Here is a 144,179-nt window from a genome sequence, read left to right as displayed (position 1 = left end):
AACACAATACCACACTCAGAAATCGCTACCAACACTCCTCACCAAACCACAAATTCACCTACCTCCACAGCACAACCACCCTCCTCCTCACCACTAACTAAACCCACGAGGTGCGGACGGTTTGGGGCCTATTTATATGGTTGCGCACAGACACTCCTACATCTGAAACACAACCAATCATGAGCGGGGATGAAAAACGATACTAAAAGTGAAAATGCGGCCCGGGTCTTAAAAAAACCCTGCCGCGTTTAACTTAGAAAAAATACCCATAAAAACAACCAAAAGACGTACGCAAATGACAATGACGGCCGAGAATGGTAAAAAAAAACCCGACTGGCATCGACATCGGAAAACACGAAAACCATAAAGTCGACTGCTTCGTAACTTTGCATATATAGTTTCAAAAAGTTGCATGAAAATGCACCCGATACAAAACGAGTTTAAACACTACACAAACCGACTCAAACACGAATATTAGTAAATATTGCCCCTTGTGTTAAGATGTTTTTAATTGGACCATTTGGTGTCTTTTCCGATTTAATGCCCCTGGTATGTCCACAAATCTTTGTTTAGATAAATATGTACAGCACACTCCAGTTCAGCAGAAATGTTAATATTTACCGGTCACCATTTGTTAGAGGTGGAAACGCTTCCATTCACTTGGATCCTTGCTTGGAATCTTTATCCTCATTTGATGTAGGTGATACCGCTGTTTTCTTTCTTTATTGCGTACAACAGTGGGACAAAGTTGGTAGTGAGTCCAGGATTGGTTCAGACACCTGTGATCATGATCTGAGGAGCTTGGATGAAGGATGTTAGGAGGTTCCTGACACGTTTCGCTGCGCCCCAAAAATGCAGCTTTTTCAAAGGATACCTGATGTTATACAAATGGGGTTTATATACCCTTACTAATAAAGCAGAGCATTGGCACCTGTGTATGATTGTCAATCCTGACAAAAGGAGGTCACCGAGGCTCTGTATGTAAACGTCCCAGCACTATGCTCCACCTTTGTAGTTACTGTAAAAAGATACTGTATATCCAAAATGCTGTTAACCAACATCGGGAATGGGGAAGGCTAGCAGCTGCACAAACTCACAATGCTGCCAAAGTACTTTACCCATGATGCTGTGGGGATAAGTTTAACTTCTAGGAGGTGGAGCATTATTATGTGTATAAGAGGCATTGCTACAGTGGGCATTCTTATGTGTATAAGTGGCACTGATAATGCGAGCATTATTATTGGTATAAATGGCACTGCTACCGCAGGCATTATCACTTGTATAAGCGTCAATGCTGCCACGGGCATTATGTGTATAAGAGGCACTGATACCGCGGGCATTATTATTGTATAGAAAAAGATAGTGAAACAGAACCTTGTCAGCACTTATGTTAATGCTGGAACAATCCTCACTCCTTGGCACGATATTACTTCGGCTCAATAGAAAGGAAATGAATATATATAGCGAAGTACAGTTTTTTTAATAACACATATCACATACACAATTAAAATAGAAATATTAGGGCATTTCCATGATGCTAAAAAAACTTTCTTATAAAACATATATCCACAGGAGATCAGAAATGGCCACAATTACCGGAGCTGATGTGAACCGTGTAAAAACAACAGTTCAGATAGCGTCTGTTTAAGTGTGCTCCGGATCCACTGTCACAGCCCGCAAACAGCACCACCGCCGAATTTTGCTCCGCTCCAACGCATTTTCTACCCCTTCTGGGGTCTTTGTCAAGGTCCTCAGATGTTATTATTATTGTATAAGAGGCACTGATACCGCGGGAATTATTATTGTATAAGAGGCACTGATACTGCAAGCATTATTATGTGTATAAGAGGCACTGATACTGCATGCATTATTATGTGTATAAGAGGCACTGGTACCGCAGGCATTATTATGTGTATAAGAGGCACTGATACCGCAGGCATTATTATGGGTATAAGCGGCACTGATACCGTGGGCATTATTATGGGTATAAGCGGCACTGATATTGTGGACGTTATTATGTATAAGGGGACAATACACAGAGCTTGCGCGGGACCTGTTTTTGGTTAGATCAACACAGAGGACTCGTGGACACTCGCTCAGGTTAGAGGAAAGGAGATTCCGCACAATACGGCGTAAAGGCTTTTTCACGGTAAGGACAATACGTGTTTGGAATTCCCTGCCCGAGGGAGTTGTAATGGCGGAATCTGTCAACACCTTTAAGAATGGGTTAGATAAATTCCTATTGGATAAGGATATCCAGGGGTATGGTGCATAGTCATGCATTATAGTTACTATAAATAGGGATAAAATGCAATGGCTGACAGCAGCATCAGTCAGAAATTTTAGTCAAATCATCATGCATAGGACACCACAAATAGGTTGAACTCGATGGACAATTGTCTTTTTTTCAACCTCAGATACTATGTTACTATGTTACTATGTATGTAAGTGGCACTGCTACTGCTGGCATTCTTATGTGTATAAGTGGCACTGATAACGCGAGCATTATTATTGGTATAAGCGGCACTGCTACCGCAGGCATTATTCTGTGTATAGGCGCTAATGCTACCACGGGCATTATGTGTATAAGAGGCACTGATACCGCGGTCATTATGTGTATAAGAGGCACTGATACCGTGGGCATTATTATGTGTATAAGAGGCACTGATACCGCGGGGCATTTATTATGTGTATAAGAGGCACTGATACCGCAGGCATAATTATGTGTATATAAGAGAGACTGCTACCACAAGCATTATTATGTGTATAAGCAGCACTGATACCATGGCCATTATTATGGGTATAAGCGGAACTGATACCGTGGGCATTATTAAGGGTATAAGCGGCACTGATATTGTGAACGTTATTATATATGTAAGTGGCACTGCTACTGCTGGCATTCTTATGTGTATAAGTGGCACTGATAATGCGAGCATTATTATTGGTATAAGCGGCACTGCTACCGCAGGCATTATTATGTGGATAAGAGGCACTGATACTGCAGGCATTATTATGGGTATAAGAAGCACTGATACCATGGGCATTATTATGTGTATAAGAGGCACTGATACCACAGGCATAATTATGTGTATATAAGAGAGACTGCTACCACAGGCATTATTATGTGGATAAGAGGCACTGATACCGCAGGCATTATTATGGGTATAAGCGGCACTGATACCATGGCCATTATTATTGGTATAAGCGAAATTGATACCGTGGGCATTATTATGGGCATAAGCGGCACTGATATTGTGGATGTTATTATGTATGTAAGTGGCACTGCTACCACTGACATGTATTATGTGTATAAGAGCACTGCTACCGTGGGGAATTATTATGTGTATAAGAGGCACTGATACCGTGGCCATTATTATGGGTATAAGAGGCACTGATATTGTGAACATTATTATGTATGTGTCACTGCTACCGCTGGGATGTATTATGTGTATAAGAGGCACTACTACCGTGGGGAATTATTATGTGTATAAGAGGCACTGATACCATGGCTATTATTATGGATGTAAGTGGCACTGATACCGTGGGCATTATTAAGGGTATAAGCAGCACTGATACCGTGTGGGCATTATTATGGGTATAAGCGGCACTGATACCGTGGCCATTATTGTGGGTATAAGCGGCACTGATACAGAGGATGTTTTTATGTATGTAAGTGGCACTGCTACTGCGGGCATTTATTATGTGTATAAGAGACACTGCTACTGTGGGCATTATTATGTGTATAAGGGGCACTGCTACTATGGGCATTATTATGTGTATAAGAGGCACTGCCACCGTGAGCATTATTATTTGTATAAGAGACACTGCTGCCGTGGGCATTATTATGTGTATAAGAGGCACTGCAACCGTGGGCATTATTATGTTCATAGGAGACACTGCTCCCGTGGGCATCATTATGTTATAAGTGGAACTGCTACCGTGGGCATTATTATGTGTATAAGAGGCACTGCTATCGTGGGCATTATTATGTGTATAAGAGGCACTGCTACCGTGGGCATCATTATGTTATAAGCGGAACTGCTACCGTGGGCATTATTATGTGTATAAGAGGCACTGCTATCGTGGGCATTATTATGTGTATAAGAGGCACTGCTATCGTGGGCATTATTATATGTATAAGAGGCACTGCTACCGTGGGCATTGTTATGTCTATAAGAGGCACTGCTATTCACAGGAGGTTTCCTTTTGTTTGTTAACTTTCACATTACACTGTTGATATAAGTGAAGTGGAGAGGGTAATTAAGGTGACTGAAGGAAGACCACACCCCCACTCCGCTGGTCATGCCCTCCACATCACTAACCACATACCTTGTAGTGGCACACAATAAGGCCCTTTGTAGATTTCAGCTTCAGGTCTATGTGGACCATAATCTGGCACTGCTCCCAGTATATACATCCAAGGGCTGCTGCTGCTCCGTCCAGCTACCTCAGTACAACCTTTTGGCCTAAACTGGATGCAAACAATATTGTGAGCTGTGAGGTGTTCAGAATAGCCTGGAAATGAGTGGAAATGAATGTTATTAAGGTTAATAATACTGTAGGAACATAAAAACACCCCCAAATTCTGTTATTTTAGCTATTTTTATGACTTAAAAAAAAAAATAATACAGATCCAAAACCAAAGCCACAAGGGTGGTTTTGGCAAAACCAATACAGATCCAAGAAGGAGATACAGATCCAAAACAAAAACACAAAACTCGAAAAATTGCCCGGCGGCCGGCTCACACCCCTAGTCCCTTTACACAGGAATATTCCACATTTCATCCTGGCCTTTGGTGTCTATTCATAAAGAAAACGAAAACCAAATTGTTACTTATCACTATATATTGCATTGGTTTGATGCGATGTATAGCTGTGGTAACTAGTAATTCATGTATAGGGTTCTATTCATTCGATGCGATATTTAGCTGCAATAAGTAGCAATTCATGTATACTCACCATTCCGGTATCCAGGGGTCCAGCGGTGAGTTCTTCTCCTGGGGGTCCCCTCTGTGCTGCACGGAGTCAGCCGGTGGGTCCCTCTGTGCATGTGACTCCAGCTGACCACCCGGGAGGCCGCAGGTCAGTTATGTGACTGCCAGCATCCCGACTGCCATTAATGATTAAAATAAGGGGGGTAATTCCAAGTTGATCGCAGCAGGATTTTTGTTAGCAATTGGGCAAAACCATGTGCACTGTAGGGGAGGCAGAAATAATATGTGCAGAGAGAGTTAGATTTGGGTGGGGTGTGTTCAGTCTGCAATCTAATTTGCAGTGTAAAAATAAAGCAGCCAGTATTTACCCTACACAGAAATAAAATAACCCACCCAAATCTAACTCTCTCTGCAAATGTTATATCTGCCTCCCCTGCAGTGCACATGGTTTTGCCCAATTGCTATCAAGAATCCTGCTGCGATCAACTTGGAATTACCCCCAATATAAAGATACTTATGACACATATTTGTATAGTTTCTTTATATTATGCTAAGCATTTTTAAACTTTTAATCACTTTGGGAGGCACTGATAGCAGTGCCTCCCGTTAACAACTGGAATGGGATAGAAAGGGGGGCGGGGCCAAGCACTGGGCCGTAAAAGCCCATTAAGAAACTGAGGGGTAAGCGGCACTTATGCAAGTGCCTCGTTGACAGGGGAAACCTGCCCCTGTCAGTGAGGCAGATGTGATTGGACAGCGGATCTGGTCCAATCACCCATAGGCATTGAGGTGTAGTGGCGGCGGGACCCAGCGCTACAGTGGAGCTGAGTAATGCGGCGGGGTGAAGCTGAGTAGCGCGGCAGCGGGACCCGATGTTGGAGCTGCCTGTCACTACAGCAGCGGCAGCTCCGGAGACATTGGGAACGCCAGTGCTGGGGACCGTGCGACAGCTCTCGGCAGGCAGCACTGGTACCTCTCCTTCCTTGTCCTCTGTAGCACCTGCTCCCTCTGGGACTCGGGACCCAAGACCACCCAGGCGAGGAAGGGGGAGTGGGCAGTTGGTCTGGGTGGGAAGTGACTGGGAAGCTCACCCCCAGATCACTTAGACTGCAGCTCACTCCCAGGTGATCTGGGGGTGACCTGCAGTCCAAGTGCGCTGGGGGTGAGCTGCAGTCCAAGTGATCTGGGCCAGATCACTTGGTCTGCAGCTCACCCCCAGATCACTTGGACTTCAGGGACAGGGAAAAATAAATAAAATAAATGTTACATTTTTTATATATTTATATCACAGCCGCCCACCACTGACCAACGCTCACTGCCACACCGCCACTGAAAGCTGACCACCGCAGACCACAACTGGCGGTGGTCAGAAGGACATCAACGCCGCAGCAACGAAGGACAGCTTAGTACCGCCGCATCCCCCGCAGACAATGGCCTCCTCCACCACTGACAACCACAGTCCCATCTGCACCTCCATGCACATATCAGGTAATGTTCCCCTGCTGTCACTTGCTGTCACTCTCTCTCCCTGTCCCTGAATTGTGTGTCATACCGTGTGCTATAATGTGAATTTTGGCTTATTCTGTGTGCTATAATATGAATTTCGGCTCATACCATGAGCTATAATGTGAATTTTGGCTCATTCTGTGTGGTAAAATATGAATTTTGGCTCATACCATGTGCTGTAATGTGAATTTCGGCTCATACCGTGTGCTGTAATGTGAATTTCGGCTCATACCGTGTGTTGTAATGTGAATTTCGGCTCATACCGTGTGCTGTAATGTGAATTTCGGCTCATACCGTGTGCTGTAATTTCGGCTCATTCCGTGTGCTGTAATGTGAATTTCGTCTCATACCGTGTGCTGTAATGTGAATTTCGGCTCATACTATGTGCTGTAATGTGAATTTCGGCTCATTCCATGTGTTGTAATGTGAATTTCGGCTCATTCCGTGTGCTGTAATGTGAATTTCGGCTCATACCGTGTGCTGTAATGTGACTTTTGGCTCATTCCATGTGCTGTAATGTGAATTTCGACTCATACCGTGTGCTGTAATGTGAATTTCGGCTCATACCGTGTGCTGTAATGTGAATTTCGGCTCATTCCGTGTGCTGTAATGTGAATTTCGGCTCCTACCGTGTGCTGTAATGTGAATTTCGGCTCATACCGTGTGCAGTAATGTGAATTTTGGCTCATACCATGTGCTTCGGCTCATTCCGTGTGCTGTAATGTGAATTTAGGCTCATACCGTGTGCTGTAATGGGAATTTCGGCTCATACCTTGTGCTGTAATGTGAATTTCGGCTCATACCATGTGCTGTAATGTGAATTTCGGGTCATACTGTGTGGTATAAGGTGAAAGGTGTGCCAGTACTAGATAGTATAAGGGGTCCTACTACACTGAAGACATGCCCCCGTTTGAGTGAAAACACCTCCTTTTCCGGAGGCGCGCGCATAATTGCAACCTTTACTTTTCCATACCCCCACTTCAAGCCACTGTATGTGTGTGTGTGTGTGTGTGTGTATATATATATATATATATATATATATTAGTGTTGTGCACCGGAAATGTTTTGTGTTTTGGTTTTGGATTCGGTTCCGCGGCCGTGTTTTGGCAAAACCTCCCTGAAATTTTTTTGTCGGATTCGGGTGTGTTTTGGATTCGGGTGTTTTTTTACAAAAAACCCTCAAAAACAGCTTAAATCATAGAATTTGGGGGTCATTTTGATCCCATAGTATTATTAACCTCAATAACCATAATTTCCACTCATTTTCAGTCTATTCTGAACACCTCACACCTCACAATATTATTTTTAGTCCTAAAATTTGCACAGAGGTCGCTGGATGACTAAGCTAAGCGACCCAAGTGGCCGACACAAACACCTGGCCCATCTAGGAGTGGCACTTCCGTGTCAGACAGGATGGCACTTCCAAAAAATAGTCCCCAAACAGCACATGATGCAAAGAAAAGAAGAGGCGCAATGAGGTAGCTGTGTGACTAAGCTAAGCGACCCAAGTGGCCGACACAAAGACCTGGCCCATCTAGGAGTGGCACTGCAGTGTCAGACAGGATGGCACTTCCAAAAAATAGTCCCCAAACAGCACATGATGCAAAGAAAAAAAGAGGTGCACCAAGGTCGCTGGATGGCTAAGCTAAGCGACACAAGTGGCCGACACAAACACCTGGCCCATCTAGGAGTGGCACTATAGTGTCAGGCAGGATGGCACTTCAAAAAAATAGTCCCCAAACAGCACATGATGCAAAGAAAAATGAAAGAAAAAAGAGGTGCAAGATGGAATTGTCCTTGGGCCCTCCCACCCACCCTTATGTTGTATAAACAGGACATGCACACTTTAACGAACCCATCATTTCAGCGACAGGGTCTGCCACACGACTGTGACTGAAATGACTGGTTGGTTTGGGCCCCCACCAAAAAAGAAGCAATTAATCTCTCCTTGCACAAACTGGCTCTACAGAGGCAAGATGTCCACCTCCTCCTCATCGTCCGATTCCTCACCCCTTTCACTGTGTACATCCCCCTCCTCACAGATTATTAATTCGTCCCCACTGGAATCCACCATATCAGGTCCCTGTGTACTTTCTGGAGGCAATTGCTGGTGAATGTCTCCACGGAGGAATTGATTATAATTTATTTTGATGAACATCATTTTCTCCACATTTTCTGGAAGTAACCTCGTACGCCGATTGCTGACAAGGTGAGCGGCTGCACTAAACACTCTTTCGGAGTACACACTGGAGGGGGGAAACTTAGGTAAAATAAAGCCAGTTTGTGCAAGGGCCTCCAAATTGCCTCTTTTTCCTGCCAGTATACGTACGGACTGTCTGACGTGCCTACTTGGATGCGGTCACTCATATAATCCTCCACTATTCTTTCAATGGTGACAGAATCATATGCAGTGACAGTAGACGACATGTCAGTAATCGTTGGCAGGTCCTTCAGTCCGGATCAGATGTCAGCACTCGCTCCAGACTGCCCTGCATCACCGCCAGCGGGTGGGCTCGGAATTCTTAGCCTTTTCCTCGCAGCCCCAGTTGCGGGAGAATGTGAAGGAGGAGCTGTTGACGGGTCACGTTCTGCTTGACTTGACAATTTTCTCACCAGAAGCTCTTTGAACCTCTGCAGACTTGTGTCTGCCGGAAAGAGAGATACAACGTAGGTTTTAAATCTAGGATCGAGCACGGTGTAGTGCTCTGATTTCAACAGATTGACCACCCGTGAATCCTGGTTAAGCGAATTAAGGCTCCATCCACAAGTCCCACATGCCTAGCGGAATCGCTCTGTTTTAGCTCCTCCTTCAATGTCTCCAGCTTCTTCTGCAAAAGCCTGATGAGGGAAATGACCTGACTCAGGCTGGCAGTGTCTGAACTGATTTCACGTGTGGCTAGTTCAAAGGGTTGTAGAACCTTGCACAACATTGAAATCATTCTCCACTGCGCTTGAGTCAGGTGCATTCCTCCTCCTTTGCCTATATCGTGGGCAGATGTATAGGCTTGAATGGCCTTTTGCTGCTCCTCCATCCTTTGAAGCATATAGAGGGTTGAATTCCACCTCGTTACCACCTCTTGCTTCAGATGATGGCAGGGCAGGTTCAGGACTGTTTGCTGGTGCTCCAGTCTTCGGCACGCGGTGGCTGAATGCCGAAAGTTGCCCTCAATTCTTCGGGCCACCGACAGCATCTCTTGCACACCCCTGTCATTTTTTAAATAATTCTGCACCACCAAATTCAATGTATGTGCAAAACATGGGACGTGCTGGAATTTGCCCAGATGTAATGCACGCACAATATTGGTGGCGTTGTCCGATGTCACATATCCCCAGGAGAGTCCAATTGGGGTAAGCCATTCTGCGATGATGTTCCTCAGTTTCCGTAAGAGGTTGTCAGCTGTGTGCCTCTTATGGAAAGCGGTGATACAAAGCGTAGCCTGCCTAGGAACGAGTTGGCGTTTGCGAGATGCTGCTACTGGTGGTGCCGCTGCTGTTCTTGCTGCGGGAGGCAATACATCTACCCAGTGGGCTGTCACAGTCATATAGTCCTGAGTCTGCCCTGCTCCACTTGTCCACATGTCCGTGGTAAAGTGGACATTGGGTACAACTGCATTTTTTAGGACACTGGTGACTCTTTTTCTGACGTCTGTGTACATTTTCAGTATCGCCTGCCTAGAGACATGGAACCTAGATGGTATTTGGTACCGGGGACACAGTACCTCAAGCAAGTCTCTAGTTGCCTGTGAATTAACGGTGGATACCGGAAACACGTTTCTCACCACCCAGGCTGCCAAGGCCTGAGTTATCCGCTTTGCAGCAGGATGACTGCTGTGATATTTCATCTTCCTCGCAAAGGACTGTTGGACAGTCAATTGCTTACTGGAAGTAGTACAAGTGGTCTTCCGACTTCCCCTCCGGGATGACGATCGACTCCCAGCAGCAACAACAGCAGCGCCAGCAGCAGGAGGCGTTACACTCAAGGATGCATCGGAGGAATCCCAGGCAGGAGAGGACTCGTCAGACTTGACAGTGACATGGCCTGCAGGACTATTGGCTTTCCTGTCTAAGGAGGAAATTGACACTGAGGGGAGTTGGTGGTGTGGTTTGCAGGAGCTTGGTTACAAGAGAAAGGGATTTAGTGGTCAGTGGACTGCTTCCGCTGTCATCCAAAGTTTTTGAACTTGTCACTGACTTCTGATGAATGCGGTCCAGGTGACATGTAAGGGAGGATGTTCCTAGGTGGTTAACGTCCTTACCCCTACTTATTACAGCTTGACAAAGGCAACACACGGCTTGACACCAGTTGTCCGCATTTCTGTTGAAATAATTCCACACCGAAGAGGTGATTTTTTTTTTGTATTTTGACCAGGCATGTCAATGGCCATATTCGTCCCATGGACAACAGGTGTCTTCCCGGGTGCCTGACTTAAACAAACCACCTCACCATCAGAATCCTCCTTGTCAAGTTCCTCCCCAGCGCCAGCAACACCCATATCCTCATCCTGGTGTACTTCAACAGTGACATCTTCAATTTGACTATCAGGAACTGGACTGCGGGTGCTCCTTCCAGCACTTGCAGGGGGCGTGCAAATGGTGGAAGACGCAACCTCTTCCCGTCCAGTGTTGGGAAGGTCAGACATCGCAACCGACACAATTGGACTCTCCTTGGGGATTTGTGATTTAGAAGAACGCACAGTTCTTTGCTGTGCTTTTGCCATCTTTACTCTTTTAAGTTTTCTAGTGAGAGGATGAGTGCTTCCATCCTCAGGTGAAGCTGAACCACTAGCCTTGAACATAGGCCAGGGCCTCAGCCGTTCCTTGCCACTCCGTGTCGTAAATGGCACATTGGCAAATTTACGCTTCTCCTCAGACGATTTTGATTTAGATTATTGGGTCATTTTACTGAGCTTTATTTTTTTGGATTTTACATGCTCTCTACTATGACTTTGGGCATCGGCCTTGGCTGACGATGTTGATGGCATTTCATCGTCTCGGCCATGACTAGTGGCAGCAGCTTCAGCACGAGGTGGAAGTGGATCTTGATCTTTCCCTATTTTACCCTCCACATTTTTGTTCTCCATTTTTTAATGTGTGGAATTATATGCCAGTAATATATCAATAGCAATGGCCTACTACTATATATAATGCGCACAACTGAAATGCACCACAGGTATGGATGGATAGTATACTTGACAACACAGAGGTAGGTAGAGCAGTGGCCTACTGTACCGTACTGCTATATATTATATACTGGTGGTCAGAAAACTGTGCAAAACTGAAATGCACCACAGGTATGGATGGATAGTATACTTGACGACACAGAGGTAGGTAGAGCAGTGGCCTACTGTACCATACTGCTATATAGTATATACTGGTGGTCAGCAAACTGTGCAAAACTGAAATGCACTACAGCTATGGATGGATAGTATACTTGACGACACAGAGGTAGGTAGAGCAGTGGCCTACTGTACCGTACTGCTATATATTATATACTGGTGGACAGCAAACTGTGCAAAACTGAAATGCACCACAGGTATGGATGGATAGTATACTTGACGACACAGAGGTAGGTAGAGCAGTGGCCTACTGTACCGTACTGCTATATATTATATACTGGTGGACAGCAAACTGTGTAATACTGAAATGCACCACAGGTATGGATGGATAGTATACTTGACGACACAGAGGTAGGTAGAGCAGTGGCCTACTGCACCATACTGCTATATACTATATACTGGTGGTCAGCAAACTGTGCAAAACTGAAATGCACCACAGGTATGGATGGATAGTATACTTGACGACACAGAGGTAAGTAGAGCAGTGGCCTACTGTACCGTACTGCTATATAGTATATACTGGTGGTCAGCAAACTGTGCAAAACTGAAATGCACCACAGGTATGGATGGATAGTATACTTGACGACACAGAGGTAGGTAGAGCAGTGGCCTACTGTACCGTACTGCTATATTTTATATACTGGTGGGCAGCAAACTGTGCAATACTGAAATGCCCCACAGGTATGGATGGATAGTATACTTGAGGACACAGAGGTAGGTAGAGCAGTGGCCTACTGTACCGTACTGCTATATATTATATACTGGTGGACAGCAAACTGTGCAAAACTGAAATGCACCACAGGTATGGATGGATAGTATACTTGACGACACAGAGGTAGGTAGAGCAGTGGCCTACTGTACCGTACTGCTATATATTATATACTGGTGGACAGCAAACTGTGCAATACTAAAATGCACCACAGGTATGGATTGATAGTATACTTGACGACACAGAGGTAGGTAGAGCAGTGGCCTACTGTACCGTACTGCTATATAGTATATACTGGTGGTCAGCAAACTGTGCAAAACTGAAATGCACCACAGGTATGGATGGATAGTATACTTGACGACACAGAGGTAGGTAGAGCAGTGGCCTACTGTACCGTGCTGCTATATAGTATATACTGGTGGTCAGCAAACTGTGCAAAACTGAAATGCACCACAGGTATGGATGGATAGTATACTTGATGACACAGAGGTAGGAAGAGCAGTGGACTACTGTACCGTACTGCTATATAGTATATACTGGTGGTCAGCAAACTGTGCAAAACTGAAATGCACCACAGGTATGGATGGATAGTATACTTGAGGACACAGAGGTAGGTAGAGCAGTGGCCTACTGTACCGTACTGCTATATAGTATATACTGGTGGTCAGCAAACTGTGCAAAACTTAAATGCACCACAGGTATGGATGGATAGTATACTTGATGACACAGAGGTAAGTAGAGCAGTGGCCTACTGTACCGTACTGCTATATAGTATATACTGGTGGTCAGCAAAATTCTGCACTGTCCTCGTACTATATACTACAATACAGCACAGATATGGAGCGTTTTTCAGGCAGAGAACGTATAATACTGGTGGTCACTGGTTACTGGTCAGCAAAACTCTGCACTGTCCTCCTACTATATAATACTGCTGGTCCCCAGTCCCCACAATAAAGCAATTAGCACACTGAGCACAGATATTTGCAGCACACTGAGCACAGATATTTGCAGCACAATTTGCAGCCCACTGAACATAGAAACTGAGAGGACGCCAGCCACCTCCTCTCACGATCATCTCCAATGCACGAGTGAAAAATGGCAGCGACGCGCGGCTCCTTATATAGAATACGAATCTCGCGAGAATCCGACCGCGGGATGATGACGTTCGGGCGCGCTCGGGTTAACCGAGCAAGGCGGGAGGATCCGAGTCTGCCTCGGACCAGTGTAAAATGGGTGAAGTTCGGGGGGGTTCGGATCCTGAGGTTCCGAACCCGCTCATCACTAATATATATATTTATATATACCTGGGCAGTTACCCCGGCACTCTCATTATCCACTGCGGGATACGTCTTGCTCCGGTGCCCTCCCCTGCCGGGGGTCTCCCTCCGGTATGGACAGTGGTAGAAAAATGAGGCGGCACTCGGAGGCTGTGCAATAAACGTGTATTGAGAAAAAGTGCAATCAACGTTTCGGGGACCAGTTCCCCTTCTTCAGGATAAAGTGACAGTGCATAAACAAGTGTTTAAATAGCATTCCCAGTACTCACCCCCCTTCACGTGCAAACAATCCTTCTGGCGTTTCCAGCTGGTCACCTCGTCGGAGCTTCCGCCTGGCGCCTCCGTTCGCGTCAGCGTAACCAGGAAGTAACATCGCGGGAACCCCCCGGTGCGACCATGGAAATGCTATAAACAAAAACATTCAATTATCAACACATAAAGTGCCTGTGCAATGTAAATTAATGTAAGATGACCAATCGGGTCAATAATGTGCTAAGTGCCATTATTTCAACTATGTTGAAGCTTGCATCAATCATACATACCAATAAATATCGTCAAATACTGTATACAAACGGATACTGAAAACATATCACCATTAAAAACATGATACATCATGAAGCTCACGGCATCCCTATTAATAAAGAATGTTGACACCCATAGGTCACTTTTACATGCTATGTACCTCAGGTGAACCTATATTCATGCCGCCACACATGGAGCGGACTACAGCTAGCGGGGTGCCTAACATGACTATCAGCCTGGGATGACGGCTCTCACTGTGACCTATATGGTCTGAAAAAAAGGTGATGTTATTTACTGAATACTATGGATACTCCCGAGCTTATAACAACTTACGGGAAACTACCTAAAGTTGTAAAAAAATTATAAAAAATTATAAAAAAATTAATGAGACCTAAATTTTCATTGAGACCCCCGGGTTTCAAAGTGTTTAATCTATGGATCCAAACGGGCTCTAGTTGTAGGAGCTTTTTGCCCCTGTTCCCCCCTCGAGCTGATTCTGGAACATGGTCAATAATACGATGTTTTAAGGTGGCCATGCTGTGTCGGTGTTCTACAAAATGCTTGGCCACAGGCTGTTCTCCACTACCTGAGGACAAGGCATTTCTGATAGCCTGCCTGTGCCATTCTCACCTTAAATTGGCATTCGGTCTTGCCAATGTAATAGCGCCCACAAGGGCACGATAGCATATATCACGAATTTAGAACTACAGGTAAGAGGCCATTTGATTTTAAAACTCTTACCTGAAAATGGGTGAGCAATAGGTCACCCGGTGACATGTGCGAACAGGTCGTGCACCCTGTGCACTTGAAGCACCCATTCTTTCTAGTCATAAAATGAGTGGGTATCACTTTGAATTTGGCCATATCGTTTCTGACCAACATGTCCTTGATGCTTCTGCCTTTTGTGTAACTGGGCATGACCCGTTTGTCCTGAAAAATTCTTAAATCAGGGTCACTTGCCACCATAGGCCACAGATCCCGGAGTTTTTGTTGCACTTGCCTACTGTTTGTTCTATGTTCACACACCCAGGGGATTATCTCGGACATATCTTTGGACCTTGCTGGTTTGAGGGAATCTTCCCTCTTAACTGCTACCGCTTTTGTGCGTGCTGTCGACAACAGTTTATGGGGATAACCTCTGTCTAGGAACTTGCGTTCCATTTCATCCAGCTGTAGGTTCCTAACCTGTTCTTGGCTATTGGTCCTGCATACTCGGAGAAACTGCGAGTATGGCAGTCCCTTAATGGTGGAGGATGGATGGAAGCTGTCATGACGTAATATTGTATTACGATCTGTAGGTTTTTTGTATAGACATGTGTCTATTCTCCCATCTTGTAATTTAATCAAGATGTCCAAGTAGCAGATTTCATGTGGACTGCTATTCATGGTTAGTTTAACCGTACTATCTGACTGGTTGTGAGTATCTACCAGGCTGACCAAATCCTGTACCTCGCCTTGCCACATAACCAACGATATATAACGATAATATAAAAATAGACGTTCTACTACGGTAGGATTGGCTAAGAATAACTCACGTTCTACTTCCCATGTGAAAGCATTTGCGAACGAGGGTGCCACGGAAGACCCCATGGCACACCCCGTTCGCTGTCTATAAAATTTGCTGTCAAAAATAAAGAAATTGTGTAACAATGTAAACTGTAACAGATTCATAAAAAAATCAATATCTGGGCCTGTATACAAAATGTTACCCGTAATCAATCGCCTGACCGCCTGTAGACCTGCTTGGTGCGGTATACAGGTATACAGGCTGGTGACATCGATAGTGGCCAAGGAAACATCCGATGGAACCTGTTTAATGGTTACAAATTTGTTTAACAAGGTACTGGAATCCTTCAAGTGTGTGCTAGTTCCCTGTACACAGGGTTGCAAGTATGCATCAAGATATATAGCCACCGGCTCACACAGAGACTCCCGGGCAGAAATAATTGGTCTGCCCGGGGGTTTCCGTGTGTCCTTGTGGATCTTTGGTATAGTATAGAAAAGGGGAGACACAGGAAATTCAGAAAACAGTTTTGCAAACACCTCAGAAGTAATAGTGCCTTCAGTCCTGGCCTGCTCGAGCAGCAGCCTTAACTCTTCTTTATAGTCCTGTGATGGATCTTTGATTAAAATGATGTAAGTATCTTGATTATTCAGCAGTCTCAGGCATTCGGCGGTGTAGTCCGCAATGTCTTGAACCACAATAGATCCGCCCTTGTCCGCCCCCCCGTATTATTATGTATTTTCTTTTACTCAATGCCTTTAATGCTAGTCTCTCTTCCTGTTGTAAATTATGATATATGAGGGGCTTGTTCTCATCCCTAGAGGACTCTAGCATCCTGTGGAAAGTTTTAATGGAGGCGTTATGGGACACTGGGTCGAATCTTGACTTAGGGCCAAGTTTCTGTACCCTTTGTGGCAGTGGTGTCTTAGCTGGCATTAAGGGATGTATACTAAAGTGCTCCTTCAATTTTAAAGTGCGGTGCAGTTTATACGTATTGACTTTCCATCTAAACTCATCGCCAAAATTGGTGGGTACGTAAAATAATCCCTTATTGAGCACACGTTCTTCAGCCTGTGTCAACGGTGTGGATGAGAGGTTGAAGATTAATGTTTCTTCCCTTTCGGGGGTTTTGCCTTGTTTTTGCCTTTTATTTTGTCCACCTCGTCTTGTATTACTACGTTTCTTCCCCATGCCGCAATCCCAGCACGGGTTCTTGCCCCTAAAGGGGTCCCCAGTTGTGAAACAGACAATGAGGACTCACAGACATCGTCAGAGTCGCTGGCTGAGGTGGCGTTATCTCCCGTTCCCCTCCTGGGCCTGTGCTTCTGAAACGGTCGGGACCTAGCACTGGAATTAGAGGTGTTGCCCAACCACGGATAAACCCTGTGGTGTGCATAATCCATTGTACTTTGTTACATTTTTCTTTTTTAAATTTTAACAGATTAATCTACTCTCTCTAACTTCCTCTCTTGGCCTCTCCCAATGGACCTCTCTAACTTCCTCTACTCATCAGGAAGGCCACTGCCTTGATCTAGTATTCACCAGACTATGCTCCATCTCTGAACTCACTAACACTCCTTTCCCCCTCTCAGATCACAACCTTATCACCTGCATGCTCTCCTCCGTTAATTCAAACCCTGTGTTGCTGAAGTCCTCCAATCTTCCTCAAACCCGCAGAAATTTTAACACAATTAATCTTCGAGAACTTTCCTCTTCACTCCAACAACTGCTTTCACCTATTTCTGCATTCACCTCTCCTAAGATGGCTGTATCACACCTTAATGAGACTCTAGAACTAGCCCTTGATGAAGTGGCTCCAGCTACCCATCACACTCCACGTAGGCCTAGATGTCAACCTTGGCACTCCAAATTAACAAGACAACTACAAAAACTCACACGAAAACTTGAACGTCAGTGGCGTAAATCTCGTATTTCAAGTGACTTCCTCACATATAAGACTGTCTACCATTCTTATAAAAATGCCCTGGACACTGCCAAACAAACATATTTCCAAACTCTTATCTCTGCTCAAGCCTCCAACCCCAAACGACTCTTTAATACATTTAAATCACTTCTGAATCCTCCCTCACCTACCCCACCAGTCACTATCAAGGCACAGGATCTTGCTTCCTACTTCAAGGAGAAGATTGATAAGATCCGAAGTAAAATGGTATGCTCTTCGGCAGCCAGTGACCTGCTCCGTTCTTTACCTGGACCCTCTGGCACTCTTTCTTCATTTGATCCCACAAATGAAGATGAAGTATCATCACTCTTCTCATCCTGCTTCTCCACTACCTCTCCTCTTGATCCTTTACCCTCACAAATAAGTAAAGCTCTGTCTCTGGTGCTCATCCCTACCTTAACTAACATATGTAATCTCTCTCTCTCTACTGGTATTTTTCCTTCACTCTTCAAGCATGCAGTGATTACTCCCATTTTAAAGAAACAAAATTCTGACCCTAATGCTCTCTCAAACTACCGCCCTATCTCTCAGCTCCCTTGTCTCTCTAAGCTACTTGAGAGACTTGCCTACACTCGACTCACACACTTTCTTAACTCATACACTTTATTGGACCCACTTCAGTCAGGCTTCCGTTCCCAACACTCCACAGAGACAGCACTGACTAAAGTGGTTAATGATTTGGTCACTACGAAGTCTAAAGGCCATTACTCACTACTTATTCTTCTAGATCTGTCTGCTGCATTTGACACTGTAGACCACTCTCTTCTCATACAGACATTACAATCCCTAGGTCTTAAAGACACAGCCCTTTCTTGGTTCCTATCCTACCTATCTAATCGCTCCTTCAGTGTTCGCTTCTCTGAATCTACCTCCTCTTCGCTACCTCTTTCAGTTGGAGTACTGCAAGGCTCAGTCTTGGGTCCTCTGCTTTTCTCTATCTATACCTCATCTCTTGGTAAACTAATCAGCTCTTTTGGTTTTCTGTATCATCTGTACGCAGATGATACTCAAATCTACCTATCCTCACCTGACTTGTCCCTATCTGTACTGGACCGTGTCACTGAATGCCTTTCTGCCATTTCATCCTGGATGACATCTTGCCACCTCAAACTGAATATTTCAAAGACAGAGTTAATTATATTTCCACCGGCCAATAGTAGGTACCAACCTGATATCTCTATCACTGTTGAAAACTCGACTATCTACCCTACCCCACAAGCTCGCTGCCTAGGTGTCATCCTTGACTCTGATCTGTCCTTTGTTTCCCACATTCAATCTGTCTCAAGATCATGTTACATGCATCTAAAAAACATATCCAAAATATGACCATACCTTACACAAGACACTGCTAAAACTCTAATCCACGCTCTCATTATCTCCAGCATTGATTATTGCAATAGTCTCATAACTGGTCTTCCCAAAACGAGACTCTCAGCACTACAATCCATTCTGAATGCAGTGGCGAGGCTTATCTTCCTCGCTAGACGTTCATCGTCTGCAGATCCACTCTGTCAGTCCCTCCATTGGTTACCTGTACTCTACCGCATTCAATATAAAATAATTTTACTCACACACAAGGCCATTAACCAAACTACACCAACGTACATCACTTCGCTTATCTCAAAATATCTCCCAACCCGACCTCTTCGCTCTTCACAAGACCTGCGTCTCTCATCCACACTCATTACTCGCTCCCACTCACGATTGCAGGACTTTCATCGGGCTGCACCCACTCTGTGGAATGCCCTACCATGCACATAAGACTCTCCTCTAGTCTCCAAACTTTCAAGCATTCCCTGAAAACTCACCTCTTCAGGCAAGCATACCAAATTCCAGAACCGCCCACATAACTTTCATAAACCTTCCTATCAAATTGCATCCACTCTGTACAGTCCACACATATCCTCACATGTCTTCTCATTCTATGCAATAGATAGCACCTTTCCTTATGTACACATGCCTATTTCCCTATAGATTGTAAGCTTGCGAGCAGGGCCTTCCTACCTCTATGACTGTTTGTTATCACCCATTTTGTTATTGTTATTTCAAATTGTAAAGCGCAACGGAATTTGCTGCGCTATATAAGAAACTGTTAATAAAATAAATAAATAAATTAATCCTATACTGTTCCACCTGGTCCTTCAGTTTCTCCACCAAGTCCTTCGACTGTTCAGATGCCAGCAACACACCATGTTCAGACTCAAAGTTATTAATGAGCACTTTTGTTTTCTCAACTTTCCTGGTGGACTACTCTACCACCAAGAGAATTAGGTCCATGGAACACTTGTTGAGTACCTGGACCCATTTTTTACAGAATTCCATATTATAACGCCCAATGGTGGGTACATTGTGGACCCTAAAGCCCCGCTGCAATTGTTTGGCTCTAAAATAGTCTGATAGAGTTTGACTGTGATAGATGTAATCTATCTCCCGTTTCTTAAGGCGTAAGAGTTCCTTAACAGCCTCTGCTCTGGTATATATATATATATATATATAAAATCTCAGTGCCTCCCCAGCCAATGACCTCACCGCACGTCACTGGACCACCGGAACAGCGTATCACACCCATACAATTATGCCACAACCATATCAGAAATATGTTTTTAAACATCTGACTAAAACGTATAAAATATTTGGTTCACCCGAAAAGGGACCTTAATAAAACAGTAAAATGGTAAATGTGACAATAGAAGTGATGCTGTCAAGTTAGTATTAGGGGTAAAGTTACTCAAACAGAGAATTGGAGATGTTGCCCATAGCAACCATTCAGATGCTGTCTATTTTTTCTCTATTGCCTTTTACATAATTATAATCAGCATCTGATATGGGCAACATCACCAATTCTGTGTTTTAGAAGCTTTAGTAAATATACCCCCTAGTGTCAATGATTTCCTTTGTTTTTTGGAAGGTTGATATTTAGGAATCCCAGATTTAACCTTGTATATATGTAAAGGGTCATGCCGTGTGAAATCAACACACACTGATTTTACCTCACCAGCTGAGATTTTGATACAATTTGGTATATGCAGAGTATATATGTAGTCTAAGAAAAATAAAAAAATACTATTTAATATCTAATGCTGTTTCCAAAATATAGCTAACGAAAACCAAATTGTTACTTATCACTATATATTGCATTGGTTTGATGCGATGTATAGCTGTGGTAACTAGTAATTCATGTATAGGGTTCTATTCATTCGATGCGATATTTAGCTGCAATAAGTAGCAATTCATGTATACTCACCATTCCGGTATCCAGGGGTCCAGCGGGGAGTTCTTCTCCTGGGGGTCCCCTCTGTGCTGCACGGAGTCAGCCGGTGGGTCCCTCTGTGCATGTGACTCCAGCTGACCACCCGGGAGGCCGCAGGTCAGTTATGTGAGGCAGAAATAATATGTGCAGAGAGAGTTAGATTTGGGTGGGGTGTGTTCAGTCTGCAATCTAATTAGCAGTGTAAAAATAAAGCAGCCAGTATTTACCCTGCACAGCACTGCCTCCCCTGATTGCACGTCCCTGAGTACTAGATAGTATAAGGGGCCCTACTACACTGAAGACACGCCCCCGTTTGAGTGGAAACCCCCCTATTTACGGAGGCGCGCGCATAATTGCAACCTTCACTTTTCCATACCCCCACTTCAAGCCACGGTATATGTGTGTGTGTATATATATATATATATATATATAGGTATATATATATATATATATATATATATAAATATATATATATATATATATGTGTGTGTATATATATATATATATATATATATAAAATCTCAGTACCTCCCCAGCCAATGACCTCACCGCACGTCACTGGACCACTGGAACAGCGTATCACACCCATACAATTATGCCACAACCATATCAGAAATATGTTTTTAAACATCTGACTAAAACGTCTAAAATATTTGGTTCACCCGAAAAGGGACCTTAATAAAACAGTAAAATGGTAAATGTGACAATAGAAGTGATGCTGTCAAGTAAGTATTAGGGGTAAAGTTACTCAAACAGAGAATTGGAGATGTTGCCCATAGCAACCATTCAGATGCTGTCTATTATTTCTTAATTGCCTTTTACAAAATTATAGACAGCATCTGATATGGGCAACATCACCAATTCTGTGTTTTAGAAGCTTTAGTAAATATACCCCCTAGTGTCAATGATTTCCTTTGTTTTTTGGAAGGTTGATATTTAGGAATCCCAGATTTAACCTTGTATATATGTAAAGGGTCATGCCGTGTGAAATCAACACACACTGATTTTACCTCACCAGCTCAGATTTTGATACAATTTGGTATATGGAGAGTATATGTGTAGTCTAAGAAAAAAAAAAAATACTATTTAATATCTCATGCTGTTTCCAAAATATTGCTATGTAAAGTTTAAAAAAATCTGTCAAAAACGCAGAACCAGCATATTTCAAATCGCCGTAGCAGCTTTCCTAATTAAGGGGGTCATTCCAAGTTGATCGCTATCTGCCATTGTTCGCTGCGTAGCGATCAGTGAAAAAAAAATGGCTAATCTGCGCATGCATATGCTCCGCAATGCACACGCGCGTCGTATGGGTACAAAGTCCATTGTGGTTTTGCTCTGGTTCTAGCAACGATTCCAATCACACAGCCGGCCGCAAGAAGATTGACAGAAAGAGGGCGTTTCTGGATGTCAACTGACCGTTTTCAGGGAGTGCTTAGAAAAATGCAGGCGTGGCAGAAAAAACGCAGGCGTGGCTGGGCGTTCACTGGGCGGGTGTGTGATGTCAAAAGCCGTCCCTCCGTCGTTAGAATCAACGCACACGAAGAGTAACTACAGGGCTGGTCTTGTTTTGCACAAAAAGATTTTGCAGGCGCTCTGCTGCACAAGCATTCACACTTCTGCAAAGCAAAAATACACTCCCCAGTGGGTGGCGACAATGCGTTTGCAGGGCTGCTAAAAACTGCTAGCGAGCAATCAACTCAGAATGACCCCCCAAGCTAGAGAGGAGTGAGTGGTGTAATTTTACTATGTTTTGTATGTCCTTTCCTATGATTTACAACACAAAAGGCTTTGTGAGAAAAACCTTTTTACAAACTCAAATTGAAATTTTTGATCATGATTATCTCAAAGAGTGCATTGACAAAAAAGTAAAAAAAAAAACATTCAGGAAATTGTTTATACTAATGCTAAATGTTTCTCAAAATGTAAAAGTGGGAGGATAATGGATTCATAGTTAAAAATATTTTTAAAGCAAGGTAGTTTATTCAAAAAAGCTGGGTGTTACAAGTAGTAATAGGTGATAATAGATTTGATGGCTTCATTAGTTTAATTCTATAAATCAAGTTTATTAGAAATACTTGACATTGTATTAGTCAGTCAACAATGTTAGCTGAAGATAGTTTGACAATGCCTCAGTAGTTTTTAAAATGTCATCAGGAGACATGACATACATTTTTCCAGTTGGAGTTATAGGGTCAACTTTGCAGAAGACATCTATTACAGGTATCCATAGTACATCAGATTTCCTTGAATAGAATAATGATGGTGAAGGTCCAGCTGGATGCAGGATGGTCACTTATATCAATCTTGCCTGATTCAGAGAGTCATGATACATTCCTTTACTTCATAGTTAATACTTTTTTTGTGGTGCAAAAAAAGTGGATTCAATTGTCATTATCAACCTAATAGGCCCTACACACTGGGCGATCTGACTGCAAGATATGAACGATCTCGTTCATTAATGAACGAGATAACGTTCATATCGTGCAGTGTGGAGGCAACAGCGATGAACGATGCGCGGCCCCGCGCTCGGTCATCGCTGGTGCCTCGTCGGCTGTGCATGCAGGCCAATATGGATGATCTCGTCCATATTTGCCTGCACTTCCATGGAGCCGGCTGACGGGGGGAGTGAAGAAACTTCACTCCCCCCGTCACTGCCTCCCCGCCGCTGGGTCGCCCGTTGGCCGTATCCGCCGTCGGGCAGCTCAGCGGCGGATCGTTAAATGTGTAGGGCCCTTTAGACAGATGAGTTATGTCACTTTTTTGTTTCAATTGAACCTTAAAGTATATTTTTAAAGGCTATGAAAAAAATAATAATGGGATTTTGATTGCCTGTATGATTATTTTACTGTTTAATTATAATTCTCTCTTTAAAAAAAAGAAAATTACCATTAGGTATAATTTTGCCCGGCAGGGGAGAATTTTAATTTGTATATTTCTTTGTATATGTGCAGATTTCTAATTACACATAGGGGAGTATTCCGGTAGCTGCAATAACCCATTTTTGCGCAAAAAATTGCGATTTTACTGCAAATCATGAAAGACCCCTATTTAAGTAGCAATAATTTATTGATGATAATGTTACAGTGAATTTCACTTTACCTACTCTGAGTAGGTGCAATGTTAGGGCAAATCACTATTTTAAGTTAAAGATGTTGGGATTTGGTTCAGTGTTGGGATTTGGTTCAGAACCACTGGGACCCCCCATAATGACTAAGCAGGAACTTTGGAATTTTTTTAATATTTTTAAATAATGACATGTCATTTTTGGGTGAAAAAGTGCAAAGTGGCAGAATTTGGGTTTCAGGTATGTGACAGGTATATTGAGGTGCTTTATGTGTGGGGCAAATGTTTTTAGGCTTCCAGGTGGGAGTAGTCGGTCATTTTCCACTTTAAAAAAAAAAATCTCCTAAAAGGTCCCAAACATATACTTATACTCATTTTTATGTACCCCAAATTTAATGAGAACACTTATTTTTCTGGAAAAAAATAGCTTTTATCATTTTTTCAGTAACAAAAAAAAAAGCATACAAAATGCATATAACAGCCACTCATTTTTAGTACCACAAATCTATTTAAATGACCTCTAATATACTTCTATACTATTATACATATGTTAGTTATGTTAGTTTGGCATTTTTTGGGGTCCAGGCTGATTGGCATTCAGCATGTTCACTGTTGTCTGTCCCAATAATTATGCTATAATGCTCTAATTGTATAAATCAAAGTTGATACCAACATGGACATAAATTGCCTAATGTGAGATAGATAGGAATACATCATAACCATGTCCGGCTAAATTTATTTAAGACATACCTAAGCTGCATTTGTTGTTAGGAAGTTATCTACAATTATTCATTGCTTAGAAGTTTACCAATATACTCCTAAATTGCATATCACACAAGCTATTTATATAGTCACACTGCCAGCAGATACTAATACATTTAAATGATATAATCTGTGCTCAGTTAAATATATCAACAGGCAGCATAGGTGCTACCTTGTCAGGAGCAAATCATCGGTGCCTTATGAAGCTCTGAATAAGCAGTTTTTTTAATATACAAACTTGAGAAAGTTGCAACTTAACATAACTGTATCAGAGACAGCAGGCAAATATTACTGAATTGATATATGGTTACATTGTAGCATATTTCAACACTGCTGCAATTCAGAGAAATAGCAGTATCAGATATACTGTATATTTATCTGGCATCTGACACAATGAGATATAGCTAACACCGGGGGCGGATTGGGAGCAGCCCTAATGGGGACGGGTCTGTTGAGAGGGCGGGGTCTGTGGAGGGGGCAGGATACTACCTTCTCATACGGCTTGATTCTGGGTCGGAGGCCGCCGTAGCTTCCTTGTATCTGCGACTTTAAGCTCACAGCCTTTCCCTGGTGTACATCTGTGTGTCCAAGTGTACAAGGACTGACACACCCTCCGCCAGCGTCTATAGACGCTGCAGTCATGTTTTGTGTGTCTTTATATGCCACCGTCGATCACACCATTTTAGCCTTCACCACCCCTATGCTAGAAAAGCTAAAAACTTGCATATCAGGGGCACACAAGCCTGTTAGTAGAAAGTGCTCCCAGACTCTAAAGTGTATTGGAATCTGGTTCTGGTTTGAAAATAGGAGCCGCGGCACTTTCTACCTGTAGGCATCTATATTACGCAGCCCCCCTGTAATGTTACGGCCCCTACAGTGTCTGGACTACTGACAGAGAGCCGACCTGCATGTGCAGGAAACAGTCTCTGCCCTCCATTTCTATCTGGAGCCCCAAGCCAGAGCTGTGCTTAAAGGATTCACCCAGCAGCCGGGAGCATCCTAATGAGGAGAGGTATATGCGTAGCACCTATGGACACTGCAAGATAAAGAGCCTTTATTATCACTATGCCGTGAGATTTCCAGTTTTGAAAATTTTCTCTGTGCACACAGTCACAGTATAAAACTGCAGCGTTGCAGTCACAAGTGAACCATCATAATCAGCATTAAAGTGATTAATATTTGCTGCTATATGGACAAATCCTTGAATTAGCCTCCTGGGGAGTGGTGTTTTATACAAAAGCTCATACTATATAGCACTTAATATGTTGTGGGTTTTTTTTATATGTTTTCTGTCCAGTCGACTGTGGGGTATATGATATCATTATTTTCAGTAAATTGAATTTGTGATTTTAAATACTTTACAAGGGCATGTGTCATTGACTTCTTTCTAATTGGATACCTCCCTGAATGTTTAGTCAACTTGTGTGCATGCGTGGGATCACAAATTGACATGCAGTTCAGGTTTCTAGGGACTGCATTGGCTGCAGCCCCTAGAAGCCAGATAGGGCTGCCGTTATAGCAGGTGAGTGACTTCTCATAGAAATAACTAGGTTTCTCAGGCACTGACAATAAATGCTCCCACAGCTGTATAGAGTTTAGGGCTGCAGCTTCATTCACAGAGGTCACTGAACCTCTTTGATATATCAAATGAAGAAAATAAATAAATAAATGAAGCGCTGCCCGACTCAATACCTTACTTTTATAACATTTATTACATGTATCACATAAAACATTAATTATACCACTCGGCCGGTGATTATTTATAAAATTCAATTGTATATTAAAACTCTCAATTGCAGTATATCTTTGTTAATATTGCGCTAAAAAGTCCATTTAATACTGTGCACAGTTAGTCCAACCTGAAGCGCATCAATAATTAGTAGATGTTAATTTATGTCCATTCATCCAACATGACCATATTAGATTGCATCCACCGTCATTTATGTCAATGTTAGTATATTTAGTTTGCAAACTCACAACTGATGCTTATAGAACATAAAGTCCTTGTGCAAATTATACTTGCATAGCCACGTTATACGACTATTAGTATATTCAGGTGACGTCTCACCTCTTTCATAAGCATCCGGTCTCACGCTCCTTGGGCAGTGGTAACTGATCGTGTCACCGATCACAAGTGGCACTCCTCGTCCTTTACGCGTTTCTCCGCCTTTAGAGCATCAGCGGCTTCCTCAGAAGGATGCCGGCATCTAGTCTTCCGTCCCTTTTTAAAGCCGGGTGTTGTGCCGTCGTTTCCTGTGACCCGTCCTACTGCGCATGCATATTTGATGCGCTCCACTCTGCGGGTCACTGTAATTAGACGCTTCCATTTTTACGTCTTAGCGTCTGGTCCATCCCCAATTACAAGGAATAATACAATTGCGCTCCAACCTACGGCACTGATATTTTGTATCACTCAGTCTTGTTATTTAATTAAATGCATTTAGTTTAAGAAGGAAATTACATTCTCATTTCCTATATACTGCAACGTACTATTAAAAAATGCAACAGTAACACTGATACCAGCATTATTCTATAATGTTATAGCATATTAAAAATACCTTATAAAATATATATATATATATATCTATTCTTTTATATTATATAACAGCTGTGGGATTGTCTAAACAACTCAATAAAAACCATTATTCTTAATATATTTTTACTTATATGTTATTCAGCTCCACCGTATCATTTAGCCCTTGAGGCTTTAAAGTACACAATCTAAATATCCAGTATGCCTCTTTTTTACATAATTTGTTAAACAGATCTCCTCCTCTCATAGTACTTTCTATTTGTTTAATTCCTATGATTTTAATGTTCTCCAGGGATCCCTCTGGACAATTCATTACATGATTTGATAAACAGTGCATCTTGTTCCCATTCCTAATGTTTCGTCTATGTTCCATATACCTCACATGTAATGTCCTAGTTGTGCGCCCGACATATTGCATGCCGCAACCGCAAATAAGGACATATACCACATAAGTTGATGTACAATTAAGAAATTGTTTGATATTAAATTCTTCATGTGTTACATATGATTTCACAACAAGTGTTTTCCTCTCCACATTGTGACACGAAATACATCGATCTTTACCACATCTATGGTACCCTATAGGTCTTACTGGTAACCATGAAGTCATAGTATTCATATTCTTACGATTTTCCCTATAATGGCTTGGGGCTAGTCTTGTTTTTAATTTTCTAGCCTTTCTGAAAGTGACTCCTATACCTCTACTTAAATCTGCACCAATATGTTCATCCAATTTTAGCAATTCGCTAATGCGTTTTATGATATTTTTTATCTCTGGAGCATATGAATTATATTGAGTGATGAAATTACATGACCTGTCACTAGTACCACTCCCCTGACGCCTGTTCTTTACCATCAATAAGGACTGTCTCTGTATTTTCTCTACATCCTGATAGGCTTTCTCTATCACTGGTTCAGGATATCCTTATTCTAGAAAATGTTGATATAATCCTTTTGCTTGTGCTTTATATACCAACTCATTGGAACAATTCCTCTTAAGCCGGATAAACTGTCCCTTAGGGATATTATCACGCCATTTTTTATAATGGTTACTTTGATAGTGCAAGAATTTATTTTGATCAACTTCTTTTATATATGTTTCAGTGGACAATTGGTTATCTGTGACAGAAAGAGCTATATCCAAATATGTGATGTATTCAGTGCTATAAGTACTCGTGAATTTGAGTCCATACTTATTCACATTTAGACTTTCAAGAAACAAATCAAGTGATCGTTTATCATCTTTCCATATAAAGAACAGGTCGTCAATGAAACGGCAATAGAGGACCAGGCCCGCGCCGAGCACGACCCCCCACACATGTTCCTGTTCGTATTGGCCCATGTATAGGTTCGCGAAACTCGGCGCGAACCTGGTCCCCATCGCCGTCCCCTTCACCTGTATATAGTATCGTGAATTAAACGTGAAATAGTTATTATGTAATATAAATTCAATTGATTCTATCACAAAGTCACGCAGCACCCCTTCAATTGAATCGTCTAATGACAGATACTGTTTGACTACCTGTACTCCTTGATCTTGTGGGATGTTTGAGTACAACGACTCAACATCACAGGTTACCATATAATACCCCTCTCTCCACTTGACATTATTTATCAAATTTAAAAATTGTGCTGTATCCTTAATATAATATTTGAGGTTTACTACATGACTTTGTAAAAAAGAATCTACAAAATATGAAAAATTATCTGTTAACGACCCAACACCAGAAATTATAGGTCTGCCGGGAGGGGAAGTGAGGGACTTGTGTATTTTTGGTAAATGATAATATGTAGACACCACCGGGTGTAATGTGTAAAGAAAATTATAAGTGTCTTTGGCTATAGCTCCCTCCGCCAGACCTCGTTCCAACATATTTCTCAATTTCATTTGAAATTGTTTTGTTGGATTACCTCTGATCTCTTCGTATGTACCTTTATTCCCCAGCTGTCTATCCGCTTCCTTGAGGTAGTCACTCATATTTTGAATCACTACCCCACCCCCCTTATCTGCTGACTTTATGATGATTTCTTGATTTTTACATATCTATTTTAGTGCTATACATTCACCGTATGTTAGATTATCTTTCAGATTCCTTTTCTCTGCTGAATTACACATGATTCTAAATTCATCTAACGTTTTTTTATAAAAGCTTTCAACGTATGGCCCTCTATGCTGTAGGGGGTAGAAGTCCGACTTCTTCCTGAATTTAGTTTTTTGGTTCACATCATATATCTTTTCATATGTATTACCCATTAAATCCTCATCTATTTCTGTATCCAAGGATTCTAGTATAGATATTGCGGCTGCGTCATTATCATCTAGTAATATTGGTATTTCAGTATTGTCTAACATTTTGCATCTTTTTGTAGCAAAATAGCGTTTTCGACTAAGTGTCCTTACATATTTATTTAAATCTACAAAGAGATCAAATAAATTGGGTTTATTGGCTGGAGCAAAGTTGAGTCCTTTGGATAACAGCTTGAATTCATCCTCACTCAACTTTTTTGAGGACAAATTGAAGATCCCAGTTGGTTCTATTTTAGACGCACATTTTTTCCTTTGTTTCCTATTAGTCCAAAACGCTGTTTTGCTACAAAAAGATGCAAAATGTTAGACAATACTGAAATACCAATATTACTAGATGATAATGACGCAGCCGCAATATCTATACTAGAATCCTTGGATACAGAAATAGATGAGGATTTAATGGGTAATACATATGAAAAGATATATGATGTGAACCAAAAAACTAAATTCAGGAAGAAGTCGGACTTCTACCCCCTACAGCATAGAGGGCCATACGTTGAAAGCTTTTATAAAAAAACGTTAGATGAATTTAGAATCATGTGTAATTCAGTGGAGAAAAGGAATCTGAAAGATAATCTAACATACGGTGAACGTATAGCACTAAAAGAGATATGTAAAAATCAAGAAATCATCATAAAGTCAGCAGATAAGGGGGGTGGGGTAGTGATTCAAAATATGAGTGACTACCTCAAGGAAGTGGATAGACAGCTGGGGAATAAAGGTACATACGAAGAGATCAGAGGTAATCCAACAAAACAATTTCAAATGAAATTGAGAAATATGTTGGAACGAGGTCTGGCGGAGGGAGCTATAGCCAAAGACACTTATAATTTTCTTTACACATTACACCCGGTGGTGCCTACATATTATCATTTACCAAAAATACACAAGTCCCTCACTTCCCCTCCCGGCAGACCTATAATTTCTGGTGTTGGGTCGTTAACAGATAATTTTTCATATTTTGTAGATTCTTTTTTACAAAGTCATGTAGTAAACCTCAAATCATATATTAAGGATACAGCACAATTTTTAAATTTGATAAACAATGTCAAGTGGAGAGAGGGGTATTATATGGTAACCTGTGTTGTTGAGTCGTTGTACTCAAACATCCCACAAGATCAATGAGTACAGGTAGTCAAACAATATCTGTCATTAGACGATTCAATTGAAGGGGTGCTGCGTGACTTTGTGATAGAATCAATTGAATTTATATTACATAACTATTTCACGTTTAATTCACAATACTATATACAGGTGAAGGGGACGGCGATGGGGACCAGGTTCGCGCCGAGTATCGCGAACCTATACATGGGCCAATACGAACAGAAACATGTGTGGGGGGGCGTGCTCGGCGCGGGCCTGGTCCTCTATTGCCGTTTCATTGACGACCTGTTCTTTATATGGAAAGATGATAAACGATCACTTGATTTGTTTCTTGAAAGTCTAAATGTGAATAAGTATAGACTCAAATTCACGAGTACTTATAGCACTGAATACATCACATATTTGGATATAGCTCTTTCTGTCAGAGATAACCAATTGCCACTGAAACATATATAAAAGAAGTTGATCAAAATAAATTCTTGCACTATCAAAGTAACCATTATAAAAAATGGCGTGATAATATCCCTAAGGGACAGTTTATCCGGCTTAAGAGGAATTGTTCCAATGAGTTGGTATATAAAGCACAAGCAAAAGGATTATATCAACATTTTCTAGAATAAGGATATCCTGAACAAGTGATAGAGAAAGCATATCTGGATGTACAGAAAATACAGAGACAGTTCTTATTGATGGTAAAGAACAGGCGTCAGGGGAGTGGTACTAGTGACAGGTCATGTAATTTCATCACTCAATATAATTCATATGCTCCAAAGATAAAAAATATCATAAAACGCATTAGCGAATTGCTAAAATTGGATGAACATATTGGTGCAGATTTAAGTAGAGGTGTAGGAGTCACTTTCAGAAAGGCTTGAAATTTAAAAACAAGACTAGCCCCAAGCCATTATAGGGAAAATCGTAAGAATACGAATACTATGACTTCATGGTTACCAGTAAGACCTATAGGATACCATAGATGTGGTAAAGATCGATGTATTTCGTGTCACAATGTGGAGAGGAAAACACTTGTTGTGAAATCATATGTAACACATGAAGAATTTAATATCAAACAATTTCTTAATTGTACATCGACTTATGTGGTATATGTCCTTATTTGCGGTTGCGGCATGCAATATGTCGGGTGCACAACTAGGACATTACATGTTAGGTATATGGAACATAGACGAAACATTAGGAATGGGAACAAGATGCACTGTTTATCAAATCATGTAATGAATTGTCCAGAGGGATCCCTGGAGAACATTAAAATCATAGGAATTGAACAAATAGAAAGTACTATGAGAGGAGGAGATCTGTTTAACAAATTATGTAAAAAAGAGGCATACTGGATATTTAGATTGTGTACTTTAAAGCCTCAAGGGCTAAATGATACGGTGGAGCTGAATAACATATAAGTAAAAATATATTAAGAATAATGGTTTTTATTGAGTTGTTTAGACAATCCCACAGCTGTTATATAATATAAAAGAATAGATATATATATATATTTTATAAGGTATTTTTAATATGCTATAACATTATAGAATAATGCTGGTATCAGTGTTACTGTTGCATTTTTTAATAGTACGTTGCAGTATATAGGAAATGAGAATGTAATTTACTTCTTAAACTAAATGCATTTAATTAAATAACAAGACTGAGTGATACAAAGTATCAGTGCCGTAGGTTGGAGCGCAATTGTATTATTCCTTGTAATTGGGGATGGACCAGACGCTAAGACGTAAAAATGGAAGCGTCTAATTACAGTGACCCGCAGAGTGGAGCGCATCAAATATGCATGCGCAGTAGGACGGGTCACAGGAAACGACGGCACAACACCCGGCTTTAAAATGGAACGGAAGACTAGATGCCAGCATCCTTCTGAGGAAGCCGCTGATGCTCTAAAGGCAGAGAAACGCGTAAAGGACGAGGAGTGCCACTTGTGATCGGTGACACGATCAGTTACCACTGCCCAAGGAGCGTGAGACCGGATGCTTATGAAAGAGGTGAGACGTCACCTGAATATACTAATAGCCGTATACCGGAGTGCTACACGCCGTGGAGTGGATCATTGTCCATTATAACGTGGCTATGCAAGTATAATTTGCACAAGGACTTTATGTTCTATAAGCATCAGTTGTGAGTTTGCAAACTAAATATACTAACATTGACATAAATGACAGTGGATGCAATCTAATATGGTCATGTTGGATGAATGGCCATAAATTAACATCTACTAATTATTGATGCGCTTCAGGTTGGACTAACTGTGCACAGTATTAAATGGACTTTTTAGCGCAATATTAACAAAGATATACTGCAATTGAAAGTTTTAATATACAATTGAATTTTATAAATAATCACCGGCCGAGTGACTTTTCAATTGCAGTCTGAACTGGCAGACCTGGGGGGAACAAAACACCTCCCCCCAGGACTGCCTGTCCAGTTGTGATTAGCATTGAGCAAGTCCAATGAGAAGTCACTGCCACTGCTAGGATCTAGTTGCAGTGGTGGATTTTACTGGGAAAGCTGCAGTCCTGCAGCTCCAAGGCACAATTCACCACTCATAGGACAATACATTTAAAATTGTAAACATTTATTCATACAAAGACAAAAAAAAACACCATGAAAATAAAAACAAATAGTGGGAATCACTTCCTACCGGATGTCAATGAACACATCACACAATTCCAACAAGCGGTAGATGGAACCTGGGTGATCCAACAGGCAAAGAAATGAAGAGTGTGATTCCGGAAGAAAATAATCTCACACATGGGCCAATATTTACTAAGAATTCGAGTTTGTCCGATTTGTGTTTTTTTTTCTAAGTCCCAATCCGGGAATTCACTAAGCAGCAATCTCGGCAGTGTTTGGACTATTCGTAATGGTTTGATTTGCAAAGTTCCGAAATACGAATGAATAGACCATCGGTCAAACGCGGCTGATATTTCATACAATACAGGCATTCACTATTCATTCGTATTTGGGTGTTAGTTTCTGAGTGCTCAAGTGCGGGTCTGTTTTTTTTCGATTCGTTAAAAAAAGCAGCAAAAAAATAGACCTGCTTTTTCCAGTCGAGTTTGGATAACCATGCACAGATCAGTGAGATCTGTGCATGGTTATCTATGGGAAAGGGTCTGTTTAGTGTAAAAACTGGAAAAAAAATTGCGTGGGGTCCCCCCTCCTGAGCATAACCAGCCTCGGGCTCTTTGAGCCGGTCCTGGTTGAAAAAATATGGGGGGAAAAAATGACAGGGGTTCCCTCATATTTAATCAACCAGCACCGGGCTCTGCGCCTGGTCCTGGTTCCAAAAATACGGGGGACAAAAAGCTTAGGGGTCCCCCGTATTTTTGAAACCAGCACCGGGCTCCACTAGCCAGGTACATAATGCCACAGCCAGGGGACACTTTTATACTGGTCCCTGTGGCCCTGGCATTACATACCCAACTAGTCACCCCTGGCCGGGGTACCCTGGAGGAGTGGGAACCCCTTAAATCAAGGGGTCCCCCCCTCCAGCCACCCAAGGGCCAGGTGTGAAGCCCGAGGCTGTCCCCCCATCCAAGGGCGGCGGATAGGGGCTGATAGCCTTGTGAAAAAATTTGAATATTGTTTTTAGTAGCAGTACTACAAGTCCCAGCAAGCCTCCCCCTCAAGCTGGTACTCGGAGAACCACAAGTACCAGCATGCAGTGGAAAACCAGGCCCACTGGTACCAGTAGTACTACAACTAAAAAATACCCAAAAAAACCCAGGACACACACACACCGTGAAAGTATAAGTTAATTACATACATGCACACCTCCATACACACATACTTACCTATGTTCACACGAGGCTCGGTCCTCTTCTCCATGTAGAATCCTTAGGGTACCTGTGAAAAAAATTATACTCGCATAATCCAGTGTAGAATCCGACCTTTGAATAATCCATGTACTTGGCAAAAAAATAAAACGGAAACCCGACCACGCACTGAAAGGGGTCCTATGTTTACACATGGGACCCCTTTCCCCAACTGCCAGGACCCCCCCTGACTCCTGTCAAAGAGGGTCCCTTCAGCCAATCAGGGAGCGCCACGTCGTGGCACTCTCCTGATTGGCTGTGTGCTTCTGTAGGGTCTGTCAGGCAGCACACGGCACAGATACAATGTAGCGCCTATGCGCTCCATTGTAGCCAATGGTGGGAACTTTGCGGTCAGCGGTGAGGTTACTTTCGGTCAACCTCTGACCGCAAAGTTCCCACCATTGGCTACAATGGAGCGCATAGGCGCTACATTGTATCTGTGCCGTGTGCTGCCTGACAGACACTACAGGAGCACACAGCCAATCAGGAGAGTGCCACGACGTGGTGCTCCCTGATTGGCTGAAGGGACCCTCTTTGACAAGAGTCAGGGGGGTCCTGGCAGTCGGTGAAAGGGGTCCCATGTGTAAACATGGGACCCCTTTCAGTGCGTGGTCGGGTTTCCGTTTTATTTTTTTGCCAAGTACGTGGATTATTCAAAGGTCGGATTCTACACTGGATTATGTGAGTATAATTTTTTTCACAGGTACCCCAAGGATTCTACATGGAGAAGAGGACCGAGCCTCGTGGGAACATAGGTAAGTATGTGTGTATGGAGGTGTGCATGTATGTAATAAACTTTTACTGTCACTGTGTGTGTGTCCTGTTTTTTGTTGGGTATTTTTTTAGTAGTAGTACTACAGGTACCAGCGGGCCCGGTTTTCCACCGCATGCTGGTACTTGTGGTTCTCCAAGTACCAGCTTGCGGGGGAGGCTTGCTGCGACTTGTAGTACTGCTACTAAAAACAATATTCACATTTTTTCACAAGGCTATCAGCCCCCCATCCGCCGCCCTTGGATGGGGGGGACAGCCTTGGGCTTCACCCCTGGCCCTTGGGTGGCTGGAGGGGGGGGACCCCTTGATTTAAGGGGTTCCCACTCCTCCAGGGTACCCCGGCCAGGGGTGACTAGTTGGGTATGTAATGCCAGGGCCTCAGGGACCAGTATAAAAGTGTCCCCCAGCTGTGGCATTATGTACCTGGCTAGTGGAGCCCGGTGCTGGTTTCAAAAATACGGGTGACCCCTAAGCTTTTTGACACCCATATTTTTGGAACCAGGACCAGTCGCAGAGCCCGGTGCTGGTTGATTGAATATGGGGGAACCCCTGTCATTTCCCCCCCCATATTTTTTCAACCAGGACCGGCTCATAGAGCCCGAGGCTGGTTGTGCTTAGGAGGGGGGACCCCACGCAATTTTTTTCAGATTTTTTTAAACTTTTATCAACTTTTTAAGGTACACAATGAAGCCCTGCACGGATCTCACAGATCCGGCCGGGATTCCTTGTGTTTTGTCAGGCAGTGTTTTACTCATCACTCCCGTAAAACACTGCCTGATATTACGAATCACATCGACATCGGAAAAAATGATTGTGCAAAACTTGGCAGCTTAGTGAATGATCGTATCAGGATTCAAAAAGTTGCAGTAAAATGCACCCGATACCATTCGAGTTCAAACACCCTTCAAAACGGACAAAACACGAATCTTTGTAAATATACCCCCATGGTATGAATACAGCTGCCACGCTTATGCATCTCAAACCCTTGGTCAAAAACCCAGAAGTCAATGCATTACCGGGACAGCTCTATATGGGAAGCAAAACGGCAGTCATACATATCCAAAAGGGGATCCGGTCTCTAGGTCGACAGTATCTAGGTCGACAGTATCTAGGTCGACCACTATTGGTCGACATGTTCTAGGTTGACAGGCCAAAAGGTCGACATGAGTTTTTCACAATTTTTTTTAACCTTTTTATACTTAACGATCCACGTGGACTATGAATGGAATGGTAATCTTGCCCGCGAGGGGACACGATGCACTAATTGGGGTTCCCGGTCACTGTATGATGACAACAACACCAAAAAAAACATAAAAACTCATACCGACCTAGACCATGTCGACCTAAAGACCCTGTCCACCTAGAGACCCTGTCCACCTAGTTACTGCTGACCAATAGTGGTCAACCTAGACACTGTCGATCTAGTTACTATCTACCTTCCATACCACACCCATCCAAAAGGCCCATACAGGATGTGACCCCCATAGTATGCATTGTATGTCTTGCTTTTCTTTTAACATGCTCTTGGACAAACAATAGATAATCCATAAAATAAACTGAAAGACAACAAACCTTAGAAGTGTCTGAGAATAACCCCTAATCACTTATCACCTGTATTCCACAACGTCCCTTATGACTGAATGGATTCCTAACCCAAACATTTTTGGATCAGTGGACAAGAGGCTTTCAATAACATTCTAGTGATAGCAGGGTTTTACAGAATTTCCCAGATAAAAGATACATTCAAAAGTTATTTCTTGGCACAGACATAAGTATTCAACCATGTTAAATGTAAATTCAGAATTTGGGGCACTGATAAATTGTAAACTCTCTCTGATCTTTGCCGACATGAGCTTGCAGGGTTAGAGCCCTGTAGTCAACATTCTGGCACAACTACCAAGCTTTCATACAGTAGGTGTGCTTCATATCAGGTCCCCAGGTAAGTACAACCCAATCGTAAACAACTGTGAACATTCTTGAACGAGTGATAGCATCCACATTACACCTATTTGAAATTCAGCAATAAATAAAGAAAAGCTGAATATTACTGTTGATTCTAACATTTGTCTTTTAAGCCCCCACTTCCCCCTCTCTCATAAGTATGGCTTTTGTTTCCTTTAAAAATCAGTAGCAATTTTAGCAATTTGTAAGAGTTCAAACACTTCAAAAGGTTAAGTGAATTCAGTGGATTTGCCATTATGTATTCCTGGTTTCTGTTACCTGCATTGAGGATTGAAACTAAAGTAAGTATTAAATAACTTTTAGAAATGGAGCAAAGGGCATGACAAAATAGAATATTTTTTTAGAATAACCTGAATCCTGTTTTTATGATTCTATCCATTTAATTTACTCCCATCTGTGTGTACATCACATACAGGGCCGGTGCTAGAGTGTTTGGCGCCCCCCTGCAAATTATAAATTTGCGCCCTCCCATCTGTAAAAAAGGGAGAGGACGTGACGCAAAAAGGGATGTGGTCACACAAGAAAGGAGCGTGGCCCACAATTCAAATTACATCACACAGTATTACAATCTTATTCACTTTACCACAAACATAGTGCCCCTGATTCATATTACACCCTCTAGTAGTGCCCCTTATTCATTAACGTCACACAGTAGTGCCCCTTATACACGTTACACCACACAGTACTTATACACAATGCCCACAGTAGTGCCCCTTATTAGAGGTGTAGATAGGTGCCATGATGCCCGGAGTAAGGGTATGTTTCAGCACCCTTTCCCTGTGTTGGATTGGAGGTATGTTACATTTGAAAAGAAAAATATATTTTAAAATTGGTGACATGGCCTGTTCTAGACCTTGAGGAGCTCAAATATATAGGGTTGTGGACACAGAATAGTAAAAATTCACATTTGACATTACACTGCACAGTAATATCCGTTAGTCACATTACACCGCACAGTAGTGTCCGTTAGTCACATTACACCGCACAGTAGTGTCCGTTAGTCACATTACACCCCACAGTAGTGTCCGTTAGTCACATTACACCGCACAGTAGTGTCCGTTAGTCACATTACACCCCACAGTAGTGTCCGTTAGTCACATTACACCGCACAGTAGTGTCCGTTAGTCACATTACGCCCCACAGTAGTGTCCGTTAGTCACATTACACCCCACAGTAGTGTCCGTTAGTCACATTATACCACACAGTAGTGTCCGTTAGTCACATTATACCACACAGTAGTGTCCGTTAGTCACATTATACCACACAGTAGTGTCCGTTAGTCACATTATACCCCACAGTAGTGTCCGTTAGTCACATTATACCCCACAGTAGTGTCCGTTAGTCACATTATACCCCACAGTAGTGTCCGTTAGTCACATTATACCCCACAGTAGTGTCCGTTAGTCACATTATACCACACAGTAGTACTCTTATACATGTTACACCACACACACACACAATAAAAGCTGCTTATACACGTTATGCCAGGTATAGCCCAACCACGTCATACATACCACGCTGCTACTGTAAATGTAGTACCTTCTGCTTCATTACTTTGTAGGCATAACTCTGACTGATGCTCTGCCTTGGATCCACGCTTGGGCGCTGCTCCTCCTCTACCCTCCCGTAGGCTCCGTTACTCCAGCAGCAGCAGCTCTGGAGGATGTCGGCAGTTTTGGCGAGAGAGGAGGGGGCGGGTACAAATTACGCAGGCCTGGGACTGATGAAGGGGCTCAGCAGGGGCCCTGGTCCACTGCACTCCTACCTCCCTTCTTACTGGGCAGCAGCAACAGCATAAGTTCTCATCATGGCAGAGTGTGCTGTGCTGCAGTGCCAGAGGCAGAGAGGCTGCTGCTGCGGAGCCTCTGCCTGTTCCTGTATGGCTAGGTGGAGAGTGATCACACTGATCACGCTCCCCACTCGAATTGCCACTGGCTGAGGGGCTCCTCAAGGCCCCCTAACCTGCTGGACTCTGCAAAGTTTAAAAAATAAAAATAAAATAAAAAATTCCAAAAGGGGGCGTGGTCACGCCTATCGCGATTAGGCCACGCCCCTAAAAGTCTACCCGCTCCGCAAAACGCTCGGAATTTGTCAGCAGCGCTGTGAGGAGGAGCCTGGAGGTGGGAGGAGGATGGGGGAGGAAGCTAGAGGGACCTTGCACTGACTGAGAGCCGGGCTACACGCTGCCAGCGCCGTTACCTGTCTTCCACTATGACAGGCGCAACGGAGCTGACAGCAGCAGGGACAAGGGTAGCAGAGCAGGGAGAGCTCAGCGCCTCTTCAGCTGAGCGCCTCCCTGCACTGCATACCCTTGCTGAGCGGGTAGCGCCGGCTCTGATCACATACTTGACATTCTTCACTTATAAAATAGGTATAATGTTGCTATTTCAGAGGTTTGATGTAACTCTCAGACCTGTCTGAATTATAAAGAATTGTTCCAGGCTCATATGCAACAAATGTATTCAAATTATCATATAAGAAACCCTAAATGAACCTGTGCACTTGTGAGTCAGTGTAGCAGCTAATAATTAACTGATTTCTGTACTGGAAATGCTTTATCCCCCATCCTACTCCCCTTTACCTAACTATATTTGTACCAAAGTGAGATGTACATGGATTTTCCTCTTAAATTCAGTGTTTCATGACTGTTGCGACTGGGTGGTATACAGGAACCTATACTTAAAATACCGGGCTGAGCCTCACAGAACACTATTTTCCTGCCCTGGGTCACAGCTATCAGTAAACGCCTACTTACTGACATAGGCATGGAACTTGATCTGTAAAGAGGTGACTCTAACCTTCTTACTGGATGTATGAAGTCTCTCGATGTGGTCTCCTCAAGTGCCAATCTTGGCATAATGAGGACACTGTCCCAATATTTGGGCTTTTTCCTAGCGTTCTTGTCTGCTGGCTTCCTAATTGTGGCAACTTGGACTGATTGCTGGATGGAAAATGCAGATGACTCTCTAGAGGTAAGAGTGAAAATAATATTCCCCTCTAAGGTTGCCTTATTTGTTCTTTGAATACTTTTACATTGTTAATGCAATATATATATATATATATATATATATATATATATAAAAGTCTGACAATCTTCTATGTAAAGAAACCTAGAACTCAATTATTCTAAGTTATTTTAATATTTTATTTCAGTTTCTTTATTCAATATGTATAATAATGCTTCTAAACAAGCAGAGGAGTTAAATCATGTTAAACTATGTTTTCATAGGAAAAACCATCTCCGTATTACAGGACAATAGAAGATCAAATAGAAAAACAGCTATATGTTTGTTTGTTTTTTAACCTATTTAAAAACTTCAAGGTTTTTCTATTGCTGCTAAGAAACTGAATGAGCGAGGACTTCTTTCTAAAATGCAGCACATAATTAAAATCTACCTTTCATACCTCTTATCATTTGGCATTTCCAAATTCAAAAACCACAATAATGGTTCAATTATTTGTCAAAGCATAATTGACAAATTCTAATAAAAATTAATTTCAGAGAATGAACTTATCCATTTAAATACCAACATTACTTATGGAAAGTATTAGCAAATATATAAAAGGAAAAATGAAAACATTTTTCATGGACTGATGCATGCTGTTGAAGGTTCAAGGACTCATATGGAAGAGATATATTACATACTATTTAGGCAGTATACCGACAGCGGCATCCTATCTGCTGGAATCACAGCAGCGAGAGAGTCCCCTCGTGGGTTCACTGCGCTCATCACGCTTTGGGCCCAGTGCTCGCTTAGCTCGCCATACTGCAGGTTCTATTCCCACCCACTTGGTGGTGTGGACCACCCAATTGAGTGGGTATACTGGGCGGCAGTCAGTATTTCTTATGTCAGTATTTCACCATCTGTCGAGATTCCGGCATCAGTCTCCTTAACGCCAGGAACCTGATAGCCAGCTTTTTAACTGCATCACGTTCAAGCAATGATAAAAACTTCTGGCTGGCTTGTACTGGTAGATAATCATGTATGGGGTTAACCAACAGTTTCTTCCAGTTTTTCTCAACAGCAAAAACATATATGCATCAGTATCAACGATCCCATCACCTGAATAGTGTTCAGAAGGGATAGCTTGGAACACAGCTAGAGCAAATTCTGACAAAATGTTTCTCTGAACAAGGCCTAAAACCTAAATTCAAAAATAGGTGTCGGTCATAATGTTCCTTATGTTGATAGTTAGCATGTAAGCATCTCATTCAGTGACAACTGACAGCAAGTGCATAGCCACCAAAATTCTGGGGTGAGCTACTGTACAATAATTTAAATTAATAAATATTTGCACACAAAAGTCATGGAAATATACAGCGGATCCGTTGCAGAGCCTAATACTACTGCGGAGTATCTTAGGTGAAATCATTCTGTGTATGCTCAGAAAAGTTGAGGGATGCATACAGTATGTGCCAGTACAGATTTATGTGACTCTGTTATGTACACCAGCTTGCGTCTGGAGAGCTGGGACAGGGGTGGGGGCATGGTAACGTAAACTAAGAACAGTACGGGCATGTTCCCACCTTGGCAAACTCATGAAGACCAGGACAAAGAAACATAATTCTTGAGAAAATTGTATTATTTGCAGTAGTTAAAGCAAGTGAAATTAACAGATGGGGATGCAATAATGATGAGAAAAAAATGGAAGAATATTTCCCCAGCACACTGCAAAGTTTCAGCAATGAGATTTCAATACTACATGATAATAGAAATACAGAGATCTTAGTTTGCACTCTATTTGCAAAAATATGTAATGATGATAATGATAGTCGACAGCACTAATTGACCACCTGTGATTGGCTCTTTGCAAATGCAAAAACACATCTGCATAAGTGGGGCATATCTGTGACGCACAGTATGCCTGTCACTCACCAGGCACATATGCTGCTGGTGTCAACCTGCGCGCATTATATGACACTTTCAGGTTAGAATACATGGCTTTATTATTGAACATCTATGATTTGTAGTGCAAGTCTGCATTTCCCCAGTGTGCTCTTGTTGCTGTAGTACAATATTCATAATTGACTTTGCCTTGCATGTAACTTATAAGGAAATAAGACCGACAACGAAGTCCTGCTTAAATATTCTCAAAATATTCTCCTGTATACATATTAGGTGGCTTTTTAAACATGAATTGGTCAGATGCTTAGGACATTTACAAAAATTCTAGGTGTCTGAGTAATCCAGACACCATATCTAGTTGAAAGTTTTTGTTTCATTGCCTTTTTGTTCTTAGGTAATAAATTAGCTTTAACACTGAGCAGTAAAATCCAGTTAAGACCTGGTGTCTGCCTGAGAAAGCGAGCCTGCGAGGCAGCCGGAATTATCAAATACTGTATCACCATGGTTTTAACTTTCAATTAATTACGGTCAAACGTAAGAAAATCTAATTGTGGTTACCTTTGATTGTGAAGATCAATCTGATTTGCAGAGGGTTATATTATTTCTGTTTGATAAGAAGCATATTAACCTTGTCTACCTTAGACAAAGGCACCTTTAGGAGGTATAGGTTGGAAGTGCCTCATTAACAGTGTGCTTAGTTAATGATAGCAGCTATTCACACGTATATGAGATTGAATTAATGCCAAGCCCTCCAAGAGCAGGCCTGAGGCATTAATGTGTGATAGAGTGGGTCCCCTTCTCTGCCTAATAACCTCAGCGAGTGTTTCACTATGTACATGCAAGTAAATGACCCATAGCCATACCAGCTCCCGCAGCGACACAAAGAATTATGGAACTACATCAGATCTCCTGAGGATGAAAAGAAGTTTGCAGAGTGTTCAGTCACCAACATATCCTGCCAGTTAGCTTTTGTATTTACAGTGCTAATTTCATCAAGGTGCTATAATCTGAATGTGCTACTATGCCGCAGCAAGTTATATGAATATTGATTATATGGAGTTACAGGCTACACTAGGGAGACATTATTTAATACAACTGCTACTGTATGAAGGAATTTATAAAATTAGATGGAGGCAGGTAGCTCAATCATGACGATAATCTAGCAGGAGAATGCACATTAGTGCAAAGATCATCACTTTTTGTTACATATCATTTCCATTATGGGCTGAATTGGAATAATTAAAATAAAAAAACCTCTGCCATATCTGAAAATGTATATTTTAAACTGTGAAACATTATAATTACAAATCATTGTGTTTTTGCACTGAAATGTATCACAAGCTGAAAGCAGTGTCTTACATTAGTAATGTTTTTTGGCAAGTGTATCACAGAAGATAATACAGCTTACTTAAATAGCTGATTATCCTTTGTTATTCTAAATATAGGTGAATACCAAATGCCGCGGTCTTTGGTGGGAATGCGTCACAAATGCATTTGATGGGATAACGACCTGTGATGAATATGACTCCATATATGCAGAACATGCACGTACGTACTGTTAAGATTTGAGATCAACATTGTTTAAGTGCAGTACATCTAATTAACACAGGAATTATTGGTTGTCATTTCCAATTTTATTCTTTGTTGATAATGAGCATTTTTGTCACAGATCACATTGCCTGGGAACATGCTGTAATAGAGTTTATGCAGGTTATGATGAATATCCAGAACTGGAGTGGGAGCATGTTTCAATACTCCGATCAGACTAAGCACATTTACATATTAAATGAGATTCATTTCTGATTTTAATTGACCAAATTTAATACAATTTCCTGGATGCATTTGGTGCATCTGTATTGGGAACATCTTATGGAGTGTACTGTAGTTATGAAACAGAGAGGTCTATTTATTAAATACCGTCAGTAGAACATATTATGCATTGACGCATAATTCAGTGATAAAATACTATGCAAAGCTAGCCAGCAAAGGTAAGCATAGACTGATATTATTACTGCCCATTAGTGGTTCTTCTGGGCATGTGGGTCACACATCCAGCATTCAGTGTAGATTTAACAAAAATAAAAAGTAAAAGTTTAAAATTAGATAAAATGTAAATAAAAGGAGAGAGAATTGACTAACATAGGAGAGGAATGGGTTAAACATCCTGTGAGGGGTGGACCTAGCTGTGAGGTAGTACAGCCTTAGGAAAGGGGGAGGGTTAAGGTATATATAGGCTGGAGTGGCCATTTTAGGTCTCTTTGCTTGCTGAAATTTCTTCCCGCCCTCCCGTCCTAAGGGTAGAGGTTGTTTTGTTTGACGCGGAGTGCATTGGCGGTTAATTGATTAGCTGTTTTCATTCGTTGGCTATTTATAGGCGGAAAAGACCGGCAGTTTGTAGTTGTATGGTTTTTTATAGGTAGTAAGTTTCAGTGTTATATGGTTTAGGTGCACTCACCTCCATCGACTTAATGGCCGCTCGACCACCCATCCGGGAGGCAGCGGCAGGGCACCCAGGAGCGGTGGGAAGTCACTGTGGGGGTTGTGTTGACACCTATTACCGGTTTGGATAGGGTGCTGGACGGTTCCGGTCAGTTTACCAATTTAAGTTTACCAATAGTTTAATAGAGCCGTTCTTTTTTCTGCCACCATTATGCCGGCTGATTCGGCATCTTAACAAAATTTTCCCAATTACAGGTTTTGCTATGGTTAGGGTCAAATAAATAGCTAGCAATTTTTCTGCCAAAATCATGTCTCCGTGTCTTTATTTACTGGTATAGAAGGTAACTAAGGTTTACTTCAATAAAAGGGGTCCACCAAATATCACTAGGATGTTTAGGGGAAAAAATATTATTTAGTTAAATATAAAATTTTTAATTGTATGACAACCTGAAAATTCAGAACTACTGTAAATAATGTACTAAAAATAGTTTTGTATCAGGATGAATTTCTTTATAAATTATAGAGGTGCAGTTTGGTTCCCCAGAAATCCAAATTCACCTGAATTTTGTGGATCTGAACCAAACCAAAACCCAGTCCAGATCTCAAGAGAAGATCCAAGCTGAACTAAGTCCTGGTTTGGTTCCTCCCAAGGCTCAGAATTTGGAATTTAAATCTGAATTTTGGATTTTCGATTCGGTTTGGATTGCAAAAATTCCATGATTTTCGCTGTTTTTATCAATAAAAAAAAAAATCCAGACCCAAAATAAGTGAGGCGGTTTTGGCAAAACCAAAATACTCAGATAAATTTGAACCAAAACTAGCAAAACTGGGCCAGCGCACATCTCTACTATAAGTAAATAGTACAGTACATTGGGGGTCATTCAGACGCATTTGCACGCTGCCTTTTTCCGCAGCCATGCAATCGGGTCTGAAAAGCGCATGCACCGCAATGCGCAGGTGCGTCAGACACTGGCGATGGGGATCACCGGGCAGCGACAGAACTTACGAAGAAAGCAATCGCACCAGCAATCGCAAGAAGATTGACAGGAAGAAGACGTTCGTGGGTGGCAACTCACCGTTTTCAGGGAGTGTCTGGAAAAACGCAGGCATGCCCAGCGATTTGGGAGGAGGATTCCTGACATCAGAATCGGCCCGGATCGTCACAGCGGCTGAGTAAGTCCTGAGCTGTGCTGAAACTTTTGTTTGTGCAGCTCACTGCACAGCCGATCGCAACCCTGCAAAGCGATTACCCCCTCCCCTGTAGGCGGCGATTACCTGGTCGCAGCAGTGCAAAAACCAGGTCTGAATTAGGCCTATATAGCAAAGTAGGAAGCTGATTTCAAGCAGCTAAGATAACTCGGTCAGTTGAGTTATGGTCTCTAGCAGCAGAAGGTCTGGTCTTTTTTCAGGGGCAGAGAGTCTGATTCCGATTTGTAAGCAAATGCATTTGCTGTTGTGGTTTTTCAGCCTAAGGACTTACTAAGCAACACAGGTGAAGTAGTCACCTAGAAATGAATAGAGATCCACCGGAGTCATTGCAAAATCTCACCAACTGCATTCACATTCGCAACATCTGCGCAAGAGGCAGAGACACACCTCATTACCTCCACCAAATGGTCTCTGACTGTCAATTACTCTGAAAATAAATCCTGCAAGCGGCATCGCAAAAGTACCTTTGCGACAACAGTGCATGCACAGTCTTCAACAAAAGCTCAGCTGCATCAATATCAGCATTGCGTACACATCGACATCATGACCAGAGTGTGTTACTAGTGCTGGAATAGAAAAGGAAGCTATGGGGCAGTTCAATTAGCCCCACGAATATTTGTCAGCCCTGAGCTATTCAATCAAGGGTTGCTATCCCACGTGTTAAGCCCAGAGGGTGCAGTTAACATGGATTTTTCCTCTCCTCAGGAGCTGCAAGGAAAATTTTGCATTAAAATCACCTTCTGGGACCTAATGTGCAGGGTAACCCATAGATTCTGGTACTTTCCATGGAAACTATGGGTTAACGCGCATTAACCTGCAGGTTTACCATGAAAATTACTAATAATTGAATAGCTCTGGGCATTAAACCCAGAGCTTTACACACTCTGTAAAGACAGTGGGTAATTGAATCTGCCCTTAATTGTTGCTTTTGCTCCCGATAAACCCAAGTAGTATTACTGTATAACGTGTGGCCCTCAAGAGTTATCATTTCTGAAACCTATCGGATTTTGCAATTGTTTTCAGTGCTCCTACAATGCTTTGTCCTCAATGATCGTGGCATTACAGAAGTCTGGCCTTCTGCCAGGGTGCATGCTTGCCATACTTGTGTTGTATATACAGCACTTCTAAACTGAACAGGTATCAAATTTAGTCAGTCAACAAAATCACTCTCTAAATTGAAATGGAAGATCTTGCCTGATTCAATTTACTCCTCTCAAATTGCTGCCTGTCAAATCAATGTACCGCAATGTATTTGACTGTATAATGGTTATCAGTTACAGAGCCACTCTGTCATAATCAATGGCTTCATTTTATTTACATCAGACATTTAATCTCACTGAATGCCAGACCTGCTGAATACTAGGACGATTTATTTAAAACAACCAATGTGTGATCTTCAATCAGTGTTGTGATATTGTGAGCCACAGTACAAATTAGTATTTGTAGCAGTTAATACATCTACCTTATATTTCTACACCAAAGTTAAGTTTTATTTACTAATATACTATCATTTATGATAGAAAACTATGTATATAGACATACAATACTAACACATTAGTGTGAACAATGCGTAAACATAGTTTTAAGTAACATATGCAGTCCTTATTCTGGGTACACACTAGAGGACGCGTGTACCAGTCGATATGGTGGGCAACGTTACCCTGCATCACGTACTTGATGACGCAGGGGGCAACGGAGTGACGCGGGATGCCATTTTGCATTTTGCAGCATGGCATCTCTAACGATCTCTTCTGTCAGCCCTGCAGCAGGTCCGACCAGTAGACATCGCTAATGACAGCAGTGTGACACATTTCGGGCACACACATTGCTTGATATGCACCAATGAGAACAATATGTCGGTCCAATGCACTGGATCAGATGGCATATTGCCTAGTTTGTACCCAGTTTAAGGATAACAATGCTCACAGGCTACATCATGTTCTTTTCTGTACAAAAGCTTTACTTATTGTACAATGCTGTGAAATATGTATACGTTTTATTAATGCTGTATAGTAATAATAGTATCATAATCATCATCAAATAGACACAGAGGTATTCAACATGCGGCTCTCCAGCTGTTGTAGAACTATATATTCCAGCATATAAACTAGCTCTGGCTGTATTATACCTAGAGAGATAATTTGCCTTTTCCACCTTAAGATGTCCATGGCTTTGTAGCACTAGGACTATGAACAGCTCTTTTGGAGGTTCCTCTGACAGACACAGCAGCAGCTGACATTGATACTGGCAGCAGTGAATGATGGCTTGTAAATTAGCTCTCCTCCATCCAATAGGTTCTGTGCAGACTCTGCCGACTTACTAGGAATGGCTATCGGTATGCTCACCATCGATGGTTGCCACTGATGGAAAATCTAGATGGAACCATCAATATTTCGAAATTATGTGACCACCTACCAGCAATGGTTTCTGTCATCAAATACCCACACTGCCACGCTTGTGCAGAAGAGGCTTTGCTGCACTGTAGTCAGAAAATGAATCAGCAGTCAACAGTTTCCTCTGTGCATGCATGGCATGGCGCCGCAGGGGACCAGCTGCTGTGCTAAATGATGATGAGAGTCTGCCAAATTCCCTCTACCTCTAGCTAGCTATATAGTCTGTATATTGCCATTCAGAATGTCGATACTATAGTGTCAAATGCTTTGAATGTTGGCATTCAGGGCATTCACATGTTCAAAATGTCAACATTAAACATGTCGACACTTACAATGTTAGACACTGATATATCAATAGCCAGAATGTTGATACATGATTTTAAAGTTAGTGTATCTGGCAATGTCGACATTCTGTCAGTGTCAACATTAAGTCCAAGTTGACATTGTGAATGTTGACATGTTAAATGTTGACGTACAGAACATTTCAACATCCTGAATGTTGATCTACAGACAATGTCTACATCATGCTGTCTACATTCTGAACGTCGGCATAATGCAGTATACCACATCCTCTGCCTGCACAAACTCCCTGAGTCAAAATAGAAGATACAAAGTGTAACCAAAATGTCCAAGTGTACACTCCGATATGAGGACCAGTCTGGATTGATTAGAGGCTGTTGGCTGAATTACGACATATCACTCCAGTGTGTGCAAACTACTGTATATAAGTAATAGGCCAGTAGGAACATCTCCTATAAGAGCAATACACATCATCATTACTCAGTTCTGGTTTGTGTCTGTGAAATAATTGTAGCTACTGTGTTCCAGGGACCAATAGATTACAAGGAACACTTGAGTTTATCCCCTGGCTCATGAACATTGAGGCCTGTATCATGACTTATTGATTGTGTTATTTAGAAAAAAGGTTCAGAAATAAGTGGTCTTTCTTTATAACACTTTTAAAAGATGATCTGGCAGTCTGCAAACTCTGATGTACTGAATGAGGGAAGGAGGGGTGCTGTGAAAGTCTAGGTATCATTTGGATACTTTTACAAAGACATAGAAATGTCACAGCTATTTTATTTCCACCACAAAGAAGGTAAACAATTTTTATTTCCAATCATCTTTTAATAAATTGGTGAATCTCAATATTTAAAATCATGCATTGTTGTCTTTTACTTTTACGCTAAAAATATTTATTACCCATCCACATGCACTTTAGGGTCATATTTATCACAAACCACATCTCCGATGAGGATGGTTTGTGATAAATTTGGCCAAATTCACATTGCAATAATATAATACATTGCAAGCATGTATCATTATCGCATGCAGGGACAGAGCTTACGAGAAAGTTCTGTCCCCGCAAATCCTCTAACAGCAATTCTCAGGGTGTTTTTCATGAAAAATACTCTGAGATTGTGACCACGCATGCGCTACCGCTACTGGATACCTCCTGCCATCCCCGCCTCCCCTCCTCTTGCACTTACCTGCAGCCAGGACTGGTGATCGGTGATTCGGGAGGGCAGCCACTCCTCTAATCCTGTGCCCCGCTTTGACCCCTGATTCTGTCAAATGAGATGCTGGTAAGATGCCGGCATCACTTTACACCCCAGGGATCACAGCAGGAGCACAGCCATCAGATGACCGGGTGACCTCACCGGATCACAGGTTTCTGGGTGCAGGTAAGTATTACTTTTTTTTTCTAACTTTTTTTCCTGGACACTTATCAGCCTGATCACAAGGTCCGGATCCAAGCTCAACTTTCACTGCCAGCTGGCAGAGACGGTTATGCAGGGAACCAGTGGGAAGCCCGGATAATGCTACCTCAATATAGTATTATTAGCAGACTACATTTCCTATTACAAGTAGAGATGTGCACCGGAAATTTTTCGGGTTTTGTGTTTTGGTTTTGGATTCGGTTCCACGGCCTTGTTTTGGATTCGGACACGTTTTGGCAAAACCTCCCCTAAATTTTTTTGGCGGATTCGGGTGTGTTTTGGATTCGGGTGTTTTTTTTACAAAAAACCCTCAAAAACAGCTTAAATCATAGAATTTTGGGGCAATTTTGATCCTATAGTATTATTAACCTCAATAACCATAATTTCCACTCATTTCCAGTCTATTCTGAGCACCTCACACCTCACAATATTATTTTTAGTCCTAAAATTTGCACCGAGGTCGCTGGATGACTAAGCTAAGCTACCCAAGAGGGCGGCACAAACACCTGGCCCATCTAGGAGTGGCACTGCAGTGTCAGACAGGATGGCACTTAAAAAAATTGGCCCCAAACATCACATGATGCAAAGATAAATAAAAAAAAAGAGGTGCAAGATGGAATTGTTCTTGGAAACTTCCCACTCACCCTTATGTTGTATAAACAGTACATGCACACTTTGACAAACCCATAATTTCAGCCACAGGGTCTGCCACACTACTGTGGCTAAAATGACTGATTGGTTTGGGCCCCCACCAAAAAAAGAAGCAATCAATCTCTCCTTGCTCAAACTGGCTCTACAGAGGCAAGATGTCCACCTCATCATCATCCTTCCGATTCCACACCCCTTTCACTGTGTACATCCCCCTCCTCACAGAGTATTAATTCGTCCCCACTGGAATCCACCATCTCAAGTCCCTGTGCACTTTCTCGAGGCAATTGATGGTGAATGTCTCCACGGAGGAATAGATTATAATTCATTTTGATGAACATCATCTTGTCCACATTTTGTGGAAGTAACCTCGTACGCCGATCGCTGACCAGGTGACCGGCTGCACTAAACACTCTTTCGGAGTACACACTGGAGGGGGGGCAACTTAGGTAAAATAAAGCCAGTTAGTGCAAGGGCCTCCAAATTGCCTTTTTTTCCTGCCAGTATACGTACGGACTGTCTGACGTGCCTACTTGGATGCTGTCACTCATATAATCCTCCACCATTCTTTCAATGGTGACAGAATCATATGCAGTGACAGTAGACGACATGTCAGTAATCGTTGGCAGGTCCTTCAGTCCGGACCAGATGTCAGCACTCGCTCCAGACTGCCCTGCATCACCGCCAGCGGGTGGGCTCGGAATTCTTAGCCTTTTCCTCGCAGCCCCAGTATCGGGAGAATGTGAAGGAGGAGCTGTTGACGGGTCACGTTCCAGTTGAGTTGACAAGTGTCTCACCAGCAGGTCTTTGAACATCTGCAGACTTGTGTCTGCCTGAAAGAAAGATACAACGTAGGCTTTAAACCTAGGATCGAGCACGGTGGCCAAAATGTAGTGCTCTGATTTCAACAGATTGACCACCCGTGAATCCTGGTTAAGCGAATGAAGGGCTCCATCCACAAGTCCCACATGCCTAGTGGAATCGCTCCGTTTTAGCTCCTCCTTCAATCTCTCCAGCTGCTTCTGCAAAAGCCTGATGAGGGTAATGACCTGACTCAGGCTGGCAGTGTCTGAACTGACTTCACGTGTGGCAGGTTCAAAGGGTTGGAGAACCTTGCACAACGTTGAAATCATTCTCCACTGCGCTTGAGTCAGGTGCATTCCCCCTCCTTTGCCTATATCGTAGGCAGATTTATAGGCTTGAATGGCCTTTTGCTGCTAATCCATCCTCTGAAGCATATAGAGGGTTGAATTCAACCTCGTTACCACCTCTTACTTCAGATGATGGCGGGGCAGGTTCAGGAGTGTTTGCTGATGCTCCAGTCTTCGGCATACGGCTGAATGCCGAAAGTGGCCCGCAATTCTTCGGGCCACCGACAGCATCTCTTGCACGCCCCTGTCGTTTTAAAAAAAATTCTGCACCACCAAATCCAATGTATGTGCAAAACATGGGACGCGCTGGAATTTGCCCACATGTAATGCACACACAATATCCCCTGGAGAGTCCCCAGGAGAGTCCACTTGGGGTAAGCCAATCTGCGATGATGTTCCTCAGTTTCCGTAAGAGGTTTTCAGCTGTGTGCCTCTTATGGAAAGCAGTAATACAAAGCGTAGCCTGCCTAGGAACGAGTTGGCGTTTGCGAGATGCTGCTACTGGTGCTGCCGCTGCTGTTCTTGCTGCGGGAGGCAATACATCTACCCAGTGGGCTGTCACAGTCATATAGTCCTGAGTCTGCCCTGCTCCACTTGTCCACATGTCCGTGGTTAAGTGGACATTGGGTACAACTACATTTTTTAGGACACTGGTGAGTCTTTTTCTGATGTCTGTGTACATTCTCGGTATCGCCTGCCTAGAGAAGTGGAACCTAAATGGTATTTGGTACCGGGGACACACTACCTCAAGAAATTCTCTAAGTGCCTGTGAACTAACGCCGGATACCGGACGCACGTCTAACACCAACACAGCTGCCAAGACCTGAGTTATCCGCTTTGCAGCAGGATGACTGCTGTGATATTTCATCTTCCTCGCAAAGGACTGTTGGACAGTCAGTTGCTTACTGGAAGTAGTACAAGTGGTCTTCCGACTTCCCCTCCGGGATGACTATCAACTCCCAGCAGCAACAACAGCAGAGCCAGGAGCAGTAGGCGTGACAGTCAAAGATCCATCGGAGGAATCCCAGTCAGGAGAGGACTCGTCAGACTTGCCAGTGACATGGCCTGCAGGACTATTGGCGTTCCTGTCTAAGGAGGAAATTGACACTGAGGGAGTTGGTGGTGTGGTTTGCACTGGTAGCTTGGGTACAAGAGGAAGAAGGGATTTAGTTGGCAGTGGACTGCTTCCGCTGTCACCCAAAGTTTTTGAACTTGTCAATGACTTTTGATGAATGCGCTCCAGGTGACATATAAGGGAGGATGTTCCTAGGTGGTTAACGTCCTTACCCCTACTTATTACAGCTTGACAAAGGCAACACACGGCTTAACACCTGTTGTCCGCATTTCTGTTAAAATAATTCCACACCGAAGAGCTGATTTTTTTTTTTGTAATTTGACCAGGCATGTCAATGGACATATTCATCCCACGGACAACAGGTGTCTCCCCGGGTGCCTGACTTAAACAAACCACCTCACCATCAGAATCCTCCTTGTCAATTTCCTCCTCAGCACCAGCAACACCCATATCCTCATCCTGGTGTACTTCAACAGTGACATCTTCAATTTGACTATCAGGAACTGGACTGTGGGTGCTCCTTCCAGCACTTGCAGGGGGCGTGCAAATGTGGAAGGAACCACCTCTTCCCATCCAGTGTTGGGAAGGTCAGGCATAGCAACCGACACAATTGGACTCTCCTTGGGGATTTGTGATTTAGAAGAACGCACAGTTCTTTGCTGTGCTTTTGCCAGCTTAACTCTTTTCATTTTTCTAGCGGGAGGATGAGTGCTTCCATCCTCATGTGAAGCTGACCCACTAGTCATGAGGAACATAGGGGAGGGCCTTAGCCGTTCCTTGCCACTCCGTGTCGTAAATGGCATATTGGCAAGTTTACGTCCTCAGATGCTTTTAATTTAGATTTTTGGGTCATTTTACTGAACTTTTGTTTTTCGGATTTTACATGCTCTCTACTATGACATTGGGCATCGGCCTTGGCAGACGACGTTGATGGCATTGGATCGTCTCTGCCATGACTAGTGGCAGCAGCTTCAGCACGAGGTGGAAGTGGATCTTGATCTTTCCCTATTTCACCCTTCACATTTTTGTTCTCCATTTTTTAATGTGTGGAATTATATGCCAGTAATATTATTATATGAATAGCAATGGCCTACTGTACTGTACAACTATATACTGTTGGTCACCAAAAGGCTGCACTGTACTACTATATATACTGCTCACAAAAATGCAGCACAGATATGGAATGGATACTTGCAGTGACACAGAGCTGCAAGATACAGCAATGGCCTACTGTACTGTACAACTATATACTGTTGGTCACCAAAATGCAGCACTGTACTACTACATATACTGCTCACAAAAATGCAGCACAGATATGGAATGGATACTTGCAGTGACACAGAGCTGCAAGAAACAGCAATGGCCTATTGTACTGTACAACTATATACTGTTGGTCACCAAAATGCAGCACACTGAGCACAGATATTTGCAGCACACTGAGCACAGATATGGAGCGTTTCCAGGCAGAGAACGTAGATATTTGCAGCACACTGAGCACAGATATTTGCAGCACACTGAGCACAGATATTTGCAGCACACTGAGCACAGATATGGAGCTTTTCTGGCAGAGAACGTAGCCACGTGCTCTCCGTTCAATTTCCAATGCATGAGTGAAAATGGCGGCGATGCGCAGCTCTTTATATAATTTACGAATCTCTCGAGAATCCGACAGCGGGATGATGACGTTCGTCCTCGTTCGGGTTAACCGAGCAAGGCGGGAAGATCCGAGGCTGCCTCGGACCCGTGTAAAATAGGTGAAGTTCGGGGGGGTTCGGATCTCAACGAACCGAACCCGCTCATCTCTAATTACATGCATGGGAAATGTGATCTGGCTACTAAAAAATATTGAATTTAAGGGCTTGAAAGAGTTTTGCTAATTCTCCTCCAATTCAAATGATACTAAAATACTGTAAAAAAAGTGTGAAAATATCCCTTTTCACATTATTTAGTAAAAATTAATTTGATAAATATGCTTGTTAGTGCCTGTAAAAATAAAAATAATGATATCCATACAGTACATACATCCAGACGAATCTTGCAATGCTAAGGCATTATATTGTATACACACATGTAGGATAATGTTATCAGATACACAAGAAAGGAAAATGTCTCACTAGTAAAGGTGAATGTCGCCTTTAACATACATAAAAATATAAAATACATCTGTAACCATAGTTGAACTCCAGAAAAATTATAATGGACTTGTATTTCCTGCAGAGAGCTTGCCCACCAGTTCCTTCCATTGTATAGACATATGGTGCCGGTCCGGATGTAATGAAACCCGAGTTAGACGTGGGTGTGGGTTCCCGGCCAAACTCTGATGCTTTTAAAGCAGCAATCAATTACAAGGCATAGTTTTGCGTTGTACATGATTAGCACTTTAAAAAAACGTCCATGTTCTGCTGGGAACCCACACCCACGGCTAACTCGGGTTTCATTACATCCGGCCCATGGGTTTTATGTGGGTATGTACATTGGGGGTAATTCCAAGTTGATCGCAGCAGGAAATTTTTTAGCAGTTGGGCAAAACCATGTGCACTGCAGGGGGGGCAGATATAACATTTGCAGAGAGAGTGAGATTTGGGTGGGTTATTTTGTTTCTGTGCAGGGTAAATACTGGCTGCTTTATTTTTACACTGCAATTTAGACTGCAGATTGAACTCACAACACCCAAATCTAACTCTCTCTATACATGTTATATCTGCCTCCCCTGCCGTGCACATGGTTTTGCCCAACTGCTACAAAATTTCCTGCTGCGATCAACTTGGAATTACCCCCATTGTGTCAGAAAAGTAGATGTAGGAGCAGCTGTTTAACTGGGACCAGGGCAAAACCCAATCTGACAAAGTCACACTTCTAGAACAGGCTCCAGGCCAAATAACAATACTAATCCCCATTTTTTTAAATTGGGACTGTTCTGTGCAAGCTATACATTTACAGGACTAGACAACATGTTTTCGCTGCAGTAGATTACATATAAGGTTTAAGGATAGAAGTAAGGGAGCACTGAGGGGCAGATGAGCAAAAATTTGAATGTAAATATTGTTTCCAATGTTATAATTGTTCTTCATTTTATATTGGCTTTGCAACTGTCATGCATAATTTTTCACAAATAAACACATTTTACAAACACAAATTGTTGGAAGTATGTTGACACTAGAGATGTGCGCCGGACCTGATGATTTGGATTTGGATTTGTCGGCGGGATTTGGATTTGAATTTGCCAATTAGCCGTGACGGGTTTTGAATTTGGATTTTTTGCAAAAATTGTCAAAAACCACCAAAATCACATAATTTTTGAGTTTTTTTGTCCCTAGAGCAGAGGTTCTCAAACGTTCTTGGTTCAGGGCACCCTTGGGGTCTGACACCTTTTTTGTGGTACCCCTCAGTGCCAGAGGGGCTAAATTTTGAAAAGCTATTCTTTTTGGAGTTTGGTACAAAGGTGTCAGACCATAGTCCCCGTTGATAATAATGGGAACTGCAATCTTAAGCACAAATGAACCTTCAGCAGCACATTTCAGTGATATCTCCTGCATTAGGCTGTTAGCACATAGCAATAATTCATAAAATTAAGCAGAAACTGCTATTTCTACAGAATTTTATGAAAAAAAAAATGCTTCACATAGGCTCGTAATCTGAAACAAAACCCTCAGAGCTGTCACCCAGGTATGGAAACTAGAACACGAGAAGATTGTACTTACTTGCCATCCTCAGGTTTCTCCACGTCGCTTCTGACCAGCTGCTGGTAGGACCCCATCGTCTCAGCAGAAGAGGAGGACCAAGGTAAGTGGTAAAGAGGGCAGTAGTGGAAGTAAAGGGGTGGAAGGAAAAAGGTCTTAGGGGTAGGGGACATGATGACACACACACTGGGTCCTGGAGGGGGGACGTAATGATGACACACACACTGGGGCCCGGGAGGGGGGCATGGTGATACAGATAATGGGGCCTGGGGGGCATGGTGACACACACACACACACACACACACACACACACACACACATACTGGGTCCTGGAGGGGGCACAGAGATATACATATTGGGGGCTGGGCAGGCATGGTGTCACACACACACTGGGTCCTGGAGAGGGAGTGACATGGTGACACACATACTGGGTCCTGGAGGGGGGGTGACATGGTGACACACACACACACACACACACACACACACACACATGGTCCTGGAGGGGGAGGCAATGACATGATGACACACACACTGGGATCTGGAAGGGTAGTACAGTGGTACAAATACTGGAGGCTGGGGTGGCATGGTGACACACACACACTGGGTACTGGAGGGGAGGGCGACATGGTGACACACACACACTAGGTCCTGGAGGGGGCACAATTTGGCCTGGGGGAGGGAAGGGAAACTGGGGCAGAACAGCTCTATAAAGAAGGAGCTAATCAAAGGCAGTGAAGCATGTGCAGAGGAGGAGCTGCGCTCCTATGGAAATAGAGACTCACATTTCAGAATGTGGCCAAATGCGTGTCTCTGGTGGAGGACTGGAGGTGCTTCCGTTCATCCGCTGACCACCCTTCCTCCCTCTCCTGCCAATCTGATAGGCAGCTGTGCTGGGGGAAGATGAGAGGCGGGCAAGGCAATCAGTCACTGCCTGTGCCCGCTAGAGATGAGCGGGTTCGGTTTCTCTGAATCCGAACCCGCACGAACTTCATGTTTTTTTTCACGGGTCCGAGCGACTCGGATCTTCCCGCCTTGCTCGGTTAACCCGAGCGCGCCCGAACGTCATCATGACGCTGTCGGATTCTCGCGAGACTCGGATTCTATATAAGGAGCCGCGCGTCGCCGCCATTTTCACACGTGCATTGAGATTGATAGGGAGAGGACGTGGCTGGCGTCCTCTCCATTTAGATTAGGAGAGAGAGAGAGAGATTGACCTGAGGCTGATACTGTAGAAGAGAGTGCAGAGTTTAGTGACTGACCACAGTGACCACCAGCAGTGCAGTTGTTTTATTTAATATATCCGTTCTCTGCCTGAAAAAAACGGTACACACAGTGACTCAGTCACATACCATATCTGTGTGCACTGCTCAGCCCAGTGTGCTGCATGCCTGCATCATCTATGTATATATTATATATCTGACTGTGCTCAGCTCACACAGCTTATAATTGTGGGGGAGACTGGGGAGCACTGCAGTGCCAGTTATAGGTTATAGCAGGAGCCAGGAGTACAAGACAGTCACATACCATATCTGTGTGCACTGCTCAGCCCAGTGTGCTGCATCATCTATGTATATATTATATATCTGACTGTGCTCAGCTCACACAGCTTATAATTGTGGGGGAGACTGGGGAGCACTGCAGTGCCAGTTATAGGTTATAGCAGGAGCCAGGAGTACATATTATATTAAAATTAAACAGTGCACACTTTTGCTGCAGGAGTGCCACTGCCAGTGTGACTGACCAGTGACCTGACCACACTGACCACCAGTATAGTTAGTAGTATACTATATTGTGATTGCCTGAAAAAGTTAAACACTCGTCGTGTGACTTCACTTGTGTGGTGTGTTTTTTTTTATTCTATAAAAAACTCATTCTGCTGACAGACAGTGTCCAGCAGGTCCGTCATTATATAATATATATACCTGTCCGGCTGCAGTAGTGATATATATATATTTTTTATATCATTATTTATCATCCAGTCGCAGCAGACACAGTACGGTAGTTCACGGCTGTAGCTACCTCTGTGTCGGCACTCGGCAGTCCATCCATAATTGTATACCACCTACCCGTGGTTTTTTTTTCTTTCTTCTTTATACATACATACTACTACATCTGTTTATCAACCAGTCTATATTAGCAGCAGACACAGTACAGTACGGTAGTTCACGGCTGTGGCTACCTCTGTGTCGGCACTCGGCAGTCCGTCCATAATTGTATACCACCTAACCGTGGTTATTTTTTCTTTCTTCTTTATACATACATACTACGACATCTCTTTATCAACCAGTCTATATTAGCAGCAGACACAGTACAGTACGGTAGTTCACGGCTGTGGCTACCTCTGTGTCGGCACTCGGCAGTCCGTCCATAATTGTATACCACCTAACCGTGGTTATTTTTTCTTTCTTCTTTATACATACATACTACGACATCTCTTTATCAACCAGTCTATATTAGCAGCAGACACAGTACAGTACGGTAGTTCACGGCTGTGGCTACCTCTGTGTCGGCACTCGGCAGTCCGTCCATAATTGTATACCACCTAACCGTGGTTTTTTTTTCTTTCTTCTTCATACATACATACTACGACATCTCTTTATCAACCAGTCTATATTAGCAGCAGACACAGTACAGTACGGTAGTTCACGGCTGTGGCTACCTCTGTGTCGGCACTCGGCAGTCCGTCCATAATTGTATACCACCTAACCGTGGTTTTTTTTTTTTCTTCTTTATACATACATACTACGACATCTCTTTATCAACCAGTCTATATTAGCAGCAGACACAGTACAGTACGGTAGTTCACGGCTGTGGCTACCTCTGTGTCGGCACTCGGCAGTCCGTCCATAATTGTATACCACCTACCCGTGGTTTTTTTTTCTTTCTTCTTTATACATACATACTACTACATCTCTTTATCAACCAGTCTATATTAGCAGCAGACACAGTACAGTACGGTAGTTCACGGCTGTGGCTACCTCTGTGTCGGCACTCGGCAGTCCGTCCATAATTGTATACCACCTACCCGTGGTTTTTTTTTCTTTCTTCTTCATACATACATACTACGACATCTCTTTATCAACCAGTCTATATTAGCAGCAGACACAGTACAGTACGGTAGTTCACGGCTGTGGCTACCTCTGTGTCGGCACTCGGCAGTCCGTCCATAATTGTATACCACCTAACCGTGGTTTTTTTTTCTTTCTTCTTCATACATACATACTACGACATCTCTTTATCAACCAGTCTATATTAGCAGCAGACACAGTACGGTAGTTCACGGCTGTAGCTACCTCTGTGTCGGCACTCGGCAGTCCGTCCATAATTGTATACTAGTATCCATCCATCTCCATTGTTTACCTGAGGTGCCTTTTAGTTGTGCCTATTAAAATATGGAGAACAAAAATGTTGAGGTTCCAAAATTAGGGAAAGATCAAGATCCACTTCCACCTCGTGCTGAAGCTGCTGCCACTAGTCATGGCCGAGACGATGAAATGCCAGCAACGTCGTCTGCCAAGGCCGATGCCCAATGTCATAGTACAGAGCATGTCAAATCCAAAACACCAAATATCAGTAAAAAAAGGACTCCAAAACCTAAAATAAAATTGTCGGAGGAGAAGCGTAAACTTGCCAATATGCCATTTACCACACGGAGTGGCAAGGAACGGCTGAGGCCCTGGCCTATGTTCATGGCTAGTGGTTCAGCTTCACATGAGGATGGAGGCACTCAGCCTCTCGCTAGAAAAATGAAAAGACTCAAGCTGGCAAAAGCAGTAGCACCGCAAAGAACTGTGCGTTCTTCGAAATCCCAAATCCACAAGGAGAGTCCAATTGTGTCGGTTGCGATGCCTGACCTTCCCAACACTGGACGTGAAGAGCATGCGCCTTCCACCATTTGCACGCCCCCTGCAAGTGCTGGAAGGAGCACCCGCAGTCCAGTTCCTGATAGTCAGATTGAAGATGTCAGTGTTGAAGTACACCAGGATGAGGAGGATATGGGTGTTGCTGGCGCTGGGGAGGAAATTGACCAGGAGGATTCTGATGGTGAGGTGGTTTGTTTAAGTCAGGCACCCGGGGAGACACCTGTTGTCCGTGGGAGGAATATGGCCGTTGACATGCCTGGTGAAAATACCAAAAAAATCAGCTCTTCGGTGTGGAACTATTTCAACAGAAATGCGGACAACAGGTGTCAAGCCGTGTGTTCCCTTTGTCAAGCTGTAATAAGTAGGGGTAAGGACGTTAACCACCTCGGAACATCCTCCCTTATACGTCACCTGCAGCGCATTCATAATAAGTCAGTGACAAGTTCAAAAACTTTGGGTGACAGCGGAAGCAGTCCACTGACCAGTAAATCCCTTCCTCTTGTAACCAAGCTCACGCAAACCACCCCACCAACTCCCTCAGTGTCAATTTCCTCCTTCCCCAGGAATGCCAATAGTCCTGCAGGCAATGTCACTGGCAATTCTGACGAGTCCTCTCCTGCCTGGGATTCCTCCGATGCATCCTTGCGTGTAACGCCTACTGCTGCTGGCGCTGCTGTTGTTGCTGCTGGGAGTCGATGGTCATCCCAGAGGGGAAGTCGTAAGACCACTTTTACTACTTCCACCAAGCAATTGACTGTCCAACAGTCCTTTGCGAGGAAGATGAAATATCACAGCAGTCATCCTACTGCAAAGCGGATAACTGAGGCCTTGGCATCCTGGGTGGTGAGAACCGTGGTTCCGGTATCCATCATTACTGCAGAGCCAACTAGAGACTTGTTGGAGGTACTGTGTCCCCGGTACCAAATACCATCTAGGTTCCATTTCTCTAGGCAGGCGATACCGAAAATTTACACAGACCTCAGAAAAAGAGTCACCAGTGTCCTAAAAAATGCAGCTGTACCCAATGTCCACTTAACCACGGACATGTGGACAAGTGGAACAGGGCATGGTCAGGACTATATGACTGTGACAGCCCACTGGGTAGATGTATGGACTCCCGCCGCAAGAACAGCAGCGGCGGCACCAGTAGCAGCATCTCGCAAACGCCAACTCTTTCCTAGGCAGGCTACGCTTTGTATCACCGGTTTCCAGAATACGCACACAGCTGAAAACCTCTTACGGCAACTGAGGAAGATCATCGCGGAATGGCTTACCCCAATTGGACTCTCCTGTGGATTTGTGGCATCGGACAACGCCAGCAATATTGTGTGTGCATTAAATATGGGCAAATTCCAGCACGTCCCATGTTTTGCACATACCTTGAATTTGGTGGTGCAGAATTATTTAAAAAACGACAGGGGCGTGCAAGAGATGCTGTCGGTGGCCAGAAAAATTGCGGGACACTTTCGGCGTACAGGCACCACGTACAGAAGACTGGAGCACCACCAAAAACTACTGAACCTGCCCTGCCATCATCTGAAGCAAGAAGTGGTAACGAGGTGGAATTCAACCCTCTATATGCTTCAGAGGTTGGAGGAGCAGCAAAAGGCCCTTCAAGCCTATACAATTGAGCACGATATAGGAGGTGGAATGCACCTGTCTCAAGCGCAGTGGAGAATGATTTCAACGTTGTGCAAGGTTCTGATGCCCTTTGAACTTGCCACACGTGAAGTCAGTTCAGACACTGCCAGCCTGAGTCAGGTCATTCCCCTCATCAGGCTTTTGCAGAAGAAGCTGGAGACATTGAAGGAGGAGCTAACACGGAGCGATTCCGCTAGGCATGTGGGACTTGTGGATGGAGCCCTTAATTCGCTTAACAAGGATTCACGGGTGGTCAATCTGTTGAAATCAGAGCACTACATTTTGGCCACCGTGCTCGATCCTAGATTTAAAGCCTACCTTGGATCTCTCTTTCCGGCAGACACAAGTCTGCTGGGGTTGAAAGACCTGCTGGTGAGAAAATTGTCAAGTCAAGCGGAACGCGACCTGTCAACATCTCCTCCTTCACATTCTCCCGCAACTGGGGGTGCGAGGAAAAGGCTCAGAATTCCGAGCCCACCCGCTGGCGGTGATGCAGGGCAGTCTGGAGCGACTGCTGATGCTGACATCTGGTCCGGACTGAAGGACCTGACAACGATTACGGACATGTTGTCTACTGTCACTGCATATGATTCTCTCACCATTGAAAGAATGGTGGAGGATTATATGAGTGACCGCATCCAAGTAGGCACGTCACACAGTCCATACTTATACTGGCAGGAAAAAGAGGCAATTTGGAGGCCATTGCACAAACTGGCTTTATTCTACCTAAGTTGCCCTCCCACAAGTGTGTACTCCGAAAGAGTGTTTAGTGCCGCCGCTCACCTTGTCAGCAATCGGCGTACGAGGTTACATCCAGAAAATGTGGAGAAGATGATGTTCATTAAAATGAATTATAATCAATTCCTCCGCGGAGACATTGACCAGCAGCAATTGCCTCCACAAAGTACACAGGGAGCTGAGATGGTGGATTCCAGTGGGGACGAATTGATAATCTGTGAGGAGGGGGATGTACACGGTGATATATCGGAGGGTGATGATGAGGTGGACATCTTGCCTCTGTAGAGCCAGTTTGTGCAAGGAGAGATTAATTGCTTCTTTTTTGGGGGGGGTCCAAACCAACCCGTCATATCAGTCACAGTCGTGTGGCAGACCCTGTCACTGAAATGATGGGTTGGTTAAAGTGTGCATGTCCTGTTTTGTTTATACAACATAAGGGTGGGTGGGAGGGCCCAAGGACAATTCCATCTTGCACCTCTTTTTTCTTTTATTTTTCTTTGCGTCATGTGCTGTTTGTGGAGGGTTTTTTGGAAGGGACATCCTGCGTGACACTGCAGTGCCACTCCTAAATGGGCCCGGTGTTTGTGTCGGCCACTAGGGTCGCTAATCTTACTCACACAGTCAGCTACCTCATTGCGCCTCTTTTTTTCTTTGCGTCATGTGCTGATTGGGGAGGGTTTTTTGGAAGGGACATCCTGCGTGACACTGCAGTGCCACTCCTAAATGGGCCCGGTGTTTGTGTCGGCCACTAGGGTCGCTAATCTTACTCACACAGTCAGCTACCTCATTGCGCCTCTTTTTTTCTTTGCGTCATGTGCTGATTGGGGAGGGTTTTTTGGAAGGGACATCCTGCATGACACTGCAGTGCCACTCCTAAATGGGCCCGGTGTTTGTGTCGGCCACTAGGGTCGCTAATCTTACTCACACAGTCAGCTACCTCATTGCGCCTCTTTTTTTCTTTGCGTCATGTGCTGATTGGGGAGGGTTTTTTGGAAGGGACATCCTGCGTGACACTGCAGTGCCACTCCTAAATGGGCCCGGTGTTTGTGTCGGCCACTAGGGTCGCTAATCTTACTCACACAGTCAGCTACCTCATTGCGCCTCTTTTTTTCTTTGCGTCATGTGCTGATTGGGGAGGGTTTTTTGGAAGGGACATCCTGCGTGACACTGCAGTGCCACTCCTAAATGGGCCCGGTGTTTGTGTCGGCCACTAGGGTCGCTAATCTTACTCACACAGTCAGCTACCTCATTGCGCCTCTTTTTTTCTTTGCGTCATGTGCTGATTGGGGAGGGTTTTTTGGAAGGGACATCCTGCGTGACACTGCAGTGCCACTCCTAAATGGGCCCGGTGTTTGTGTCGGCCACTAGGGTCGCTAATCTTACTCACACAGTCAGCTACCTCATTGCGCCTCTTTTTTTCTTTGCGTCATGTGCTGATTGGGGAGGGTTTTTTGGAAGGGACATCCTGCGTGACACTGCAGTGCCACTCCTAAATGGGCCCGGTGTTTGTGTCGGCCACTAGGGTCGCTAATCTTACTCACACAGTCAGCTACCTCATTGCGCCTCTTTTTTTCTTTGCGTCATGTGCTGATTGGGGAGGGTTTTTTGGAAGGGACATCCTGCGTGACACTGCAGTGCCACTCCTAAATGGGCCCGGTGTTTGTGTCGGCCACTAGGGTCGCTAATCTTACTCACACAGTCAGCTACCTCATTGCGCCTCTTTTTTTCTTTGCGTCATGTGCTGATTGGGGAGGGTTTTTTGGAAGGGACATCCTGCGTGACACTGCAGTGCCACTCCTAAATGGGCCCGGTGTTTGTGTCGGCCACTAGGGTCGCTAATCTTACTCACACAGTCAGCTACCTCATTGCGCCTCTTTTTTTCTTTGCGTCATGTGCTGATTGGGGAGGGTTTTTTGGAAGGGACATCCTGCGTGACACTGCAGTGACACTCCTAAATGGGCCCGGTGTTTGTGTCGGCCACTAGGGTCGCTAATCTTACTCACACAGTCAGCTACCTCATTGCGCCTCTTTTTTTCTTTGCGTCATGTGCTGATTGGGGAGGGTTTTTTGGAAGGGACATCCTGCGTGACACTGCAGTGCCACTCCTAAATGGGCCCGGTGTTTGTGTCGGCCACTAGGGTCGCTTATCTTACTCACACAGTCAGCTACCTCATTGCGCCTCTTTTTTTCTTTGCGTCATGTGCTGATTGGGGAGGGTTTTTTGGAAGGGACATCCTGCGTGACACTGCAGTGCTACTCCTAGATGGGCCAGGTGTTTGTGTCGGCCACTAGTGTCGCTTAGCTTAGTCATCCAGCGACCTTGGTGCAAATTTTAGGACTAAAAATAATATTGTGAGGTGTGAGGTATTCAGAATAGACTGAAAATGAGTGGAAATTATGGTTTTTGAGGTTAATAATAATATGGGATCAAAATGACCCCCAAATTCTATGATTTAAGCTGTTTTTTAGTGTTTTTTTAAAAAAACACCCGAATCCAAAACACACCCGAATCCGACAAAAAAAATTCGGTGAGGTTTTGCCAAAACGCGGTCGAACCCAAAACACGGCCGCGGAACCGAACCCAAAACCAAAACACAAAACCCGAAAAATTTCAGGCGCTCATCTCTAGTGCCCGCCCCAGCTTTCAGTCTTCACTTGCAGCCTCCGCTCCGCCTACAGCATGCCCGCACATGCATAAACTGCGATCACCAAGGTGTCAGTGGCAGCGCAGTTCTATGGTTGAGATCCAGACTGGATCTCCCGACCGCGGCACCCCTATAGGTGCGCTGCGGCACCCCAGGGTGCCGCGGCACACAGTTTGAGAAACGCTGCCCTAGAGCATTATTAACCTCAATAACATTAATTTCCAGTCATTTGCAGACAAATTTGACCACCTTATAGCTCACAATGTTGTTTTCATCCACTTTAGGTCAAAGTCTGCAGCGAGCTGGCTGGTTACTTACTACTAGGCGACAGAGCAGCGGCACAAACAGACGGCAGTTTGTAGCATATCTATGAATCACTGACACACAGCAGTGAGATAAATGAACGGTGGTGCAAGATAGAATTGTCCTTGGGCACTCCCACCCATGCTTATGTTGGATATTAAACAGGACATGCAGTTTAACAAACCAATAATTTCAGCGACAGGGACTGCCACACTTGTGGCTGTAATTATTGGTGTATTTGGGCCAAAAAAAAAACAAGCTACCAATTGCCTTAAAGCAACAGCTCTACAGTGTTTAGAAGATGTCATTGCAACTGCTTTCCTCATCCTAACTCTCATCAGTGTATACATCATCATACAATATTAATTCCTCCCCGCTGGAATCCACCATTACAGATGTCTCTGTATTTTGATGTAATTACTTGGAAAGGTCTTCCGGGTGGAATTTCCAGTTCATTTTGATGAACATCATCTTCTCCACATTTTGAGGAAGTAGCCTGAGGAAGTAGTGCTGAAAACTCTCTCTGAGTACACACTGGAGGGTAGGCAGCTTAAGTAATACAAAGCCAGTACAAGGGCCTCCATATTGACTTTTTTTTCCTTCCATTACATGAAGGGACTCTGTGACATGCCTACTTTAACAGTGTCATGAAAGTAATCCTCCATTGTTCTTTGGATGGTGACCGTATCAGATGGAGTTACGATAAAGGTGTCATTAAAACTGGGAAATTCATCTAGACCCTACCAGATGCCAAAATGTTGTTTGGACTGATCTGCATCCTCACTAGGTCTTTTGGGAAAATTTAATTTTTTCCTGGCTGTTTCGGAAGAAACTGAAGGAGGAGACTTCACTTGAGCTACCAACTTGCTCACCAGGAGCTCTTTGCATCTCTTAAGATCTGTGTCCGTTGGAGAGAAAGACACAGCATATGACTTGAACCTAGGATCAAGCACGGTTGACAAAACTGTAGTGATCTGATTTCAAGATATTGGCATCCCTTGGATCCTGGCAAAGCAAAAAAAGGACTTGATCTACAAACCTGGGATATTTTGCGGATTCGCCTTGTTTTATCTCCTCCTTCAATTTCTCCAGTTGTTTTTCCAAAAGCCTAATTAGGTGAACCACCTGGCTCAAGCTAGCAGTGTCAGAACTTCACAGGTGGTTACTTCGAAGGGTTTAAGCACAACCTTGTCCCACACTGCGTGGAGTCAGACCGCTTTCACACACGGTACTATATAACTATTGTGTACTGGGGAGCATTGCACACAACAAACAATGTACACCGAAAAAAAATGTTAAAATTTTTTGAGGGGACGCACCTTGTCCCACACTGTGTGGAGTCAGACCACTTTCACACACACACACACACACACACACACACACACACACACACACACACACTGTGAATGCAGAGGGTGGGGCCTGCATAGTCACTACAGTACCACTGTGATTGACTTAGGGGACTGGTCACTGGACACAGTGGGGGTCATTCGGACACAATCGCTGCAGTGAGTTTTTGCTCAGCAGCGATCGGGTATGAACTGCGCCTGCGTATGCACCGCAATGCACAGGCACGAGGTCCCCCCAGCGACGGGAAGTGCACGACAGCGACTGGATGGCCGAAGAAAGTGATTGCACCGGCGATTGTAAGAAGATTGACAGGAAGAGGCCGTTTGTGGGTGTCAACTTACCGTTTCCTAGGAGTGTCCGGAGAAATGCAGGCATGTCCAGCCATTTGAAGGGAGGGTTCCTGACGTCAGCTTCGGGCCGGATCATTGCACTGGAAGAGTAAGTCTTGAGCTGTGCAGAGACTGCACAAACGTTTGTTTGTGCAACTCTCTGCACATGCATTCGCACCCCTGCACAGCGATTACCCTCTCCCCCTGTAGGCGGCGACTACCTGGTCGCAGCAGTGCAGAAAAAGTCTGCTTGCGACCAGGTCTGAATTAGGCCCAGTGACAGCACCACAGCCCCTTTGATGAAGAGTGACGGCACCAAAAAAACCCACTAGCTGTGCTGGACACAATTTCTGACAGCACCTTAGATGTGCACTTCTGACTGACAGCCTCTTATGTACACTACTATACTGACTGACACATCCTCGGGCCATTATACCACTGACTGACACAGCCCCACAGACAGCCCCTTATGGACACTCTGACTGACAGCCCCTGATGGACACTCTGACTGACAGCCCCACAGCACAGCCCCTGATGGACACTCTGACTGACAGCCCCACAGCACAGCCCCTGATGGACACTTTGACTGACAGCCCCACAGCACAGCCCCTGATGGACACTTTGACTGACAACCCCACAGCACAGCCCCTGATGGACACTCTGACAGCCCCACAACACAGCCCCTGATGGACACTCTGACTGACAGCCCCACAGCACAGTTCCTGATGGACACTCTGACTGACAGCCCCACAGCACAGCCCCTGATGGACACTCTGAAAGCCTGCCCTTAAAAGGACAAAGCCTGACAGCACACAACAGCAGAGCTCCTCGCCGCATGGAAGCATGCATGGAAATGGCGCCGAGCTGCGGGACGCCGAGCCTTTATAGACTCGAAGTCTTGCGAGAATGTGACGCAGGATGATGACGTTCTGCCTTTTCCGCGATCCTGTATCGGGCTCGCAAACGGCTCAACAGGCTATGTTCGGAGCTGTTCGGATTCCTGGGAATCCCAACCGCTCATCTCTAGTTGACACAGATATCAATTATAACTAATTTTCCAGGACAGTCCCTCTTATTAAAGAGTAAGGGGTCTATGCAGAGCCGTTTCTTGGGGCGGGCTAGGCGTGCATTCGCACGGGGTGCCCGCAGCGGCTCTTGCTGGCTCAGTTTGTGCTCCCCCTCCTCCCTGTTATTACTACTCCACTTGGGGGGCGGAGTTTTGTGTAATGACGTGTTTGCATCGTGACGTCATGACGCAAACGCGTCATTAAATGAAACTCCACCCCCGAGCGGAGTACTGATGACGGGGAGGAGGGGGAGCCAGGACATGGTGGGCAAACCAGGAGGAGGGAGGGGCGGGCAGGCACAGGCCGAAGAGCGGGATTGAAGAGGACCTCTGGCCGGCAGATGCTGCTGCAAACATGAGTAAAACACACTCTTTCTCTTTTCGCTCTCTCTCTCTCTCTCTTTGTAGAAGGGGACTCTGCCTGCTTTAATGTGTAAAATGGGGACCGTTGCCTGCAGTTATGTGTAAAATGGGGACTCTTGCCTGCCATAATGTGTAAAATGGGGACTCTTGCCTGCCGTAATGTGTAAAATGGGGACTCTTGCCTGCAGTAATGTGTAAAATGGGGACTCTTGCCTGCCGTAATATGTAAAATGGGGACTCTTGCCTGCAGTAATGTGTAAAATGGGGACTGTTTCCTGCCGTAATGTGCAAAATGGAGACTCTTGCTTGCCATAATGTGTAAAATGGGGACTCTTGCCTGCAGTAATGTGTAAAATGTTGACTCTTGCCTGCAGTAATGGGTAAAATGGGGACTCTTGCCTGCCGTAATATGCAAAATGGAGACTCTTGCCTGCCGTAATGTGCAAACTGGGGACTCTTGCCTGCCGTAATGTGTAAAATAGGGACTCTTGCCTGCCGTAATGTGTAAAATGGGGACTCTTGCCTGCCATAATGTGTAAAATGGGGATTTAATGTATAAAGGGCATTGCAGTGTGTGGCATAATATGGTGCATAGGGCATTACTGTGTGGGGCTTAATATGGAAGAATTTCTCTCTTTTTTTGTCCCGTGTTGGCCGTGATCTGTTGGTGCAGGGTCAAAAACTGGGGTGTAATGTAGTCTTTTCAGGCGTGGCCACACCCATCTTAACAAGGCCATGCCCCCTTGCCGAGCGCAAATTCTTTATTTTTATATCTACGGGGGGGATCTTTTTTTATGTTGGGGGGTGCGCATTTTTTAATCTCGCACTGGGAGCCAAATTGGCTAGAAACAGCCCTGGGTCTATGTACTAAGCCTTTAAGAGTAATAAAGTAGAGGGCAGATTTATCAATAAGTGATACTTTTGTTGTCACTTATGAATGATAAATGGTGCTCCAGCCAATCAGCTCCTAGCTGTCATGTTTCAAACACATCACCGTTAAGAGCTGATTGGCTGGAGCACCATTTATCATTCATAACAAGTGATAACAAAAATATCACTTGTTGATAAATCTGCCCCAAAGTACCAGCCAATCAGCTCCTAACTGCCATGGTACAGGCTGTGTTTGAAAAATGACAGGAGCTGGTTGGTTGGTACTTTATCTCCGTCCACTTTAACCAGGTTGGATTTGCCTTGTAAATTATTAGTGCTTTAAAAATACGGGCATTTGCGCACAAACTCCAGCACCTCTGGCTTCTCGCACCCTAATTCATTTGGGTGTGGTATGGAAGGTCGACAGTAACTAGGTCGACAGTGTGTAGGTAGACCACAATTGGTCGACAGTAACTAGTTCAACAGTGAGTCTAGGTTGACAGGGTCTCTAGGCCGACATGGTGTAGGTCGACATGTGTTTCTCTAACGTCCTAGTGGATGCTGGGGACTCCGTAAGGACCATGGGGATAGACGAGCTCCGCAGGAGACATGGGCACTTTAAGAAAGAATTTAGGTACTGGTGTGCACTGGCTCCTCCCTCTATGCCCCTCCTTTAGACCTCAGTTTGATACTGTGCCCAGACGAGCTGGGTGCTTTTCAGTGAGCTCTCCTGAGTTTGCTGAGAGAAAGTATTTTGTTAGTTTTTTTATTTTTAGGGAGCTCTGCTGGCAAAAGACTCCATGCATCGTGGGACTGAGGGGAGAGAAGCACCCCTACTCTCTGAAGCTAGGTCCTGCTTCTTAGGCTACTGGACACCATTAGCTCCAGAGGGATCGTACGCAGGATCTCACCCTCGCCGTCCGATCCCAGAGCCGCGCCGCCGTCCCCCTCGCAGGGCCGGAAGACAGAAGCCGGGTGAGTATGAGAAGCAAAGAAGACTTCACAGGCGGCAGAAGACTCCGTTCTTCATTGAGGTAACGCACAGCACAGCAGCTGTGCGCCATTGCTCCCACACACCTCACATACTCTGGTCACTGTAAGGGTGCAGGGCGCAGGGGGGGGCGCCCTGGGCAGCATTTGGGACCTCTTTTGGCAAAAGTTAAACATATATACAGCTGGGCACTGTATATATGTATGAGCCCCCGCCAAAAATTGCATATTTAAGCGGGACAGAAGCCCGCCGCCGAGGGGGTGGAGCTTCTTCCTCAGCACTCACCAGCGCCATTTTTTCTCCACAGCTCCGCTAAGAGGAAGCTCCCCAGCCTCTCCCCTGCAGATACACGGTAGAAGAGGGTAAAAAGAGAGGGGGGGGCACATAATTAGTAGAGATGAGCGGGTTCGGTTTCTCTGAATCCGAACCCGCCAGAACTTCATGTTTTTTTTCACGGGTCCGAGCGACTCGGATCTTCCCGCCTTGCTCGGTTAACCCGAGCGCGCCCGAACGTCATCATGACGCTGTCGGATTCTCGCGAGGCTCGGATTCTATCGCGAGACTCGGATTCTATATAAGGAGCCGCGCGTCGCCGCCATTTTCACACGTGCATTGAGATTGATAGGGAGAGGACGTGGCTGGCGTCCTCTCCGTTTAGAATTAGAATAGATTAGAGAGACACTTGATTTACTAATTTTGGGGAGCATTAGGAGTACTCAGTAGTGTACAGTGCAGAGTTTTGCTGATAGTGACCAGTGACCACCACTTTTATTTATAATCCGTTCTCTGCCTGAAAAAAGCGATACACAGCACACAGTGACTCAGTCACATACCATATCTGTGTGCACTGCTCAGGCTCAGGCCAGTGTGCTGCATCATCTATTATCTATATATAATATTATATATATCTGTCTGACTGCTCAGCTCACACAGCTTATAATTGTGGGGGAGACTGGGGAGCACTACTGCAGTGCCAGTTATAGGTTATAGCAGGAGCCAGGAGTACATAATATATTATATAGTGAGTGACCACCAGACACACAGTGCAGTTTATTTAATATATCCGTTCTCTGCCTGAAAAAAGCGATACACACAGTGACTCAGTCAGTCACATACCATATCTGTGTGCACTGCTCAGGCTCAGGCCAGTGTGCTGCATCATCTATATATCTTATATATCTGTCTGACTGCTCAGCTCACACAGCTTATAATTGTGGGGGAGACTGGGGAGCACTACTGCAGTGCCAGTTATAGGTTATAGCAGGAGCCAGGAGTACATAATATTATATTAAAATTAAACAGTGCACACTTTTGCTGCAGGAGTGCCACTGCCAGTGTGACTAGTGACCAGTGACCTGACCACCAGTATATAATATTAGTAGTATACTATCTCTTTATCAACCAGTCTATATTAGCAGCAGACACAGTACAGTGCGGTAGTTCACGGCTGTGGCTACCTCTGTGTCGGCACTCGGCAGCCCGTCCATAATTGTATATACCAGTGACCTAACCGTGGTTTTTTTTTCTTTCTTTATACATACATACTAGTTACGAGTATACTATCTCTTTATCAACCAGTCTATATATTAGCAGCAGACACAGTACAGTGCGGTAGTTCACGGCTGTAGCTACCTCTGTGTCGGCACTCGGCAGCCCGTCCATAATTGTATATACCAGTGACCTAACCGTGGTTTTTTTTTCTTTCTTTATACATACATACTAGTTACGAGTATACTATCTCTTTATCAACCAGTCTATATATTAGCAGCAGACACAGTACAGTGCGGTAGTTCACGGCTGTAGCTACCTCTGTGTCGGCACTCGGCAGTCCGTCCATAATTGTATACCACCTAACCGTGGTTATTTTTTCTTTCTTCTTTATACATACATACTACGACATCTCTTTATCAACCAGTCTATATTAGCAGCAGACACAGTACAGTGCGGTAGTTCACGGCTGTGGCTACCTCTGTGTCGGCACTCGGCAGCCCGTCCATAATTGTATATACCACCTAACCGTGGTTTTTTTTCTTTCTTTATACATACATACTAGTTACGAGTATACTATCTCTTTATCAACCAGTCTATATATTAGCAGCAGACACAGTACAGTGCGGTAGTTCACGGCTGTGGCTACCTCTGTGTCGGCACTCGGCAGCCCGTCCATAATTGTATATACCACCTAACCGTGGTTTTTTTTTCTTTCTTTATACATACATACTAGTTACGAGTATACTATCTCTTTATCAACCAGTCTATATATTAGCAGCAGACACAGTACAGTGCGGTAGTTCACGGCTGTGGCTACCTCTGTGTCGGCACTCGGCAGCCCGTCCATAATTGTATATACCACCTAACCGTGGTTTTTTTTTCTTTCTTTATACATACATACTAGTTACGAGTATACTATCTCTTTATTAACCAGTCTATATATTAGCAGCAGACACAGTACAGTGCGGTAGTTCACGGCTGTGGCTACCTCTGTGTCGGCACTCGGCAGCCCGTCCATAATTGTATATACCACCTAACCGTGGTTTTTTTTTCTTTCTTTATACATACATACTAGTTACGAGTATACTATCTCTTTATCAACCAGTCTATATATTAGCAGCAGACACAGTACAGTGCGGTAGTTCACGGCTGTGGCTACCTCTGTGTCGGCACTCGGCAGCCCGTCCATAATTGTATATACCACCTAACCGTGGTTTTTTTCTTTCTTTATACATACATACTAGTTACGAGTATACTATCTCTTTATCAACCAGTCTATATATTAGCAGCAGACACAGTACAGTGCGGTAGTTCACGGCTGTGGCTACCTCTGTGTCGGCACTCGGCAGCCCGTCCATAATTGTATACTAGTATCCAATCCATCCATCTCCATTGTTTACCTGAGGTGCCTTTTAGTTGTGCCTATTAAAATATGGAGAACAAAAATGTTGAGGTTCCAAAATTAGGGAAAGATCAAGATCCACTTCCACCTCGTGCTGAAGCTGCTGCCACTAGTCATGGCCGAGACGATGAAATGCCAGCAACGTCGTCTGCCAAGGCCGATGCCCAATGGCATAGTACAGAGCATGTCAAAACCAAAACACCAAATATCAGTAAAAAAAGGACTCCAAAACCTAAAATAAAATTGTCGGAGGAGAAGCGTAAACTTGCCAATATGCCATTTACCACACGGAGTGGCAAGGAACGGCTGAGGCCCTGGCCTATGTTCATGGCTAGTGGTTCAGCTTCACATGAGGATGGAAGCACTCAGCCTCTCGCTAGAAAACTGAAAAGACTCAAGCTGGCAAAAGCACCGCAAAGAACTGTGCGTTCTTTGAAATCCCAAATCCACAAGGAGAGTCCAATTGTGTCGGTTGCGATGCCTGACCTTCCCAACACTGGACGTGAAGAGCATGCGCCTTCCACCATTTGCACGCCCCCTGCAAGTGCTGGAAGGAGCACCCGCAGTCCAGTTCCTGATAGTCAGATTGAAGATGTCAGTGTTGAAGTACACCAGGATGAGGAGGATATGGGTGTTGCTGGCGCTGGGGAGGAAATTGACCAGGAGGATTCTGATGGTGAGGTGGTTTGTTTAAGTCAGGCACCCGGGGAGACACCTGTTGTCCGTGGGAGGAATATGGCCGTTGACATGCCAGGTGAAAATACCAAAAAAATCAGCTCTTCGGTGTGGAGGTATTTCACCAGAAATGCGGACAACAGGTGTCAAGCCGTGTGTTCCCTTTGTCAAGCTGTAATAAGTAGGGGTAAGGACGTTAACCACCTCGGAACATCCTCCCTTATACGTCACCTGCAGCGCATTCATAATAAGTCAGTGACAAGTTCAAAAACTTTGGGTGACAGCGGAAGCAGTCCACTGACCAGTAAATCCCTTCCTCTTGTAACCAAGCTCACGCAAACCACCCCACCAACTCCCTCAGTGTCAATTTCCTCCTTCCCCAGGAATGCCAATAGTCCTGCAGGCCATGTCACTGGCAATTCTGACGAGTCCTCTCCTGCCTGGGATTCCTCCGATGCATCCTTGCGTGTAACGCCTACTGCTGCTGGCGCTGCTGTTGTTGCCGCTGGGAGTCGATGGTCATCCCAGAGGGGAAGTCGTAAGCCCACTTGTACTACTTCCAGTAAGCAATTGACTGTTCAACAGTCCTTTGCGAGGAAGATGAAATATCACAGCAGTCATCCTACTGCAAAGCGGATAACTGAGTCCTTGACAACTATGTTGGTGTTAGACGTGCGTCCGGTATCCGCCGTTAGTTCACAGGGAACTAGACAATTTATTGAGGCAGTGTGCCCCCGTTACCAAATACCATCTAGGTTCCACTTCTGTAGGCAGGCGATACCGAGAATGTACACGGACGTCAGAAAAAGACTCACCAGTGTCCTAAAAAATGCAGTTGTACCCAATGTCCACTTAACCACGGACATGTGGACAAGTGGAGCAGGGCAGGGTCAGGACTATATGACTGTGACAGCCCACTGGGTAGATGTATGGACTCCCGCCGCAAGAACAGCAGCGGCGGCACCAGTAGCAGCATCTCGCAAACGCCAACTCTTTCCTAGGCAGGCTACGCTTTGTATCACCGCTTTCCAGAATACGCACACAGCTGAAAACCTCTTACGGCAACTGAGGAAGATCATCGCGGAATGGCTTACCCCAATTGGACTCTCCTGTGGATTTGTGGCATCGGACAACGCCAGCAATATTGTGTGTGCATTAAATATGGGCAAATTCCAGCACGTCCCATGTTTTGCACATACCTTGAATTTGGTGGTGCAGAATTTTTTAAAAAACGACAGGGGCGTGCAAGAGATGCTGTCGGTGGCCAGAAAAATTGCGGGACACTTTCGGCGTACAGGCACCACGTACAGAAGACTGGAGCACCACCAAAAACTACTGAACCTGCCCTGCCATCATCTGAAGCAAGAAGTGGTAACGAGGTGGAATTCAACCCTCTATATGCTTCAGAGGTTGGAGGAGCAGCAAAAGGCCCTTCAAGCCTATACAATTGAGCACGATATAGTAGGTGGAATGCACCTGTCTCAAGTGCAGTGGAGAATGATTTCAACGTTGTGCAAGGTTCTGATGCCCTTTGAACTTGCCACACGTGAAGTCAGTTCAGACACTGCCAGCCTGAGTCAGGTCATTCCCCTCATCAGGCTTTTGCAGAAGAAGCTGGAGGCATTGAAGAAGGAGCTAAAAGGGAGCGATTCCGCTAGGCATGTGGGACTTGTGGATGCAGCCCTTAATTCGCTTAACAAGGATTCACGGGTGGTCAATCTGTTGAAATCAGAGCACTACATTTTGGCCACCGTGCTCGATCCTAGATTTAAAGCCTACCTTGGATCTCTCTTTCCGGCAGACACAGGTCTGCTGGGGTTGAAAGACCTGCTGGTGACAAAATTGTCAAGTCAAGCGGAACGCGACCTGTCAACATCTCCTCCTTCACATTCTCCCGCAACTGGGGGTGCGAGGAAAAGGCTCAGAATTCCGAGCCCACCCACTGGCGGTGATGCAGGGCAGTCTGGAGCGACTGCTGATGCTGACATCTGGTCCGGACTGAAGGACCTGACAACGATTACGGACATGTCGTCTACTGTCACTGCATATGATTCTCTCAACATTGATAGAATGGTGGAGGATTATATGAGTGACCGCATCCAAGTAGGCACGTCACACAGTCCGTACTTATACTGGCAGGAAAAAGAGGCAATTTGGAGGCCCTTGCACAAACTGGCTTTATTCTACCTAAGTTGCCCTCCCACAAGTGTGTACTCCGAAAGAGTGTTTAGTGCCGCCGCTCACCTTGTCAGCAATCGGCGTACGAGGTTACATCCAGAAAATGTGGAGAAGATGATGTTCATTAAAATGAATTATAATCAATTCCTCCGCGGAGACATTGACCAGCAGCAATTGCCTCCACAAAGTACACAGGGAGCTGAGATGGTGGATTCCAGTGGGGACGAATTGATAATCTGTGAGGAGGGGGATGTACACGGTGATATATCGGAGGGTGAAGATGAGGTGGACATCTTGCCTCTGTAGAGCCAGTTTGTGCAAGGAGAGATTAATTGCTTCTTTTTTGGGGGGGGTCCAAACCAACCCGTCATATCAGTCACAGTCGTGTGGCAGACCCTGTCACTGAAATGATGGGTTGGTTAAAGTGTGCATGTCCTGTTTTGTTTATACAACATAAGGGTGGGTGGGAGGGCCCAAGGACAATTCCATCTTGCACCTCTTTTTTCTTTTCTTTTTCTTTGCATCATGTGCTGATTGGGGAGGGTTTTTTGGAAGGGACATCCTGCGTGACACTGCAGTGCCACTCCTAGATGGGCCCGGTGTTTGTGTCGGCCACTAGGGTCGCTAATCTTACTCACACAGTCAGCTACCTCATTGCGCCTCTTTTTTTCTTTGCGTCATGTGCTGTTTGGGGAGGGTTTTTTGGAAGGGACATCCTGCGTGACACTGCAGTGCCACTCCTAGATGGGCCCGGTGTTTGTGTCGGCCACTAGGGTCGCTAATCTTACTCACACAGTCAGCTACCTCATTGCGCCTCTTTTTTTCTTTGCGTCATGTGCTGTTTGGGGAGGGTTTTTTGGAAGGGACATCCTGCGTGACACTGCAGTGCCACTCCTAGATGTGCCCGGTGTTTGTGTCGGCCACTAGGGTCGCTAATCTTACTCACACAGCTACCTCATTGCGCCTCTTTTTTTCTTTGCGTCATGTGCTGTTTGGGGAGGGTTTTTTGGAAGGGCCATCCTGCGTGACACTGCAGTGCCACTCCTAGATGGGCCCGGTGTTTGTGTCGGCCACTAGGGTCGCTAATCTTACTCACACAGCTACCTCATTGCGCCTCTTTTTTTCTTTGCGTCATGTGCTGTTTGGGGAGGGTTTTTTGGAAGGGACATCCTGCGTGACACTGCAGTGCCACTCCTAGATGGGCCCGGTGTTTGTGTCGGCCACTAGGGTCGCTAATCTTACTCACACAGTCAGCTACCTCATTGCGCCTCTTTTTTTCTTTGCGTCATGTGCTGTTTGGGGAGGGTTTTTTGGAAGGGCCATCCTGCGTGACACTGCAGTGCCACTCCTAGATGGGCCCGGTGTTTGTGTCGGCCACTAGGGTCGCTAATCTTACTCACACAGCTACCTCATTGCGCCTCTTTTTTTCTTTGCGTCATGTGCTGTTTGGGGAGGGTTTTTTGGAAGGGCCATCCTGCGTGACACTGCAGTGCCACTCCTAGATGGGCCCGGTGTTTGTGTCGGCCACTAGGGTCGCTAATCTTACTCACACAGCTACCTCATTGCGCCTCTTTTTTTCTTTGCGTCATGTGCTGTTTGGGGAGGGTTTTTTGGAAGGGACATCCTGCGTGACACTGCAGTGCCACTCCTAGATGGGCCCGGTGTTTGTGTCGGCCACTAGGGTCGCTTATCTTACTCACACAGCGACCTCGGTGCAAATTTTAGGACTAAAAATAATATTGTGAGGTGTGAGGTATTCAGAATAGACTGAAAATGAGTGTAAATTATGGTTTTTGAGGTTAATAATACTTTGGGATCAAAATGACCCCCAAATTCTATGATTTAAGCTGTTTTTTAGTGTTTTTGGAAAAAAACACCCGAATCCAAAACACACCCGAATCCGACAAAAAAAATTCGGTGAGGTTTTGCCAAAACGCGTTCGAACCCAAAACACGGCCGCGGAACCGAACCCAAAACCAAAACACAAAACCCGAAAAATTTCAGGCGCTCATCTCTAATAATTAGGCGCAAAAAACAATATATAAACAGCAGCTACTGGGTTAACATTAAGTTACTGTGTTATTCCTGGGTTTATAGCGCTGGGGTGTGTGCTGGCATACTCTCTCTCTGTCTCTCCTAAGGGCCTTGTGGGGGAACTGTCATCAAAAAGGGCATTCCCTGTGTGTGTGGTGTGTCGGTACGCTTGTGTCGACATGTCTGATGAGGAAGGCTATGTGGAAGCAGAGCGGGAGCAAATGAATGTGGTGTCTCCGCCGACGGCGCCAATACCTGATTGGATGGATATGTGGAAGGTTTTAAATGATAATGTTAATTCCTTGCATAAAAGGTTAGAAAAAGCTGAAGCCTCATGACTGTCAGGGTCCCAACCCGTGCCTGATCCTATGTCGCAAAGGCCGTCAGGGTCTCAGAAGCGCCCACTATCCCAAATTGTTGACACAGATACCGACATGGATTCTGACTCCAGTGTCGATTACGATGATGCAAAGTTACAGCCAAAATTGGCTAAATCCATCCGTTATATGATTATAGCAATTAAGGATGTGTTGCACATCACAGAGGAAATCCCAGTCCCTGACAAGAGGGTACATATGTATGGGGAAAAGAAGCCGGAGGTAACCTTTCCCCCCTCACACGAGCTAAATGAGTTATGTGAAAAGGCTTGGGAATCTCCAGATAAAAAACTGCAGATTTCCAAAAGGATTCTTATGGCGTATCCTTTCCCGCCAACGGGCAGGTTACGCTGGGAATCCTCCCCTAGGGTGGACCAAGCTTTAACACGCTTATCCAAGAAGGTAGCCCTGCCGTCACAGGATACGGCTACCCTCAAAGGTGCTGCGGATCGCAAACAGGAGGTTACCCTGAAGACCATTTATACAAATTCAGGTACCTTACTGAGGCCGGCGATCGCGTCGGCCTGGGTGTGTAGTGCGGTAGCAGCATGGACGGATACCGTGTCTGAGGAAATTGATACCTTAGACAAGGATGCTATATTGTTGACCTTGGGGCATATTAAAGACGCTGTCCTATATATGAGAGATGCTCAAAGAGACATTAGTCTACTGGGTTCTAGAATAAATGCTATGTCAATTTCTGCCAGAAGGGTCCTGTGGACTCGGCAATGGACAGGTGATGCCGACTCAAAAAGGCATATGCAGGTTTTACCTTACAAGGGTGAGGAATTGTTTGGGGAGGGTCTCTCGGACCTGGTCTCTACAGCTACTGCTGGAAAGTCAAATTTTTTGCCATATGTTTCCTCACAGCCTAAGAGAGCACCGTATTATCAAATGCAGTCCTTTCGATCACAGAAAAACAAGAAAGTCCGAGGTGCGTCCTTTCTTGCCAGAGGCAGGGGCCGAGGAAAGAAGCTGCACAACACAGCTAGTTCCCAGGAACAGAAGTCCTCCCCGGCCTCTACAAAATCCACCGCATGACGCTGAGGCTCCACAAGCGGAGCTAGGCCCGGTGGGGGCACGTCTTCGAAATTTTAGCCACAAGTGGGTTCACTCCCAGTTGGATCCCTGGGCAATAGATATTGTGTCTCAGGGATACAAGCTAGAATTCGAGGAGATGCCGCCTCACTGATACCTCAAATCGGCCCTGCCAGCTTCCCCCCACGAGAGGGAAATAGTGTTAACTGCAATTCACAAATTGTATCTTCAACAGGTGGTGGTCAAGGTTCCCCTCCTTCAACAAGGAAGGGGTTATTATTCGACCATGTTTGTAGTCCCGAAACCGGACGTTCGGTCAGACCCATATTGAATTTAAAATCCCTGAACATACACCTGAAAAGGTTCAAGTTCAAGATGGAATCGCTGAGAGCGGTCATCGCAAGCCTGGAAGGGGGGGATTTTATGGTGTCTCTGGACATAAAGGATGCATACCTTTATGTCCCCATTTATCCACCTCATCAGGTGTACCTCAGATTTGTGGTACAGGATTGTCATTACCAATTTCAGATGTTGCTGTTTGGTCTCTCCACGGCACCGAGAATATTTACCAAGGTAATGGCGGAAATGATGGTACTCCTGCGGAAGCAAGGAGTCACAATTATCCCATACTTGGACGATCTCCTCATAAAAGCGAGATCAAGAGAGCAGTTGCTGATCAGCGTAGCACTTTCTCTGGAAGTGTTACGGCAACACGGCTGGATTCTAAATATTCCAAAGTCGCAATTGGTTCCTACGACTCGTCTGCCTTTCCTGGGCATGATTCTAGACACAGACCAGAAAAGGGTTTATCTCCCGATGGAGAAAGCTCAGGAACTCATGACACTGGTCAGGAACCTATTAAAACCAAAACAGGTGTCAGTGCATCACTGCACTCGTGTCCTGGGAAAGATGGTGGCATCATACGAGGCCATTCCCTTCGGCAGGTTCCATGCGAGGACTTTTCAATGGGACTTACTGGACAAGTGGTCCGGATCACATCTTCAGATGCATCGGTTAATCACCCTATCCCCCAGGGCCAGGGTGTCACTCCTGTGGTGGCTGCAGAGCGCTCACCTTCTCGAGGGCCGCAGATTCGGCATTCAGTACTGGGTCCTGGTGACCACGGACGCAAGCCTCCGAGGTTGGGGTGCAGTCACACAGGGAAGAAATTTCCAAGGTCTGTGGTCAAGTCAAGAGACTTGCCTTCACATCAACATCCTGGAACTAAGGGCCATATACAACGCCCTACGTCAAGCGGAGACCCTGCTTCGCGACCAACCGGTTCTGATTCAGTCAGACAACATCACCGCAGTGGCTCATGTAAACCGCCAAGGCGGCACAAGGAGCAGAGTGGCGATGGCGGAAGCCACCAGAATTCTTTGCTGGGCGGAGAATCACGTAAGCGTACTGTCAGCAGTGTTCATCCCGGGAGTGGACAACTGGGGAGCAGACTTCCTCAGCAGACACGACCTCCACCCGGGAGAGTGGGGACTTCATCAGGAAGTCTTCGCACAGATTACAAGTCGGTGGGAACTGCCACAGGTGGACATGATGGCGTCCCGCCTCAACAAAAAGCTACAGAGGTATTGCGCCAGGTCAAGAGACCCTCAGGCGATAGCTGTAGACGCCCTGGTGACACCGTGGATGTTCCAGTCGGTCTATGTATTTCCTCCTCTTCCTCTCATACCCAAGGTGCTGAGGATAATAAGAAAAAGAGGAGTGAGAACAATACTCATTGTTCCAGATTGGCCACGAAGGACTTGGTATCCAGATCTGCAAGAAATGCTCACAGAGGACCCGTGGCCTCTTCCTCTAAGACAGGACTTGTTGCAACAGGGGCCCTGTCTGTTCCAAGACTTACTGCGGCTGCTTTTGACGGCATGGCGGTTGAACGCCGGAGCCTAGCAGAGAAAGGCATTCCGGATCCGGTCATTCCTACGCTGATAAAGGCTAGGAAGGACGTGACAGCTCAACATTATCACCGTATATGGCGAAAATATGTTGCTTGGTGTGAGGCCAGGAATGCTCCTACGGAGGAATTCCAGCTGGGCCGTTTCCTTCACTTCCTACAGTCCGGAGTGAATTTGGGCCTAAAATTGGGTTCCATTAAGGTCCAGATTTCGGCCCTATCCATTTTCTTTCAAAAAGAGTTGGCTTCTCTACCTGAAGTTCAGACGTTTGTAAAGGGAGTGCTGCATATTCAGCCCCCTTTTGTGCCTCCAGTGGCACCTTGGGATCTTAACGTGGTGTTGAGTTTCCTGAAATCCCACTGGTTTGAACCACTCAAAACGGTGGAGTTGAAATATCTCACGTGGAAGGTGGTCATGCTATTAGCCTTGGCTTTGGCTAGGCGTGTGTCAGAGTTGGCGGCTTTGTCACATAAAAGCCCCTATCTGGTTTTCCATGCGGATAGAGCAGAATTGCGGACCCGTCCACAATTTCTGCCGAAAGTGGTTTCATCCTTTCATATAAACCAACCTATTGTGGTGCCTGTGGCTACTACTGACTTGGAGGATTCCGAGTTACTTGATGTGGTCAGGGCTTTGAGGTTTATGTAGCCAGAACGGCTAGGGTCAGGAAAACAGAGTCTTTGTTTATCCTGTATGCTTCCAACAAGCTTGGTGCTCCTGCTTCAAAGCAAACTATTGCTCGCTGGATCTGTAACACGATTCAGCAGGCTCATTCTGCGGCTGGATTGCCGCTGCCAAAATCAGTTAAGGCCCATTCCACTAGGAAGGTGGGCTCTTCTTGGGCGGCTGCCCGAGGGGTCTCGGCATTACAGCTTTGCCGAGCGGCTACTTGGTCAGGTTCAAACACTTTTGCAAAGTTCTACAAGTTTGATATCCTGGCTGAGGAGGACCTTATGTTTGCTCAATCGGTGCTGCAGAGTCATCCGCACTCTCCCGCCCGTTTGGGAGCTTTGGTATAATCCCCATGGTCCTTACGGAGTCCCCAGCATCCCCTAGGACGTTAGAGAAAATAAGATTTTACTTACCGGTAAATCTATTTCTCGTAGTCCGTAGTGGATGCTGGGCGCCCGTCCCAAGTGCAGACTTCTTCTGCAATACTTGTATATAGTTATTGCTTCAATAATGGTTAAGTTATGGTTGCATCAGGGTTTGATCTGATGCTCTGTTATTTGTCATACTGTTAACTGGGTGTTATCACATGTTATATGGTGTGATTGGTGTGGCTGGTATGAATCTTGCCCTGGATTACCAAAATCCTTTCCTTGTACTGTCAGCTCTTCTGGGCACAGTTTCTCTAACTGAGGTCTGGAGGAGGGGCATAGAGGGAGGAGACAGTGCACACCAGAACCTAAATTCTTTCTTAAAGTGCCCATGTCTCCTGCAGAGCCCGTCTATCCCCATGGTCCTTACAGAGTCCCCAGCATCCACTACGGACTACGAGAAATAGATTTACCGGTAAGTAAAATCTTATTTTTTGATATTTTTTTGGGTGTCGTTTTCTCCATACAGTGACCAGGAACCCCAGTTAGTGCACTGTGTCCACTACCGTTGCGCTCGGCACAGGTTACTATTCCCAATCGTAGTCCGCGTGGATCGGTAAGTATGAAAAAGTTCCCCAAAAAATGTGAAAAACTCATGTCGACCTAGAACATGTCGGCCTAGAGACCTTGTCGACCTAGAAACCCTGTCGACCTAGTTACTGTCAACCAATAGTAGTCGACCTAGACAATGTCGACCTAGTTACTGTCGACCTAGAGACCGGATCCCATTCATTTACCTCCAAGTTTTAGTACATAGAGCCCTAAGTCTCTGAAAATGTCCTTGTTTTTTTAGTACTAGATAGCCGCTTTATTATGTATATTGAATCAACGGGATCCGGTCTCTAGGTCGACAGTAACTAGGTCGACAGTGTCTAGGTCGACCACTATTTGGAATAAATGTTGAGACTCAGAATTTGTGAATTACCTTTTTTTTAAAGCATGACAAAACAACGGCACACTAATTCTTGTGTTACTATCTGATTAAGAACTGTGCATCTAGTCTATAATGAACATGACATTTATCAATATTATTTTTTAAAACCTTGTAATCTTTGTCCCAATTGATATGATATCATGAAATTCAGCAAGTTCAGCTAATGGGATCAGTAAGTATCTGTATAGTTACAGTCATTTCACTTATACAGGACGTGTCCATGAGCCATTTGTAAGTCATTTTGAAATATTTTTTCCAAACGAAACTACACTCCTTTATGTAAGACGTGTTTGAATGTCCCAGTTGCAGATCCTTTGACCTTGTATTATTGTCAGTGATGTCTAAAGATCTTTATTGAAGCTTTAAAATCCTTCTATAACTCTACAAAGACCCTTGAGTCTCCAAACCTGCAAGCTATAAAGCCTTATCCTTTCCTCACAGTTAACTTTCCTGGCCCTAATCCAGCCTATTCCTCTAAACATCATTCTGCGAGCGCACTTCAAATTTACTGTAATTTTCTAAAGTGCCATACATCACTAGGAAAGCGCAAATTGCTACAGTCGCAGTTTTATGTTATTGAAAGATCAGGTTCAAGCGGTCTTCATTTTTTGTGTTGCTTTTTTTTTTTGTATCTATTTAATGAAAACCTATTATTCAACCCCTGATTAGCATAAAGTAAGAAGACAGTAAATTGGGCATTTGTCTATTTACTGTACATTACCACAGAATTAACAGAGGAATGTTTTCTTTTCTATCTTGCAGTGAAACTAGTGATGACTCGTGGCCTTTTGATAACAGCAGATATTCTGGCTGGGTTTGGCTTCATTTTCCTGCTCCTGGGGCTTGACTGTGTCATATTACTCACAGATGAATCACACATCAAGTTAAAAATCTGTTATGTAGCTGGAATTACACTCATTATTGGAGGTAAGGCTTAGAAAATTACAACATTCCTATTTTAAATCAAAATATTACTGTCAAAGCATGTACTATTACTGTAGGCTAAATATGGTTTTTGATATATTCTAATAAATGATGAATTGCATTTTAGAACTTACGGCTGGCCTTTAGAGAATCATTACTTACCTTGGAAATCACTAATCAGTTTAGCCTTTCTGCTATTGCAATGTTTCACTGTCATATTTTTATAATACCTGTCTGTCTCACTGACATTTCGGGCTTGTGCTGCGTTAACTTGCAGTGTAATTTCCTGCTTTAACCTATGGGGTAGATAATGCTAAACCTTGGAGAGAGAGATAAAGAACCTGCTAATCAGTACCTAACTGCCGTGTCACAGGTTGTGTTTGAGAAATGACAGTTAGGAGCTGATTGGCAGGTACTTTATCTCTCTCAACCTTATCACTCTCCAAGGCTTAGTACAACTGCCCCATGAATGTGCAAAATCTGCAGAAATGCAGAGCTGTACCATTTCTGCAAATGCACCTGTTCTCCTACTGAGTGCATTGATCTATGTGCTGTACACTAACATCCTGGTTTTGTGAATTGCTTCTCTAACATCAATGTGTGCCTACATTTATCTGCGTGTGAGCCAGTGACGTGCGGTGGACGTCCCTGGTGTGAGCCCTGTTGTTAATGTGTATGGATGAAAGACTGACAGTGTTTATTCAAAGTACATATTCTTATTACTCCGGGACCACCGTTGATTTTGCTTACTGTTTAGTGCATTTTGAGAATTATAGGACATTGGGGCTTAATTCAAGTCATGTTATCTTTGCATCTGGGTGCATAAGTAGGCATATGAATGGTCCTGGCATCAACAGACAACAGCCTGATAGGCACAGCTAGTCTTATCAGAAGACACACTGCCACCTGCAACAAGAAGGAGAGAGAATTGACAGCATAGGAAAGGAATGAGTTAAACATCTTGTGAGGGGTGGACCTAGCTGGAAGGAAAGTACAGCCCTTGGAAAAAGGGGAGGGTTAGCATATATAGGGAAGGATAGGCCATTTTGTCTCTCTCTGGTTGCTGAAATTGCCTTGGGGTGAGAGCTGCTGTGCAGAATCTCCCCGGTTATTCAGAGTTATATATGTATTTGTCAGTTTCCTACATTATCATCGGTTTTATGGCTGCCTCTCGCCCACGACGATCCGCAGGGACCCCGGCCCGTTACCGCGCATCTGGCGGTGGGGCTGGTCCCGAGGACGGGCTGGCGGGCCCTGGGAACGGCGTCCCATCCCCTGGGGCCTTCACGACGGAGGCCGAGCCGGCTGTGACAGGCGGGCGCGGCCGACGAGGAGGAGCAGGGAGGCAGTCAGGCCGCCCGGAGGTGGACGGGCAGCAGCCCTCACCTCCGAGCATGGCCGCGGAAGCACCAGTGCCGGGTGCCCGCGGGCGCGTGCAGGCGCGCCGCGCCGGGCGCCCATCTGAGGAGCCGAGCTCGATGCCCATATCTTCCCCTTTGCCGGGGCAGGCTGTAGGTCCCAGGCGGAGGGAGGGAACTGGGCGGGAGACGGTGGCTAGCCGAGCGAGGCCCGTCGCGGGGCCTCGCACGTCTTTTTCCCCGGACACCTCGGCCGAAAGTGCACGGACCGGAAGCAGTGGGACGCGCGCGCGGCTCCGGCGGCATCGCTCGCGCACGTGTGCGCGCAGCGGCGCCGCAGTCCTCCTTGTCCCCTCAGCCCTCTCCACCACAGCCGGGACCCGGTGTGGAGCGGGGAGGGAGGAGGAGAGGCAGAGATCAACCAGGTTGTAATGAGAGAGTTGGTGATGTAGGATCACAGGCAAGCGGCCTCGCTGTCGCGGAGAGCGGTGGGGCGCACGCCCGAGGTGCGCGCACGCCTACGCTTGCCTCCGGCGGCGCTAGCTGCGCACGTGTGTGCGCAGCAGCGCCGCCAGCCGTGCTGTCTCCCCGGATATCTCCCAGGCAGCCGGAGTCCGGCGGGGGCCGGGGGGAGAGGGGGGCAGAGCAGTTTATGATGAATGGCAGGGGAATGCGATAGCGGGGCAAATGGGTGCGGCAGCAAGAGGTCAGGGGGTGCGCGCATGGGATGTGCACGAGCCCGTGTCCTCTGCGAGCGGCGCAGTGCGTGGGCGCTCAGCTACGCCGCAGGGTTCCCGGTCTCCCCAAATCACTCCCCTGGAGCCGGAATCTAGCGGCCTGCAGGGGAGGAGGGGGGACAGGGAGTGGGTTAGTGGCCGCAGGGCGGCTGCTCGCACCGCATGTGCTCGCAGCGGCTCCTCCTCAGCGGCGACGGATAGTCCAGATCCGCAGGAGGAGGGGGCGTATTCGGAAAGCGAGGGTAGCGCGGGCACCGACAGGGGTGCCTCCGCATTCACGCCGGGGCAGCGGGCGTCGGGTGCCCGGTTCACGGAGGTCGGGTGGGGAGCGTGTGGTCGCGCGTGGGCCCCGGCGGAAGGGCCCTTGGGGCCCAGGGCCGCGTTTTGGGGCAGTCATGACCCCTCCGGAGCGCTGGCGTCGGCCTTGGCCACGGTCGTGGAGGCTTTAGGGCCGCTAGCCGCGGCTGCCGCCCCGAGGTCGGCTCTTCGTTCGGGAGCAGGCGGGGCCGGTGGGCGGCGGGCTTCGGCGGCGCAGCGTGTGGCACACGCCTGCCGTGAGCTCGGGGCGGCCGCCGCAGATTTGGAACAAGGTCCAGGGCAGGACGCGCGGGAGCGCGCAGCGGCAACGCCCCCCGCAAGGAGGGCGCGGCATGTGCCGCGAGTCCTGGATGGGTCCTCCACTGCTTTCTCTTTTTCAGGGGAGCTCGGGGACGAGGAGATGGCAGATTTCGAGGAGGACGACGTCGAGTTGGCCATGCCGGAGGATTCCATGTCAGGGCAGTCGGCGGCATCAGGTGAGGTGGTGCAGTCGGTATCGGGTTCCTCCACGAGCTCCAGTCCTCGTAGTTCCTCCTCTTCATCGTCTCTGTCGTCGCAGGCGTCCGACGTCAGTAGCACGACTAGGGCGAGGAAGCGGGCGACGAAATTCGCCAAGAGGGCAGCGGGCCAGCAGAAGAGGCGTAAGAGACGCAAGCAGCTTAGCGAGGAAGCTCGTAGGGCCAAGAAGCGCCGCGATTTGCCCGGTGTCGTGCGCTGCGACTATACTGCTGTTATGCGGGGGATGCGAGATAGTTGCCGCCGGAAGATTCGCAGAGGGGACTTCGTGGATGTGTTCATCTTGACGAAGGACGCGAAGAAGGAGTATAAGGCGGCGGTCGCAAAGAAGGGCCTCGGGGCTGAGGCATTCCGTACTTTCGATAACTGGCTGGCCGGGTTTTGGGTCTTCGCGGCGTGTTACCTGGAGGACAGGCCGAACGAGCACATTAACATAATTCGGTACCTGCATCTCGTGCATGACATGCAGCGCACGTCTTCGGGTTCAGAGTGGCGTAAGTACGACCAGGAATTCCGGGAGAAGCAGGACGGTTTGCAGGTCATGGATTTTGGGTTCAAGGACGTTGAGGTCTGGCTCAAGGTCACGCGGGCTTCGCAACAGGCTGAGGAGCCCCGGAAGCCGGGGGCGGACGGGCACCGCGCAGGGTCGTCCGCCCAGGGGTCCGGCGCGGATGGCGGATTGGCCAAGCCAGGTAGGTCGGCCGTCCGTGCAGGGGGGCGAGCCGCCACAAAAGGAAAATGTTTCGCGTTTAACAACGCGGCGTGTTCCTTCGGCAAGCAGTGTCGTTTTCGACACTCGTGCCTGCAGTGCGGCGGATCCCACCCAGCTTCCTCCTGCTTCAAAGGCAGTCGGCAGGGTGCCCGGGGTAAGCAACCTTACCCCAGACAAGCCGTGGGTGGGAGCGCTTCGCAGAGCGCCAACACCAATTAAATTGGAGACGATGGGCTGGTGGTTGGACTTGTATCCGAATAGGGAGGATGCACAATTTTTGTTTTCCGGTTTTCAGTTTGGGTTTCGCTTGCCTGTTGCGAGCGAGGTGTCCGTACGTGCCCAGCGGAACCTCCAGTCTGCCCGAGCCTTGCCGTTAGTACTAAGGGAGAAAGTGGATAAGGAGGTCAGGTTGGGCAGGATGGAGGGACCGTTTCCATCGCCCCCGGTGGATGACTTGGTCATCTCTCCAGTGGGGGTGGTTCCCAAGAAGACTCCAGGCGCTTTCCGGCTCATTCAGCATCTTTCTTACCCGTCGGGGGCGTCAGTCAACGACGCAATACCGCCGGCTCATTGCTCGGTGGTGTATCAGTCGTTTGACGAAGCGTTGGAGATGGTCCGCGGTTACGGGACCGGGGCCCTCATGGCTAAGATTGATGTTGAGTCCGCTTTTCGGTTGCTGCCATTACACCCGGACTCATTCCGTTTTATGGGTTTCCGGATTGGAGCGGAGTATTTCATCGACAAATGTTTGCCGATGGGATGTTCCGTTTCATGCTCATTTTTCGAACGTTTTAGCACTTTTTTACATTGGTGCGTGGAGTCTTCATCAGGGGGTCACGGGGTCGCCCATTACCTCGATGACTTCCTGTGCGCGGGTCCGGCAAATTCACCACGGTGCGGCGACTTGCTTTTCAGCATCCGAGCGCTGTTTTTCCACTTCGGTGTTCCTGTGGCCGAGGTTAAAACAGAGGGCCCGTCCTCCTGCTTGTCCTTTTTGGGGATTGTGATTGACACGGTGGCAGGAGCGTGTCGGCTTCCTCGTGACAAGGTGGTGAAGCTCCGCGACGCCATTTGCCGGTTTGTAGGGTCGCGTAAGGTCACACTACGGCAGGCGCAGTCCTTGCTGGGCATGTTGAACTTTGCTTGTCGGGTAATCCCGATGGGCAGGGTTTTCTGCCGGAAGCTAGAAAGGGCGACTGCGGGGTGTGCCAGACCACACCATTTCGTACGTTTGTCCTCAGAGATTAAGAGGGATTTGGCAGTATGGGCCTCGTTCCTGGAGGACTTCAACGGGGTGTGTATATGGCAGGCCCCAATGGTGGACAGCGCTAGGTTGCAGTTGTTCACTGACGCAGCGGGTGCCTCTGGATTCGGTTGCTATCTGGAGGGATCTTGGTGCGCGGCCTCGTGGCCGGTGGAATGGCATCGCGAAGGTTTAACAAAGGACCTTTTGCTTCTGGAGCTTTTCCCCATTATGGTGGCGCTGGAGGTATGGGGCGATCGGCTGGCTCATCGCAGCATCTTGTTTAGATGTGATAATCTAGGTGTGGTGCATGCGATTAACAACCAGAGGGCGAAGTCGCTGGTCGTTCTGCGGGTGCTGGGGCAGTTGCTGTTTACGTGCCTTCGTCGGAACGTGTGGTTCCGCGCGCAGCACGTGCCGGGGCTAGAGAACGGAATTGCTAGCGTTGCGGTCAGTCGCGCCAACTACGCTTACGGCTTACAGGCAAGCCTGGAGCGAGTGGGAGGAGTTTGTTCAAGGACGGAATTCACAAGGTAAGAGCGGGCATCGGATGATGCTTTCTTTTATTTGGCAGCTGTATGTTTCGGGTAGGTCCAGAGCGGTGGTTGCCCGGTACTTGGCTGGGATTTCGTTTTTCAGCAAAATAAAGGGCGTCCCCGACGTGACGAAAAGTGGGATTCTGCTGAAGGCGATGAAAGGATGGGCGCGAGTCGCGCCGACGCCGCCTGACAAGAGGCGGCCCATTGACGCAGCCTTGTTGCCAGCTGTCATCAGGGCGGTAGGAGGTGTCGCATCGTCCATGTTTGAGTCGCTGTTGTTCAGTTTGGCGTTCTCAATGGCTTACCACGGGGCCTTTAGGGTTTCGGAATTGGTGGCGCCTTCCAAGCGAGCAGATTCGCGCATGCTGGTCGGGGACGTGGTGGTGGGTGAGAGGTCCTTGCTTTGCAGATTGCGTCGCTCTAAGACGGACCAAGTGGGGAGAGGCCGTTGGGTCACCTTGGTTCCGGCACTGGATGAGAGCATTTGCCCAGTAAGTTTGGCAGTGCAGTATGCGGCAGTACGGCCCGGCGGTCGGGGGTCATGGCTGCTGCATTATGACGGGCTGCCGGTGACGAAGTATCAATTTCGTTGGATGCTGGGTCGCTGTCTTGCGAGCTTGGGCCTTCCACCCGCTGCTTTCGGGACGCATTCCTTCCGCATAGGGGCTGCGACGTCGGCTGCGGTGGTGGGATTTTTCATGGCCGAGGTCCAGGCGGTGGGGCGATGGAAGTCGTCAAGCTACAGACGGTATATTTGCCCCGTTGCATGAGATGTTGGCTCGCGCGTAGTTTGTTGTTTAATTACAGTTGTTCAGTCATGTTGTACAGTTCAGTACGTTATGGTGTTGTGCGTGTGTTTGTCTTCCCCCCTTTTTATCCTACTCAGGAATTAGCTACTCGCCGTTGCGGGCATGAGCCGGCAGCGGGGGTCTGGAGTTATTTTGCGATTTTTTGCCTGACTTGACGGACTGAATTCTAATCCACAATTCGGCTAATTCGTTCTAATCAGAGTCCCTCAGCAGGTCTTTACGCTTTCACCTCCAGCTGAGTTCTTACATGTTTTACCCCTTTTTAACCCCCCCCCGTTTTATTTTCTTAAATTGGTTTTCATTTTCCCCATTCGTGTGTTCATGTTATGCTTCAAATTGGATCGAAGCTCGTGCAGATCGGCTAGGCCGAGATTTCTGCAATATTCGGAAACAAAACTTTTTCTTTTTGGCAGATCCTTCAGGTTAATGCACTTACTGAATTATGGTTTAGATATTTAGTAACCAATTTTACCCCCTTTTCCTCCTCTTCTGGTTGTATTGCTGATGACTTGACCATTTGGGTGGTGGGCCACTCGTATGTTTTTTGGGCCGCAAAGTTTTTAGCCTCGGCTGGGGCTCAGCGGTTTCCTAGGGCTTAGGGAGTTAGATGGCTTGGTTGGCGAGGAATGATGTGGAAAGATCTGAGGAGTAGACTAGTCAGTCAGGCCAGCAAGCATGGAGTTCCTAGAGTATTGGTTGTCCATCTGGGTGGCAACGACCTGGGGAAGAGGATGTCTTTGGAGTTGCGTTGGGCCATGATACAGGATCTGGCAAGTGTGGCCGCGGCATGGACCAATTGCATATTGGTGTTCTCATTGATGGTGCCAAGGTTGAGTTGGCGAGGTGTGACGGACGGTCGCGTAATTGATGAGGCCAGAAAGAAGGTGAATGTGGCGGTGGCGAAGTGGGTGCTGTCCTACGGAGGCAAGGTAGTTCGCCACCCTAGGATTCGGTTCCGAGACAGTCACCTTTTTCGGCCTGATGGTGTGCACCTATCCAATGAGGGGATGATGTTTTTCCTGGAGGATCTGTTCCTAGTGTTGCAGGAGTTAGGGTGAGGTTATGGTGGCGGTGTGAAGACTCTGGGGAGGAGTCTTTCGCTGTTGGCGGAAAAGAACGGCAGTTTGTAGTTGTATGGTAAGCTGTAGTGATTTACAGTTTGATTTGGTTTAGGTGCACTCACCTCCATCGACTTATTGGCCGCTCGACCACCCGACCGGGAGGCAGCGGAATGGGCACCCCTCCGGGTGGGAAGTCCATTGTGGGGGTGGAGCTAGCACATATTACCATTTTGATAGTTTGTATTTAAATTAAGATGGTTTTGATTTTAGCATTTTTAATGTTAGCGTCAGTTTAATAGAGCCGTTCTTTTTTCTGCCACCATATGCCGGCTGTTTCGGCATCTTAACAAAAGTTTTTCAATTACAGGTTTGCTATGGTTAGGGTCAAATAAATAGCTAGCAATTTTTCTGCCAAATTCAAGTCTCCGTGTCTTTATTTCTTGGTATGAGAGGTAACGAATGCTTACTTAGAACAAAGGGGTCCACCAAATGTCACTAGGATGTTTAGGAGAGAGAATTGACAGCATAGGAAAGGAATGAGTTAAACATCTTGTGAGGGGTGGACCTAGCTGGAAGGAAAGTACAGCCCTTGGAAAAAGGGGAGGGTTAGCATATATAGGGAAGGATAGGCCATTTTGTCTCTCTCTGGTTGCTGAAATTGCCTTCCCGCCCTCCCACCCTGTTTGGTAGAGGTTCTGGCACGGAGTGCATTGGCATTGAATTGTTGGCTGGTTTTATCGTTGGCTATTTATTGGCGGAAAAGAACGGCAGTTTGTAGTTGTATGGTAAGCTGTAGTGATTTACAGTTTGATTTGGTTTAGGTGCACTCACCTCCATCGACTTATTGGCCGCTCGACCACCCGACCGGGAGGCAGCGGAATGGGCACCCCTCCGGGTGGGAAGTCATTGTGGGGGTGGAGCTAGCACCTATTACCGTTTTGATAGTTTGTATTTAAATTAAGATGGTTTTGATTTTAGCATTTTTAAGGTTAGCGTCAGTTTAATAGAGCCGTTCTTTTTTCTGCCACCATATGCCGGCTGTTTCGGCATCTTAACAAAAGTTTTTCAATTACAGGTTTGCTATGGTTAGGGTCAAATAAATAGCTAGCAATTTTTCTGCCAAATTCAAGTCTCCGTGTCTTTATTTCTTGGTATGAGAGGTAACGAATGCTTACTTAGAACAAAGGGGTCCACCAAATGTCACTAGGATGTTTAGTGTCATACAGTAAAGGCCCATACACACTGGGCGATTTTGAGCTGAAAGCAGCTCACATTTGGTGAGCGCTGATGCGCGCTCCCGCTTCATCGCTGGCAGCCGCCGTTCATCTACTGGTATACTGGAAAGCCTATCACCCCCGCTGACATCACTGGGCAGGGGGGAAAAGCGCTCTGTTGTGTATACGCCTTAAGCCATACTTGCCTACTTTTGAAAAAGCAGAGAGATTGTGAAAGTAACACCTATCAGCACGGACGTGCACTGCTACATCTGAGATCCGTGTCATAAAAATGACTTACATCCAAATGTAAATAACCCCCAAAGTTAGTAAGATCTACTTGTTGAAGAAAAGACACTGATATTTTGCAGGATTTGTTCATGTATTATGTTTACAAGTGGTTCCACGAGAAATCTTATTTAAAATGCATGTAGCCATAGGGATCATTGTGCATTACAACAATGCAGGGAAATAGTACTGATGATCCCATGTGAATGTATATATCTCTGATTTCTTTTCCCCCGAAGAATGTAACACTACATAATGGGGATAAGGTGTAATCAGGGAGATTGATGGACTATTCAAGGAGTCAGGGAGATTACTACTATTTCAGGGAGTCTCCTGCAGAATGCGGGAGGGTAGGCAACTATGCAGTACGCACTGTAGGGACGCATGATTTGCACTCTGCCAAGAACCCTCACTGTATGCTACAGTAGACATATTACCTGCTACACCTTTCTTTTTTTTTTACAGAATGAATCATAATGAGTACAACTTATACAGTGCTGCCATGGGAATTGCTTGCTGTCAGCATACAGAGGAGAGGCTCAAGTAGACTTCAACACAAATACAGTTTGCAGGTTTTTTCCTGTAAAGGCCATTTTTATATCCTGTAGTGCAGGTGTAGTGGCATTGAGTGTCTCAGCCTGTATGCTGGGGGCAGGCTCCTCTTCATGACATATGAGTAGTGTCAGTGCACTTGTATTTATACTGTGTGGATTTCCCACAGCCGGAGTAAGACTCCAAATCCCCACCTTAGTTCACTGCATAGCTACACTCATAACGTAAGAAACACACTACAGTGTATCAGATGCTGTTGAGGTAGCTCATATAAATTGGGCACCTTATTCAATTTGCATCAGTTATGGTAAATATGCATTTTGCGTACTAGAATGTAGCTTCCGCCAGCGACTGTGCTTATTGTGTAAATTGTTTTTTTACACAACAGAACCCATAATAATCAGATCACTACTATGACTACCATGTCAATATTCAGTGATCAGTAGCTGAGAGTGTAGCACCAATGGGCATGCTTTACCACATCATAAAATTACTTCTCTCTTGTATTTGCAAAAAATATTGCTGAATTCATGGGCATTGCTCATCTGCCTTGGCATTACTGGCCTAGAGTGATAACATAATATTGCTTCGCCAGTCTCTGCAAGTTGTGCCAGTATGTGATAGCATTAACAGGAGAAGTATAGGGAGTAATGCTGCAAATCCTAATAAAAAGGGTTCCCTATATAAATACTGTACTGTATTTGTTGTCTGTAACTCATTTGATGTAGGGCGCGATGTGTTGAAAAGCCCTATCACCAGTTAAAGCTCCCTTAATCGTACATGTGAGAGATACAGTATAGAATATGAAGGTTATTCTTATAGAACACACCCCCTGATTCCAAATATGTGAAATTTAAGAAAACAACAAAAAAGAATATTATCTCCATTTTTGTAGTGTAGGAATTCACACCCCTACACCATCATAGGCTACCAAGAGTTGTAATCAGCACTCATGCCACCCCCATCCTAGAGTGTAGAAATTCACTCCCCTACACCATCATAGGCTACTAGGAGTCGTAATCAGCACTCATGCCACCCCCATCCTAGAGTGTAGAAATTCACTCTCCTACACCATCATAGGCTACTAGGAGTCGTAATCAGCACTCATGCCACCGCCATCCTAGAGTGTAGGAATTCACACCCCTACACCATCATAGGCTACTAGGAGTCGTAATCAGCACTCATGCCACCCCCATCCTAGAGTGTAGGAATTCACACCCCTACAACATCATGGGCTACCAAGAGTCATAATCAGCACTCATGCCACCCCCATCCTAGAGTGTAGAAATTCACGCCCCTACACCATCATAGGCTACTAGGAGTCGTAATCAGCACTCATGCCACCTCCATCCTAGAGTGTAGGAATTCACACCCCTACAACATCATAGGCTACTAGGAGTCGTAATCAGCACTCATGCCACCCCCATCCTAGAGTGTAGAAATTCACGCCCCTACACCATCATAGGCTACTAGGAGTCGTAATCAGCACTCATGCCACCCCCATCCTAGAGTGTAGGAATTCCCACCCCTACACCATCATGGGCTACTAGGAGTCGTAATCAGCACTCATGCCACCCCCATCCTAGAGTGTAGGAATTTGCACCACTACACCATCATAGGCTATTTGTTCTAGGAATTATTAGTGTAAGCCACTAGTGGGCTTATCACTAAAAGAAGGCTTGACTGATGTGATCAAGCTAGATGTGAAACGTACGTCATCATTCTGCGGGTGTGGACGTGTACTGCTTACGGAGGTGCGGGAATTACACCCGACCCGGCGTCCAGCTCCCGTAATGGCTCGTTGCAAAATGACGGAGACCTAACTCTATTAAGGACACAGGCATACCCGGTGTGCGGGAATGCGGGAATGATACCCGACTGCAGGAGTGAATCTGTGAATTGACGGACGCTCTGTCCTGCTCTCGCACAAGCACACCAGATGTTACATCCATAAGGTATTTCAGAGCTGCCCTCTCATCCATCGTTTTATGTCTACGGCCCCCCTGCAATGCTCGTAGGTAACATGGGAGGGGTGATATAAAACGTGGACAGTAGAAGCAGCTCGCACTGCTCTCTCCCTCCAGTCCTTAGGTATACGGCTCTTCCCTGCTCTCATTATATCCATTCACTGCCCATTGTGGCACATGGAACAACAGCAGAAAGGGAATCCGTTTCCCCACACCTAGGACTCTGCTTTACCTCTCAGATGATATACTCTTAAGGTGGTTCTAACCTTGACATGATGAATGCAATTTATGACAATTCTACATAGATTTACTTGCAATTTCAGCTATATATTATGATACACCGTGTCAGTCTCTGAGTTCCCAAAAGGGACTTTTGTATATATAAATATCATTATTTGAGGGAGGTATATACATCTTGGAATAAACAAATTATTATACCATTCTTTGGATTTGAGAGATAACATTCAAAACCTTTTATCCTAAATCTTGAGTGCCTGGGTTTAATAGGCATAACACACCTACCAGGGAACAAGTAACCCTGGCGTGCCTATATATAATAGTCTTGATATACTAAATAATATATTGCAATGGACATTAATTTTACAGAGTCCACTTGGCTACATTTAAATGCCTTATGTTCCAGGGCGAAGAAATACTTTGTCTATATGTGATTTTTCTGAGACAAATTTTCATATGAATAATAATTGTAACAATATTATTACAGAGTGGATCACTTGCTCTATTACTGTGAAATCTTAAGGACTTACCATCCTTTTCTTTTCTTTGAGAGGATTAACAGTGGCTATTTGTGTCCATATATACATCTTGTGTTATCACGTGTGCATGATTTGCAGCAAGAAGTATTAATCTAATATCCATACACAGTCCATGGTGTACATCTTTACTGATTATGCAAAGCCGCTCTGTCAACTACATACTGTTGCAGATTGGTAGACGTAACCTTTTATCAAATCACATGGGCACTGTCGCGACAGTATGTTGCAATACTTTCATACCTCTCACCATAATACATTTTAGGATTAGTCACATTGTTACATATCCGTTTACAAACAGCCTAGGATAGTAACATCGGGGAACATCCCTCACGGTACTCCTTTCATTTTTCTATCATTTACATGCTGGAGTAACAGAGGAACTCTCACCTCGGACAGGCACTCTACAACCTTAGTAGTAGTTTATTTCTTAGAGACAAATATATGTTAAATTAGTATTACGTTATTTAGTCTCCGCAATTGAGCACAAAGGTAGCTAATTAGCACCTAGTAATATCAATAATATATCACTTAGCTTAATCGATTTTAATTAATTTTTCACTTTTTTATTATTTTTTGAACATAATTATTTTCCTCTTTTTTCATTTTTTGTCCTTGAATTGAGGGATAGAGACATTATTTTGAATGTTTCAATCCCATGGGCAATAATGTTATAATTTAGTACTCTTAGGTTATCATATGGCTCATTAAGCTTAATAATAGACATTTATCTTAAATAATATGAATAAAAGTTAAGTTTTAATACTTACAATCATTTCAAAAGAGTGCGCCACACACTAAGCCTTCTTTTAGTGATAAGCCCACTAGTGGCTTACACTAATAATTCCTAGAACAAATACTTTAACCCAGCTTAGTGGCGCACCTCCAACCTAATCACAATTAAATTAGGGCCTCGCATAGCCCCTATTATTGTTTCCCTCATTGGTTGGTTTTGTATCAATATCATTTGTAGAAAATTACTCAATACTTGTGCATTGTCCTTTAGACTTATGTCTTCTTTCCAAAAAACCATCATCGGCTACCAAGAGTCACAATCAGCACTCATGCCACCCCCATCGTAGAGTGTAAGAATTCACACCACTACACCATCATAGGCTACCAAGAGTCGTAATCAGCACTCATGCCACCCCCATCCTAGAGTGTAGAAATTCACGCCCCTACACCATCATAGGCTACTAGGAGTCATAATCAGCACTCATGCCACCCCCATCCTAGAGTGTAGGAATTCACACCCCTACACCATCATGGGCTACCAAGAGTCGTAATCAGCACTCATGCCACCCCCATCCTAGAGTGTAGGAATTCACACCCCTACATCATCATAGGCTCCTAGAGTCGTAATCAGCACTCATGCCACCTCCATCCTAGAGTGTAGGAATTCACACCCCTACACCATCATAGGCTACCAAGAGTCGTAATCAGCATTCATGCCACCCCCATCCTAGAGTGTAGGAATTAAAACCCCTAAACCATCATATGCTACCAAGAGTCGTAATCAGCACTCATGCCACCCCCATCCTAGAGTGTAGGAATTCGCACCCCTGCACCATCATAGGCTACCAGGAGTCATAATCAGCACTCATGCCACTCCCATCCTAGAGCTTAGGAATTCGCACCCCTACACCATCATAGGCTACCAAGAGTCATAATCAGCACTCATGCCACCACCATCCTAGAGTGTAGGAATTTGCACCCCTACACCATCATAGGCTTCAAAGAGTCATAATCAGCACTCATGCCACTGCCATCCTAGAGTGTAGGAATTCACACCACTACACCATCATAGGCTACCAAGAGTTGTAATCAGCACTCATGCCACCCCCATCCTAGAGTGGAGGAATTCACACCCCTACACCATCATAGGCTACCAAGAGTCGTAATCAGCACTCATGCCACCCCTATCCTAGAGTGTAGGAATTCATGCCCCTACACCATCATAGGCTACTAGGAGTCATAATCAGCACTCATTCCACCCCCATCCTAGAGTGTAGGAAATCATGCCCTTACACCATCATGGGCTACTAGGAGTCGTAATCAGCACTCATGCCACCCCCATCCCAGAGTGTAGGAATTCACAACCCTACACTATCATGGGCTACTAGGAGTCTTAATCAGCACTCATGCCACCCCCATCCTAGAATGCAGGAATTCACACCCCTACACCATCATGGGCTACCAAGAGTCGTAATCAGCACTCATGCCACCCCCATCCTAGAGTGTAGGAATTCACACCACTACACCATCATGGGCTACCAAGAGTCGTAATCAGCACTCATGCCACCCCCATCCTAGAATGTAGGAATTCACACCCCTACACCATCATGGGCTACCAAGAGTCGTAATCAGCACTCATGCCACCCCCATCCTAGAGTGTAGGAATTCATGCCCCTACACCATCATAGGCTACTAGGAGTCGTAATCAGCACTCATGCCACCCCCATCCTAGAGTGTAGGAATTCGCACCCCTACACCATCATAGGCTACCAAGAGTCATAATCAGCACTCATGCCACTCCCATCCTAGAGTGTAGGAATTCAAACCACTACACCATCATAGGCTACCAAGAGTTGTAATCAGCACTCATGCCACCCCCAATCCTAGAGTGTAGGAATTTGCACCCCTACACCATCATAGGCTTCCAAGAGTCATAATCAGCACTCATGCCACTCCCATCCTAGAGTGTAGGAATTCACACCACTACACCATCATAGGCTACCAAGAGTTGTAATCAGCACTCATGCCACCCCCATCCTAGAGTGTAGGAATTCACACCACTACATCATCATAGGCTACGAAGAGTCGTAATCAGCACTCATGCCACCCCCATCCTAGAGTGTAGGAATTCATGCCCCTTCACCATCATAGGCTACTAGGAGTCGTAATCAGCACTCATTCCACCCCCATCCTAGAGTGTAGAAAATCATGCCCTTACACCATCATAGGCTACTAGGAGTCGTAATCAGCACTCATACCACCCCCATCCTAAAGTGTAGAAATTCACTCCCCTACACCATCATAGGCTACTAGGAGTCGTAATCAGCACTCATGCCACCCCCATACTAGAGTGTAGGAATTCACAACCCTACACCATCATGGGCTACTAGGAGTCGTAATCAGCACTCATGCCACCCCCATCCTAGAGTGCAGGAATTCACACCGCTACAACATCATGGGCTACCAAGAGTCATAATCAGCACTCATGCCACCCCCATCCTAGAGTGTAGAAATTCACGCCCCTACACCATCATAGGCTACTAGGAGTCGTAATCAGCACTCATGCCACCCCCATCCTAGAGTGTAGGAATTCACACCCCTACACCATCATATGCTACCAAGAGTCGTAATCAGCACTCATGCCACCCCCATCCTAGAGTGTAGGATTTCGCACCCATACACCATCATAGGCTACCAAGAGTCGTAATCAGCACTCATGCTACCCCCATCCTAGAGTGTAGGAATTCACACCACAACACCATCATAGGCTACCAAGAGTTGTAATCAGCACTTATGCCACCCCCATCCTAGAGTGTAGGAATTCACGCCCCTACACCATCATAGGCTACTAGGCGTCGTAATCAGTACTCATGCCACCCCCATCCCAGAGTGTAGGAATTCACACCCTACACCGTCATGGGCTACCAAGAGTCGCAATCAGCACTCATGCCAACCCCGTCCTAGAGTGTAGGAATTCACACCACTACACCATCATAGGCTACCAAGAGTCGCAATCAGCACTCATGCCACCCCCATCCTAGAGTGTAGGAATTCACACCACTACACCATCATAGGCTACTAAGAGTTGTAATCAGCGCTCATGCCACCCCCATCCTAGAGTGTAGGAATTCACACCCCTACATCATCACAGACTACCTAGAGTCGTAATCAGCACTCATGCCACCTCCATCCTAGAGTGTAGGAATTCACACCCCTACACCATCATAGGCTACTAGGAGTCGTAATTAATACTCATGCCACCCCCATCCTAGAATGCAGGAATTCACGCCCCTACACCATCATGGGCTACCAAGAGTCGTAATCAGCACTCATGCCACCCCCATCCAGGAGTGTAGGAATTCACACCCCTACACCATAATGGTCTACCAAGAGTCGTAATCAGCACTCATGCCACCCCCATCCTAGAGTGTAGGAATTCACACCACTACACCATCATAGGCTAGTAAGAGTAGTAATCAGCACTCATGCCACCCCCATCCTAGAGTGTAGTACTTCATGCCCCTACACCATCATAGGCTACTAGGAGTTGTAATCAATACTGTTAGGGTATTTTTACCTCTACTGGTCTGGTTTATAAACTCTCTGCAGTCATCAGTCAGAATTCTGTTCCTTTAGCAACCGGTTGGAGGTCAGTGAATGAAAAGATGACACAGGATTATGTGTAACCTAAGCAGACCATAAGCTGACCTGCTAGGGGCCGTCACAGGTTTATTTTTATAGCTTAAAGACAAAAAGGAATCATGCTTGCCAATACATTTAGCCAATCAGAATACACCATGTATGTCTCAGAACCTGAAATACGTCAATTGTCATACAATGTTCCAATTGGCAACTAGAACATCCTTGAAAATGGTTATTGTTTTGTGATTATCAGTCTTTTGGACATAAACTCAAAACATCCTACAACATTCTTCCCAATTAGCCTTGGATACATCTGGTGTTGCCTTGTCCGCCTTGGATACATCTGGTGTTGCCTTGTCCTTGAACAATTCATGCTTTAAACAAGATATTCAGAGTATATAGTTTTCTGAATATCTGTGCAATATATTTAAGGATACATGAACACATTTTGTGATTAACAGTAAATATCTTAATAAATGCGAAAAAAGCGTGAATCAATATATTTGCTAGACTGCGGAAGCTCCTACACCATCATTTCCCCTCTTTTTGATTCCACTTTTTCTCCCTATTCTACCTACACTAGGCCTAAACTATCCCCTTTCAGTAAACCAGTCCCCTGGACTTATAGCCCAAACCTTGGGGATTACCCCTAACAACAACCAAAGGATAAGCAACTTCATTCTTCTGGCTGGAGAGTCACTGTTAACTTCTTCGAGTGGGAGGCGTGTAATCAGGTATCACGACCTTTCACCTTAATTTGAGGTAGGCATGGTTAGCAGCACTTGATATGGACCATCATATCTTGGTTCAAAGGTCTTTCTCACATGTCTCTTTAAATAGACCCAATCTCCTGGGTTTAGTTTATGCGTAGCTGATCCTTCTGGGTCTGGAATGGAAGAAAACACTCGGCAATGGAGGTTAGTCAATGTTTTACAGACCTCCTGTACATAACCTGTTAAATCACCATGATTATGTTGTAACTGTTGTGGATAATAACAACCTGTTCTTGGAGCTGACCCAAACAATATTTTATATGGAGTCAGCCTACTAGGTCTCATAGGTGTGGTTCTAATATTGAATAAGACTATAGGTAGGCATTCTTGCCAAGTTCTTTTGGTTTCTGTCATAATTTTCTGTAGTTTTAGCTTAAGGTCAAAGTTCAGATGTTCCCCCCCTCCCACTCGCCTGCGGACGGTAAGGCACGTGGAAGGCCTGCTGTACCCCCAAATCTTTCATTATATGCTGCATGACTTCTCCTGTGAAATGTGTACCTCTATCTGATTCTATAACCTCAGGTACCCCAAATCTACATACTACTTCTGCTATCAGTTTCTTTGCAGTGGTTTTTGCTGTGGCTTTGCTTACTGGCCAGGCTTCGGCCCAGTGACTAAAGATGTCCGTTGCTACTAGTACATATTCATATGGACCGCTTCGTGGCAACTGTATATAGTCGATTTGTAGTCTTTGAAATGGGTAAGAGGCTTTGGGTATAGTTCCTAGAGGTGTCTTGGTTCTTTGTTCTGGATTGCTGATTCCACAGATCCAGCATCCTGCTACAAAGTTTGTTGCAGCTTTATTGAAGCCTGGAGCTATCCAATGCTCTTGTACTCTATTCATCATGGCTTCCTTTGAATGATGTACTTGTCCATGAGCTACTTGTAACATAGGAGGAAATAGAGCTGCTGGTAGATAGTACTTTAATTCTTTTGACTTCCAAAGTCCATGTTCATCTTCTTCTGCCCCCAATCGTGTCCATTTCTTCTTTTCTCCTTGTGATGCTTGTTGTTGAATTTTGATCAACTCCTCTTCACTGGGCATTTGCTTCACATCTTGAGCTACTAAGACTTGCTCAGGTTCTTTTGATTGTAAGGCAATTCTCTTGGCTTCTGCATCTGCAAATGCATTTCCTTTAGCTTCCATGGTTTGGCTCTTAGTATGTGCTTGTACCTTGATTATGCCAATCCTTTTAGGTAGTTCCAATGCTCTGAAGAGTTCCATAATCAAACTGGCATGTTTGATGGGTTTTCCGTTTGCACCTTTGAAGTCCCTACTTTTCCAAATAACAGCGTAATCCTGGGACACCCCCCAAGCATAGCGTGAATCCGTGTAGATGTTAGCTGTCATGTTTTCATCATGTATGCAGGCTTTGGTCATTGCTATGAGTTCTGCTTCTTGTGCTGACATGCTTGATGGCAGTGGTCCAGAATCTATGACTTCAGTTTCAGTTGTTACTGCATATCCTGTCCTTGGGGATCAATTATCATAATATCTTGATCCATCGACGAACAGGTTCATGTCTGGATTGTCCAGTGGTGTATCTTGGACATTAGGAAGAGGTAAAGTCTCTAATTCCATGAGGGCTAGGCAATCATGTGGAGATGTTTGTTTTGTATTTTCTGCGTCTGTAGCAGCATTTTCCTCCTCATCTGATGATTTACCATCATTACCATTTCCCCCTCTCCTCCCCTCTTTTGAATCGTTGATGGGAAGGAGTGTAGCTGGGTTTAGTACAGTGCATCTTGTGATGGTGACATGGGAGGCGCTTAATAGCGCTACTTCATATTTGGTAAGTCTGGCTGCAGAAAGATGCTTGGTTTTTGCTTGACTTAGTATTTCTGTTACAGCGTGCGGTACTTGTATACACAGTGGATGATCAAGCACAATGTCTGCCACCTTTTCCTTGAGTATTGCTGCTGCTGCTGCCACTGCTCGGACACAGGATGGTGCTCCTCTGATAATCGGATCCAGCTGGGCTGAATAGTATGCCACTGGTCTTTGTTTTGGTCCGTATTTCTGGGTGAGCACCCCTAAAGAATGCCCTCTGTTTTCATGGCAGAATAGGTTAAAAGGTTTTTTATAGTCAGGCAATCCCAATGCTGGGGCTGTTATTATGGCTTGCTTTAGTTTTCTTACTGCTTCTTCAATGGTGTCCCTGTTTTCTGATGACGCCTCCTTTTTTGTTAATTCATATAGGGGTTGCATCAGTAATGAGGCTGAGGGTATCCATTCTTTGCAGTATCCAATAAGGCCCAGGAAAGCTCTGATTTCTTTTAATGTTCTTGGGGGGTTTTCTTGAGTTATTGCTTTTGTTCTTTTATCAGTAAGGTGCCTTGTTCCTTGGGATATGCAGTGTCCTAGAAAAAAACAACAACTTTTTTCTGTACTAGCTGTAGTTTTGTCTTTTGACACTCTGCAATCTTCTTCTGCCAAAAAGATGAGTAGTGATACTGTTTCCTTTTTGCACTTCTCTTCTGTCTGTGCAGCAATAAGCAGATCATCGACATATTGAACTAACTGGGTGTCTGTAAAGTGCGGTCTCCATTTCTGCAGGATTAATGCCATTGCCTCTGAGAAATCTGATGGACTGGTTGCTCCCCCCTGGGGTAATCGTGTCCAACAGTATTGTTTACCTTCGTGAGTGAATGTTAGAAACTTCTGGCTTTCTTCTGTAATGGGGACTGAAAAAAAATGCGTTCGCGAGATCGATTGTCGAAAACCATGCAGCTTCAGTCGGAATCTGATTGAGTAAAGTGTGAGGATTGGGTACTATTGGAGTATTGACAATCAGTCTTTTATTGATTTCTCTTAAATCATGAACAAGTCTATATTGAACTTCATTTGTATTAGTTCGTTTTTTCACGGGAAACAAAGGAAAATTAAAAGGGGATCTGCATTCTTTAATAACCCCCACCTTCTTGTATTGTTCCACTTGCTGGGTTATGGCTTTTGATTGTGCTTCTGTAAGAGGATATTGTCTGATTGATACTGGTTGCGTTCCTGGTTTCAGCTGTAGCTGTACTGACTGAACCCGCATGTGTCCAACATCATTCGTTCCTTTGGACCAGAGTTTTTCTGGTACTGCCTTTAACCAGTCAGGTACATCAGCCAAATCTTGTTTTGGTGCTGGGTTGGAATCTTGTCTTATATGATATATCTGTATGGCTGCTTCCATCTGTTGATGAACCTTCTCTGGTAATTTACTGGAAAATTGAATTCCTTTTGGTGTGTACTGTATGGAGGCTTGAATCAACTTTAGAACATCTGCTCCTAATAAGTTTACTGGGCAAGTACTAGAGGTGAGGAATTGGACCGGAATGGGAGTTTCAACGTCTTCAATGGTTAATACCATAGGTTTACTTTCCTTTAATTTCACTGTAGTTCCTTCTAAACCAGTTGCTAGAAGTGTCTCAGTGGTCATTAATTCACTTGGTACCTCCTGCTGCTGTAAAATTGTTCAGCTTGCTCCCGAGTCTATAATGCATTGATATTGGTGACCTGTTGGCAGTACAAGGGTCACTTGATCATTTTCTTGTTCAGATGGTGTTTTGGCAGGGAGGTACCTCGGGAAGCCACTTCTTCATGCTTTAGGTTTTTCTTGCTGGTTTTCACACCATTCCTTGTATTTTCTGCAATTCTTCTTGAAATGTCCTTCTTGCTTGCAGAAATAACACTTTCTGTCATCTTGCTTGGTTCCTTCTTTTGAGTTCCTTCCTGTGGCCCCTTGTGTTGGGCTTCTGATTTTCCACTTGCTTTGTTCCTGGACAACGTGAACTGTTACCTTCGGTATGGCATTCTTTTCTTTGGCTTTTCTTATTTTTTCATTCTCCCTTTCCTCCATTCCTTCTAGCACCTGAACTATTGCTTCAAGTTCCATATAAGAAGTTTCTGGCCTAACCTGGAACAACTGAGTTCTATAGGCTTCTGACAACCCATTTAGGAATTTAGTTTTTAACAGTCTTTTGTGTTGAGGGTTATCTGTTGCATATCCTTCATCAGTGTGTCGTATAGTGACTTTATCATAGTAAGTTCTGATGGACTCAGTCTTCTCCTGTTTCAAGTCTGGGGCTGCTGGTGCCCTGAGTGTCTGTGCATGACACCATCTCTTAAGTCTTGTCATGTACATCTTTCCACTTTCGAACGTTGTTCTATTTTCCTCTGCCGGGGCGGCCTCTATGGCTGGGCAATCGTTTGCTGCAATTGCTACTGCCATGGTGCTCACTGCTTGAGCTGTTCCTGGTCCTAGTATAGCCTCACACAACTGGTGATAGTCGACCCATGCTGGTGTCCATATGGCTTGAATTCTTTCCATATAGGCATAAAATGCTGCTGGGTTTTTTCTAGGATCTGGGGACTCTGCAACTATATTTGCGAGGTCGTTGCAATACCATGGTTTGTGGTGTTGGCTCTGTACGATGTATGGTTCATCCACCCTGGTTGCATCATTTGTGTTGCGTATTCTCTGCACTTGTACTGGATACAAAGAAATAGGCAATGATGACCGTCTTTCAGTATTTCTAGTTGCATAGTTATCTTGGCATGGCGGTTCATGGGGTGAAATCCAGTTTCCACAATTTGGGCAATGTTCATATCCTTCTGGAACGCAAAACTGACATACCGGACACAATCTTTCTGGAAAATATATCACTTTATTCTGTACATTATGTACCTGGGCATGAAAAGCTGTAGAGGCTGTGTCTTGACCCCTTGCTTCTCCTCTCCGCCTGATTTGCACCCTTTCGCCTATAGTTCCTGATTGTGGACTATTGTTTACTGGACTCATAGCTTGATTCCAGGTGTCCACCACTCGTTTAAACATGAGGGGAGCTTTAGGTGGCCAGTTTCTTTGGTTTGATCTTGTTGGGGTTTCTTGTGATGAAGTATCAGGACACTGGGGCATACTCTGTACACATAGCTCAGGTAAATTATTCCGGTTTTCAACCACAGATCCTTTCAAGATAGGGCTGATTATTTGCCACTCTTTTCCTGGTTCATCTCTTTTCAATTTCACTGTTAGTGAGCTTGCAGATGATCCAATTCTGTTCATACTAGGGGTACCTGGGTGTGCATGCATGTCTGAGTATAGGGGTGGGGTATGGTGTGGAGGTGCTGTTGCTGGAATCACAGGCAGTGAGTTTAACGCTGGTTGTGGTGCTATTGGGTACTCTGGTACAATGGGGAAATCATTTTCCTCATCTCTTCTTCTATTTTCTGCTTCTAATTCTTTTGCTACAGTGATCCAGATGGATACTTGATCTCTACAATTATGCTTAATTATCCAACTCTTGTTACAGGAGGCAAATTTTTCCCATTTCTCTAGGTCTAGTGTCCCTTCTGACGGAAAACCTGCTTTTTTGAAAATTTTACTTATTCCTTTCAGAGCTTTCCTCCCCTCCCTGTTACTAACAATATCCACGGGTTTGTCGTGCCCTGACATCTTTACAGACCGCGCTCCCATGCCTGGGTGAACGTGCGCGGAACCCCTCCAGATGTGGTTTTGCAGTAACCCCTTATGAGGGACTTAAAATCTCCTTTCAGAGCTTTCCTCCCCTCCCTGTTACTAACAATATCCACGGGTTTGTCGGGCCCTGACATCTTTACAGACTGTGCTCCCATGCCTGGGTGTGTGTGCGCAGAACCCCTCCTGATGTGGTATTTTAGCAACCCCTTATGAGGGACTTAAAATCTCCTTTCAGACAGTAGCTGTTCTTTATTACTGACCCAATCCTACCCCTTAACTGTCTTGCATAGGGACATACAATATATACAGTACAATGTGTGCAGGAGAATCTAGTTGCTGACACTGGTTCCATTATTTAGCAGACACTCGACTCCCCCCCACCTTTTCAAAAGCATATTGACAGAGTACATACAATAGTGCAAGGATCCCAAAACAAGGATGTCAATAAGTGCTATATCTGACACTCTCAACCACCTCTTATATCTGGTTTTTCTGTCTTCTGGATTCCCTCTTACTGCTATGTCTGTTATCTGTGTGCACGGCAGCTGTTTGAGGCTGTACGGGCAAATGGGTCTTAGACCTGGGATTATGTGGTTCCTAGGTCAGTAGGTTATGATGTTAGACCAATCATTCTCAATGTAATGTTCCAACAATTCCCTTTTTTAAATGACAACCTATTGTACAATAAAATTCATCATCATTTTCCACATAACCAAATGAGACTTCAGTGCTTGTAATTGCCACCAATCTCGGTGCTACGGACCCTTTGTATTTTCTTAACACAACAACACAGGTACAAGATTTGCATACACCTCTTTGGTTATTTATCAATTCAAACTGTTTATCAGCATTAGAATACACCTTGGCCATACGCCACCTTTTTTTAAATGTAAAAGTTTCCTGGATATTTGATTAATTCCCCCTGTACACTTGTGACAAATTAGCTGAAGATATTTACTCACAATTCAACAATAATACATACATGTATGGTACCTTAAAAAAAATTCTTCTGACTGACACTGGGCTCTTTAAGATATTCTCTGATCTTCCCAACCGGACTTCCCCAGATCCATTCAAGAAGCGCTGAGTCAAGTGAGCAGGTAGAAATCTACACATTAAATCTCACTTACCGGTTTTTTTTATCAGCGGTTCCTGAAAGATCAGAGGATTTGCTGCCAGTGGAGGAGATGCTGGAATATCCCGGACGATGCTCCCAAAATGTTAGGGTATTTTAACCTCTTCTGGTCTGGTTTATAAAGTCTCTGCAGTCATCTATCAGAATTTTGTTCCTTTAGCAACCGGTTGGAGGTCAGTGAATGAAAAGATGACACGGGATTATGTGTAACCTAAGCAGACCATAAGCTGACCTGCTAGGGGCCATCACAGGTTTATTTTTATAGCTTAAAGATAAAAAGGAATCATGCTTGCCAATACATTTAGCCAATCAGAATACACCATGTATGTCTCAGAACCTGAAATACGTCAATTGTCATACAATGTTCCAATTGGCAACTAGAACATCCTTGAAAATGGTTATTGTTTTGTGATTATCAGTCTTTTGGACATAAACTCAAAACATTCTTCAACATTCTTCCCAATTAGCCTTGGATACATCTGGTGTTGCCTTGTCCGCCTTGGATACATCTGGTGTTGCCTTGTCCTTAAACAATTCATGCTTTAAACAAGATATTCAGAGTATATAGTTTTCTGAATATCTGTGCAATATATTTAAGGATACATGAACACATTTTGTGATTAACAGTAAATATCTTAATAAATGCGAAAAAAGCGTGAATCAATATATTTGCTATACTGCGGAAGCTCCTACACCATCAATACTCATGTCACCCCCATCCTAGAGTGCAGGAATTCACACCCCTACACCATCATGGGCTACCAAGAGTCGTAATCAGCACTCATGCCACCCCCATCCTAGAGTGTAGGAATTCACACTCCTACACCATCATGGGCTACCAAGAGTCGTAATCAGCACTCAAGCCACCCCTATCCTAGAGTGTAGGAATTCACACCCCTACACCATCATAGGCTACCAAGAGTCGTAATCAGCACTCATGCCACCCCCATCCTAGAGTGTAGGAATTCATGCCCCTACACCATCATAGGCTACTAGGAGTCGTAATCAGCACTCATGCCACCCCCATACTAGAGTGTAGGAATTCGCACCCCTACACCATCATAGGCTACCAAGAGTCATAATCAGCACTCATGCCACTCCCATCCTAGAGTGTAGGAATTCACACCACTACACCATCATAGGCTACCAAGAGTTGTAATCAGCACTCATGCCACCCCCATTCTAGAGTGTAGGAATTCACACCCCTACATCATCATAGGCTACCAAGAGTTGTAATCAGCACTCATGCCACCCCCATCCTAGAGTGTAGGAATTCACACCACTACACCATCATAGGCTACCAAGAGTTGTAATCAGCACTCATGCCACCCCCATTCTAGAGTGTAGGAATTCACACCCCTACATCATCATAGGCTACCAAGAGTTGTAATCAGCACTCATGCCACCCCCATCCTAGAGTGTAGGAATTCATGCCCCTACACCATCATAGGCTACTAGGAGTTGTAATAAGCACTCATTCCACCCCCATCCTAGAGTGTAGGAATTCATGCATTTACACCACCATAGGCTACTAGGAGTCGTAATCAGCACTCATGCCACCCCCATCCTAGAGTGTAGAAATTCAATCCCCTACACCATCATAGGCTACTAGGAGTCGTAATCAGCACTCATGCCACCCCCATCCTAGAGTGTAGGAATTCACACCCCTACAACATCATGGGCTACCAAGAGTCATAATCAGCACTCATGCCACCCCCATCCTAGAGTGTAGAAATTTACGCCCCTACACCATCATAGGCTACCAAGAGTCGTAATCAGCACTCATGCCACCCCCATCCTGAAGTGTAGGAATTCACACCCCTACACCATCATATGATACCAAGAGTCGTAATCAGCACTCATACCACCCCCATCCTAGAGTGTAGGAATTTGCATCCATACATCATCATAGGCTACCAAGAGTTGTAATCAGCACTCATGCCACCCCCATCCTGAAGTGTTGGAATTCACACCACTACATCATCATAGGCGTCCAAGAGTCGTAATCAGCACTCATGCCACCCCCATCCTAGAGTGTAGGAATTCATGCCCCTACACCATCATAGGCTACTAGGATTCGTAATCAGCACTTATTCCACCCCCATCCTAGAGTGTAGGAATTCATGCCCTTACACCATCATAGGCTACTAGGAGTCATAATCAGCACTCATGCCACCCCCATCCTAGAGTGTTGGAATTCACACCCCTACAACATCATGGGCTACCAAGAGTTATAATCAGCATTCATGCCACCCCCATCCTAGAGTGTAGAAATTCACGCCCCTACACCATCATAGGCTACTAGGAGTCGTAATCAGCACTCATGCCACCGCCATCCTAGAGTGTAGGAATTCACACCCCTACACCATCATAGGCTACTAGGAGTCATAATCAGCACTCATGCCACCCCCATCCTAGAGTGTAGGAATTAACATCCCTACACCATCATGGGCTACCAAGAGTCATAATCAGCACTCATGCCAACCCCATCCTAGAGTGTAGAAATTCACGCCCCTACACCATCATAGGCTACTAGGAGTTGTAATCAGCACTCATGCCACGCCCATCCTAGAGTGTAGGAATTCACACCACTACACCATCATAGGCTACTAGTAGTTGTAATCAGCACTCATGCCACCCCCAGCCTAGAGTGTAGGAATTCACACCCCTACACCATCATAGGCTACCAAGAGTCATAATCAGCACTCATCCCAACCCCATTCTAGAGTGTAGGAATTCACACCCCTACATCATCATAGGCTACCAAGAGTCGTAATCAGCACTCATGCCACCCCCATCCTAGAGTGTAGGAATTCATGCCCCTGCACCATCATAGGCTACTAGGAGTCGTAATCAGCACTCATGCCACCCCCATCCTAGAGTGTAGGAATTCACATCCCTACACCATCATAGGCTACCAAGAGTCGTAATCAGCACTCATGCCAACCCCATCCTAGAGTGTAGAAATTCATGCCCCTACACCATCATAGGCTACTAGGAGTCGTAATCAGCACTCATGCCACGCCCATCCTAGAGTGTAGCAATTCACACCCCTACAGCATCATAGGCTACCAAGAGTCTTAATCAGCACTCATGCCACCCCCATCCTAGAGTGTAGGAATTCATGCCCCTACACCATCATAGGCTACTAGGAGTTGTAATCAGCACTTATGCCACCCCCATCCTAGAGTGTAGGAATTCATGCCCCTACACCATCATAGGCTACTAGGAGTCGTAATCAGCACTCATGCCACCCCCATCCTAGAGTGTAGGAATTCATGCCCTTAAACCATCATAGGCTACTAGGATTCGTAATCAGCACTCATGCCACCCCCATCCTAGAGTGTAGAAATTCACTCCCCTACACCATCATAGGCTACTAGGAGTCGTAATCAGCACTCATGCCACCCCCATCCTAGAGTGTAGGAATTCGCACCCCTACAACATCATGGGCTACCAAGAGCCATAATCAGCACTCATGCCACCCCCATCCTAGAGTGTAGGAATTCACACCCCTACAACATCATGGGCTACCAAGAGTCGTAATCAGCACTCATGCCACCCCCATCCTAGAGTGTAGAAAATCACGCTCCTACACCATCATAGGCTACTAGGAGTTGTAATCAGCACTCATGCCACCCCCATCCTAGAGTGTAGGAATTCACACCCCTACACCATCATGGGCTATCAAGAGTCATAATCAGCACTCATGCCACCCCCATCCTAGAGTGTAAGAATTCACACCCCTACACCATCATGGGCTACTAGGAGTTGTAATCAGCACTCATGCCACCCCCATCCTAGAGTGTAGGAATTCACACCCCTACACCATCATGGGCTATCAAGAGTCTTAATCAGCACTCATGCCACCCCCATCCTAGAGTGTAGGAATTCATGCCCCTACACCATCATAGGCTACTAGGAGTTGTAATCAGCACTTATGCCACCCCCATCCTAGAGTGTAGGAATTCATGCCCCTACACCATCATAGGCTACTAGGAGTCGTAATCAGCACTCATGCCACCCCCATCCTAGAGTGTAGGAATTCATGCCCTTAAACCATCATAGGCTACTAGGATTCGTAATCAGCACTCATGCCACCCCCATCCTAGAGTGTAGAAATTCACTCCCCTACACCATCATAGGCTACTAGGAGTCGTAATCAGCACTCATGCCACCCCCATCCTAGAGTGTAGGAATTCGCACCCCTACAACATCATGGGCTACCAAGAGCCATAATCAGCACTCATGCCACCCCCATCCTAGAGTGTAGGAATTCACACCCCTACAACATCATGGGCTACCAAGAGTCGTAATCAGCACTCATGCCACCCCCATCCTAGTGTGTAGAAAATCACGCTCCTACACCATCATAGGCTACTAGGAGTTGTAATCAGCACTCATGCCACCCCCATCCTAGAGTGTAGGAATTCACACCCCTACACCATCATGGGCTATCAAGAGTCATAATCAGCACTCATGCCACCCCCATCCTAGAGTGTAAGAATTCACACCCCTACACCATCATGGGCTACCAAGAGTCGTAATCAGCACTCATGCCACCCCCATCCTAGAGTGTAGGAATTCACACCACTACACCATCATAGGCTACCAAGAGTTGTAATCAGCGCTCATGCCACACCCATCCTAGAGTGTAGGAATTCATGCCCCTACACCATCATAGGCTACTAGGAGTCGTAATCAATACTCATGCCACCCCCATCCTAGAGTGCAGGAATTCACACCCCTACACCATCATGGGCTACCAAGAGTCGTAATCAGCACTCATGCCACCCCCATCCTAGAGTGTAGGAATTCACACCCCTACACCATCATGGGCTACCAAGAGTCATAATCAGCACTCATGCCACCCCCATCCTAGAGTGTAGGAATTCACACCCCTACACCATCATGGGCTACCAAGAGTTGTAATCAGCACTCATGCCACCCCCATCCTAGAGTGTAGGAATTCACACCCCTACACCATCATGGGCTACCAAGAGTCGTAATCAGCACTCATGCCACCCCCATCCTAGAGTGTAGGAATTCACACCCCTACAGCATCATAGGCTACCAAGAGTCTTAATCAGCACTCATGCCACCCCCATCCTAGAGTGTAGGAATTCATGCCCCTACACCATCATAGGCTACTAGGAGTTGTAATCAGCACTCATGCCACCCCCATCCTAGAGTGTAGGAATTCATGCCCCTACACCATCATAGGCTACTAGGAGTCGTAATCAGCACTCATGCCACCCCCATCCTAGAGTGTAGGAATTCACACCCCTACACCATCATAGGCTACCAAGAGTCGTAATCAGCACTCATGCCACCCCCATCCTAGAGTGTAGGAATTTACACCCCTACACCATCATAGGCTACCAAGAGTCGTAATCAGCACTCATGCCACCCCCATCCTAGAGTGTAGAAATTCATGCCCCTACACTATCATGGGCTACCAAGAGTCGTAATCAGCACTCATGCCACCCCCATCCTAGAGTGTAGGAATTCACACCGCTACAACATCATGGGCTACCAAGAGTCGTAATCAGCACTCATGCCACCCCCATCCTAGAGGTTTAAATCACCTTTTTGTTTATGGCAATCATTCAATTTCTCTGATTGTAAGATACTGGAAGATATTACAGAATGCTGTTTATATGCTAAATTGTTTCTTCATCACTTTTTTGCATATTACCCTTCTAATAAATATTTATTATCATTTAGTAAACTTGTAAAGGAGTCTACAGATGAAGCCGCACTCATCTAGTGTGGCTCCATCGCAGGCGTGCACTCCTGGCGGGACTAGGCGATCCAGCACCTAGCCCCGCCACGGGAGTGCACAGATACACTCCCATTTTAGTGAATTGGGCACGTGCGCGTCACGGACATGCGCACACCCTAGACGCGGCGTTAGACACACCCGCCCAGGCACAGGCAGAGCCACAATTAGCGTGGCTCCATCTGTATGTGCAATTGCTGAATGGCTGCCGAGGCACTTCTTTTATAACAAACACTTCCTGTATAACAAGTGGATGGTAATGATGCAACTTCCATTCTCCACATACAGCATACATCTACAAAAATGGTCACCATGACAAAACACAATTTGACTTGGTACTAAAGCCAGTAATGTAAAACAATTATGCTGAATCTCTTTAAATACAACAGTGATAACGGTGTAGTTAATAATGATCATCATAAATCAGTTCTTCAAGAAAAATAAAATTTGTTAATTAATTTTTGTAAATGATAATATTCAGGTTAAAATGAGGCTAGAAATAAAATAAGTGTACTCATATTATATAGCCCTAAATTCATTTTTGAGTTATCATCGTTCAGGGTTTTATGTTTCATCTGGAGCAGAGTTGCCCTGGGGATAGTTGCCACTTCACTTTTAATGTACAATAATTGGCTCTTATTATGCTCCTTTGAGCAAATAACTGAAATAAGGTTTTAGCAGCTCTATCATATTTCGCTTCAGACTGTCATTCCCCAGGGAGCCCCTGAAAGCACTGTGGAGGCAGGCTACAGAAGTGAACAAGACAATTTCAGTGAAATTTGTATGCTTTTACCCAAGAAGTGTCATCTAATTCATTAATGCAAAGACTCTGTTTCCACTACAGCAAGACCCCCTTTCCACAGGAATCAGCAGGCAGAGGGATTGTCTACCAATGCTAAATCACTGTAACCCTTGTAGGCCTGTAGGTTTTAATATCATCAAGCAATCAACACATGTTCTTGGAGAGCTGGAAACAGAAAGTCTGAGTGTTCAGAAATAATAGCAGTAGCAGAATTTCCCCATGATACACACACTTTCTGACAGATATTCATTATACCTGTCATCAGTTTTGAAGGTCACCTGCAGTCATGGCTACAATATCACATTTCAATACAACTGCATCATATGGTGCTATTTTTAATCTAATGGACAAATGACAGATTGCAAAATGTGTAATTTGTGCAATTCATTGATACAGCCACTGTATATGTTGGCAGAAACACATGACCAACAGATGGTGCAAATCAGACAGGAACACTGTATTGATGAAGATACAGGATGAGTAACATACTGTAATCCTGACTTGCTGCTCTTTTTTTTTTTTTTTTTGAAAATATGTTTATTAGTTTTTCCACATAGAGACATAAAGAGAGAAAAAGGCAGAGAAACAATGCAGTACAAAGTGCATGTAAAATGCTTATACTTATGGATTACATAATAGGCAACAAAGGTATGGCATAGTATCAAACATCACCACTACCCCTGGTGTTGTGTATAGGAGCGAGCAGTGCAGAGGACCATATCAAAGCATCAGCAGTGATGAATATAAACAGCAATTTAGGCCTATAATATATTATGAAAGAAAAACTGCACATTATCACATATGTAACAAACCAAAATCAACTAGACAATCATAGAGAAAAAGAAAGAAAAAAGAAAGACAACAAAGACATGGATAAGAAGTGTGAGGGAGGAGGGGGGGGGGGGTTGCAGATGCCTAAAGAATATTCATCATACATGATAAGGCACATTCCTAGGGACTGTGGGGATCAAATCGCCCCGTATCAAGGTACGGAAGCGAGCATCACCCCGGTGCCGAAGGTGGATCATCACCAATAGGGATACCTAGTCTGCGGTAAGAATCCCAACTAAGGGAATCAAACAATTTCAGTATATGAGTTCGTTGTGGGGGTAGAAGAGAGTCAATGTATAGTCCCCATTTCTTATAAAAGCGCAAAGCGTTACGGTCAAGGTCTGGGAGAGTGGATTGGCGTTCAAAGTATAGTGTATTAGTAAGTAAAGACTTGAGGTTACCTAGGGAGGGAGAGGTTTGATATATCCAATGATTCAGAATTAACTTTTTCCCCAGGGTCAATAGTACATATAGAAACGGAATGCAGTATGTCTGGGATGGATGTAAACGCCAGGTTGTAGTATTAAGGCCGAGGAGTGCCGCTGGATCCATAGGGAGAGAGATCCGGAAGGTGGATTTTATATACCACACTACTTTATTCCAGAATCGTTTAATTTTCGGACAATGCCAAAAGTTATGCATAAAGAGAGCATTTGGTGCTTTACATTTGGGGCAACGACCAGAGTCTGTAGAGACCATATATTTGCGTTGTCCCGGGGCAATATATGCCCGATGTAAAAATTTAAAGTGGATTTCCTGAAGCTGGGCAGAATGCAGTGCTTTCAGTATAGCAGGAAGGGGGGAGAGGAAGCACTCCACCGATGGGTCCCAGGACCACTCACTCGACCATTTTGACAACATGGGGGGCCATAAAACCTCCGGTTTGCCGGGCAACAAGTCCCGGTATAACCAGCATATCTTGTATGAAAAGGTAGGTAACGTGACCAGCAGGGCGGACAGAGGATCCTTTCTCCGCTCGTGCACAGGAGGGATGGGGAGAGTTTGTACAAAATGGCGTACTTGTAGGAACATGAAGAAATCAGATGAGGGCACACCGTGTCTCTCGGCTAAATCCGCGAATGACAGTACATGGCCACCCGTGGTCAAACACATCACGAATGAGGGCTATGCCCCTAGATTTCTATGTGAGGAATTTGGTATTATCAAGGGGAGGAGTGAAGCAGGGGTTTCCGCACAGTGGGATAAAAGGAGAGTATTCTGGGTTGCGATGTAGGGCCTTGTTAATGGCCCACCAGGAACGATAGGCGTCCCAGAAAAGAATATTAGGGCGTACCATTGGTGGGAGCAAGCTTTCGGGGTATGTAGCAAAGCCCTTAGGTCGTAAGGGTGTACAAGGCCCTGTTCCATGTCATAATTAACATATGAGGAGGTGCCCCTTAACCAATCCGAGATATACCTAAAGTTCGCGGCCTGGAAGAAAGCCAAGAGGTCTGGGACAGCCAAGCCACCCTGGGCGCGGGGGGACTTGCTGCTCTTAACCTGAAAAGAAGAAAAGACTAGATCAGCATGAATAAAACATGACCCCTTGAACTACCTTTATTTTTCTTTAACTTTATTAACAGTATAACATTGGAACCAGGAGCGCTTTAACAGAGGTGGGGGCCCATGTGCACCTCCGGATGAGCCCCCTCCTTTGCACGGAGCGGTAGTCTCCAGCAATATGCCGGAGTCTACTGCGCATGCGCAGGTCTCTGGAAACATGGCGCTTGCCATGTTCGGGGGCCAATTTAGCTATTGTACATGTGCAGCAGCCATATTAGCTGCACTTTTTGCCGCGAGAGCTGCGCTCGGCGCTGGACTCCGGAAGGTGAGTATTAGAATATGGGTGCAGTGTGTGCGATGTGGGCTCCCCTGGACCCACTGCACCCATTATAGAAACGCCAATGATTGGAATACGAGAATACTGTAGTGGTTGCAATTACAAAATGAGACAAGTCTAACACCCCCCCTCCACCACCATCCCCCCACTCAACAATTGCTTCTCAAACAAGTCCCATCCTGGATCTGATATCCTCAACTTTGGCTTTGGGATTGACTGTGTCATAACATTTGCTTAACAATTTCTTAACTGGCAACTTCTTAACCCCTGAGATGTATTCAGGTTCTTTTGATGATAAAGCAACTGACATTTGCTGGACCATGAGGTTGGACTATTCCCAAGTATGATCAATTAGCCACTTGTTGACATCCCTGTAATTGCCTGCCCAATCTGCATGTACATATCCCGTCAAATCAAAAGTAATTTTTTCTGGCAATATCAGGGTCAAGTTCTTCATGTGTTTAAGGCACTGTATGATTGGTTTCAATCTGTTTGATGAAATGTACTCACATCTACAAAGATGAGACATAGATGTGCTAATGAAATATCTGGTTGTGTAGTAGTTGCCATGTATAAAGTGTGCCCCCACTGCTTGTCTGTACTATTCATTAATTGGCTAAAGATGATCTTCTAATTACAGATATGATGAGTCCATTAGTGTTGTCACCCCGTTTGCTCCTGACATTCCAAACTGAGCCATGTACTGCTTTTACCACATTGATGGAGTAGACAATCATCAGCATCTTTAATCCATTTTTCCTTTTTGTGGGTAGGCAGTATCTACATGTCTTTCCACGGTTCTGGCTCAGGTTGTTGTGCTGTCTGAAGTAAATAAAATAATCACTGAGGTGGGATACTCTTATTCCACTTAGTAGATTGTCTGACAGAGGACAAAGGCGATCCTTCCTTTTTAGCAGTAATAATCATCCACATTTACTTCATTACCATTTCCATCCTCTTCTGTTGGTGTTGAGTTTCCTCCTTGAGCTGTGCTGCTTGTGTCATTTCATGCAATGTTTGATACATTGAGTTTTCATTGATCACAGCACTTCTGGAGTCTTCTCATATGTTTTACCCAATAGACAATTTTGGAGATAGCAGGTTGTCATGATTGCTTTTCCCCACTGTTCCCAGTGGGACTATTATATCGGAAGTATAGTGAGAGTCAGGAACACTAATACAGTTTAACAAATCATTTATTTACAATATCATTGACAATAATTAAAATATACTTATCCACGTTCCTTAAGGCAGTTATACAGGATAATCAGAGTCCTAGCATAAGGTGTAGTCCCAGGGAGCCTCCTGTCGCTGCGTAGCGCCTAGGTCTCGTCAGTCAAAGGAACCCTATTGCCAATCTCAGGTCTCAATGGAGGCTGTTATCAGTCTGACATGACCCTCTATTTAACCCAGAATTCTGAGAGGTTGTCAAGGGATCATATCTCCATCCACATGTCATTGGAGTCCCTGGTCACTTGTACAATATTAGGAAATCTATTGTTGTATTGAATTCTAATGTAGGACAAATAGCCCTTTACCTTTGCATATTTTAGATGTCTAGGCCACTTAATCAAAGGTAAACATCTGTTTGTTGATCATGAATAGACCTATTGTCTGGCCTATTATGTAAGCTAAAAATGTTAACAATTGCTTGTTAACATACTATAAAGAACAAACAGCTTGTTCCTACAAAGATGGAAAACTAAAATCTTACAACAAAAATACAGTATATGGCTATGTGTACACATTTTATACATAGAAGACAAATAGTTAGCTGTAGGTCAGAAATCAATACTGTTACAATCCACCCTTGGCTTCTATGTATTATTAAGTGTTATGTCCAATATTATTATACTGACCCATCAACCTGAGTATCAAAACCTCTTTGCATTCTACATAACCTTACAGCATTTAAACAATAATAGAAACACTATTTTAATCACAGTATACATAATAATTATAGAAAATAAATAAAATAAAAAATTACATAAACTACGGTGTGTATAATAGTTCCAAACTTTTGATCAGTCAAATTTCCATCCTTCCTCCCATTGGCTCATCTCTCTCAAGCTAACAGGAGTAGCTACATATGCAAAAGTTTTTGATGAATTTGGGGAGTGCGGATCCAATATTCTTTTTCTCCCAAACTGAATCCAGTTCATAGAGTGATCTACTGGATCTTTTTACGTTCGCTTTCAAAGTTAATGTCTGGTCTGCTGTATGCTGTTCAAACACAATCCAAAGAAAACAAAAAGATGAATCCAACTATCATCAAGAATGTGCCTGATTCATAGCACCATACTCCTTGGTCAGGGCGAGATTCCCTCAGGCCGGCATACATCTTGGTTCAACCTGTTGGGAAAAAATAAACAAGTGTTAAGTTTCTTATCAGCATGCTCTTGGATACAAATGATAGGCAGGGTTAGCATCACCTTTAACCAGAACATAGTATGTTTTTCCTTGCCTTAATGCTGCTATCTCCCCCTTCTTTTTCCTAACCTGGTTGTCCCTATTGTTCTTATCAATTAGGAGCTTATACTTAGCTCTGAATATGACACAGTGAGGTGGCCTGGGTGGCATGGGCTCTAACAATCTCTGAAAGGGGGTGGTTCCTGTAAGGACCCTTTCATTCAAACAGCATACTGCCTCCTGTAGGACACTGTCCCAACCCTTTAAAGTGTGCATGGGCATTCTATTGCTTATTTGTTCCTTAAGGAGGCCATTCATTCTTCCTATTAATCCTGCTGCATTTGGATAAAATGGAATATGGTACACCCAATACACATGGTTCTCCTTTGCCCAATCATAGGTTCTTTCTGCTCCACTATGTCCACATTGTTCATGCGCCCACCATCCCAGATTGTATATGTAAATTTTTTCATCTTCCTCCACTGGTGATTGAGTGGCTGATATGATTTGTACAAGGGCATCAGCTGTGTCATTAGGTGAGAAACATGTGTGTGCATTTACATGAACAATTGAGATAGACCTGCATGAGTTGTAGTTCCAAATTTGATTCCATATTTCAGGCCCACCCCATAAAGTCTTGGAATGGGTTCTCCAATTTTCTTCTTTCCACGAGGGCATCCAAAAGTGAGACCTTTATATGGGGCCCAACTAAGTGTAGATTATCCAAAGACCATCTGTCTCTTGTAGAAGCATCAGTACAGCTTGCAGTTCTGCATTTTGGATGGGTCCCCCTTCACCATTCACATATATAACTTCCTCCAGTACAGATTGGAATGCTGCGGCAGTCCAAGTTCGGCCCCTTTGTGTCAGGGTAGAGGAGCCGTCTTTAAACCAAGCAATCTTCTGCTCTTCATCTGTTAAACTGGAGTAATGTTCAGCAGTTGAAACTGGAGATTCTTCTTTCAACGGTTTGGGTAGCTGTTCAGTGCTATCGGATTGGAAAGTAACAATTCCTGTAAGGTGGCAGGTGACTTGAGATGGCTCTTGAGAAGCTACTCCTCCCGTCTCTGATAAGTACCACTTCCAGTTCTGTACCATGGGCTTCCGTGCAACAGCAGAACGTGATTCAAATCCTTCTTGCCTCAGCCATACTGCAATAGGGAGGTCTGTATGTATTGCGATTGGCTTTTGTTTGGTTGTGCTCTCTACATGTTGGAGAGCATTATATGCAGCTAGAAAAGTCTTTTCTAAGGGAGAGTATTGTCTTTGTGCTGAGGAAAACTGCTTTTCCCGGAATCCAATGGGCTTCTTCTTTTGTCCCTTGATTGCATTTTCCTGCCATAAGCCCCGAGACGTTCCATGCTCTGTGGTAGTTACATCCAGAAAGAATGGCTGATCTGACTGTAGTGGACTCAGAACATTATGCACCGTGATAGCTTACTTTGCAATTTGAAAAACCTCTTCTTGTTCAGCAGACCACATAAATTCTTGACTGTCTGCTGCAAAGGGTACAGAAACGAAAGTATTTCCTAAATCCACCCTAGCATGTAAGGCTATTTGTCCATTAGTGTTTGAGATTTGTTCCACCAAAGTTATCATATAAGGTACTGCTGCAGCTAGGGGTGGTGTCGCTTTGTTTAGTCCCCAAGAGTCAATTGACAGTCTGTATGAGCCATTTGGCTTTTTCACGGGATACACTTAATCATTAATGCTTTGTGCTTCACGGAATACTCCATCTTGTAGCAGAGCCTGAACAGTGTCCCCAATTTCCTTCAGACTACCTTGTATGTGGTATTGCTTCAGGTTAGCTGGCTGTGCAGGAGAAGGATTTGAATCACGTTCTGCTGGAATATGATACTGTTACACCCACTAAGTTGCTGCCATATTTGCATCAAAGAGCATGCTCTGCCCACTTTCACAGAGTTTCTAATCCAGCTATGCCATATTGTTCTGGATTGTAGGATTCTGTTGTCTGGAACATGTCATATTTCTTCAGAATGGCTTCCATCTTACCACTTCTGTATTCTGTGCCATTATCTGCACATAATATAAAGAGAATCTTCAAACTTATAGTTTACTTGAGCAAAATATTTTTTTCTATGCAGCAGGTGAAGTGTTGTGCATTTTGAGTAATCATCAATGAATGTCAAAAAATATTTATTTTGTACTGGGGTAAGGTTCACATTTTTTTTTGGTCCACACTCCACATATATCTGTGTGCATTAGGTCTAGACACTTCTTAGTTCTGTTGTTACTGTTTTTTGGAAAAACATCATGTTGTTATACCTTTAAGGCAGCTTATGCATTTCATTTTGTGGGTGCAGGTTTCGCCAAGCCGGCCAACACTGCCTGCCAGCCCATCTATCTACCTTCATGTGCTGAGCAGTGTCTCCTTTCCCAGCCTCCGCCTGTCCACCCCCTGTCTATGTGGGATAGGTTGTGCTGTCCACTGGTTCTGCGGGAGCGGAGGTGAGCTGCTGTGCTGATGGGACTTGGGAGTAGGAGCTGGAGGAGCGTAACATGGTTGGAGCTTTCCCATCATACTCACTCCAGCTGTCTGTCTTTACTGTGTGAGGCTGTTGTCAGCCACAGAAGGAGCAAGGAGTAGGTGGGATTCATGTTTAACTCTCTGGCTTATTCCCGGTGAGTCCCTTTTACTCCTATTCTGCCGCTTTTTCCCACCAATACTCCCATCCAGCCTCCCTGCTCCTGTCAGGAGTCAATGTGTTTGTTTATTTCTCATACATCCTAGAGGATGCTGGGGACACTTCAAGAACAATGGGGTGTATAGACGGGATCCGCAGGAGACATGGGCACTTTAAGACTTTCAAAGGGGTGTGAACTGGCTCCTCCCTCTATGCCCCTCCTCCAGACTCCAGTTTTAGAATTGTGCCCAGGCAGACTGGATGCACTCTGAGGAGCTCTACTGAGTTTCTCTGAAAAAGACTTATGTTAGGTTTTTTATTTTCAGGGAGACTGCTGGCAACAAGCTCCTTGCTTCGTGGGACTTAGGGGAGAGAAGTTAGACCTACTTCCAGTGAGTTAAAGGCTCTGCTTCTTGGCTACAGGACACCATTAGCTCCTGAGGATTTGGAACACTAGGTACGCCCAGGGGTTCACTCCCAGAGCCCGCCATCACCCCACTTGCAGAGCCAGAAGTCAGAAGACAGGTGAGTAGAAGAAGATCAGAAGACTTCAGTGACGGCTTTGAGGTACCGCACAGCGATCCTAACCCCCTCCAGTATAAATATGTTAAAAAAATAGCGGGGCTGAAGCGCCATTAAGGCGGCGGGGCTTAGCCCTCACAGCTCTACTCAGCACCATTTTCTCTTCACAGAGCTGCAGAGACGCTGGTCCTTACTCAACACTGCTGTACAAGTAACAGGGTGCAAAATGGGGGGGGGGGGGGGGCACAGTTAATTTGGTGCAAAATAAGTTAATTATATAAGCGCTACAGGTCTGAGGCAATATATAAGAGTTTCAGAACCGGGATAAGCGCTGGGTTGTGGGCTGGCAAACTCCCTTTGTATTTCTCTGACAGGCTTTACTGTGGGTCTGTCCCCTATATGCCCAGTGTGTCTGTAGGTGTCGGTACACGTGTGTCGGCATGTCTGAGTCTTAGTGCTCTTCCCAGGAGGAGACTGTATTAGGGACAGAAACGGCTGTGGGAGTGACCCTGTCGGCACCGCTGACTCCTGATTGGGTAAATGTGTTGAATGCTTTGAATGCTAATGTGGCTCTTATTTGTAAGAGATTAGATAAATCTGAGTCTCAAAACCAGGCATGGAAGAAATCTGTGGAGGTTGTGTTATCACAAGTCCAGACCCCCTCGGGGTCACATAAGCGTTCATTTGCTCAGTTGGCAGACACAGATACCGACACGGACACTGACTCCAGTGTCGACTATAGTGATACCAGATTAGACCCAAAATTGGTAAAGAGCATTCAGTACATGACTGTGGCAATAAAATACATATTGCATATCACTGAGGACCCTACTGTTCCTGATAAAAGGGTCTGTATGTATAAGGGAAAGAAACCTGAGGTAACGTTTTCTCCCTCGCATGAACTGAATACTCTTTTTGAAAAGCTGTCGGAAAATCCTGACAAAAAGTTTCAGATTCCCAAAAGGATTCCGGTGGCATATCCCTTCCCCTCTGGGGATAGAGAAAAGTGGGAGTCACTCCCCATTGTGGACAAGGCTCTATCACGGTTGTCTAAAAAGGTGGCTCTACCGTCTCCTTACACGGCAGCCCTTAAGGATCCTGCGGATCGTAGACAGGAAAATACGTTAAAATCCATTTACGTCACCACAGATACACTACTCAGACCAGCCATTGCATCTGTGTGGGTGAGTAGTGCTATCGAGAAGTGGGCAGATAATTTGTCATCTGATATAGATACCCTGGATAGGGATAGCATCCTTTTAACGCTGGGTTATATCAGGGATGCTGCAGCCTACCTAAAGGAAGCGGTGAGAGATATTGGCCTTTTGGGATCAAAGGCCAATGCCATGGCAGTTTCAGCTAGGAGGGCATTGTGGATTCATCAATGGAATGCTGATGCTGACTCTAAGAAAGCTATGGAGTCTCTACCGTATAAAGGTGGTGTATTGTTTGGTGATGGCCTCGCTGATTTGGTATCTATGGCTACCGCCGGTAAGTCGTCTTTTTTGCCTTATGTTCCTCCACAACAAAAGAAAGCTCACCACTATCAGATGCAGTCCTTTCGGCAAAATAAATACAAAAAAGGCAGAGGTTATTCCTTCCTTGCTAATAGAGGAAGAGGAAAAGGTAAAAGATCTCCGGCCGTGGCGGGTTCCCAGGAGTCCTCCCTGGCTTCTGCCAAATCCACTGCATGACGCTGGGACTCCTCTGCGGGAGTCCGCACCGGTGGGGGCACGTCTCAAACTCTTCAGTCAGTTTTGGGTTCCTTCGGACCTGGACCCATGGGTATTAGAAATTGTGTCCATGAGGCACAAACTAGAGTTTCAAGACGTTCCCCCTCGTCGATTTTTCAAATCGGCCTTACCAGCTTCTCTTCCGGACAGGGAGGTAGTATGCGATGCAATACAAAAGTTGTGTCAAAATCAAATCATTATCAGGGTTCCCCCGTCACAACAGGGAGAAGGCTTTTATTCGAGTCTGTTCATGGTCCCGAAGCCTGACGGCAAGGTCACACCAATCCTGAATCTAAAATCCCTCAATTTCTACCTAAGAAAATTAAAATTCAAGATGGAATCTCCCCGAGCAGTGATCTCCAGTCTGGAGGAAGGGGATTTTATGGTGTCGGTCGACATAAAGGATGCCTACTTACACGTCCCCATATATCCTCCGCATCAGGCTTCCCTGAGGTTTGCCATTCAGGATTGTCATTACCAATTTCAGACATTGCCGTTTGGTCTGTCCACGGCTCCGAGGATTTTCACCAAGGTAATGGCGGAAATGATGGTTCTCCTGCGCAAGCAAGGAGTCACGATTATCCCGTACTTGGACGATCTCCTGATAAAGGCGAGATCCAAGGACAAATTGGTGCAGGACATTACGCTTTCCCTGACGGTTCTGCAACAACATGGTTGGCTCCTAAACTTGCCAAAGTCACAGTTAATTCCGACAAAACGGCTGTCGTTTTTGGGAATGATTCTGGACACAGAATTACAGAGAGTCTTTCTTCCAGTGGAAAAGGCTCTAGAAATTCAGAGTCTAGTCAAACAAATTCTGAAACCAGCGAGAGTGTCAATCCTTCAATGCACTCGATTGCTGGGGAAGATGGTGGCGGCCTACGAGGCCATTCAATTTGGCAGATTCCATGCCAGAGTGTTTCAGTGGGACCTGTTGGACAAGTGGTCCGGATCCCATCTGCACATGCACCGAAAAATAATCCTGTCCTCCAAGACCAGAATCTCACTCCTGTGGTGGCTGCACAGCTCTCACCTCCTAGAGCAGGCATTCCCAACCACGGTCCTCAAGGCACACCAACAGTGCAGGTTTTAGTGATATCCAGGCTGCAGCACAGATGGTTAAATCAAAATAACTGAGCTACTAATTAAGTCACCTGTGCTGAAGCCTGGATATCACTAAAACCTGCACTGTTGGTGTGCCTTGAGGACCGTGGTTGGGAATGCCTGTCCTAGAGGGACGCAGGCAGTGCCGGATTAAGCGGGGGCCCAGGGAGTAAGTACCCCAGGCCCTCTTTCCAAAAGGGCCCCCTGCCGCCCACCGCAGATCCGATCTGATTTGCGGTGCTGCGGTCCCTGCTCTCCGCTGTACATACAGACAGAGCCGGCCCGGCGCCGCATAGCACTACAGGACAGCTGAGCGACGGTTCAGCTGTCCAATAGCGTGTGAAACAGCAGCCTGCGGCTCAGTCATTGGCTGGGCACGCAGGCTGCACAGCAGAGAGAAGAAGGTGGAGGGCTGATCCCAGGCGGCATGTAGAGCCCTGTGTCACAGCAGCCTGTCTGCAAACAGTAAGGCTGGCTTTTTAAAAGATTTTTCTTCCCCCTGCTGCTAACATTAAAATTTAAATCTTAGGCTGTGGGTCATATATATATATATAGATAGTAGATAGATAGATAGATAGATAGATAGATAGATAGATAGATAGATAATACACGTGTATATATATATATATATATATATATAAAAAATATATATATACACTATATAGTGTGTGTATGTGTGTGTGTGTGTGTGTATATATACTTTATAGTGTGTATGTGTGTGTGTGTGTGTGTGTGTATATATATATATATATATATATATATAAATATATATAGCAGTGACTGATGGCGGCACTCTTCGGACTTAGGGGGTTCTTCGCTGCGGTGTGAACGGGTCGTAACTGCGCACGCACATCGTTGTTCAGCAACGGAGGCGCGCACAGTGAACAAAGAAGACGCAGTGCCGAACGCAAGAAGATTGACAGCGGAGAAGCGTTCCGTGGCGGATACTCACAGTTGGATGCCGTTTTCGAGGAGTGGTCGTCCGAACGCAGGCGTGTCCAGGCAAACGGAGGGTGGATGTCTGACGTCAAAGCCGGGAGGAATGTCGCTGGATCCGTCCGTCGCACAGGGTAAGTATAACCAGCCTTACTCCTCAGCAGCACAAAACATTTTTAGCTCAGCAGGGCTGCACAAGCGAACGCAGCCCTGCTAAACTAAAATATACTCCCCCATAGGCGTGGATTAATTGATCGCACCAGCAGCAAAAAGTTGCTGGCTGCGATCAACTCGGAACGACCACCTTAATACAGAAAGAATCACACACGACTAACAAGTCCTTCTTAGTTGAACATTTCAGTGTTGCCACTTTTAAGTGGCAACACCGAAACGTTGGACTGAGAAGGACTTGTTAGTCATGTGATTCTTTCTGTATTAAGTCACTGCTGTACTATGGGTGTTCGTCACTCGGGAGAGCACCTTGGCAAGTATTAAATGTACAATTGGAGTGCCGGCCTGCTTTCTCTCTGTATACATGTGTATATATACCTGTGATTATATAATTTATCTGCCTGCCTCTTTATTAGGGGCCCCATTGTCTGTAGTGCTCCGGGCCCCCCCATCGCCTTAATCCGGCTCTGGACGCAGGTTCGGGATCCAGGACTGGATCCTAGTGACCACGGATGCGAGTCTCCGAGGCTGGGGAGCAGTCACACAGGGGGAAACCTTCCAGGGAAGATGGTCAAGCCAGGAAATTTGTCTACACATAAACGTTCTGGAGTTAAGGGCCATTTACAACGGCCTTCTTCAAGCGGAACATCTTCTTCGCAATCTGCCCATCCTGATCCAGTCGGACAATATAACAGCGGTAACGCACATAAACCACCAGGGCGGAACAAAGAGCAGAGCGGCAATGGCAGAGGCCACAAAAGTTCTCCGCTGGGCAGAAAGACATACAAGCGCTCTGTCAGCGATCTTCATTCCAGTAGTGGACAACTGGGAAGCAGACTTCCTCAGCAGACACGATCTCCATCCAGGAGAGTGGGGTCTTCATCAAGAGGTCTTTGCAGAAGTGACAAGTCGCTTGGGAATTCCTCAAATAGACATGATGGCGTCTCACCTCAAAAAGAAACTTCAGAGATATTGTTCCAGGTCGAGAGACCCTCAAGCAAGAGCTGTGTATGCCCTAGTGACACCGCTTCCACTCATTCCAAAGGTGCTACGGATCATAAGAAGAACAAAGGTTCAGGCGATCCTCATTGTTCCGGACTGGCCAAGGAGGGCTTGGTATCCAGATCTTCAGGAATTACTCATAGGAGATCCCTGGCCTCTTCCTCTACGAGAGGATCTGTTACAGCAGGGGCCATGCGTATATCAAGACTTACCGCGGCTACGTTGGACGGCTTGGCGGTTGAACACCGGATCCTAGCCCGAAAGGGTATTCCCAGTGAACTCATTCCCACACTTCTTCAGGCTAGAAAAGGAGTGACGGCGAAACATTACCACCGTATTTGGAGAAAATATGTGTCTTGGTGTGAATCCAAGAAAGCTCCTACAGAAGAATTTCAGTTAGGACGTTTTCTCCATTTTCTACAAGCAGGTGTGGATGCGGGCCTAAAGTTGGGCTCCATTAAAGTGCAAATTTCAGCCTTATCGATTTTCTTCCAAAAACAATTGTCCTCCCTTCCAGAAGTTCAGACTTTTGTGAAAGGCGTGTTGCACATCCAACCTCCCTTTGTGCCCCCTGTGGCACCGTGGGATCTTAACGTGCTGTTGCAATTCCTTCAATCTCATTGGTTTGAACCTTTACAAAAGGTGGAGTTGAAATTTCTCACTTGGAAAGTGGTCATGCTGTTGGCCTTGGCATCCGCCAGGCGGGTGTCTGAATTGGCGGCCTTATCTCACAAGAGCCCTTATTTGATCTTCCATGAAGATAGAGCAGAATTGAGGACACGTCAGCAGTTTCTGCCGAAAGTGGTTTCATCGTTCCACTTGAACCAGCCTATTGTGGTGCCAGTGGCTACTGACGCCTTGCTGGAATCGAAGCTTCTAGATGTAGTAAGAGCTTTGAATATTTATGTCACCAGAACGGCTCAATTTAGGAAAACAGAGGCTCTGTTTATCCTGTATGCTCACAATAAAATTGTAGCTCCTGCTTCCAAGCAGACTATTACACGCTGGATCTGTCATACGATTCAGCAGGCTCATTCTACGGCTGGATTGCCGTTACCGAAATCGGTGAAGGCCCATTCTACCAGAAAGGTGGGCTCATCCTGGGTGGCTCCCCGGGGGGGCTCGGCATTACAACTTTGCCGAGTGGCTACTTGGTCGGGTTCAAACACCTTTGCGAAGTACTACAAGTTTGATACCCTGGCTGAGGACCTCATGTTTGGTCAATCGGTGCTGCATAGTCATCCGCACTCTCCCGCCCGTTCTAGAGCTTTGGTATATAAACCCCATGGTTCTTGAAGTGTCCCCAGCATCCTCTAGGACGTATGAGAAAATAGGATTTTAATACCTACCGGTAAATCCTTTTCTCTTAGTCTGTAGAGGATGCTGGGTGCCCGTCCCAGTGCGTACTGTATCTGCAGTTATTAGTTATGGTTACACAGCCTGTTGCTGATGTTGTTCATGCCGTTGACTTGCGTTGTTGAATGCCATGTTGTACGGCGTGCTTGAGGTGTGAGCTGGTATGTATCTCACCTTAGTTTAACAATAAATCCTTTTCCTCGAAATGTCCCTCTCCCTGGGCACAGTTCGTATAACTGGAGTTTGGAGGAGGGGCATATATGGAGGAGCCAGTTCACACCCCTTTGAAAGTCTTAAAGTGCCCATGTCTCCTGCGGATCCCGTCTATACCCCCCCATGGTTCTTGAAGTGTCCCCAGCATCCTCTATGGACTGAGAGAAAAGGATTTACCGGTAGGTATTAAAATCCTATATTTTTTTCTAGTGGGGACCTTTATGTTTGTTTTTTTCATGTAAGGTCATTGTGTTTAATTTTCTTCTTGTGGATGACATGTTTTATTTTTTTCCTTTGGGGGAAATTTTATTTTTACTTTTTCCTGTGGTGGCCAAACTGTTTTTTTTTTCCATATTGGGGGTCAATGTGTTTATCTTTTCTTCCTGCAGGGATGGGGATAGGGGGGTGTTGGGGGGGGGGTGGCTATTGAGGCCACAGTGGGGGGGGGGGGGGTTTCTGTAGGGACCAATGTGTTTGTTTGTTTGTTTTTCTGTGGGGATGTGTTTTTTCTGTATGGTGTGTTTTTTTCTGTGGAGCCCAATGTGTGCTTTTATACAATGGTTTTTGTTCTTAGATGCATCTAAGCTGCACTATACATGTGTCCCAATGGTGTTCGTTCAGAGTTGCAGTATAGATTTATACGCACACACCAAGAAGTGTATTAGAAGTGTGTAGGGCATTCCTAGGCAGTTGCAGGAGATTTGCAAATAATATGCAGATGTACAGTAACACAGTATGTGTGTGTTGCTTAGCGAGACACATTGGAGTCCATACTCAGATGGATGATCTGCACCTAGCATAGGGCTGGTGAAAGTTTTAATGGTGTGACCAATGGTGGCATCTAGATACGCACAAAGCATGATTGCGGCCTCTGTAGGAACTGAAAGTGGGTGTCTCAGTCCTTGGATATTCATACACAGGGCAGTACACCAGGGCAGGGCATTGTAGCGGCATTATCATAGATGCAACTGCAGCAATAGATACAAGGAAGGCCGCAACTGTGTCCATCTTGGAATCAGCCCTATGAGGAAGGACAGACTCCACCCTCTCAACAGACCCCACTCCCATTAGGGTTTCTTCCATAAATTTCCTGTGCTAGTTTTCCATCTTAATCCGCCCCAGCATAGCGTAGCCGCAGGCTCAGTGTGTCTGTGTTGGCACACTGGCCACGGCACACAGAGCATGCAGGGAGGAGAGAGGAGGGAAGCTAGTCCGTTTGAGTGAGTATTATTTAGGCAGTCACAGAATTTGTACGAGGAGCCTGACCAGAGCCCTGGTAAATCTAAAAAGTATAAATCCCAGGAGCCAAACACAAAAAAGGTGTGACAATCGGCATTGAGTATTGATTATCGGCCACATAATTTACCTCCATGCTTCAGCTAGAAAAATCCTACTTGATTGTATTACAGTAGGCGTCTTTTGAGCACTCATGTTCTCCTTTGTATCTTGGCTAAAAGATTGATTCTCTTTGTAATGTTCGCCCATTTTTCCCCAATCCTGTATGTTGTCTTTGAAGAGTCCTGGTTTGTTTTATTCATATGCATTATCAGTATTCAGTATCAATCTTTCATCATTATACTCACATATTTGAATGTTAAAATACAATTTTAGAGCAGCATAAAATAGTTTTCAGTTTTTCAGTTCCAATAATGAAATTTTTGCAACTGTCATCATTTCTTTGTTCTCAGGTATATCCTCATTAAGGCACAGGCACAGAGTCTGAATGACACATTGATATTACAAAGAATGTACGAGTATACCAGTCTGCTTCATCTCTTGTAATAAATCTAGGTGTAAGCATAATACTTTGATTATGGGCTAAATAATTGAAAGGTTTATAGAAGTTTGGAACTAATGTATAAATGGATTTTATGTCCGTCCCAGCTACATCCTTGATATTACATGTCTGTTCCTCTTATTTTGCTTCACAGGTGTTCCCGGCATCATTGGCTCGCTGTGGTATGCAATAGACGTTTACGTGGAGCGCACAACTTTGGTTATATATGATGTTTTTCTGGGAATCCAATACAAATTTGGTTGGTCATGCTGGCTTGGCATGGTCGGCTCCCTGGGATGCTTTTTAAGTGGTGCACTGCTCATATCTTGTCATTATCTTTTACAAGGTGAACATGTTTTACATTGCTTAATAATACTGTAGAGGTAGAGTATGCATCACATACTCATATTTCACTTTATTCTCATCGGTAACACAGGGAATTTGTGTGTTGACATTATGTTCTCAATATTTCCAAAAATGTCTTATTTAATTATTGCATTTCTCTATTGTACAAAATGCATTCAGTCCTTTACAGATATGTATTCATATCAGTAGACTGATTTGTTTATCTCCATTGCCCTGGGATTTGATACAAATAAACAAACTGCATATAAATATATCCAAAGGATAGCACACAGCAGAGCTGTTTAAAATAATGAAGAAACTAACAAAAACAAGTAATTTTGCTTAATGATACAAATATTTTAATTATTTACACCCACAATGTGCTAGTCTTCAGAATACAATGTTTAGGGTCTAAATTGCCAAACGTTCTTTTCCAGAAAGGTAACATATGCGGAATAACCTACAGTATAATCAGAGTGTATGACCGTTCTTGAGGAATCTGAGTTGTTTTAGTGATATGGGGGGTCATTCAGGTGCAGTTGTGTTTGCTATCATTGTTGCTTCCTCGGTGATAGCGCTGTATGTAACTGCAGCAGGAGGCGTCTATTACAAGCAGACGCCTCCTGCTGCAGTAGTGATCTGATCTGCATCTCTCTCCCACCATCGGGTGGCGTACAGCACCTATGGTGCCACAAAAGCCGCCTGACCTCTTCCCACCCTCTAAACGCCAGCAACGCGTCTCTGTTTTCACAAACGGAGGCCGTTGCTGCCCCCTCTACACTACCCAAATGGCAGCAGACTGTCAATCACTGAGTCCTTGCAGGACCTGTTCACGCACGCATAGAGCGGGTATTTTGCATGAGCAAAGTACCGAACATCTCCGCGCATGAATGACCTCCATTGTTTCGATGCCACTATTACAACACTTCTCAAAGTCCTACCTGTAGTCCTTATATTAATTATAATTTTCAACTGAAACTAGTATTTCTCATAAACAGTTTATTTTGAAGCTTCAGAGACTGAATAAAATACCACAAACCAATGATTTCAGCTTGGTTTATGTTGAAATTTTTAACTAGAGATCAAAATTGATTAATTAAAATCCTTTCTCAGACTGGTTCATCTAATCGATTTATCAAATTGACGTTTTTCCAGTGGTGAAATTCAAATTTAGGGGGAGATGTACTAAGCACTGAAAAGAGTGGAGAAGTGAAGCAGTGGATAAGTGAGCCAGTGGCAACCAATCAGCATTGAAGTAACATTTATACTTTGCATACTATAAGATTACACAGAGCAGCAGATTGGTTGGCAACTTCTCCACTGGCTCATTTATCCACTCTTTTCACTGCTCAGTACATTTCACCCATAGGGGTATATTCAATTGCGGTCGAATTCATGAAAATGTCAAAAAACGGGCATTTTCGACAAAAAAAACCTGTCGATTTGGATTTGACAATTCAATACAAAACTTTTCGACAAAAAACCTGCCGTTTCATTTTCGACTTTTTGCAATTCGACTTTTTGCAATTCGACATGTCTGCAATGTTAAAAATGTGGCTTTTCGACAAAAGTATATTCAATTGAAGAATGTCGATTCGACAACTGCTTTTCGACAGTCATTTCGTCAATTTCATTCTGCCTCATTTTTCTGTCGTGAGCTGATAAAAAATGTTAATAACATGTATTTTTTGGAGCTTTTTTGATTGCTAATAGCATATCTATTTATATTTGAAGGGATTATCTACTTGGTTGGTCTATTTATGAGCCACAAGTATTATTTAATTGATTTTTTAAAAGAATATTTTTTTTTTTTTACTGACTACAATAATGGAGAGATCAGTGCATGTTTTTCAGTTGGAAGGGGTATTCAAAGTGTTAAAAATCCTGAAAAAAATTGCGTGGGGTCCCCCCTCCTAAGCATAACCAACCTCAGGCTCTTTGAGCCGGTCCTGGTTGTAAAAATACGGGGGAAAAATTGACAGGGGTTCCCCCATATTTTAACAACCAGCACCGGGCTCTGCGCCTGGTCCTGGTGCAAAAAATATGGGGGACAAAAGACGTAGGGGTCCCCCGTATTTTTAACACCAGCACCGGGCTCCACTAGTCAGAGAGATAATGCCACAGCCGGGGGACACTTTTATATAGGTCCCTGTGGCCCTGGCATTAAATCACCAACTAGTCACCCCTGGCCGGGGTACCCTGGAGGAGTGGGGACCCCTTAAATCAAGGGGTCCCCCCTCCAGTCACCCAAGGGCCAGGGGTGAAGCCCGAGGCTGTCCCCCCCATCCAAGGGCGGCAGATGGGGGGCTGATAGCCTTTTGTGTAAAAAAATATATTGTTTTTTGTAGCAGAACTACAAGTCCCAGCAAGCCTCCCCGCAAGCTGGTACTTGGAGAACCACAAGTACCAGCATGCGGGGAAATAACGGGCCCGCTGGTACTTGTAGTTCTACTACAAAAAAATACCCCCAAAAAAGACCAAGCACACACCGTGAAAGTACAACTTTATTACAAACATGCACACCTACATACACAAACACTTACCTATGTTGACACGAAGCAGTCGGTCCTCTTCTCCAGTAGAATCCAGGGGTACCTGTAAATAAAATTATACTCACAAACAATCCAGTGTAGATCGGTCCTCTTCTTTAAGTTTGTAATCCAGGGATTTGGTAAAATAAAAAAACGAAAAACACGAACCACACACTAAAAGGGGTCCCATGTTTACACATGGGACCCCTTTCCCCGACTGGCACGACCCCCCGTGACTGCTGTCAAAGAGGGTCCCTTCAGCCAATCAGGGAGCGCTACGTCATGGCACTCTCCTGATTGGCTGTGCGCTCCTGAGCTGTCAGTCAGGCGGCGCACTGTAGATACAATGTAGCGCAGAAGCGCTCTATTGTATCCAATGGTGGGAACTTTGCGGTCTGCGGTAGACCGCGAGGTTAAGTGGGGCCAACCACAAGAGTGACTAATTGGCAAAAGGGACCCTCTTTGACAGCAGTCATGGGGGGGTCCCGCCAGTCGGGGATAGGGGTCCCATGTATAAACACGGAACCCCTTTCAGTGCGTGGTTCGGGTTTTTAGTTTTTTTATTTTACCAAGTCCCTGGATTACAAACTTAAAGAAGAGGACCGATCTACACTGGATTGTTTGTGAGTATAATTTTATTTACAGGTACCCCGGGATTCTACTGGAGAAGAGGACCGACTGCTTCGTGTCAACATAGGTAAGTATGTGTGTATGTAGGTGTGCATGTATGTAATAAAGTTGTACTTTCACGGTGTGTGCGTTGTATTTTTTTGGGAGTATTTTTTTGTAGTAGAACTACAGGTACCAGCGGGCCCGTTATTTCCCCGCATGCTGGTACTTGTGGTTCTCCGAGTACCAGCTTGCGGGGGAGGCTTGCTGGGACTTGTAGTTCTGCTACAAAAAACAATATTCTTTTTTTGACACAAAAGGCTATCAGCCCCCCATCTGCCGCACTTGGATGGGGGGGACAGCCTCGGGCTTCACCCCTGGCCCATGGGTGGCTGGAGGGGGGGGGACCCCTTCATTTAAGGGGTCCCCACTCCTCCAGGGTACCCCGGCCAGTGGTGACTAGTTGGTGATTTAATGCCAGGGCCGCAGGGACCTATATAAAAGTGTCCCCCGGCTGTGGCATTATCTCTGACTAGTGGAGCCCGGTGCTGGTGTTAAAAATACAGGGGACCCCTACGTCTTTTTCCCCCCGTATTTTTTGCACCAGGACCAGGAGCAGAGCCCGGTGCTGGTTGTTAAAATATGGGGGAACCCCTGTCAATATTTTCCCCGTATTTTTACAACCAGAACCGGCTCAAAGAGCCCGAGGCTGGTTATGCTTAGGAGGGGGGAACCCCACGCATTTTTTTTCTGGATTTATTAAACACGTTTGTGATGTTCATGAAGTCGAATCCAGGCTGCCCACTATTCGTTAATTGGTCCGTTTTTCGACAAGGGGATTGTCGAATCCGTTATTAATTGAATATGTCGAATTCTGGTCCCGTGTGGAGGGTTTCGTCTGTCGAATTGTGTCGAATCCAAAAACTGTCGAATTCACGCCGGAATTCGACCGCAATTGAATATACCCCTTAGAGTGCAGCAATATTCAGTGATCGAATAAAAAATTTAAAATACTTTTTAATATTTAAAGAAATATATTAAAATATTAAAACTTTTGAGTTGAATGCAAGTGTGAAATGCTTTATGGAGACCCTAGAATGTGAACAATGAATAAATCAATCAGTTCAGTATTAGTATTGCTAGTAGAAACTCCATTTGTTTTAATACTGTATATACGCATATATTTTTATATATTTTCCAGATGGAAGATATGTCAGAAACCAGTCATTTTCATCTAGAAAAACGTATCTCCGCACAAGAAGTTCTGTGGGCAAGTATTATTCCCCAACTCAAACAGAGACTGCCAAGATGTATGCTATGGGCACAAGAGTATGAGGACAACTGGGCTCATTGGTATATTAAGTATATGGTTTACAGCAGCATGCTGTGCCAGGACCAGTTACCGTCCAATAACATGTGAAAAGACACAGTTTGCCTACAACTGCCTTCACAGTCATTTTCCCCTGATTTATTTTGTTACTTGTATGTACTATGATTTAAACCATTACAGGTTGAGTATCCCTTATCCAAAATGCTTGGGACCGGAGGTATTTTGGATATCGGATTTTTCCGTATTTTGGAATAATCACATACCATAATGAGATATCATGGTGATGGGACCTAAATCTAAGCACAGAATACATTTATGTTACATATACACCTTATACACACAGCCTGAAGGTCATTTTAGCCATTATTTTTTATAACTTTGTGCATTAAACAAAGTGTGTCTACATTCACACAATTCATTTATGTTTCATATACACCTTATATACACAGCCTGAAGGTCATTTAATACAATATTTTTAATAACCGTGTGTATTAAACAAAGTTTGTGTACATTGAGCCATCAAAAAACAAAGGTTTCACTATCTCACTCTCACTCAAAAAAGTCTGTATTTCTGAATATTCCGTATTTAGGAATATTTGGATATGGGATACTCAACCTGTACTTGAAAACAAGGGGTGCAGGTAGAGATCTCCTCTTGTAACTGAACTTACAGACCAATATATTTTTATCATGTAGTCTAGAGCTAGGTTAGGCAACCTCTTATGCTGGCAATACACTTGTGCGATGCCCCGCGACGCAACATCGCGGGGCATCGCACTGGCAGTTCAGGTGCGATCAAATCACACCTGAACTGCCAAAGTGGTTACCATGCGATCATGCCGCTCCTGGCGGGTGCCCATCACACATCGCAGTGCGATATATCTCATGTGGGTTTAAAACCACATGCGATCGCACTGCGATGCAAGAAATATTATGTGCAGCATATACTATCTTGAGACGCGATATTCGACCGGCGTGCCCGCGCATCGGGTCTCAAGGTACCTAAAATGTGCATACAATCCTTCGATTTCTCTCACAGATGTGGTCGAAATCGAAGGATAGCATCGATTATCTCATAAGTGTATGGGCACCATTACTCTCCACTATTAATTCCTACATGGCATGCGAGGCTCTCTTATTCAGTCATTGAATAAATTGGTATAAGAAAGAGAAGACAACTCCTTTTTATGGGGCACTCATATTAGTAATCTAAAACGTAACTTTTATTGAAATTGGACTCACATTAACATACAACATGACATTTAATCAGTAAAAAATATATTAAATAATTTGTGGTATGACTGGCTAAGCCTCTGAAAAAATCTCCATGTGACGTCCTTCTCACTGTATAAATATAACTGTCCCAATTAAATCCAAATATCCACAATATTCAGTTCTACTGCTATAATGAGTTATATGTAGGGAACATGTCCTGTGAAAAACTTCCAGATCCAAATTTATCGAAAGTATTTTACTGAGGTATAGACATTCACCTTATATATCATAGACAATTGACTGTCATACTGCTGTTGCTAATCCCTTAGTATGACTGTGAATTTAAAGCAGCTACCACAATATACCTATTATGATTGCGTGTTGTGGTCAAAACTTATGGTCAATTGTTGGTATTTATCTAATAAGCAGATAAACTTAATTGGGCACTTGTGGAAGATTTTATATTTTGGAGAGGGAAAGTGGAAGAGAAGAAAAAAGTCAGAAGGAAGATGGGGAGAAAATAGGTGACTAAATGCCTGGTTTCTGCTTTTGGAGATCTGCTTAGAGAGCATCGAATCTCCAATGAGAGAACCACCTGGAGCATATGCACCACTCCCAAGACCTGTATCTGCTGTTAACTTGATCTGCCCAGTTAAGGGCAAAGTTAATGAGAGTGCAGGGGAGAGGTCCCTAGCCAGTGTATAATACCTGGATTGCTGACTACTAGTAAGCCCTTAATTAGTATAAACCACAACCTTAATTTGTAATATCACCTTGTTGTGTAGATTCACAATGAATTATGTGGCATCTATAAAAAACACTCAAAGGAAAAAGAAGCAGAGTTGCTTATATAGTTATATATAGCATAGCTATTGGGTGAAATAATTTCTATGAAATACAGATTTCATATGCAATAACGACCAGGATGTCTACTGTCCTCAATCATGTCGTTGACATCGAATTAAGGATGAGAGAGTCCTTATAGGTGTTTGTACAATATGAAAATAGTGTACTTCTGCTGTCGTTATCTCAAAAATTGAGTTAAGCCGATGAGAGAGCACCGAAATATTTAGAAAGAAAAGGAAAAGGAAAAAAGATAAATAATGCAATTTAGTATAAGTGTAATCCTAAGAGTGTATTCACTGCAGGTCTTGTTACCTATAGAATAGCCTAATATCTAACCAATTTTACCCCCACATATAATTTACATATCAAAATGATTGAACAAAGGGTAAATGTTCCCAATAAAATGTAGGTTAATCGGTTAGAAACACAATTTTTTGTGTGATATATTTGATACAAGCATAATGATAATTTCACAGTTGCGTCTGGTATAAGAAATTCGCATCATATTTGCAATAGTAACAGAATTGCATCATATTTGCAAAACGGCATCATGCATATGTACGTCACCAAATAGCACATTTAAAATTAGGAAATTATATTCCCTTGTTACTGTCTAATTAATTTTATCATTATCATTGTACATTTTATTTTCCCAACTGTACAATGATAATGATAAAATTAATTAGACAGTAACAAGGGAATATGATTTCCTAATTTTAAATGTGCTATTTGGTGACGTACATATGCATGATGCCGTTTTGCAAATATGATGCAATTCTGTTACTATTGCAAATATACCAGACGCAACTGTGAAATTATCATTATGCTTGTATCAAATATATCACACAAAAAATTGTGTTTCTAACCGATTAACCTACATTTTATTGGGAACATTTACCCTTTGTTCAATCATTTTGATATATAAATTATATGTGGGGGTAAAATTGGTTAGATATTAGGCTATTCTATAGGTAACAAGACCTGCAGTGAATACACTCTTAGGATTACACTTATACTAAATTGCATTATTTATCTTTTTTCCTTTTCCTTTTCTTTCTAAATATTTCGGTGCTCTCTCATCGGCTTAACTCAATTTTTGAGATAACGACAGCAGAAGCACACTATTTTCATATTGCACAAACACCTATAAGGACTCTCTCATCCTTAATTCGATGTCAACGACATGATTGAGGACAGTAGACATCCTGGTCGTTATTGCATATGAAATCTGTATCTCATAGAAACTATCTCACTCAATAGCTATGCTATATATAACTATATAAGCAACTCTGCTTCTTTTTCCTTTGAGTGTTTTTTATAGATGCCACATAATTCATTGTGAATCTACACAACAAGGTGATATTACAAATTAAGGTTGTGGTTTATACTAATTAAGGGCTTACTAGTAGTCAGCAATCCAGGTATTATACACTGGCTAGGGACCTCTCCCCTGCACTCTCATTAACTTTGCCCTTAACTGGGCAGATCAAGTTAACAGCAGATACAGGTCTTGGGAGTGGTGCATATGCTCCAGGTGGTTCTCTCATTGGAGATTCGATGCTTTCTAAGCAGATCTCCAAAAGCAGAAACCAGGCATTTAGTCACCTATTTTCTCCCCATCTTCCTTCTGACTTTTTTCTTCTCTTCCACTTTCCCTCTCCAAAATATAAAATCTTCCACAAGTGCCCAATTAAGTTTATCTGCTTATTAGATAAATACCAACAATTGACCATAAGTTTTGACCACAACACGCAATCATAATAGGTATATTGTGGTAGCTGCTTTAAATTCACAGTCATACTAAGGGATTAGCAACAGCAGTATGACAGTCAATTGTCTATGATATATAAGGTGAATGTCTATACCTCAGTAAAATACTTTCGATAAATTTGGATCTGGAAGTTTTTCACAGGACATGTTCCCTACATATAACTCATTATAGCAGTAGAACTGAATATTGTGGATATTTGGATTTAATTGGGACAGTTATATTTATACAGTGAGAAGGACGTCATATGGAGATTTTTTCAGAGGCTTAGCCAGTCATACCACAAATTATTTAATATATTTTTTATTGATTAAATGTCATGTTGTATGTTAATGTGAGTCCAATTTCAATAAAAGTTACGTTTTAGATTACTAATATGAGTGCCCCATAAAAAGGAGTTGTCTTCTCTTTCTTATACCAATTTATTTGTTCTTTACAACTCAGGGGAGCACCGCCGGGTTTTTTGTCAATTTGAGGAGTTAGGACATAATTTCCCTCATAGGTAACGGGTATCACTATATCTTTAACAATATTATCTTCATATTCCGTTTTTTTGTACTTAACATACCAATAGAAAGGTAGCTCAGTGCGCTATTTCCCCCACAACAAATCCATTTTCAGTCATTGAATAGCAAGGCAAGCTGAAACTTGTTGTTCAACAACAGCTGGAATGTTGTTACTTGCTTAGTATTACTTTAGAAACGTATAGTTTATATTTATGATAATCTGAAGAACATTACATTATATGCTGTTATGCTGTTATATATACACTGGAAAACAGTCCCAATCTTCTATGTATTTGACCATTTAGTTCCAGAACAAATAAATACAAACAGAAACTATATTCCTGTCTATTCTTTCTTACAGTGCTTGCTCAACTGGACAGAGATGTTATCCCCATATCTGTATAAATGTTTCTAATTGGCCATGTAAAATACAGAATATATTCATGTGACTGAATTGTAGTAAAATAAAATATTTGTCATGCAATCATTTGTATTCTAAATGTGTGATCATCTATCGCATTGGCCCAATAGTTTATTAATGTTCCAAATAGAACCTGACATTTATTACAGTAAGAAGTAAACAAGTGCACTTTGCTTTTGTGGGAGACACATAGGGATAAATTTACTAAGGTGGGATTTTTTTGGAACTGGTGATGTTGCTCAAAGCAACCAATCAGATTCTACTTAACATTTGTCAACCTGCTTCTAGAAAATAATAGTTAGAATCTGATTGGTTGCTATGGGCAATATCACCAGTTCTGAAAAAAAAAATCCCACCTTAGTACATTTTCCCCTATGTGTATGTACTGTGTCCTTCACTTAGTAAACCTACAAAAAAAATTATACTTGGCTGTTCATTGGCGTGGACTCTCAGTTTGGAGAAACTTGTTCACCAGTGATATGGATGTCTGGAGTGTTCTGGCAGCAGAACAAAGGATCCATATGGAGGTTTGTGAGAACGAGGAGTAAAGCTTGGGGAACATCACATGATTTGTTGTGCTATCATGGTACTTGTGACCACTCTGTTTAACAATTGTGTGTTCTGTACACACAGAAGTTCGTTTGATGAATTGTGTGGTCACATTGGAACATAGTCGACTGTGCTACAAATCAGATAGGATGATACGACGGACTTAAAGCCCATACATACTTGCCGATAAAATGAGCGACGTCCTCCCTGAGCGACGTCGCTCATTTTATCGGCAAGTGTGTATGCCGCCAGTGACGACCGATGCGCGGCCCTGTGGGTCAACAACGATCGTCGCTGTCAGCAGTGCATGCATGCTCGATCTGGACTGTCGTCCAGGAGCTGCATGCACGGCCGGCGGAGGCATGACGTCACTGAGCGATATGAGCGGTCATATCGCTCAGTGTGTACAGGCTGCAGCTGACTGGCCGGCCCAGGAGGGGAAACACTAGACGACGTCGCTCAGAGAACAACATCATCTAATGTGTATGGGCCTTAAGTGATTTGATTACATCAATCATGTATTGATATATTGTATCATCTTAAGGCGGATTGTGCATATATTGATACATCACATTGTCCATGGCTGGATCACCGTATTGTTGAAGTGTGTACCCGGCTTAAGATTAGTGAGGTGGATGGTCTCAGTTGCTAGTATGTACAGTATGAAGATATACATAATGAGAAAGGATGTGCATTCAATTGAATTATAACCAATTTATTTATTTATTTTATTTGTTGCTGTTTCCTTTGCTGACCATCTTCTGGCTGAATCTATGTCTGTTTTAAAAATTCTTGCAACAAGCACCATCCACATCTGTGCTGAACCATGGATATACCTAAAACCTGGACCCTTGGGATGCTTTGAGGACCACGTGTTAGAACCTCTGCACTAAGTGATTTTTTTAAGTTACCGATTTTTGGCCACACCACACTGAATTTGCTTATGTCCGCCCACAATGAGAGTGAGGTAATAAGGATAACAATCAGAAATACTGTATGGCCATTATCAAGAATGCCCACACACTGCACGATATTGGGAACTACTGTATTGGCCGATATTTTCTGTCAAGGCAGACCGATCGGATAATTGAAGACTAGCATTCCTGGCCATTTTGGGACCACTCAATAAAACAGGCAGATCAACAAATTATTGGCAAATCGGCCTAATAATTGTATAGTCTGTACTTAATTTTACTGTATAAGTGAGTTTCAAACATGACTCCATTTCAGCTTGGATCTTAATATTATCCTCCTTTGAAATATTAGTCACCTTGCCAGGAAGTCATTTTGGTTAACCCTTTATGACCCATTGCATGTTTCTGGTGTATCCCAGTGATGACAATGGTAAAGTAGACGAATGAGGCCCTAAGTAACCACCCAAAAATATGGTTTGGTCATTTAGACCTGATATCCATCCTAATGGACAATGATTTGCTAGTGTTGTAGCTCGTACAGCAAAACATTGTGATACATTCTAATTTGATATTTTGATAGTCTAGCAACTCCAATTATTGCTTGCATAACAATTTTGCTGAAATTCGACTGATAAAGTATTAGAGATGTGCACCGGAAATTTTTCGGGTTTTGTGTTTTGGTTTTGGGTTCGGTTCCGTGGCCGTGTTTTGGGTTCGAACGCGTTTTGGCAAAACCTCACCGAATTTTTTTTGTCGGATTCGGGTGTGTTTTGGATTCGGGTGTTTTTTTCAAAAAACCCTAAAAAACAGCTTAAATCAAAGAATTTGGGGGTCATTTTGATCCCAAAGTATTATTAACCTCAATAACCATAATTTCCACTCATTTTCAGTCTATTCTGAACACCTCACCCCTCACAATATTATTTTTAGTCCTAAAATTTGCACCGAGGTCGCTGGATGACTAAGCTCAGCGACCCAAGTGGCCGACACAAACACCTGGCCCATCTAGGAGTGGCACTGCAGTGTCACGCAGGATGGCCCTTCCAAAAAACACTCCGCAAACAGCACATGACGCAAAGAAAAAAAGAGGCGCAATGAGGTAGCTGTGTGACTAAGATAAGTGACCCTAGTGGCCGACACAAACACCTGGCCCATCTAGGAGTGGCACTGCAGTGTCACGCAGGATGGCCCTTCCAAAAAATACTCCCCAAACAGCACATGACGCAAAGAAGAAAAAAAAGAGGCGCAATGAGGTAGCTGTGTGACTAAGATAAGCGACCCTAGTGGCCGACACAAACACCTGGCCCATCTAGGAGTGGCACTGCAGTGTCACGCAGGATGGCCCTTCCAAAAAACACTCCCCAAACAGCACATGATGCAAAGAAAAATGAAAGAAAAAAGAGGTGCAAGATGGAATTGTCCTTGGGCCCTCCCACCCACCCTTATGTTGTATAAA

At 44.6% G+C, this 144,179-nt stretch overlaps 1 protein-coding gene across 1 annotated transcript; it reads left to right on the top strand.

Moving 5' to 3' along the window:
- Positions 1 to 40,178: 40,178 nt before the first annotated feature.
- Positions 40,179 to 136,575, top strand: CLDN16 (claudin 16). The gene is made up of 5 exons (XM_063919637.1): positions 40,179 to 40,316; positions 43,637 to 43,739; positions 84,568 to 84,732; positions 131,844 to 132,035; positions 136,376 to 136,575. The coding sequence occupies exons 1-5, from the start codon at positions 40,203 to 40,205 to the stop codon at positions 136,507 to 136,509; spliced, it is 708 nt and encodes a 235-aa protein (XP_063775707.1). The 5' UTR covers positions 40,179 to 40,202; the 3' UTR covers positions 136,510 to 136,575.
- The last annotated feature ends 7,604 nt before the right edge of the window (positions 136,576 to 144,179 follow it).

Source organism: Pseudophryne corroboree, chromosome 4 (assembly GCF_028390025.1).
Source record: "Pseudophryne corroboree isolate aPseCor3 chromosome 4, aPseCor3.hap2, whole genome shotgun sequence".
In the NCBI taxonomy this organism is placed as follows: Eukaryota; Metazoa; Chordata; class Amphibia; order Anura; family Myobatrachidae; genus Pseudophryne; species Pseudophryne corroboree.
Note: the sequence above shows the minus strand (reverse complement) of the source record. Positions and strands in the feature narration are given on the sequence as shown.

Coding starts and splice junctions, on each gene's coding strand:
- CLDN16 (XM_063919637.1), top strand. CDS start 40,203: ATGAGGACACTGTCCCAATATTTGGGCTTTTTCCTAGCGTTCTTGTCT. Junction 84,733..131,843: donor AATTACACTCATTATTGGAG/GTAAGGCTTAGA, acceptor TTTGCTTCACAG/GTGTTCCCGGCATCATTGGC. Junction 132,036..136,375: donor TTGTCATTATCTTTTACAAG/GTGAACATGTTT, acceptor TATATTTTCCAG/ATGGAAGATATGTCAGAAAC.